The 125,897-nt window shown below is 54.5% G+C and overlaps 4 protein-coding genes across 18 annotated transcripts; 3 read left to right on the top strand and 1 right to left on the bottom strand.

Annotated features, from left to right (window-relative positions):
- The first annotated feature begins 16,821 nt into the window (after positions 1–16,821).
- On the top strand, positions 16,822–25,696 carry FOSB (FosB proto-oncogene, AP-1 transcription factor subunit). Of its 2 annotated transcripts, XM_077318636.1 has the most exons (5): positions 16,822–17,301; positions 20,083–20,385; positions 21,175–21,282; positions 22,771–23,055; positions 23,156–25,696. In XM_077318636.1, exons 1-5 carry the CDS (start codon positions 17,161–17,163, stop codon positions 23,219–23,221), a joined length of 903 nt encoding a protein of 300 aa, XP_077174751.1. In that variant the 5' UTR covers positions 16,822–17,160; the 3' UTR covers positions 23,222–25,696. The 2 variants fall into 2 exon arrangements, with proteins under 2 accessions (XP_077174751.1, XP_077174750.1); XM_077318635.1 differs by having other exon boundaries at positions 22,771–25,696.
- Positions 25,697–26,887: 1,191 nt separating this feature from the next.
- RTN2 (reticulon 2) lies at positions 26,888–64,464 on the bottom strand. Of its 3 annotated transcripts, none has more exons than XM_077318621.1 (10): positions 64,305–64,464; positions 59,381–59,425; positions 52,731–53,207; positions 48,099–48,344; positions 33,972–34,179; positions 33,615–33,753; positions 31,501–31,570; positions 31,155–31,201; positions 30,543–30,601; positions 26,888–29,562 (listed from the first exon to the last, which is right to left on the bottom strand). In XM_077318621.1, the coding sequence occupies exons 1-10, from the start codon at positions 64,447–64,449 to the stop codon at positions 29,520–29,522; spliced, it is 1,479 nt and encodes a 492-aa protein (XP_077174736.1). In that variant the 5' UTR covers positions 64,450–64,464; the 3' UTR covers positions 26,888–29,519. The 3 variants fall into 3 exon arrangements, with proteins under 3 accessions (XP_077174736.1, XP_077174737.1, XP_077174738.1); XM_077318622.1 differs by lacking the exon at positions 64,305–64,464 and adding an exon at positions 61,189–61,379; XM_077318623.1 differs by lacking the exons at positions 48,099–48,344; positions 52,731–53,207; positions 59,381–59,425; positions 64,305–64,464 and adding an exon at positions 38,851–38,996.
- LOC143828292 (4F2 cell-surface antigen heavy chain-like) lies at positions 61,456–81,383 on the top strand. 6 transcript variants are annotated; one of them, XM_077318616.1, is made up of 10 exons: positions 61,456–62,066; positions 62,337–63,104; positions 68,533–68,879; positions 71,126–71,284; positions 72,001–72,086; positions 72,809–72,886; positions 77,307–77,365; positions 79,545–79,719; positions 79,931–80,115; positions 80,755–81,383. In XM_077318616.1, the coding sequence occupies exons 2-10, from the start codon at positions 62,950–62,952 to the stop codon at positions 80,963–80,965; spliced, it is 1,455 nt and encodes a 484-aa protein (XP_077174731.1). In that variant the 5' UTR covers positions 61,456–62,066; positions 62,337–62,949; the 3' UTR covers positions 80,966–81,383. The 6 variants fall into 6 exon arrangements, with proteins under 6 accessions (XP_077174731.1, XP_077174735.1, XP_077174730.1 ...); XM_077318620.1 differs by lacking the exon at positions 68,533–68,879 and adding an exon at positions 63,862–63,957 and having other exon boundaries at positions 61,462–62,066; positions 79,990–80,115; XM_077318615.1 differs by having other exon boundaries at positions 61,469–62,066; positions 79,990–80,115.
- Positions 81,384–86,352: 4,969 nt separating this feature from the next.
- On the top strand, positions 86,353–123,483 carry VASP (vasodilator stimulated phosphoprotein). Of its 7 annotated transcripts, none has more exons than XM_077318629.1 (16): positions 93,329–93,610; positions 93,971–94,033; positions 94,355–94,423; positions 108,820–108,991; positions 109,312–109,480; positions 111,177–111,246; positions 112,797–112,855; positions 113,273–113,571; positions 113,919–114,016; positions 115,928–115,988; positions 116,888–116,924; positions 117,916–117,961; positions 118,221–118,286; positions 119,547–119,631; positions 121,240–121,297; positions 122,366–123,483. In XM_077318629.1, exons 1-16 carry the CDS (start codon positions 93,582–93,584, stop codon positions 122,401–122,403), a joined length of 1,419 nt encoding a protein of 472 aa, XP_077174744.1. In that variant the 5' UTR covers positions 93,329–93,581; the 3' UTR covers positions 122,404–123,483. The 7 variants fall into 7 exon arrangements, 5 of the variants coding, with proteins under 5 accessions (XP_077174743.1, XP_077174744.1, XP_077174740.1 ...); XM_077318625.1 differs by having other exon boundaries at positions 93,470–93,610; positions 116,891–116,924; XM_077318627.1 differs by lacking the exon at positions 118,221–118,286 and having other exon boundaries at positions 93,471–93,610; positions 116,891–116,924.
- The last annotated feature ends 2,414 nt before the right edge of the window (positions 123,484–125,897 follow it).

Below are 125,897 nucleotides of genomic sequence, written 5' to 3'. Positions count from 1 at the left end.
TACCTCCTCCAACCTCCTGGTGGTCCCTGGCCCCAAGGAAGCCCGCTTGATCTCAACCAGGGCCAGAGCCTTTTCCATCCTGGCCCCCACCTGGTAGAACGAGCTCCCGGAGGAGATCAGGGCCCTGGCAGAACTAAAGCAGTTCCACAGGGCCTGCAAAGGGAGCTCCTCCGCCAGGCTTTTGGTTGAGGTCACCCAAGCCATCGCTTCCAATTGGCCCCCAAGCCCTCCCCTCCTACCTTGACTGTGAACAAATCCACACAACCCCCACCCAACCCCCTGGGCCTCAGAACGAGTTGAGCTAAGGCTCTTTGCAGTTCCACTTTCCTTTAATGTTATTATTGTTATTGTTATTATGTTAATGTTATTGTTACCACCTTACTGTTACCAGAATGATGTCACCTGTACATTTTGTTGTTTCATGTAAACCGCCCTGAGCCTTTGGGGAGGGCGGTATATAAATACAATACAATACAATACAATACAATACAATACAATACAATACAATACAATACAATACAATACAATACAATACAATACAATACAATACAATACATACATACATGCTGATGGACAGGCTCCTAGGTCTGCCCGGGAGCCCTTCTCCAACCAGGTGCCCAGGGGCCAACCTCTCTTGCATTGGGGTATCCCAGGCTTGGTGGGCTCCTCTTTGTATTCTGCAAAAAGGGGGCCAGAACAGAGGTGGGAAGGGGGGTCCAAGAACGGTGTCCTGGGGCCAGACGGAAGAGTGGGGAGAAGGCCAAGGAGGCCCAGGGCTGGCCCTTGGAGGGGCCTGCCGGGAGAGGGGGCGGCAGCTGGTGCTCTGCCTGTTCCTACCCTAACCCTGTGGATGGCCTCGGGCGAACCTCCCGGGCAGTGAGTCCAACAAGCTGGAGGGGCCGAGCAAGGGCGGCTGATGTCAGTGGCAGGACTCCCCGGCAGCCACGGCAGAGAAGGCGCACCCAACTGCCAGCCCCGGGCAGGAATGCACCCCGCCTGCCAGCAGTTCCCCCGGGACACTCCTCGCCGTGCAGCCTGGCTGCAAGGGGAGGGGGCAGGCGGGCAGGGAGGGAGAGTGGCGGAGGAGCCGGGGGGGGCGAGGCTGGGGGGCTACTGGAACGGCCACCACAGAGGGTGCAGCACCCACGGGCCCCTCACCTGCTCCTGCGGGGTGGCTGGTTCTCGGGCTCGGCTTGCCCATCCAGAACATGGGACCAAGTGGGGCTCCGGGGCTCATTCCAAGGTGGGGCCCAGTCCAGATGGTGGCACTGGAGGAGCTCCACGGGAGTGGTGGGTTCATGCCCAGCGCAGCTGCCCCAAATCCCAAATCTTCATTTGGGCAGCAAACGGTTCGATCTTCAAAGGAGCCAGTCCCCAGGTTTCCAATCTGGATGAAGAGCTGCCCCTGGTTTAAAGGGGGGGGGGGAGGGATGGTTCCCTTGTGCTGTGAGCGTGTTGGGGGAGGGGGGATCCAACCACACCCCACCAGCCCTCTGCCCACTTTCCCAGGCCTTCTGCACCCCACTTCCTGGCCCAGAGGCCCCAGTTTTGCAGTAGCACAACACTGGTCTCTTAGCAACGTGTCCTGCTTCCAATTCTGCCTGTTGTTATTTACTGAGGCAACCGGCCAAGTTCTCCTGGATCGCGGCCAGAGCCCACAGCTGAGAAGGCCTCCTCGCCTGAGCTTGGCACCCACCCTGGCGCCTGCGCTCTCCCACGGCCATCTTTGACACACAACGCTCCCTAGGCCTCCCATGCACTGACACACTCACCCAGATAACAAGCGCACAACTACACACCCCACACACCCAGCTTCCATCTTTTGCCGTTCCCGGTGGCGTGGCGTCCCGATTTACACAAGCAGCCCCACAATCGCACACACACTCCGAATTACTCACACGGCAGCTGGCACGCGCAACCACACACGCGGTGACACATTCGGCCATCTTTGTGCGCAACCCCCTCCCCCCCAAAAGACATTGCGTCGGGAATGAAACAGAGAGAACGACACCAAGGACGATGTACATGGGCACACGCATGCGCCCCAGAACGTCTGGCTCAGGGGTAGTCAAACTGCAGCCCTCCAGAGGTCCATGGACTACAATTCCCATGAGCCCCTGCCAGCGAATGCTGGCAGGGGCTCATGGGAATTGTAGTCCATGGACCTCTGGAGGGCCGCAGTTCGACTACCCCTGGTCTGGCTTGAACAGGCACAAAGCTCAATCCGACTACCTCAATCCGACTACCCCGCGGCTAAGGGCTGAGTTTCAGGGTCAGGACTCTGTAGCCTCTCGGTCAGGGGTAGTCAAACTGCGGCCCTCCAGATGTCCATGGACTACAATTCCCAGGAACCCCTGCCAGCGAATGCTGGCAGGGGCTCCTGGGAATTGTAGTCCATGGACATCTGGAGGGCCGCAGTTTGACTACCCCTGCTCTAGGTCAAACTTGCTTTCCCAAGGTGAGTGCTCTGGAATGATCGTCCCAGAAAAAACTCCTGCCCACAGGACCTGCAGGGCATTCCTTCTCTAGCCAAATCCCTCCAGTTTTATGCCCTTTTCAAAATTCTGCCATTGATCCTCTCCCCTGAACGGCTGGACATACTTGTGGACATTCTGCGTCACAATCCAGCACCTCGTAGGTGAATTGGAATCAACGGGATGATTTTCGGAGTGGAATAGTTGGGAAGGTCCAGTGTATTTTTTTGTCACTCTTCAAATGAGAAAAGGAAGCTGTCAGCTTAACGCCTCCGTAGACCACCCTCTCCTTGCCTGCCTCTAGGTCAGAATTTGAACGGGGCCCTCCTTCAGCCAAAAGACTCTCCTTATGTTACGCTTCAAAAGGCCGCAAAGACAAACTCATAGGTACCCAATGGGTGAGGATGGGAAGGCTCCTGCAAAAGGCATCCCTGTGCATTATGCAAGCCACAGAATCTCTCTCTCTCAGGAAGATCGATTCAGGTGAGTTGCTGGGTTGGTAGAAAGCAGCAGAACCAAGTTTGAGTCCAGGGGGACCCTCCTTCCTTCCTTATTTAGGTATTGTTTATTTATTATCAGACTTATAGCAGTTCAAGGGGCTCGTAGCGAGCAACATAGTAAAAAAGAAATACACGGACAATAAAACCCCATAAAACAGTATATAAAACCATCTCTCCCCAACAGCGAAAAACTAACCTCTCCCCAAATCCTGGGCCTCAGGGGCCAGCTGCAGGGGTAGGCTGAATGTTCTTGCCAGTTTGGAGGGAGCCTCAATCAAACCTCCCCGGCCTCAACCGAGAACCTGGCAGAAGACCTCTGTCTTACAGGTCCTCTTACAGGTCCTCCGGAAGTGAGGAAGCTCCAAGAGGGCCCTCAGCTCTCCCGGGAGCTCATTCCACTAGGTTAGGGCCAGGGCCAAAAACACCCAGGTCGAGGCCAGGCGTTCCTCCCGTGAGTGAGAGTTCACCAGCAGAACCTCAGCCGAAGAGCACAAGGCCCTGAGGGGGGTCCAGGGAGACAGGCACCCCGCAGATGTGTGTGGCCTTAAAGGTCGATACCAGAACCTTGAACTTCATCTGTGCAGCATCCAGTAACCAATGCAGATGTTCTTGTGAGGACCCTGGCAGCTGCATTTTGCACCACATGCAATTTCCGGTTCAAGAACAAGGACAAGTGGCAGAAATACATCCTGTTGCATGGATCACGGTGGCCAGGTGATCTGAGGACAAACGGGCACTGGTACCCGAGACTGGCAAGGGTGGGGAAATGCCAGGTGGGCTTCCCTAGTGACCGGGGCCCCCAGAGACAGGGAGGCATCCAGGATCACACCCAAATTCCTACCTTCCTTCCTTCGATTAATGACTGTCCCTCTCAGTACAACAGTCTCAGGGTGGTTTACAAGAAATATAATGTAAAATTATAATAAAACCACTCAAAATTAAAACCCCAAAATATATAGAGTCACCGCAGCTGCCAGGTTATCGATTAAATCCATAAAGATTTATTCAAGGTATAAGCTTTCATGTGTATGAGCACTTTCTCCAGATAGAACAAAGTTTGAGCCCAGGGGCACCTTTAAGACCAACAAAGTTTTGTTGTTGTTGTTGTTAGGTGCGAAGTCGTGTCTGACCCATCGTGACCCCATGGACAATGATCCTCCAGGCCTTCCTGTCCTCTACCATTCCCCAGAGTCCATTTAAGTTTGCACCGACTGCTTCATTGACTCCGTCCAGCCACCTTATTCTCTGTCATCCCCTTCTTCTTTTGCCCTCGATCGCTCCCAGCATTAGGCTCTTCTCCAGGGAGTCCTTCCTTCTCATGATGAGGCCAAAGTATTTGAGTTTCATCTTCAGGATCTGGCCTTCTAAAGAGCAGTCAGGGTTGATCTCCTCTAGGACTGACCGGTTTGTTCGCCTTGCAGTCCAAGGGACTCGCAGGAGTCTTCTCCAGCACCAGAGTTCAAAAGCCTCAATTCTTTGACGCTCAGCCTTCCTTATGGTCCAACTTTCGCAGCCATACATTGCAACTGGGAAGACCAGAGCCTTGACTAAACGCACTTTTGTTGGCAGGGCGATGTCTCTGCTTTTTAGGATGCTGTCTAGATTTGCCATAGCTTTCCTCCCCAGGAGCAAGCGTCTTTTAATTTCTTTGCTGCAGTCCCCATCTGCAGTGATCTTGGAGCCCAGGAAAATAAAATCTGTCGCTATCTCCATTTCTTCCCCATCTATTTGCCAGGAATTGAGAGGGCCGGATGCCATGATCTTCGTTTTCTTGATGTTGAATAGTTTTACCCCTGGTATATGTGATTTTACTTGTAAATTTTTTATGTCAACCACTCCAAGCCTGCTTCACAGGGAAGAGTGGCACATAATAAAATATAATAAAAATAAAAACAAGCCTCCCTGTGCATGCACACTGTATCTGACAAAATGTACATGCACACAAACGCTTATGCCTCAACTGAAACTTGGTCTTAACGGACTCAAACTTTGATCTCTCAGGAAAATAGACCCATTTCCAAAGTGACCGCAGTTCAAGTTCAAAGAGAGCATTGGCATACATTTATCTGGCCCTCTGGCTGGATCCCAAAGCTGTCTCCGTGAATTCCCAAAATTGGGCATCTTGAAGGCAATCATTCCATTGAAACAGGGAGGAATCGGAATCACAACATCTCAAAAGACCAGGAAGGACTCACCTGTCAGGACCAGGTGGGGCTCAGGGGCCAGGACCCCCCCCCCTTAGCAGGGTCCAGCCTGGGAGGGGAGGGCTGAGCCGCCTGGACTGGCCAGCAATCTGGTGGTTGGAAGCTGGGGCACCTCGGACAAAGTGGCCCTCCGAGGAACATCGCTGCTGGGGGCAGACTGAGAAGTCCCACATGGTCAATCCACATGTTGTCTCACCCGCTGTACATTCCTCGCCTGCTCATGGGCAGAATTTCTTCAATGGGAAGGGGGGGCACTCCTTGGCAGCATCAAGGACAGCAGGGCCCCTGAGCTGCAGCCCCAGAATACATGCAGGATGCAGCGGCAAATCTACATTCTGTGGAAAGCCATGCCATTGGCCGATGGAGCGTTACATCCATGCTCCCCTGCACCGTGGCTTTGGCCTGCAGGTTCAGAACCCGTCTCTTTGCCCCTTCTCCTTGGGAGGTGGGATCCAATGAACGGGGGACTGCAGGAGAAAGGACATAAATGCTCCTCCATGGCCTTGGGGCACCTTTCCTGCCAGGTTTTCCTCTCTGCTATGCTGGTTTCCTTTGCTTTGTTCATCTATTTATACCCCCCCACCCGCAACTCTCTCCAATGCAGACTCATGGGGGTTTATAGAGCCCTCCTCTCTATTTTTACGCTCACAACACCCTTGCGAGGTAGGCTAAGTTGAGAGGTGACTAGCCTGAGAACACCCAAGTGATTTTCCAAGCCACAGCAGGGATTCGAACCTGGGTCTCCTTGTTGGACACTGTAACCAGCACACCCCGCAGGTTCTCTGTGTGCATTCTGAACTGGGGTCTAGCATAAAGTGTTAAAATTGGGAAGGGAGATTGGGGGTCCTCCAGCCCAACCCTTAGCTGGGAGGGGAGAGAGGGAGGGGGCATTTCTATAGCTGGGGGGCTCGGCCCTTCTAGGCCCAGAAGATACATTGAGGTGGGCAAAAAGAACTTGGGCTCCTGGCGAGCCAAGTCCCTTGCAGGGGGGCTCCCTCGCGTGGGGGGGGGGGGCGGAGGGGTCCGGCAGCGGGGCGCTCCTCGCTAAGCGCCGGCCATCAATCACTCGGGGGTGGTCGTCCGTCGGGGCCACAGCGGAGTTGAACACAGCCAATCAGAAGCCTTGCTGGGCAAAGCCCCATCTCGCCCGCGGACACAGCGTTGGGGACCCCTGTGCGACCCCCGCCCAGCTGCTCGCGGCGCCTGCGACCCCCCCCCCCCGCCTTGCCCTCCGCGGCGGAGACCCCCTCCCTCCCACCCCCCCCCCCCCCGTCGCAGCGCCCCCTCCCGGCACGAGCCCCTGCCCTCCCTCGCTCTGGCCCCTTCGCGGAGCGCCGGCCGGCGACTGGGGGCGCGCACAGAGGCCTCGGCGGCTGCCTGCGGAAAGCCCCGCCTCCTCGCCGTCGTTGTCAAGGCAGCGGCGCCGTTGCCGGGCAACGTCAACAAAACGAACAGTCGGCGCGATGACGCGCGCGGGAATGGAACGCGGTTGCCGGAGCGACGGGTGGGTTGTTTGTTCTCGGCCGGGCGGCCGGCCACGTGGTCCGGGCAGAAGCGAACGCGCGACGGCGAAGGAGGGTGGCGGAGCCCCGCAGCCAGGGGCAGTCTACCGGCGGTCCTCTCGCCTGCCACCCCCCCTCTGTGGAGCCTCCACAGCCGGGAGCAAAAAGGCTCGAGGTCTCCGCGCGGCCGGCCGCAGATGGCTGCGCTTCTTGCCCGTCCGCTCCCGAAGCGCCTGGCTGGGGCAGGGCCGCCCCTGGCCGCGCCGGCAGTTCCGAGACCCGGCCTGGCCCCCTTCCAGCTCGGGCGAAATGCCTCGGCCCCGCCTGCCCCCTCCCGGTCCTCCCGCCGGCCTTTCCGAGCTGGAGCCAGGCCCGCCCCCCCCCCCCGCCCGCCGCCACACACCTGCGCAGGTCACGGGCCGCCCCCCGGGCGCTCGGCTCATCCGACGGCGAAGCCCGCCTGTCCGCCTGCCGGGCCCAATGCGCGTCGGGCCGCCTGCCTGCCTGCCTGCCTGCCTGCCTGCCCGGCAGCCCCCGAAGCGTGACTCAGCGCCCGGCCGGCGCGTTCTTGGCCAGTGACATCAAAGCGCTGTGTCAGGCACCGTCGGGGAGCCCCCCCCCCCGCCCCTTTCCATGCCAGCCCCGCAGCCCAGCGCTGAATCACGGGCCGGGCCCAGGAGAGGAGAGGGCAGGGCCAAGAGCGCTGGCTCATTCAGGCCTGGCCAGCAGGAGGCGGCCCCAGCACCGACAGGGATGCCCTATAGAAGCCCCCCCCCCCCGCCCCCCACCCCGGGCGAAGAAGAGCCCCCGTGCTGTGGAGGCCGAAGAGTGCGGGCAGCCCAAAGTGGGATGGGGGAAAACAGCTCTTCTCCCTTTTCCAGGGCGAGATGGGGGGCAGGGGAGCCCTCCTTCCATTCCTAGGCAGTGGGGATCCCCCCGCCCTGGGTCTGCCAAGGGAGGGAAGGCCACGTTCAATTGCAGTACCAATATACAAAAGCCATGCAGGCCCTTAAGGCCGGCCCATGGATCACAAGTTTTCAAATTATTCTGTAAAGAGTGTAAGCACATTTTTTTAATAATCATATTTTAAGCAACACTTTCATAGACCTGTACTGTGCTCAGGGAAAGAATTTGACATGGGGCAGATACAGCTGCCTGTTGCAACATTAATTAATTCATTTATTTATTTATATTTATATTTTTATACCGCCCTTCCCTACGGCTCTGGGCGGTTTACATAAAACATTTTTCAACATTCACATAGAACATAGAATTTAATTCCCCTTTCACAACAGCTCTGCAAGGCAGACCCCAGCCGAGGAAGACAGGCTAAGAGACGACTGGGTCTCAACTGGGCATGTCTCCCAACCCAGACGGCACCAGCCTGGCGCCAGTGCTTCCATTCTGGTCGCAATAGCGGCTCCTCTTATAATGTGAAACATATATATTAGCCAGCCTGGTAAGAAGGTTAGTGCTTAATCCTGCTGCTGTGAGGCCCCCACAGTTCATGTTGCACAGAAGGGTCTTCATTTGAGAATTTGCCTTTGTAGACTGGACCCAGAAGGACACTTCTTGCAAAATGTGGTCCAGCCACTGAGCAAAAAGCTTGGGCCAAAAAGGAAAACCCAGCATAATTTGGGAGGAGGAGTGCACACCCCAGAGGACAGAGACAGAGTTCAACAAGATCTGAACATGCTGGAAAAGTGGGCAAATTTTCAATAAATGCAATTCAGATGCAATTCAATAAAGAGAAGTGCAGAATTCTACATCACAAAACCCAGACGCATGCCTGCTAAATGGGAGAGAGACTTCTGGGTAGCCGTGTGTGTGGACAAGATGATCTTGGGGTACTTGTGGACTGTAAGCTAAAGAGGAGCAGACAGTGGTGTGGAGGTAAAGAAGGCAAATGCAGGATCCGCAGGGGCATCCCATCCAGATCACAAGATGTCGTAGTTTCGCTGCATCCTGCATTGGTCAGCCCTGCATTGGTCAGTCCTGCATGCAGTTCTGGAGGCCTCACTTCAAAAAGGACGTGGACAAAATGCAGGATCCGGGGCCTGCGAGGAAAGGCCAAGGGACCTGGGGATGTTCAGCCTGGAGAAGAGGAGGGGGAGGGGGCAGGAGGGCTCTCTTGAAGGATCTGAAAGGCTGACCCTTGGAGGAGGGCAGGGAAAGGGTCCTCTTGGTAGCAGAGGAGAAGCCCTGCAGCAATGGCTTTAAGCTATGTGGAGAACAATATTGGCTAGATATGAGGGTGGGAAATTCCCGTCGAGTAGTTCAACAGTGGAATGGGCTGCCTCACTGGTGGTCCTCAAGCAGAGGCTGGACAGATCCTTCTCCTGGATGCTGGAGGCTGATCCTGCACTGAGCAGGGGGTGGACTAGGTGGCCTCTGTGGACCCTTCCCACTCTAGGATTCTATGGGTCTAGTTCAGCAGTGGAATGGGCTGCCTAAGGAGGTGGGGAGCTCCCCCTCACTGGCCATCTTCAAGCAGCAGCTGGACAGATCCTTCTCCTGGATGCTGGAGGCTGATCCTGCACTGAGCAGGGGGTGGACTAGATGGCCTCTGTGGACCCTTCCCACTCTAGGATTCTATGGGTCTAGTTCAGCAGTGGAAGGGGATGCCTGAGGAGGTGGAGAGCTCCCCCTCACTGGCCGTCTTCAAGCAGCGGCTGGACAGATCCTTCTGGATGCTTGAGGCTGATCCTGCACTGAGTGGACTGGACATAGATGGCCTGGATGGCCCCTTCCCACTCTAGGATTCTATGTTTCTACTGTCTGGGAGGAACCATTTCTGGTGGGTAGCTGTTCTGTCGGGCTTTTGGCACCTGGGAAGAAGCAGAGGCAAACCCAGTAGATTTGCCAGCACTGCAAGAGCCGATCAGAAATGCCCAGTGGTGCCAATGAAAGGTGCCAGCTCACCCCCACCTTCTTCTCCACCATCCTGCAGAGATAAAGAGGTGAATGTTACTTCTTCAGCATGAGTGTACCCCAATACATAACGATCTCCAAAGAGAGTAGCTCTCTTAAGAGGCTAGCTGAGCAATAGTCAAAGGTGCAAAATTAAGGCTGGCTCTCACCAGATGGAGCTGAGAGCCATTGTGTTTGAAATGGAAAGGCAGAATATAGATCCACAAAATAAGAACATGGAGGCATGCAGTCCCACCTGGAAGGAAGGCTGGTAATTTAGATCTAAAGAGCGGTGCTGGCGATCAAAATGGCCTAGAAACAAACTCCATTTAAGAACAAGAGAGAGTCAGCATGGTGTGGTTAAGAGCAGCAGATTCTAATATGGAGAACAAGATTCCCCACGATTCCTCCATGTGCAGCCAGCTGGGGGACCTTGGGCTCATCACAGTCCTGTCAGAGCTGTTCTTGCAGAGCAGTTCTCTCAAAGCTCTCTGAGTCCCACCCATCTTATAGAGCATCTGTTGTGGGGAAAGGTGTATATAAACTGCTTTGAGAATCCTTCAGCAGTGATAAGTACGGTAGCTTCTTTGCCTCCCTAACAGTGGGGTTATCTCAGGTCATGGATCCTGGATATGGATTTTAAATATTCCCAACCGCTTGCATTTTCTTGGCGGTAGAAAAGGCATTATTTCAAAACGGGAAGGCGCTCATTTGCAATTTGGCACTACCGGCATCTGCAAAAATCCATATGCAGTTCTGTGTTCGATCCACTTGCATCCTCCGGGCTGGGTACTCGCAGCACATTGGGGGCTTATTGTGGGGAAAAGGGCCTTTGTTGGAGAAATGGAGACACCGTCCCCCCTCTGCACTCTGCCCTGAAAGTGTGTGTGGAGGGTGATTTTCTTTCAGACAGCAGTGAGGTGGCAGATGCCCACAGACAGGGGGTGGCACGGGGCGGGGGGACGGGACTCCTGCTACTTAGAATAGCCTGGCACAGCAGGGTCCGGCCTTATTGCAGCTGGGCAGACGGGGGGAGGCTATATTTGGGGCCTGGACGAAGCCGTCTTTCTTTCTGTCTCGCCGGCGGGACACTTCCCCATGCGCGATTCACCAGTGGCGGCTGCCAGCAATGCTGTGGTGCGCTGCTCTCTGTGGTTATGAGCCAAGCCCCGAGGAATGCAAACAGACACCCAGTTGGGAAGCGTCCTTCCCTCTGGGGCCACGGAAACCAATGCCCTGGGCAGAAAACGGAATCGCAGATAAGGGATTCAGTGGTGCCCCGTTCTCTTTATGAAACATCAGCACTGATTTCCACTTGATACGTTGCTGTCTAATGCAATGTCACATTAACCACGTTTCAGTCCAGGGGCACCTTTAAGATGACACAGCTTTATTCAAGGTGTAAGAGCCTCTTGTGGCACAGAGTGGTAAGCAGCAGAAACGCTGTCTGAAGCTGTCTGTCCATGAGGCTGGGAGTTCAATCCCCGCAGCCGGCTCAAGGTTGACTCAGCCTTCCATCCTTCCGAGGTCGGTAAAATGAGTACCCAGCTTGCTTGCTGGGGGGTAAACGGTCATGACTGGGGAAGGCACTGGCAAACCACCCCGTATTGAGTCTGCCATGAAAACGCTAGAGGGAGTCACCCCAAGGGTCAGACATGACTCGGTGCTTGCACAGGGGATACCTTTACCTTTAAGCTTTCTTAGGTAAGCACCCTTCTTCAGATATAATGAAACAGGCATTTACGTAGAGGCAGAGGGTGAGCGGTAAATTAACACACAGCTAACGAAGATGTTGAACAGATTCAAGGACCAAGCAGGAATAACAATCTCAGCATATAAGGTTACTGCTTGTTTGGTTTGAATTCCTAGGGGTGGGATGGACATAGTGAAGGAAATAAATATGTCCACTTTGGAGATTAATGGGCAGATGTATCCCTAAAGGAGAAATGCTGAGAGTAATTAACTGAGAGACCCTCCCTTGATGCTCCATTCGTCTCCCCTCACACACAGAGGCATCTTTACAGCATCGTAGCCAGAGTGGTGTAAGAGCAGCAGCATCTAATCTGGCATGATGGGTTTGATTCCCCCCTCCTCCGCATGCAGCCAGCTGGGTGGCCTTGGGTTTGCCACAGCTCTCTGTACATGCCCCAGAAGCGCTCACTCTTCAACTCCCCTTGGTTATAGCCCCTGATTTGGAGACCCAATCTGCTAATCACAGATGAGTGGGAGAGTGAATCCCAATTCCCCAGGCACTCTGCACATGTTCAGACTCACTCTCTGTTCATTATTGCTTTTCAAATTCCACAGTGGGGGCCAGCAATGAAAACAGGTTCTGGGGCTGAGCGAGGACTTCTCTCCCATAAACCGGCCCCATGTTCGTTGTGCCAGAATGCAGCCCGGAACATTACAGCTGCCGCCGCAGGCTTCCTCTCACAATCGCAAATCTGCCTCAGACGGCAGAGCAGCAATGCATTTTCAGGGCCTCTCTAGGTTGAGGCACTTGGATTCCCTTTCCCAGAAATGAAGCAAACTCCCGTTTTAGGCTGCGTTTGTGGCAGTCTGCTCCTCCCCTTGAAAGCAGAGAGAGAGAGAGGCGGGCGAAGCTGGAGGGTCAAGGGCCACCATTACAGCTGAGCCCCCCCCACACACACACACCAAGGGCCAGGGCACAAGTTTGCCAGTGTGCCCACAAAGACCCTGCTTCCTACCTAGAAGCCCCCAACCCATAAAGGCCATGATAGCTACCTAGATGGACCCAACTCAGGGCCACAAGCACCCTGCGGCACCAGACATGCTTAGGAGTGGGCCCTCCCTGATGCCAGGAACTTTGATTCTGTGCTTTTACATGGAGCCCATGCCCAAATTTGGGTGCTGGGGGGTCAAAGGGTACACACGTCCAGGGAGCCTGCCTGGTCTAGCCTTCCGTTTCCAACCTTTGCTCACACAAATAACACACAGAAACCCACCAGTGGGGTACAAAGACAGCAGCCCTCTCCTGTTGATCCCCCTCTTGGTAGTTGTAGAGGTAGACTGCACCTGTACACAGAGGGTCTATTTTAAGGCATCCATTTAGGGGGCCAGGGTGGCTTAGGCATTGAAGTGTCAACCTAGGACTAATGGAACCTTGTTTCAAACCTCCACGCTGCCAGGAATAACTGTCTTCCTGCCACCGAGCCTACCTCACAGGGCTGACATGGGGGCAAAATGGAGCTTCAAGCAGATTAAAAAAATGTGATCACGGTTCATAGCCATTGATTAATAGCTCTTACGTCAGGCTTTTGGTCGAGGCAAATGAATCTACCGCCAACCAGAGCCCAAAGGCCTCCCCCACTGGCAAGCTGCACTCACAAAAGAAGAACCAGCCCCAGTGCGGCAAAGCTGAACCAAATATTCATTGTTGAATGTTAAACCGGACCGGTAATACCAACACGGCCTATGCTGTATTATGTTATAAGTTCTCACTGTTAAAAAATGTTATGTATTCCAAATCAAACTGTTATCCTGTACCACATTATGAAGCTTTCAATGTAAACCACCCTGAGCCACAAGGGAGGTGGAAATTAATGAATTAAATGGATAGAGCTGGCCATCAGTGAATGTATGATATTCTTGTTAAGAAGAAGTTGGTTTTTATGCCCCACTTTTCATTGCCTGAAGGAGTCTCAAAGCGGCTGAGAATCACCTTCCCTTCCTCTCCCCACAAGAGCCACCCTGGGAGGGAGGGGAGGCTGAGAGACCCCTGTGAAAACTGTGACTGGCTCAAGGTCACCGAGCTGGCTGAATGTGGAGGAGGAGGAGTGGGGAATCAACCGGACTCACCAGATTAGAAGCCGCCGCTCTTAGAATCATGGAATCCTAGAGTTGGAAGGGACCTCATGGGTCATCAAGTCCAACCCCCTGCACTGTGCAGGACACTCACAACCCTCTCGCTCCTCCACTGTAACCTGCCACCCCTTTGAACCTTCACAGAATCAGCCTCTCCGTCTTAACCACTATACCATGCAGGCTCTGACTTGAACTAATCTGACTTGAAGCCCATTAGCATGTACTGAGGTATTCTAATTGTATAATGTTGTTCGTGTACTTTACTAGCAACTCATATCTATGGACTTTAGGAAGCAACCTGGAGAAGGAGGACATGTTCTATTTGCTACACCTAAAAGGCTAAGAAGGTCTCTGATTTAATTTTGGACAGTTTCTAAAATCAGTTTCAAAACCAGGACCTGTTAGTTTCCAGTCCAACCACACTTTGAACAGGTAGAGGCAGGGAGGGAAGGGGTTAATCATCAAGAAGGACGGTGGTCAAGGCCTGTGAATGGCCATAAATAAATACATCCGTTGCTTAATCCAGTCCCAAGGAGTCTCTCTCCCGCATCTTCCATCTAGCCACCCTGCCTGGCAATTAACCACCCTCCCTTCTACTTATATGCAATGGCTGAAGATATTTTGTTACACCATATAGGACAAAATGTGCAGGCCCATGAAAACTTATCCCTTGAATAAAACTTTGCTGGCTTAAGAGGTGCCCCTAGACTCAAACATTGTTCTGCTGCTTAAGACCAACACTTCTACGCACCTCGTTCTACATTAAACTGCTTTAAACTGAATCAGTCCCTCAGCCCATTGAGGTCGGTATTGTCTGCTCAGACTGGCAGCTGCCCTCCAAGGTCTCAGGCCAAGGTCTTTCCCACCCCCTCCTGCCTGGTCCTTTCAAATGGAGATGCTGGGGACTGAACCTGGGACCTCCTGCAGGCCAAGAAGAGGCTCTGCCACTGAGCCATGGCCCAGTCCAGAAACATGGAAGTTCACCAATGTTGCTCTGCATGTCAAGCTGGGTAATCAGGACCTCCCTGAAAATGCAAATGGCTCCCATTTCATTAGCCTTTCAAGTCTACTGTCTGAGAGAAGGGGGGGGGGAGAGGAGGCCAGAGAAGGTATTTTATTACTGGGCCTTCGAAACAGATATCAGAAGAAAAGCCCAGATAATCTCAGCTGGACGCTTCAAGGATCTTCTCACGATAGCAGTAAAAGTCCAGGGAGATTCCCAGATGCCAAGCCACATCTGGCGCTGATCCGTTTTGAATAATGAAAATTCTTGGCAAGGATTAAGAGGCAGCCTGACAAAAACCCCTCCCCCGGCCTCCACGCCCAGTAGCTGCAGGATTCCTAAATTCTCTTGGCTCTGTGCCAGCAGCACCTTCTGGGTGGGGAATTAAAATCCATTACTGTGGAAGGGGTGGCTCATACCTTGCCTGAAATACCTGCCAGATCCTTCCCACAGGCTAGGGAGGGTCTCTGCCAAGGTAGCTCTTTTCTCACCAGATCAGAGGAGAGATTGGGTCTGCTGGGGGGGGGGGGACGGTTTTTATTTTGCATGGAGGTTTTTGCTTGTCTTTAAAGTGCTGATGGACCCCTTCTTTTATTTGGCAATCCAGGCTGGAATGTTTCCACTTTTTCTCATAAGGGTATAGTTCTCAGGATCGGTTAGTCTCTTCCCGGGATATTAGAACAAGATGATTTAAGGCAAGGGGGATTGGGGTGGAAGAGGCACAGGGCCTGAAAGCTCCCACTTTTGACCTGGAAAGTTTCTAGGCCCAGTACTTTCTCAGGCCGAAATAAAACAGGCTGATTCGATGCAGAAACTGTTATCAATCCAGTAATCTTAGCTGATGCAACTGTATTTAAATTGTGGTTCAAAAATTTAATCTCTTTTAAATTGTGGAATATATTGATTTTATTGAGTTTTTAGATTCTGTAAACCGCCCCAAAACAGTATGTCCAAAAGGGGTGGTCTATATATAAATGAATGAATGAATGAATGAATGAATGAATGAATGAATGAATGAATGAATGAATGAATGAATGAATGGCCAGACCAGAAGTCAACACAACAGCATGTTTTTCTTTTTAGTTTTGAGGCTACGGTGGTTTGGGTGCAAAGACTTTTGTGAGATATCTTGCCTTTCTTTCCCTATAATTTGTTTTCCCTTTTCAAATGCCTCTAATAGGGATTTGGCTAAATATGAATAAATAAATTCAACAGAGTCACAAGAAACCAGCTAAACACCAGGCATCTTTGCCCGTAGCAGTGGCTAGTCAGAGGTACACTGCCTCTAAACATGGATCCACATAGCCAGTGATCCAGCTGGACCAGGACCTGTGAGATCCAGGTTCAAATCTACCATGAAGGCCAGCTGCACACTCTCAGCCAAGCATGCCGTATTTATTTAATCCATGTTCCGGGCTATGGTTTCTTTTATCCCCTCTCCTGCATTCTCTCCTCACAACATCCCTGAGAGGTGGGCTAGCTTGAGAGAGGGTGGCTGGCCAAAGGGCATCCAGCGAGCTTCCATGGTGCAGCATGATTTGACCACACTCTGACCACCACACCACGCTGGGTGTCCTTGCAAGGTCACTGAGAGGATGCAACAGAGGGGAAAAGGAGAGGAATGCAAGCCACTTCGGGTCCCCTGTGGGAAGCAATGCGGAATCTCAAAGAAAGTCCATTTTTATTTATTTATCTTCTTAGATTTTTATACCGCCCTTTCCATACGGCCCAGAGCCGTTTTTATATTTATTTTCTTTTAATTCTTTCATTTGTATACCGCCAGACCCGCCAGGCGGAAATTGAGCGTGGATTTCTCGGAGTCCGTGCCGCGGAATAAGGGGCCTCCCTTCGGAGCAGCCACACCGATCGGCCCTGGGCATGGATGAACGGCGGCGCTCTCCGCGGGCTCCGCGTCCCGATCGCCCAGCCGCGCCCCCCCTGCCCCCCCCCGGGGCCCCCGCGCCGCCCGTAGTAAAAGTTGCTATTAATACCCGCCGCCACAGAAGCCGCGCGGCCGGGGAGCCTTGGCGGAGCGGTTGGGGCGGCGAGAGGGATTCCCTCTGACGTCATTGCTAGGATACCAAACAAACACAGCACAGACAAGCCCATATATGGCTAATTGCGTCACAGGACCTCCGGCGAGGCCGGCCGCGGGATCCCCGGCCCTCCCGGCCGCAGGAGACCCCCGGGGCGGGCGCCGGGCAGCCCCCTCTGGGCCGGGGGGGTGGCGGGGTGTCGGGCGGGGGCTGCGGGCCCGGGAGGGGGCGCGGGGGCGCGCGGGGACCCCGTTTCGGCGCGGGGGGCGGGGCCGCTGCGGGCGACGTCACTAGGGGGGGCGGGCCCCTCTCGCATAAATAGGCTGCCCGCCCGGGCGTGCTCCATTCATAAGACTTGGCCCGCGACGGGAGCGCAGCGGAGCTGGCGGAGCGGCCGCCCAGCACGGCCGGACTTTGGGGCGCACTTGGGGGGCTTCGGGGCGGGGAGACGGAGACGGAGGCGCCGCGCTCGGGACACGCGTCGGGGCCGCCCGCCATGCGGCGCTGAGCAAAGGAGCAGGAGGAAGACGAGGACCCCGGCGCGGAGCGGCAGCTGCCCCGGAGACTCTGGATTTCCCGGCCGGCCGGCAGGCAGGAGCGGCGGCGCCCCCTCGGCCCGGCCCGGCGCACCCCCCTCGCCTTGGCTTCCCGGCGGCCCCCCCGCCCTCGCGGCCGCGGCCTCCCCCCGGCGCCCCCGCCCAGGGAGATGTATCAGGGCTTCCCCGGCGACTACGACTCCGCCTCGCGGTGCAGCTCCTCCCCGTCGGCCGAGTCCCAGTACCTCTCCTCGGTGGACTCCTTCGGCAGCCCCACGGCCGCCGCCGCCGCCGCCGCCTCCTCCGCGCAGGTAAGCCGGGCACGGCGCCGCAGGGCTCGGGACGCCGGGGCAGGGCAGGGCAGGACAGGGCGAGGGGCCGGCAAGCGGGCGAGCGCGGGGGGCCGGGCATGCCTGCGACTGGCCCGTCGGGGCGCGGGGCTGAGCGGCCGGGCGGAGGGCAGGGGCGGGCGGGCGGGCGCTTCAAAGTTGCTCGGGGCGCGGAAGTTTCCCAAGTGCGCGGGGGGGGGCCGGGGGGGCGCGGCAGCCCCCCTGACCAAAGAGCGCCCCTGCCCTGGGCTCCCGCCCGTCCTCCCGCCGGCTGGCACCCGCCGCGCTCGCTTCTCCGCTTCTCCGGACTCGGCTTGCCCGGGGTCGGCGGCCGCGCAGGCGCGCAGGCAGGGCGCGAGGGGGAGGCGAGCGCGCGGGGGACAGGGAGGCGGGGTCGTGCGTAACGCCTGACGTCCTGGAACGCTCCGTGCTGACGCGAGGCACGTACGGAGCGTCGTCCTCCGCCCCAGGCCCGCGCGGGTTATTTTGGAACGCGGGGCCGCCCCCGTTGCTAAGGGGCGGGACGGGCGCGGGCCGCGCGCGGATTGGCCGAGGCGCGCAGGGAAGCCACGCCCCCGCCTCCTGCGCTGGCAACTTTTCTACATGAAAGGCAGCGCCGCGCGCGGAGTTAAAAATAAGCCCCGCGGTGGGGGGGGGGGGGGAAAGGGGGAGGCGCCCCCCCAGCCGAGGCGGCTCATTTTGGGATGCGGGGCTCCTTCCTGGGGGGGGGGGGCACAATGCATGCCGCAAGAATCCTCCGGGGGGTCAAGTCGGGTCGTCGCAGCCCTCCTTGCGGGGGGGGTTAAAACGGAGGGGGCGCCCCCCCCAGAGAGCCCTGATGCCCGGGGTTGCGGCTCCCCTCCTTCCGATGGAGATGCTTTGGGGGGGGGGGGACACCGAGGTCCCGGTTCTCTCCAGGCTTCCTCCCCCAAATAGCCTCCAGGGGTTTCCCAGCCTACACCCCATTCCCTGCAATGGGGGGGGGGCACGGCAGTATCCCTGTTGCCTCGGGGTGCCCAAACGCTTCCTGTCTAGACGTCTGAGGACTACAATTACCATGAGCCCCTGCCAGACCATGGATGCCTGCAGAGCCACAGTGTGGCTGCTCCTGACCTACAGTGGGGTCTGGGGCAGGGGCAAGCAGAGTTCTTCCTCCCGACCTCTCAGCCGAGCCAAGGGCGCCCTGCCTAGTGTGGTGGGCTCCAAGGTGCCCCAGACATGTTCAGACCAACACCGCTGCCAGTCTGAATCTTTTCAGGACTGGTCTGGCTTCTCACGATAACCCCCTTCCCCAACCACTGGGCCACCTCCTTGCCAACCTAAATCCTTTCTTTGGGTTTTTTTTTGTTGTTGCAAATTCCCATATGAGGCTTCCTTTGTTGCCCCCTCCCCCTAAAACACCCACTGCCCTCCCCACAGTAAGTAGGTCTGTGTTTAGCCCCAGCGGGGTCTGACAGCCATGCCTTTGGAGGGGCCCTTTTGGTTCTACTGAGGTTGGCTCAGGGCACCTTCCCTCTGCCTGCCTGGGGCCTTCCTGGAGGAGGGCAGAGCTAGACCAGGCGGCCTGGGATCCATGCAAGAGAGTGGCTGCCAGCGCCTTTCCGAGGCTTTCGGTCCTGACAAAGCAGCAGGTGGATTGTCCAGGGAACGTCCCTGGGGGTCTCATTCCAGCCCGGTCTTAATCGTGCCCGCAGCACAGGTACGGCTCTTTGGAGACCGTTCTCAGGGGAGCGGGTGACCTGGGGAGGGCTGGAGTCCTGGAAAATTGGCTTCTAGTGTCTAAACACGAAGAGATTTGGTGTGTGAGCTGCTCTGGCCACCCCGGAGCCTGCAGCACAGGCCAGCGAAGTAGATTCTGTCCCCGGCCTTCTTCTTCTTCTCGCCCTGATGGTGCTTTGGGCTGAGAGGTCCGATTCCCAGGCCCTCGGCTCTTGTGCTGGTCAAGGAAGGGGGGCCCTTAAATAGGTATCCTGGGATAATTTGGAAAGGGCAGAGTTGAGATCTGAAGACAGGATGGGCATATTATTGGTGGCAAATGCCCAGAGGCCATAAATTATTTGGCTTGTTGGGGAGGGGGGGATAGAAATACAGCAGGCTGGGGGTGTTCTGATTAGATTGCTGCAGAGACCAGTGGCCACTTCTGTCTTGGTGAAGAGTGATTGCTCAGTGCAGCTCTCCCCCTGAGGACTGTCCCAAGGTGGCTGACTAAAATTCAGCTGAGGTTTCAAACTGTAACCCAGCTCTCCTGACTGCTCCCATGGCCCAATTCATTTCCGGGGCTTGAAACCCACGTTTCCACCCTGAACACGCCCTGCCTTGTCCCCAGGCTTCTCCCTCCAGACGTCCGGTTCAGGCGGCTGTGTCTGAAAGGCCAGGGCTTGTTTTATTTTACGTTTTTCTAGTCCCCCTCTCTCACAAGGATTTAAGGTGGATTCCACAGAGTGAGCAAATACAGTCACATTCGGAAACCAAGGCGTTAGGATTCTAGAAGTCTGGAGCCCCCAGAAAGAACAACCGCCTACAGAATTTACATGAAGAGGGATCCTACTGGCTATGCCCAGCAGTATGGATCGCAGTTCCTAATAATTTGTCCAAGCAAGATGATAAGCCCCTTGGTCCAGTGCAGTCCTTTGACCTGTGCAGGAAGCCCCTCCTGAATGGAGGGGCTTTGCCAGGGCAGCAGGACACCCCGTGCCAAGGGCTCTTGCAGAATCCACAGTTCTTGTCTAGCCCCTGAGAGTGTTCTCTTTTGTCCGTCCGCAGGAGTGCAGCGGCCTTGGGGAAATGCCTGGATCCTTTGTGCCAACAGTGACTGCCATTTCGACTAGCCAAGACCTCCAGTGGCTGGTGCAGCCCACCCTGATCTCCTCCATGGCCCAATCGCAGCAGCCCCCGGGCCAGCAAATGCCTCCGCAGCCGCCCCCGGTGGACCCCTATGACCTTCCCGGCACCAGCTATTCCACTCCGGGCATGGACCCTTATGCGGGGGGGCCCTCGACAGCCCCGGTCGCTGCTGCCCCACAGCGTTCCACCAGGGCCCGGCCCCGAAGGACGCGAGAGGAAACGGTGAGCTGGGAGGACTGTAGGGCCTTGCTCCTCCTGTGGAACTACCTCTGGGGAGACAGCAACGAGGTTACTAACTCCAATAATTTTGCACCCTACAACTAACCCTGCGCTTGGGGGCCCCTCCACTCCTCTCTCCCCAGCATGCGGGGAATGTCAACCTGTAGTTGCTGCTGTTGGGTTGGGAATACTTCAGGGTGGCAGTGTGATGCTTGCTTTTCTTATTGTGCTCTGCCTCCCCCCCCTCCCCCCCTGCCCAAATGTTAGGGCTAGTTCTGACTCTGCTGGTGGACCTCCTGATGCCCCTTTGGCCATTGTGGAACACAGAGGGTTGGACTGGGTGGGCTGTTGGCCTGCTCCAACATGGCTTTTCTTTTGTCTGATGGAGGGATACTTGGGGGGGGGGCACAGTGGAAGGGCTTGGGGAGTTCTTGCCCCTCTAGTGGACTTCCTGATGGCCCCTGGGGTTTGGCCACCATGCTGGACTGGATGGGCCATTGGCCTGATCCAACATGGCTTCTCTTATGTTCTTAAGGCTGCCATTTTAACTTGACTCGTTCTGCCTTGTTCATCAGTGTGGCCAACTAGAAGCAAGCGGGTCCTAATGCCCCCGAACTGGGGTTCTCCAAATCTAAAATTTGGCACCTTCTAACTAAAGAGGGGGGTCCCTTTTCACGGCATTCGGGGCGTGAGGCCTTTGAGCTCTTCCTGGGAATGACCCCTCTGCCTAGGAAAGGGAAATCCTGAGCTTACCTTCTGCTTGACTGACCGCCTCTCTGTTGTCCCTGGCAGCTAACGCCAGAAGAAGAAGAAAAACGCCGTGTCCGCCGTGAGAGGAACAAGCTGGCGGCAGCCAAGTGCCGGAATCGCCGCCGGGAACTGACAGATCGACTGCAGGCAGTGAGTGGGTGCTCCGGAGGCTGAGGCTTTCAGGGGGGCCAGAAATATTCGGGGGGGGGGAAGAGGGGGGCTTTTTGAGCTGCACTTTCCTGCCCATCCAGTCCACACAAGGGTGTGCGTTTGGGCTCAGAGCTGGGGGGAGGTGGTTGGATTTTGGACCCTTTCATAGGTGGTAGCCAACCTGAGGCCCCCTTAGTATTTTGGGTCTCTGACGTAGCTGGATGCCCATTTGTAAAGACACCTGTCCCCCCCACCCCCGTGTGTCCATTATATGCTGTCCGGCGGCTTCCGACCTACAGCCCGTCCGTGAATTCATGACTTTTCATCCCTTGGAGTCGTCCCCACCCCAGCAGCCCAGCCAAGCGTGAGGCTCCCAGGGTTACAAAGCAAGGGGTTAAAACCTCGAGTCAAAGAGGAAGTTTTGAAGGAGGTGTCTTTAGATGCGATAGTTGTGAGCCCAGTTCTCTGGATAGTAAAGGCCGCTCTTTGTATCTTGCATTACTGGGGATGGGCCTCCTAGGGAAGAGGTGGTGGTAGGGGGACAGGGCTGCTCTCTCTCGGGGGCACAGAGCTCTTCTGAGGGGCAGCAGAGGAGAAGAGGGCTTGAAATAACCGGTCTAAATTACTTGTGGAAAGGTGCCGGCTGGATTTTAGGGAAAGACTCTGACTCCTTCACAGTCAGAGCAAACGGCAGCCTCAGGGGATACTGAGCTCCATTCCCCTGGTGATCTTCAAGAGGCAGCTGGATGGATGCTTGTCAGGGAGGCTTCAGGCTGGTCCTGAATTGAGCAGGGGTGGGACTAGACGACTGCTGTGTTGTAGGATGAGACACTCCTCCTCTGAATCCCAGAGCCAGGAGGCAACATCAGGGGAAGGCCTCGGCCTCCCTGCCCTGTGGCTGGCCCTACAAAGGAACTGGCTGGCCCCTGGGTGAGACGGGAGGCTGGACTGGATGGGCCCTCCCTGGTCTGACCCAGCAGAGCTCCCCTGATGTCCTTAGGAAGGCCTCGGCCTCCCTGCCCTGTGGCTGGCCCTGCAGAGGAACTGGCTGGCCCCTGGGTGAGACGGGAGGCTGGACTGGATGGGCCCTCCCTGGTCTGACCCAGCAGAGCTCCCCTGATGTCCTTAGGAAGGCCTCGGCCTCCCTGCCCTGTGGCTGGCCCTGCAGAGGAACTGGCTGGCCCCTGGGTGAGACGGGAGGCTGGACTGGATGGGCCCTCCCTGGTCTGACCCAGCAGGGCTCCCCTGATGTCCTTAGGAAGGCCTTGGCCTCCCTGCCCTGTGGCCACCACCAGGGACCGGCAGGCAGGCTAGGGCATGACCCGGTGGGTGAGATGACCACTCCAGCCTCTCTCAGGCTGGGCGTTGACGCTGCAGAGTGACCAGCCCCCCTCCCCCTGTCAAGCCCAGCCTGCCCTCCGCGTCCCGTCCCGCCCGTCCCTTCTTGCGCCAGCCCTCCACTGACCCCATGCTGCACCTCTTCCCCAGGAGACCGACCAGCTGGAGGAAGAGAAAGCTGAGCTGGAATCCGAGATAGCCGAGCTGCAGAAGGAGCGGGAGCGTCTGGAATTCGTCCTGGTGGCTCACAAGCCCAGCTGCAAAATCCCCTACGAGGATATCCCTGAGCTCAGCGAGCAGCCTGGCCCCTCCGCCGAGGTGGGCTCGCTGGCCATGGCCGTGAAAGAGGACCCCTTTGGGCCAGCGGCCTACTCCGCGGGGCCCCTCCACTACCAGCAGAGCCTCGGAGGCGTGCAGGCCCTGGGCCCGGCGGAGGTAGCCTTTTCTAGTTCTTACTTTACACACGGGGAACCGCTGGCCAGCTCGTACCCGGCTAACCCTTCCTATACGTCTTCGTTTGTCTTCACCTACCCAGAGGGAGCTTCCTGCGGAGCCGCACACCAGCGGAACAGCAGCAGTGACTACTCCTCCGACTCACTGAACTCCCCCTCCCTCCTGGCCTTGTGAAACTCGAAACAAACAGACCTATCCGACCACAAAAAAGGCCAAACGGGAAACCTCGGAATCTCGCACGCGCCCTCACGGATAAAGCTCAACTGTGCGCACAATTGCTTGGGGGCGGGGAGAGACGGAGCCCCCTGGCATCCCCCCCCCCCAGCCCAGCCTGCCTCTCGGACCACCCAAAACAAACTGACGCAAAAAGCCCTGCGCTTGACAGCCACTGACGACGCCTGCTTGCTGCTCGGGAGACCCTTGGTGGTTGGACCTCAGAGGACGCGGCGCGTGGTGGAGAGTCTGGCCTGAGGATCGTCCCTCCTTCCCTTCCTCCCTCCCCCATTTGGAGCTCTTCTGATTTCCAAGCCGGAGAAGACAAGGACATGTTTTGGGAGCAGGAGTTGGAGTTCTGCCCCTTGGGGAATACTCAGCTTTGCTTGACCTCTGGGACTTTGGGTGTTGGAGAGCAGGTCTCGACCTCCCCTGCAAGCAGGCTCCCATCTGACTTGTGTTGGACTGCGATGCTTCTCTCTCTCCCTCTCTCTCTTGTGACCTTTGTAAGGAACTGAGCAAAGGGAAGGGCCCCGTCAGCCAGGAGAAGGGAGCTCCCTCTGTCCCCTTGCCTTCCCTGCATCCACTGGCTGGGTGCATTCCGGGCAAGTTGAGCGGTCCAAGCCCAACCTGTATCTCGGGCCTCTTACCCCCCCTTGCTTTTAATCTCAGCCCCACTGCAAGGAGCGCCCTTGGGCAGATTCCCTCTGGTGGAGGAGGTCAAAGGGCTGCTGGGAGCCCTCAGGCTGTCTGAAAACCAGTTTCCCAAGGCAAAAAAAAAATGCTTTAAAACGCCTTGACCTGGGGGTCAAATCTGAGGCTGGGCTTCAGTGTTTCATCCGATGCATGTTTACTTGGAAGTAAATGCCGCTGCCTTCAGTGGGGCTTAATCCTTGGTGGGCTTGCTGGCCTTATTTCAAGGAGAGCTGAAATTAATTTTCACTATTTGTTTTTAAAAGAGAAATTCTGGTTGACTCGTTCCCTGTAGCCCATCCAGAAGGGAAATGCTGCAGAGGTTTTAAAAGCTTTTTAGCTGCACTGAAGTCCAGGCTCCTGGGGCGGGCGGGCGGTGCTCTCCCCCCCCTCTCTTCGTTCCACTAAGGGATAATCCTTGAGCCGGGTCTCCCCCCCCCCCTAGAGTGACTCCTTTTCCACTTGGGGCCTCCTCTCCTTTGCTCGGTTTCGCCTGTGGGTGACGAGGTGACTCAGAGACTGGCTGGGCTCCTGGGCTGGGGGCTGCTGGGGCTGGACGGGGGCTTGGTGATATACTGTGAATGGACCTCTTTCCTGTACAGACTCAATTCTCGCTCTTCTGAGGCTTGCATTCCTGCTCTTAGCTGCTCTTACCTCTGCCTTCTTTGCCATGTGCTTGTGATTTGAAGGTGGCTTCCCCCCCCCCCACTTTGTGCCTCTGTGCCCCCCCCCCCCAATTTCCTTGTTCAAACTGGCCTTTCACAGAGCTGCCCAGATGCTACTTGGGGCTGGAGCCCTTTCCCCCTTTCCTGACTGGCCACATTGAGGGGTGACACCCCTTAAAACACCCACCCATCTTGGACTTCCCAGCTGGCCTGTATTGGCTGCCCCTTCCTCCTGCCCCACTCCAAATGCCCTCCAAGCATCTGCTCTGTGAGACAAGGCCAAGGGCTGATCCCCCCCCCCCTTCAGCCTGGGAAATCTGCACCGCTGAACATCCAGAGTGATTGTGTGCACCTGCATGGACAGACCCCCCTTGCCCTGCCCCATTGCCCAGGAGCTGCCTGTCCTTTGCTGTCCAGCTGGAGCGACTCTTGTGCTCTTCCGCTTGTTCCGGAGCGACAGCCGCTTGATGCTGCTTCTTGCACACCGATAGCCTCTTGCTGACCCCCCACCCCAAGGGGGCTTGTGGACTGGGCCAACTGCCGTGTTGCTTTTCGGATCTCTTGAGCATGTCACAACGCAACGCTTAATGTTTCCCAGGACTTCTTCTTGTGACCAAGCTCTTACTTTGGATGTTTTTTGGTTTCATTTTTTTTTTAAATCTATAGTTTTATTTTAACTTGTTTTGTTTTTTTAAAAAAACGTTTTTGCTTATTATACACTTTGCTGGGGATGGGGGAATATATTTTTTAATTTTTTATTATTATTATATATTATTATTATTATTATTTCCCCCTTAGCCAACCCATGTTTGTAATATTCCTGTGATCTGTTTTTATTGAGCCGGGCGGAGCCGCCGGAGGGGATGCAGGGAGATCCCCTGGACTCCCCCCCACGGCCCCACCTGCCCTGCACTTAACTGGTTAGCAAAATGGCAAATAAAAATCTGCTTTGAAAATGCACTTTTTAATTAGGAATGTAAGATCTATTTTTTCAAACATGTAAAGAAAAAAAAGGGGGGGGGAACCAAAAACCAGCATTAAAGTGCAATAAAAGATCCCGATGCCAGAGATCTGCCTTGCTTTTTTTGCACTAAACCCCTTTCCCTTGAGGGCGGGGAGGGGGAGGCTTTGGGCCGGGAGTCAGGGCTGTGCAAAAAGCTCGGGGTCTCCTAAATCCTATTGTGGAGCGCCCTCTACTGCTAGAAGGGGGGCACTGGTGGGCAGGAACATCCTTTTCGGAGTCCCTTAACAGTAGCAACAGCTGGTTGGTTCTTCTAACCCAGGGGTAGTCAAACTGCGGCCCTCCAGATGTCCATGGACTACAATTCCCAGAAGCCCCTGCCAGCAGATGCATCTGCTGGCAGGGGCTTCTGGGAATTGTAGTCCATGGACATCTGGAGGGCCGCAGTTTGACTACCCCTGTTCTAACCCAATGCAGGGTGTAAGGGCAACAGTCTCCCCCTGTTGGGCATCCCCAGTGTGGCATGCTTTAAGGTGCGCTGCCTTGGATGCTGTGGGTTCTACTGAGCGACTGCATGACGAACAGAACAAAGTTTGAGTCCAGGGGCCTGAAAGCTTCTACCCGGAATACCCCTTGGCTGGTGTTGGAGGTGCCTCTGCACTCAGACTGCCGGACACACGATGAGCAGTTGTGCATAGGCTCATCTTCCGTGGGTTGTCCGTAGTTCTTTCAAAGCCCATGGTGTGTGCTGCTGACCAGAACGAACAAGGAGTCTTCTGTCAGTTTGCAGGCGTTCCGTAAGTCCAGGGTCAGCACAGCTCTGAGGGGCAGGGGCCTGTGCGGTCATTAAGCCTGCCTCTCTGGTTCCACTTGCACATCATTTCATGCTCTTTCCATGTGATGCAGATGTGCTACTTTAACAAATGAAAAAAAAATCCATGACTGGATGGGGGAGCAGAAAATCCATAATATAGTTTTATAGGCTGCCCTTCCTAGTTGGCTCAGGGCAGTGTTTAATAGGCTGGCCAGAAAACAGAGGGGCTAGAACAGAGTGCTGGCGTATGGAGCTGCCCTAGATATGGTACAGAGCCAGGCTCTTCCTCCTGCAATGACTCTGACAGAGACCCCTGGAGCTGGAGGGCTTTCTTACCCTCGCAGACTCTGTTCCCGGGGCCAGCAGGCTGTGGGGCTCTGGAGAGGCAGTCCGAACGGTTGCCGCTTTAACTGTAGGCCAAGCAAGTTACGTGTATGCAGAAAACAAAGCCACGCAAACCACGGATGATGTTTTTTAAAACATGTACTAAAATTTAATATTTGGATGGGAGCTCCACTTTTCGGTTTGCTCGCTGGGATGCTGCAGACTGCAACCGGTCCTCGACACTCCCGGGAGACCAGGGTCTTGCAGCTGAGGCCTCTGGCCACCGTGGCTGCTTCTTCCCGGAGGGTCAGGAAAGCGTCTCTCCCAGGGTCGATTTGCAAGGGCCTGCAGAGCCGTGTTGGCAAAGGAAGCGGGGACTGACTCCCGTGTCGCGGTGGTGCCCCGTGGCCAGTTTGCAGCTGTGGAACCCTTGAGGCCCAAGATCCTGTTCCTGCGGCAGAGAAGCCCTGCGGGGCCCTGGGCCCTTGCCTCCTTCCCTTCCCTTCGGACCAGAAGGGGTTCTCCGTCTGTGGAATTCTCACCAGCCATTCCTCGTGGGGCATGCAAGTGGGGAGGGGGCTGGGACTCCTCCATCCTCCCTCGCTGAGACCACCCGGCCAGGGGGAGGGCACAGATCCTGAGTGTGTGTGGTGACTGTTGTAGGGTCTTCTCTCCCCCAGGAAGCCATTGCATGCCCCCCACAGGCGTGAAAGAGCACAGAGGCCAAGGGACATACCACGTTTTGTAACTCCTGCCCCCTGGATTTGGCAGGTCTGGGGAGGAGGGAAGGGGGCAGCTAGATCCATCCCAGAGGAGGGGTGGGGAGAGAGACTGGCCTCCAGTCAACAGGGCAGAGCCCAGATGGGCGAGGGGGTCAACGGCACTGCCTTAACCAGTTGAATGCCGACCCTGATTTCCTTGTCTTTGAGTGGAGGTGGGTTGGGAAGGGCCCCCCTGAGACACGGCTGGGCCAGGCAATGGCTGTTTAGTGCAGGGAGAACCGGCATGGCTGCAGCTGGACCGAGGGTGCATGCGGGATGCATGGGCTGCTTGCCCTCCCTGCTGGGGAGTTGGCCCTTCTACCTCCCGCAGGCAGTCAGGGGCAGCTGCATGGCCAGTGGGAAAGGCCTGGCCTTGCGTGGGGGCTGAATGACGAGGGAGCCCCGTGCGGGTCATGACGGCTGCAGGAGCAGGCAGCTTGGAAAGGGGTTATGCGGATTAATAACGGAGGAGACACTTAGCAGTGGCCGCTAGCCAGGGGGACCGAGTCCTCTGAATCCCAGAATCAGGAGGCAACATCAGGGGAAGGCCTTGGCCTGCCTGCCCTGTGGCTGGCTCTCCAGAGGAACTGGCTGGCCCCTGGGTGAGACGGGAGGCTGGACTGGATGGGCCATCCCTGGTCTGACCCAGCAGGGCTCTTCTGAGGGTCTTCTCAGGGGAAGGCCTCGGCCTCTCTGCCCTGTGGCTGGCTCTCCAGAGGAACTGGCTGGCCCCTGGGTGAGACGGGAGGCTGGACTGGATGGGCCCTCCCTGGTCTGACCCAGCAGGGCTCTCCTGATGTCCTTAGGAAGGCCTCGGCCTCCCTGCCCTGTGGCTGGCCCTCCAGGGGAACTGGCTGGACCCTGGGTGAGACGGGAGGCTGGACTGGATGGGCCATCCCTGGTCTGACCCAGCAGGGCTCTTCTGAGGGTCTTCTCAGGGGAAGGCCTCGGCCTCTCTGCCCTGTGGCTGGCTCTCCAGAGGAACTGGCTGGCCCCTGGGTGAGACGGGAGGCTGGACTGGATGGGCCCTCCCTGGTCTGACCCAGCAGGGCTCTCCTGATGTCCTTAGGAAGGCCTCGGCCTCCCTGCCCTGTGGCTGGCCCTCCAGGGGAACTGGCTGGACCCTGGGTGAGACGGGAGGCTAGACTGAAGGGACCCTCCCTGGTCTGACTCAGCAGGGCTCTTCTGAGGGTCTTCTCAGGGAAAGGCCTCTGCCTCCCTGCCCTGTGGCTGGCCCTGCAGAGGAACTGGCTGGCCCCTGGGTGAGACAGGAGGCTGGGCTGGATGGGCCCTCCCTGGTCTGACCCAGCAGGGCTCCCCTGATGTCCTTAGGAAGGCCTCGGCCTCCCTGCCCTGTGGCTGGCCCTCCAGAGGAACTGGCTGGACCCTGGGTGAGACGGGAGGCTGGACTGAAGGGACCCTCCCTGGTCTGACTCAGCAGGGCTCTTCTGAGGGTCTTCTCAGGGAAAGGCCTCGGCCTCCCTGCCCTGTGGCTGGCCCTGCAGAGGAACTGGCTGGCCCCTGGGTGAGATGGGAGGCTGGACTGGAGGGACCCTCCCTGGCCTGACCCAGCAGGGCTCTTCTGAGGGTCTTCTCAGGGAAAGGCCTCGGCCTCCCTGCCCTGTGGCTGGCCCTCCAGAGGAACTGGCTGGACCCTGGGTGAGACGGGAGGCTGGACTGAAGGGACCCTCCCTGGTCTGACTCAGCAGGGCTCTTCTGAGGGTCTTCTCAGGGAAAGGCCTCTGCCTCCCTGCCCTGTGGCTGGCCCTCCAGAGGAACTGGCTGGCCCCTGGGTGAGGAAGGAAGCTGGACTGGAGGGACCCTCCCTGGTCTGACCCAGCAGGCCTCCCCTGATGTTCTTTTGATGGGAAGCAGGAGGAGGCTCAGAGCTGTGTTTCTGGGGGTGGGTCTCTCTTTGAGGCAGGCATGGGATGAGCAGGCAGATATGCAAAATGCATGGAGCTGAGAGTAAAGAGTGTGTATATGGGGGGGAGACAGAGAGGAGGGGGGGTCATTCATTCTGCTTTTGCTTTGGCTGTTGGCAGCTTGGCCAGCATCCTAGGAGAAAAAGAGAGAAAGATTAAGCATGACACACGAGGAGTCCTACCTCAGGGCTCCCCAGCCTTCTGGCTGCTGTTGTTCTTGAGCCCATGGCCCTCTGATGCAGTGTGACCGGCGTCAGAATGGCTGCCAAAGGAGGCGGAGCCAGACACAAAGGGGCTGCCCCACCTTCAGCCACACAGTGAGGATCTTTGGGCCTTGTTGGCTGCTGCTGCCAAAGCGACTTTAAGAAAATCTGCACAGAAAATCTCCCCAGTGGCCCCCTTAGATGGGTCTTCAAGGTGCCCCTCCGGGACTCAAACTTTGCTCTCTAAGCCTGGATGAGGCTCAGGGGCTGCAATGGGATCAAGCAGGAACTGTGAAAGGTTTTCTTTAAGAAAGGACAAAGCTTCCAGCATCGGAAATGGCTATTTGAATTCAATGTATAAGTCCATAGCGGATGGAGTCCCTGAAGCAGCCGGGGCAAACTTAAATGGACTCCGGGGGATGGTAGAGGACAGGAAGGCCTGGAGGATCATTGTCCAGGGGGTCACGATGGGTCGGACACGACTTCACACCTAACAACAACAACAAACCCATCAATGGCCATGGAAATACACACAATTGTTGCCTTGGTTGCGGGCGTTAATGGGCAGCTGTCTCTTGCAGAGGAATATCTGAATTTCCCTTTTATTTTTCTAGACGCTCAGCCTGGCAAGGGTGCCAAGTGCCAGGGGTGCCCCCAATTCCACCCATGCCAGTTTGCGGGCACCTGCCCAAAGGCAGCAGTTTTCCTCTCCTGGGCCAGGACCTCTTTGACTTTCCAGCTCTCTTTGATAACCCCTCAAGGTCACACAGGGCTGCTCCCAGGAAACTGCAAGGACTTCTTTGCCAACCAATCAGCGGCTGGGCCCCACCATTCGAGGATCTCCTTTCTTCTGCACTGAGGGGAGGAGGGGGCAGCAGAGGGGAAGGGAAAGGAGCACACGGCCACTTACTTTGCCCGCAGGTTACTCAGCTGGTTCCTCACCAGCCCTACGTACTGGTCAATCTGTGCCTGGAAGGAAGAAGAGACAGAGAAAGAGAGAGAAGTGGCCCTTGGCTTGAATTGGCACCTTTTCTGTTTTTTAAAGTGCGGCGGAAACCCTGGCATTTTTCTCTGTGCATCTGTGCCCTTACTGATTCCTCGCTGCCCCGTGTTCATGCGGATATCAAAGGCAAAGGCAGTCAGGTACGTCTCAGCCACGAGGAGCCCTCTCTTGAGGTACTGGGCACTCGGGGGTCAAAAGGCGGCTGGGGGCTCCCAAGTAGTGCTACAGCCCCCCCCATCCCTCTCTTCCCCCTTCCTGGCCTCCTCCTTTATGTTTAGGAATCAAACTCTGTCTTAAGCTCACATGGAACTGTTTTATACTGAGCCAGGCAGGTCAGCATTGTCTGCTCAGACCGGCAGGTGCTCTCCAGGGTTTCAGGCCTGACCCTTCTGATGGGAGAGGCTGGAGACTGAACCTGGGACCTTCTGCATGCCAAGTGGAGGCTGCTCCACTGAGTCATCATCCCCCAGTCCTCAAGGGAGCTCAACGCTCCTCCCCCTCCCCTTGCAAAATACCCACCTGATGTTGCCTGTAGAGCAGAGGGAAGGTAAAAGCACTTATAACTCCTGGAGACAGAGAGAGAAACAGAGGTTAATGCAATAATCCTGTGCATTTCCGCCCTGCCCCATTGCCCCTCAACGCTATCTGACAGGAGGACATCCCCAGGAGGCGTAGTCCTCCCCTGGGGCTTGCACTTTGGAACACTTCAGAAATCCCGGGCTCAAAAGAAAGGTTTTGCCAGATTAGTGTGTGAGCACCCAACCAACTGATTTCCAGCGGCCCAAAAGAAGCAGGGTGGCCAGGAGCACTGGAAGACGCCAACCCATCCCCAGCCCACCCCACACGCACCCCACAGGTGCCTTACCCAGGATTAGAAGAGTCATTCCGTTGAAGACCGCGCCCACGTACGTGAGGATGTAGAATAGGAAAGCAAACTACAGAGCGGCAGAAGAACCAAGAAAAGAAGGAAGAAAGGAAGGAAGGGAGAGGTTTGTTTAGGGCTCGGATTCTCCTTCTCGTCACTTAAGAACTAAATCCAGAACCTTTTGAGAGCAACCATAATACAAAGAGCTGCGAATGGGCAGGCAAGATCCATCTCTCTTCCCCATCACCAGAAGCTGTTTCAGCAGCTGGGGGATTTAATCCTTGGCACCTGCTGAGACAAACTGGCACCCGGAGCCCAGGCTGCCAGTGGAGCTTTCAGTACACAAAAGATCTTTTGGCCCGCTGGGCATGGCTGGTACCGCATGCAGGACCCCAACAGTGGGGGGAAGGGGTGAGAATGTAAGACCTCCCCAATTGGATCAGGGGCACCCCAATGCAAGTATTCATTTTGCTGGTTTGAAACATTTGCCAGCCGTCTTTCTCCTTTGTGGAACTCGAGGCAGCTGAAGAAGAGTGCTTGGGCAATAAATGTTTGTTGGTTTTAAAAGTTGCCACTGGACTCTGATCTTGTTTTGTTGTGGTGCTTCAGACCAACACGGCTACCCACTTGGATCTAATATAAAAACAGAACGAAGTGGGAGCCCAGCCGGGCACCTTTAAGAGTGACCAAGTTTTATTCAAGGTGTGAGTTCTCGTGCGCATGCATGCGTCCTCCGACAAAGGTGCCCCTGGACTCAAGCTTTGTTCTGCTACTTCAGACCAAGACAGCTGCCCACCTGAATCTATTAAAACAACAAGAATTGATAAAACCCAAAACAAGTCACAGTACAGAAACTTCAGATAGGACTGCCAATAATAATAATAAATAAATAAAATAAATAAAATGGTTTTCAGCTGTGTCTGTAAGATGGACAGTTACTGGGCCTTCCTGGGGAGGTTGTCCCATAATGGTGGGGCTGTCACCGAAAAGACCCTGTCTTGTGTGCCCACCACAGATCAGCTTTGGTTGATGGGACAATCAGTAGGGCCCCTCCCTGTGATTGTAACGCCTGGGCAGGAGCGTGTGGGAAGAAGCAGTCCCTCAGGGACCCTGGTCCCCTGCCCTTTGCTATGCTGAAGCTGACCAGGTGTGATCCTGTCCAGTGGGGAGAAGAGAGACATCTGGGGAGCTGCTACTCCCTTGCATGCTGCCTGAGCCCCCTGGCAGATGAAAGAGCGGTAAATAAATAAAGTGCATAATAGAATGAATAAAGTGCATAATAGAATAAATAAAGTGCATAATAGAATGAATAAAGTGCATAATAAACCATAAAGGTTAAGGATTTGCCTGATGGATCTGGGCTCAGAAGCTCATTTGGTCCACCGTCCTCTTTCCAGATATGACTAATCGGATGACTCTGGGAGACCTACTTTGGGGCAGGCCAAACTGTGGCTCTCCAGATGTCCATGGACTACAATTCCCATCAGCCCCTGCCAGGAAATGCTACGAATTGTAATCCATGCGAATTGTTATCCACGGACCTCTGGAGAGGCACAGTTTGGCCACCTTTGACCTACAGGCCTTGGAAAACATGGCCGCTTAGAGGGCGGACTGGATGGCATTTTACCCTTCCCACCCCAAATCCCGCCCACTCCTGGCTCCGCCCCCAAAGCCTCCAAGTATTCCCCAACCCAGAGGTGGCAACAGTAGGTAATGGGTATCGGTTTCATTTCTAGATACGATCAGAAGTCTGTACGTCTCTTTCTGTCTTTCAATGGCATTTGATAATTCTTCATAAAACACTATTACCCAAAGCAGGGGTAGTCAAACTGCAGCCCTCCAGATGTCCATAGACTACAATTCCCAGAAGCCCTGGGAATTGTAGTCCATGGACATCTGGAGGGCTGCAGTTTGACTACCCCTGACCCAGAGCAACATTTTCAAAAAAGAAATTCACTGCATTTGGCCAGTCAGAGGCCCTGCTGGGCTGCAAGTCCCCCATGTCCCTGCCCACTTTCTAAAGGCCCTTAGCAGGTGCCGGGAAGAATGCTGGTGGGCAGAGTGGTGCCCACGGGTGCCGTGTCGGAGACCCCCGGCGTGAACAAAGCTCTCACCTTAATGGACTCCACCAAGTCATCTACCAGGAAGAGGCGCTGAATGGACCGTGTGCCGGAGGTGGAGTAGAAGACCACGCGCTCTGTCAGGCGTTCCAGCTGCTCTTTCGACAGCCCCAGGTCAGCATCCAGCTGAGCCCTGCCCAGGAGAGGAACGAGGAAAGAGGAGGGGAAGGTCAGGGGCAGAAGGCCGGCAGGCCAAGGAAGCTGCCCAGTCTGCTGTTCCCGCACAGCCCCCTTGCAAATGACCCATTTATTGATTTCCCAGATTTCTCACGGTTTTTATGCCGCCCTCCCATGACCCCGGCAGACTCCCCCACCCCCCCGCCCCGCTTGGTTCCAGCTCCGTCGACTCACTGGAAGGGGTTGGCGCCTTCTCCCCGGTGAATGGCGTGGAGAACTTTGCTGTAGACCCTGAGAGAGATGGTGACGGCCAGCACTGCCAGGGAGATGTAGGAGACCACGCTGACGATGCTGAAGTGCAGGAGGCACAGCAAGGCCACCATCAGGCTGGTGAAGACGAACGTCGACTTGCGGGTGTCCCGCCAGTACACCAGGTCTGCCACTGCAGCCAGAGCCCCCCAGGCAAGAAAAACAGGGGAGGGCGAGAGAGCGGGACAGTCAGTCTCAGCGGCCTCTGCAGCTCCCAAACAGTGGCTCTTTCAGGGAGAGGGCCAGCCAAGATTTTAGTCCATAGGGCCACTTCTTATGGAAGCGAGCACAGGAGATTTATTTATTATATATTTATATACCGCCTTCCCCAAAGGCTTACATCAACCAGGAACAATACAAACGACCCAGTTTATAATAATACAATAATAACAACAAACATTATGGGATGATAACACCTGGGGAGGACAATAAGCCAACACGTACTGATGGCCCAGTGGGACGGGCGAGTCTGCAGAGATGGTCGTAGGAGGGGGGCTCAGGGGGGCCAATGGGAAGCGATGGGTCGGGTCGGCCTCACCCAAATGCCTGCTGGAGGAGCTCCCTTTTGCAGGCCCTGCAGAACTGTTTGAGTGCTACGGAGTGCTTCTGACCGGCATCCCGATTTCCTCCCACGGTCCCTGCACCAAAATCTAACCTGTGTTCCTTGCCCTCTTTGTGACAAAGCTCATTTTCTATCTAATCCTGAAATCAAATCCCTGATGTGATCCTCCAAGCACCTCTCGGAACCTCCAAGTGATTACCTTGAGGCGTGGAGTCGGGATGGGATGGGAGAGTTGCCGAGGTTTTCCGGGGGACTTGTTTTTAGTATTGGTTCTTGTGGCGGAACCAGCCCCCTTCTGCCTTGCAGGCCAGTTCTGTCCTTGCCCACCCTCTGTTCTGGCTGGGTGCCAACTCCAGGAGGGTGGCAAAAAAGGGGCAGCTGGGAGAGGCAGGACCCCTGGCTGCCCCTTTTGCACCCGTGAGGTCCAGCCCCTGTGGTCTCCCCAGCCCCTGAGCCCCAGGGGGGGCAAGTTCTGCAGGGGGCACTCCTCTCTGGGTCTCCCCTTTGCACCAGGCGAGCAATTCTGAGGTGGGGGAGCACTACGTGGGTCAGGGAACCACGACCCACTCCCAGTTTATGGAAGATTCATTACGTGAACAAGGTCTAAAAAGCAGATCTAGCACAGCACAGAGTGAAGCAAGAGAGACACAAGAAAGGGGATGGGCCACAATCCTCCTGCCCCCCCTGCTGAAAAGAGACCCTCACTGTTGTTAATACCTTTGCTCACGAGGGTCTCATTGCATCATCAGCCCCCTCCCCCCCCCGCAGGAACAGGTCCAAGGTGGCTGCTCACCCCTTTTCCCAAGAGCAGGCTCCTTCCCTGATATTCCGGTTCTATAAGGGAGCTAATAAATTACAAAATTCATTGTGCATTCTCCAGACCATGGATAAAGGCAGCAATGCCGAAATGCGTTTAGCCAGTGGTGTTGAGACATTCGTATGTTTAGAGAGTTGGATTTTATCTGAGGCTATGCCTAGAGCCTTTGGGGGTTTTTAAGTTAAAAGGCATTCTTCATAAATACTGGTGACTTTAGAACTACATTTTAGGAACTTTATGATGCACCTCAACTAGCCCTATTTCCCTTTTTGGTTCCTGGACCCTCGATTGGATTAATATTTTTCTCTTTGTTGTTGTGGATTAACTTAAACCCTTCCCTCCCACCCACAGTGACCCAGGTTGGTGCCATCTTGCCTCCTCAGACGCTAAGCAGGGCTGCCCTGGATGAGACTTGGATGGGAGACCCCAGGAGGAAGTGCAGGGTGGATACGCAGAGCCAGGCAGTGACAAACTACCCTTATTTTATTTATGATTATATTTATATTATATAACGGCTCTCTTGGGATGTAGCTACACATGGCAGGTTATATCTTTAAAAACATTAACACCTTTGACATCTCTGGCCTTGACCAGGGCTGATTCTGCACTTACTTTGTTTTTTCCGTTGTGGATCTGAATTCAGATTGATTTGAACTTGGGTCTTCCTCTATTTCCCCCTCCCCCATTGAAACAGAAAGTGTTCTGCACTTGATTGGGGAAACTCTGAGTGGGGAGGGGAGCCAAGTGCAGTAGGGGTCTCTTTACTCTCTGGGGGGGCGGGAGGATTGGAGACAACAGAGGAGGAATAAATCCAAGAGGCAAATCTCTGCTGAGAGAAGTTAGGGCTTCTGGAGCGCAGTCACTTTAAGACAAGTCTTGCAACCTGGAACCAGGAACTCTTTGAACTGACACCCTGGCCAATCAGGGAAGACTGCTTTGTACAAGGCACAGAGAAGGGAGTTATTTTGCAAAAAGCAGAAATCTGCACACTTCCTGATGCCGATTTTTCAAATATTGAAATGTTTATCCACTTCTGGATATCATGGAGGGGAAGGTAGGGTCATTGAGGATCAATCATGCATGTTGCAGAGGGAAAATTTAAAGTGCCCAAAATCAAAATGGAAATTGAATTCAGTGCCGGCGGGAGGGATTTACGTGGACTGGGAGTGCAGACTACACGCAGGAGAGCCCAGGCTAGATTAATCTCATCTGATCTTGGAAGCTAAGCAGAATCAGCCCTGGTCAGTTCTTGACAGGGAGGACACCAAGGAACTCCCAGGTGGCTCCGCAGAGGCAGCCAACAGGAAGCCACTTCTGAAGGTGGAAAGGTAAAGGGCCCTTCCTATCACCACCCATTTAATCCCAGCCCCAAAGATCTGGCCAGGGTATGAACCGTGACCCTCCTTAACTCTCCTCCTTGAGGACGGGCAGAGGGCTCTGCAGAAATTTCCCCAGCCCAAGAATCCGTTCCCGCAATCTCACGGCCACCGCTGTGCTGATCCCCTCTTTTTCCGCCCATTCCGATTTGGGTCCCTTCCACAGCTACGGACAGCTGAGGCAGGGTCAGTGCTTTATGGTAAGCCGCGGCCACTTTTAGCCCTGAGACGCACAAGGCTCCTATTTTTGTACAATGTATTCCAACGTCAAAGCATCGCATTTGCAAGATGGATGAACGCCACAGCTGTGGCTATTCCCAGTCCAAGATGCCTCCGTTAAAATAAGCAAGCCCAACGCCAAGAAGGAGAATGTGAGAAGTCCTGGGAAAGCCCTCCTCAGCCTTGGAAAAAAGCCTGGCATGCAAAGACGACCCTTCCCCTAGCCCGAGCTGCCTTCATTCTGCAGCCCCCCGCAGCCCCTTTGTGGCTGGGGTGGGACGCTGCCCCTGCAGAGAAGCAATCCTCGTGGTTTTTACCGCTCGCCCTGCGGAATTAACTCACCGGCCTCTTTCCGGTTTCCTCAGCCTGGGAGGGAAGGAGCCGGCCATGGTCAGGTGAAAGGAAGAGGGGAGAGGCCTCCCATTTGCCCTGGAAGCTGACCCTGCCTCAGGGCTACCATGGGTCAGCTTGCAAAACTACGACATCTGACAAGACCCTGCCAAGAAACGTGCCAGTCGCAATGGGAAAGTGCCAAGTGGACTCAGACACGGGGATCTGACAAAGAGAGCTTGGGCTCCAGAAAGCTTCTCCACCAAACATCTTGTTGGACTCTTAAAGTGCTCCTGGATGCGAACCGAGCTCTCCGAGACGGCCTGGGCATATATATCATTTCATAAAGCATGTGGGTCCTCCAGAACCTGGCCTGGTAAAAGTCAATCTTCCAAGCAAGAGTGTAGGAGCACCTTAAAGACTCACAAAATGCATGGAAGGGGAGGGGGTTCCGCAAGAGCTTTCAAAAGCGGCTCCCTGGTCACAGATTTTGGGAGTCTTTCAGGGGCTCCTGGACGCTGGCTCTTTCCTGCTGCTGCAGACAGGCTCACCTGGCCACCCATCTTGATCTATCTTCAAAGCAGAAGAGCTCAATTCGAATCCAGGAACAACTGAAGACACCAACAATATTTTTTGGGGAGGAGCTTTGAAAGATGAAAGCTCTGCTCGCCAGGTATTTAGCTCTCAAAAACTCATAACCTGAAAAATCTCATAAGACTCTCAGAGGCTAGTGACCTCAGTTTTAGCTCCTCTGCTGCAAACCTACATGGATACCCTCTGAAACTAATCCCAGATATGACTCCTTGTGGTACTCAGGGGGGGGGGGACAGGGACAGAAAGGAACTCTGTACATGCCCAATGCACACCTGACTGCTCCCTTCCCCAGGCCTACAGTAAAGATTTAGCAAGGACGGAGGGACAGCCTCCAATTGCACCTGAAGGGTTGCCAAAATGTGTGGCTGAGCTTTAGAGACCAATCCGGCCCCAGATATCTCAGCCTGCCCACTGGATCCGACTCTCCTTTCCGTCAGGCCTTGCCACTTTGCCGGCTTGGGTGCTCGTGGGGCAGAGGAGGGGGCCAAGCGAACAGAGAGGCCAGGGAGGCGGCCTCCTTGCAGCTGTTAGGAGCCTGACGTCCCCCCTCCCCCTCTTCCCAGGCCCCATAACTGACAGGGGCAAATGCCAAGCAGCCATTGGGAAAAGCCCCTGGGGGGGGCAGTGATCAACTCCGACTGCATGCATCTCCCCCTCCCAATCTCCAACTGGGACCCCTCCCCGCCCCCGTTCACCCTGAGGCTTCTGTTCTTCTGTGCCCCCCCCCCCTTAGCAAGCAGACTAAATTGAGGCCTCCAGTAACCTCCAGCCCCCGGGACAATCAATGATTCACACACACACACACCCCGCTCCCTAAAAACTCCCCTGTGACTACGAGGTTCCCGCTGGCACCCAGCCATCTCCCCAGTTGGGGGGGGGGGCAAAAGGAGGAAAAGGGAGTCCCACCTTTGCTAGCCATCGGGCCCCTTTCCTTGCAGCTCCAACGCAGCTCCACGGGGCTCTTCAGGAGTCTTGCAGCAGGCGGGTGTCTGGCTGGCGGGAGGGAGGGAGGGAGGGAGGGTGCGGCATCTGGGGAGGGGGACTGGGAAGAGCGGGCGGTGGGGGGGGAGCTATTAATAGCTGACAAATCCCAGCTGCCGTCTCCCATCACAGAATCCCCATCAAATCTCGCTGGGGAGGTAGGAGGGTTGGCAAACGGGGGGCCTCCCAGGGAGGGGGCAGCGACAGCCGTCAGTGGGAGATGACGGGCTTTGACACAGAGGGGGGGGAGGGGGCCCTCCGATTTTGGTGTGGAGGAAACCGGGAGCCTGAGAAAGGGTGAAGTCTCTGGCGAGTGGGAGGTTGTGCTGCCAGCTCCACGTTGGGAAATCCCTTGAGATTTTTTTTTGGGGGGGGATGGACCTCCATGGGGCACAGTGCCATACCCCCCCCTCCAAAGCAGCCCTGTTTATCCAGGGGAAGTGATCTCTGTTGCCTGGAGGATGGCAACTCTAGGGAAAAGGAGCCCCCTTGAGTGATCAGCCATAGTGGGGGGGGGGGGAGGTATAGCCATTTAATTCAATGTATAATAGTCATAACTAGAGTGGGGATCAGCCCCAGAGCCCTGTGCCCACGTGAAGCAACAGCTGGAGGCACTCTGAGAGACTGACCATGGTTGGCTGGAGGCATTCCACAATCTTCTGAGCTTCACAGACCTCTTTGTCGGACACGGAACCCTGTGATTCTGCCACGGTCCTTAGGTTAAGATAGAAGAGGCTCTTTGACGTATCTTGAGATCACCTGCTTCCTAAACGGCACAGAACCACTGTCTACCGCAGGAATAATGAACAGGAGGTTTCCTAAGCATGTGCAGAGCGCTTTCTCTTTATTCCTGCTGCTGAATAGCCACACCTCCTGCGGGCGCCTCTTGGGTCAGGGGGTGGGACTCTCAGGTGGTGGCCAGCGGCTGTTCATCAGGGCACCCTCTCAGGTGGCCCACAGCAGCCTCAGACACTGTCTCCAAAATCTACTCTCCCCCAAAAACTGGTGCCTTGATTTAGAAGCCTTTGCCATCCTCTCTGCCTGCTTATAAAGGTTCCCCTGGGGACGTTAACCCATCCGCAGAACTGCCGTGACTAAGAGCTTAAGCCAGAGAAGGTCTGAGCAACAGAGAAAGTGGGACCAGGAGCAGCGGATTGAAATTTAATCAAAAGAGTTTTTGGCTAAACTTCCGGAAGAACTTCCTGGCAGTTCGGGTGGCTCTGCAGCGGAGCAGGCTCCCTCGGGAGGTGGTGGGCTCTCCTGCGGAGGTTTCCAAGCAGAGGCCAGATGGCGGCCATACTTACTCCGTGGCTCGCTATGGATTTAGGAAGGCAGGGAGAGGGGAGCAAGCCCTAGGCCGGCCGGCCGGCCGAGGGATTTGGGAATGCTCAGCCAGGAGAAGAAGGGGTGGAGAGGGACAGGGCAGCTTTCTGTAAGTATTTGAAAGGTTGCCACTCGGAGGAGGGCAGGGAACGGTTCCTGTGGGAAGAACTGGTTGACGAGGTAAAAACTGTGGGTGCGCTTGGTAGGAGTGACCGTGTGATTTTAGGGTTAGGGTTAGGCTTTAGGATGCTTAGGGCTGATCCTGCGTTGAGCAGGGGGTTAGACTAGATGGCCTGTATGGCCCCTTCCAACTCTATGATTCTATGATTCTATGATTTTGGACTTCATGATCTTGGGAATGAAGAAAGCTGTACGTAGTCACACATACAGGCTGGACTTTAGGAGAGAAAATTTTAACCAACGTAAAGTTAAGTTGGGTAGAATCCCGTGGTCAGAAAAACTTAAGGAGATGAAGGAAGGTTGGGATTTTTCAAAAAATTAAAATGCTGAAGGCACCATCGCAGAAAATTCCCTTGAGAGGAAAACTGGGAGGAACCCAAAGAAACCAGGATGGCTCCATAAACAGCTTTCAAAAGAACTGTGTGATAAAAAGGATTCATTTAGGAAATGGAAGGAGGACCTTATAGACAAGGAAGAACATAAACAAATCACTAAGGATTGTAGGGAGAGTATTAGAAAAGCTAAAGCTCAGTTTGAGCTTAGGCTAGCAGGAAATGTTGGGGGGGGGGAAGGTTATTTAGTTATATCCAAAGTAAGAAAAAGAATAGGGACATGGTAGGATCACTGCAGGGACAAGGAAGTGACATTGTAAGAGGTGCTGAAGAGAGGGCTGGACCGCTCAATTCCTCCTTCTCCACTTCTCAGTCTTCTTCTGTGAGGGGAATCGTGCTCAACAGGGTGAAATCTTTTCATGTGATGAGGGAGGGGAGTTGTGGCCCAGGATCACTGCAGAGGTAGTCCATAAACACCTAGTTTCTTTAAATGAAACCAAATCCTCTGGGCCAGATGACTTGCATCCAAGGGTGCTAAAAGAACTTGTAGATAACTTATCCATTATTTCTGACAATTCTTGGAGAACAGGAGAGGTGCCAGAAGATTGAAGGCAGGCAAATGTTGTCCCCATCTTCAAGAAGGGGAAAAAGGAAGACCTGGGTAATTACTGACCCGTCACCTTGATGTCGATAGCTGGCAAAATTACAGAACAAATCATCAAACAGTTGGTCCTTGAGCAGCTAGAGCAGATGGCTGTAATTACTAAGAAGTCAGCATGGCTTTCTCATGAACAAGTCATGTCAGACTAACCTTATCTCTTTTTTTGTGGAAGTTACTATCTTGCTAGATCAGGGGAATGCTGTGGACATAGTGTGTCTTGATTCAAGTAAGGCTTTTGATCAGGTTCCACATGATATTCTTGTTGATAAGTGGGTAAAATGAGGTATGGATCCTCTTACTGTTAGTTGGATCAAGAACTGGTTGACCGATTGCTTTTGGCTTGTATGTAATTTAACTTCAGGAGGTCGCTGGGTGAGAAACTTATTTTCTTAAAATGACATATGAGGAAAAGTTGGGGGAGCTTGGTCTGTTTAGCCTGGAGAGGAGATGACTGAGAGGGGATCTGATAACCATCTTCAAGTATTTAAAAGGCTGCCATATGGAGGATGGAGCAGAGTTCTCTCTTGCCCCAGAGGGACAGACCAGAACAAATGGGATGACATTAATTCAAAAGAAATTCCATCTAAACGTCCGGAAGAAGTTCCTGACAGCGGTTTCTCAGTGGAACAGGCTTCCTCGAGAGGTGGTGGGTTCTCCATCTTTGGAAATTTTTAAGCAAAGGCTGGAGCGCCATCTGACGGAGAGGCTGATTCTGTGAAGGCTCAAAGGGGTGGCAGGTGACAGTGGAGAAGCAAGAGGGTTGTGAGTGTCCTGCATGGTGCAGAGGGTTGGACTAGATGACCCAGGAGATCCCTTCCAACTCTAGGATTCTAGGATTCTATGGCTCCTAACCGCATCAAGCCACTTCGGTTGCTAAGAATCTTAAGCAATTGGCAGGAATTGGCAGGAATAGACGTCTTGGATTCTGACGTCTTTTAAGCCATTGATGAAAGGAAAGCAGAAAAATCCTAGACAGCCTGTCTCAAGCCGGATCGTAGCATTAGATACCCAAGATGGTCCGAAGGAATCTGTACTGTTGAGGTTAGGCAGGTAGGCCAGATGGGAAGCCACAGAGAAGCTGAGCCGGTATCTTAATTTGATGTAGCTTTAAGGCCACCAGAACACAGAAGAGCCCTTTAGATCTGCAGAAGTTGAGGATGGATTGCACTGACCTTTCAGCGCTGTCGGTCAGGGAGTCACAGAGCACTGCTGGGGATTCTGAGGAATGAAAGACAACCCCCAAATATTTATATTTGCTAACCTGCTCTGTTTCATTGCCCTCCATTGTCCAGATCCAGCATTTTGGATGCTGAGCAGGGGGAGGGACTAGATGGCAGGAAGGGCCAAGCCAGTGCTTGGCTCTCGTGGCCCGTTCTTACATGCTTGGGGTGATGCCCGTTGCCACTTTGGGATCAGGAAGGAATTTTGGCCCAAGGATCCTGAAGATTCTTTGCCTTCCTCGGGACATAGAGCAGAGGGCATGGGGGTGGGGAGTGGAGAGGGAAGGTAGTTGTGGGCTGGATGGATTAGATGACCCTTGGGGTTCCTTCCAGCTTTGTGTTTCCAATACTGTCCTGAATGCAACAGCAGTTCTTCTGAGTCCTATTGGGGCAGTGGATGCCTGTAAGCACCTGGGGAGGGGTCTAAAGGGCTCCACTGGCATCTCTGCCAGCTGGTAGGGGAGTCCCAGGGTCGGCTGGCTTTTCAGCTCACGTCACTTTCGGATGTGTGATCTGCTCACCGTGTGCAGATACGGCCACAGCTGTTTGGTCCCCATGTTCTCTGCCGCTCAAGGATAATCTTTGGAGAGTCCTTTCTTTCTTTCCCAAGTGGAGCTGCAGGAGAGGGTATTTCGGGGAATGGGGGGGGGACTAACCTATGAGAACTCCCAGAATCCCACAGGGCTTGCAAAGGGGAGCTCCTCCACCAGGCATTCAACTGAGCTTAATCCGACCCAGAAACATCCGGTGGTCCCCCTTCAAATCATGCCCTCCATAATCTGAACACTTCTGACCTCCTGAGGGGCTTTGTTAAAGTTCTTGTATTGATTTTGTTCAATGAGTTAATCATGGCAACCTGTTAAATTTATATTTACTGTTTGAATTATTGATATATTGTTGTTACTGTTAATTTATAACATTCTCTATATCCCACAATGTTCCCATGTAAACTGCCCTGGGCCATACGGGAGAGTGGTATAAAAATCTAAGAAAATAAACAAACAAACAAGCAAGCGAAATGCTCCTGTTCATGCTGGGTACAAGTCCCCCTACCACCACCCCCTTCAGTTCCCTGCCATTCTCCTGGGGTTGCCAACCTCCAGGTGGGATCACAACTCATCTCTGGGGACAGAGACCAGCTCCCCTGGAGAACATGACCAGCTGGGGGAGCCCCAGAAGTGTCTGACATTCAACGTTTTAGCCACACCATGGGGGGTGTTCAGTTAAGAGGCTGTGGCTGGCCCAGGGTCATTCGGAAAGCAGAAGGACAGCCCCTCCCCTTCCCAAGCCATGCCTTCCTCAGACCCACGCCCCAAACCTCCAGGAATTTCCCCTCCTGGAGCTGGCAGCCCCTATGTTCTCCTCCTGAAACTGCAGACCCTGCCACTTCATTGGGGGCATGTCAAACGTCTTTTTGAATAATTACGCAAGAAATTTGACTCTGCTCCCAGTGAGGCTCAATGTGGGGAAGGGATCCTGCTTTGGTGCTGGGGGGGGGGCTCTGGGGGAGGGACTGGAGAGCGGCACTTGGCACTCCCGTTTCTGCTGTCCTCAGCACAGGAGCTATTTTTACCCGCTGACTCGGCTGGGATGCGATTCTGCTCCAGGCGGCTGGCCAGGGACCATGAGTGGGATGATTCCTGGGCGAAGCTGGGCCAGCAGGGAGCAGGCGAGAGAAAAGGGAAAATATGCATGTTTCACACCCAGGACAGGGGTAGTGGCGCACCAGAAACCACTTGCGTGCAGAATACAGCCTCTCCTCAGAAACTGAGACAGTGTCCCTTCTTTCGTTCTAAAACGAAGAGGCAAGGCTCTAGTCCTCAGTATGCAAAGAAGGAGGGGGGAATGGCATGCAAGCAGCGGACTGGATCCTATCTTTTTTATTCTGTTGGTGCCTAAGAGAGGACGGACTCCTTCTGATGCATAAGAACATCAGAAGAGCCCCGCCAGATCAGAGCAGGGGTCCTTCAAGCCATGATCAGAATCACACAGAGGCCTCAGGAGGCCATCCAGTCCAGCAGCCCCCCTGCTCGGGGATTTGAAAATCAAACAACCCCTGACAGGTCCTCATTCAGTGTCCTCCTAAGAACTTCCAATGAAGGAGACTCCACCACCCTCCGAGGCAGCAGGTTCCATCTATGAACGGCCCTCACCAAGAGAAAATGTTCCTGATACTTCAGTGGAATCCCCTTTCCCAGCATTGGTTCCCACGGCTACGAGTCTCTGATCCTGCAGGGAACAAGTTGGCCCCTTTAATGTAGTTAAACACAATGATCCATCACCCCTTGCCCTCCTCTGATCAAAGATGCACACACCCTTTCCAGAATCCTGTCTCAAACACGGGCCAGCCAGTTCCTCTTGAGGACCAGCCACAGGGCAGGGAGGCCGAGGCCTTCCTAAGGACATCAGGGGAGGCTTGCTAGGTCAGACCAGGGAGGGTCCATCCAGTCCAGCCTCCCGTCTCACCCAGGGGCCAGCCAGTTCCTCTTGAGGGCCAGCCACAGGGCAGGGAGGCCGAGGCCTTCCTAAGGACATCAGGGGAGCCCTGCTGGGTCAGGCCAGGGAGGGCCCATCCAGTCCAGCCTCCCGTCACACCCACCTCTGGAGGGCCAGCCACAGGGCAGAGAGGCCGAGGCCTTCCTAAGGACATCAGGAGAGCCCTGCTGGGTCAGGCCAGGGAGGGCCCATCCAGTCCAGCCTCCCGTCTCACCCAGGGGCCAGCCAATTCCTCTGCAGGGCCAGCCACAGGGCAGGGAGGCCGAGGCCTTCCTAAGGACATCAGGGGAGGCCTGCTAGGTCAGACCAGGGAGGGCCCATCCAGTCCAGCCTCCCGTCTCACCCAGGGGCCAGCCAGTTCCACTGGAGGGCCAGCCACAGGGCAGGGAGGCCGAGGCCTTCCTAAGGACATCAGGGGAACCCTGCTGGGTCAGACCAGGGAGAGCCCATCCAGTCCAGGCTCCCGTCTCTCACAGGGGCCAGCCAGTTCCTCTGGAGGGCCAGCCACAGGGCAGGGAGGCCAAGGCCTTCCTAAGGACATCAGGGGAGCCCTGCTGGGTCAGACCAGGGAGAGCCCATCCAGTCCAGCCTCCCGTCTCTCACAGGGGCCAGCCAGTTCCTCTGGAGGGCCAGCCACAGGGCATGGAGGCTGAGGCCTTCCTAAGAACATCAGGGGAGCCCTGCTGGGTCAGACCAGGGAGGGCCCATCCAGTCCAGCCTCCCGTCTGATCCAGGGGCCAGCCAGTTCCTCTGCAGGGCCAGCCACAGGGCAGGGAGGCAGAGGCCTTCCTAAGGACATCAGGAGAGCCCTGCTGGGTCAGACCAGGGAGGGTCCCTCCAGTCCAGCCTTCCATCTCACCCAGGGGGCAGCCAGTTCCTCTGGAGGACCAGCCACAGGGCAGAGAGGCCGAGGCCTTCCTAAGGACATCAGGGGAGCCCTGCTCGGTCAGACCAGGGAGGGCCCATCCAGTCCAGCCTCCCGTCTCACCCAGGGGCCAGCCAGTTCCTCTGCAGGGCCAGCCACAGGGCAGGGAGGCCGAGGCCTTCCTAAGGACATCAGGAGAGCCCTGCTGGGTCAGACCAGGGAGGGCCCGTCCAGTCCAGCCTCCCGTCTCACCCAGGGGCCAGCCAGTTCCTCTGCAGGGCCAGCCACAGGGCAGGGAAGCCGAGGCCTTCCTAAGGACATCAGAAGAGCACTGCTGGATCAGACCAGGGAGGGACCATCCAGTCCAGCCTCCCATCTCACCCAGGGGGCAGCCAGTTCCTCTGGAGGGCCACCCACAGGGCAGGGAGGCCGAGGCCTTCCTAAGGACATCAGGGGAGCCCTGCTGGGTCAGACCAGGGAGGGTCCCTCCAGTCCAGCCTCCCATCTCACCCAGGGGGCAGCCAGTTCCTCTGGAGGGCCACCCACAGGGCAGGGAGGCCGAGGCCTTCCTAAGGACATCAGGGGAGCCCTGCTGGGTCAGACCAGGGAGGGTCCCTCCAGTCCAGCCTCCCATCTCACCCAGGGGGCAGCCAGTTCCCCTGGAGGGCCAGCCACAGGGCAGAGAGGCCGAGGCCTTCCTAAGGACATCAGGGGAGCCCTGCTCGGTCAGACCAGGGAGGGCCCATCCAGTCCAGCCTCCCGTCTCACCCAGGGGCCAGCCAGTTCCTCTGCAGGGCCAGCCACAGGGCAGGGAGGCCGAGGCCTTCCTAAGGACATCAGGAGAGCCCTGCTGGGTCAGACCAGGGAGGGCCCGTCCAGTCCAGCCTCCCGTCTCACCCAGGGGCCAGCCAGTTCCTCTGCAGGGCCAGCCACAGGGCAGGGAAGCCGAGGCCTTCCTAAGGACATCAGAAGAGCACTGCTGGATCAGACCAGGGAGGGACCATCCAGTCCAGCCTCCCATCTCACCCAGGGGGCAGCCAGTTCCTCTGGAGGGCCACCCACAGGGCAGGGAGGCCGAGGCCTTCCTAAGGACATCAGGGGAGCCCTGCTGGGTCAGACCAGGGAGGGTCCCTCCAGTCCAGCCTCCCATCTCACCCAGGGGGCAGCCAGTTCCTCTGGAGGGCCACCCACAGGGCAGGGAGGCCGAGGCCTTCCTAAGGACATCAGGGGAGCCCTGCTGGGTCAGACCAGGGAGGGTCCCTCCAGTCCAGCCTCCCATCTCACCCAGGGGGCAGCCAGTTCCCCTGGAGGGCCAGCCACAGGGCAGAGAGGCCGAGGCCTTCCTAAGGACATCAGGGGAGCCCTGCTCGGTCAGACCAGGGAGGGCCCATCCAGTCCAGCCTCCCGTCTCACCCAGGGGCCAGCCAGTTCCTCTGCAGGGCCAGCCACAGGGCAGGGAGGCCGAGGCCTTCCTAAGGACATCAGGAGAGCCCTGCTGGGTCAGACCAGGGAGGGCCCGTCCAGTCCAGCCTCCCGTCTCACCCAGGGGCCAGCCAGTTCCTCTGCAGGGCCAGCCACAGGGCAGGGAAGCCGAGGCCTTCCTAAGGACATCAGGGGAGCCCTGCTGGGTCAGACTAGTGAAGGTCCATCTAGTCCAGCCTCCTGTCTTGGTACAGTTGCCAAAAAGTTCCTCTGAAGGGCCAATAACAATCCACAGGGGCCAAGGGCTTCCCTGATGGCACTGACATTTAGACGCTGACTGCCCCTGCATATGGAGTTTCCCTTTATTCACCATGGCTGGGAGCCACTTTTGAAGCCACCTGTGTTCCAAAATGGGTGTCCCAGCCTCGCCCTTCTCATCAGATCTAAGAAGCAACTTCAAACCCCCTCAGAACGTCTCCCGCCTTGGAAACCCTGCAGGGTCATCCTAAGTTGGCTGCAGCAGGACCGAGCTTCCCACCCTCTGCCTGGGACCATCACTACATCCCTTGGCAGCAAATTCCACACACTGAGGATTGCTGGACACCCAGAGAAAAAATTCGCCCCCGTTCCCCCCTCTGCTCTTTCCATGAATTGGACTTCTAGCAGGGGCTCACCCATTTCCAGAGAGTTCTCCGACTGGTCTGGCTCAACCTGCTGGTCTTCCATCATCAGTTCCTGGCCTGCCTCCTCTTCCTCCTTCTCCTCTTCCTCCTCCATCTCTTCTTCCAACAGCAGATGCCGGCATGACTCCAGCGAGGTCACTGCTTGGTGCTGGAGGGCCGAAACCCCACAGGAGATGCCTTCTTCTGCAGGTGGGGGTGTTAAGGCGTCTGGGGGAGGGAGCTCCCCTGAAGAAGTATCTGGAAGGAAATGTCGAGTCAGAGGCAAGTCCAGAACTTTTTCTCTTCTTTTTTTGGTCTAGTTTTTTAGAGCCTCTTGTGGCGCAGAGTGGTAAGGCGGCAGACATGCAGTCTGAAGCTCTGCCCATGAGGCTGGGAGTTCAATCCCAGCAGCCGGCTCAAGGTTGACTCAGCCTTCCATCCTTCCGAGGTCGGTAAAATGAGGACCCAGCTTGCTGGGGGGTAAACGGTCATGACTGGGGAAGGCACTGGCAAACCACCCCGTATTGAGTCTGCCATGAAAACGCTGGAGGGCGTCACCCCAAGGGGCAGACATGACTCGGTGCTTGCACAGGGGATACCTTTACCTTTAAAATAGTTTTGACCCTTCCCCCCGTCACTCCCTCGGTGGTTCCGCATTTGCATGCAGCAGAATGAGGGAGCAGAATTCCAATACACTAGAATGGACAGTACCATGTGGGTGGGGGTGTTACCTTCTCTGTGGGCCCCACGTGAAAGCCCCATGCAAATATAGGATGAGTAGAGCAGGGAAATGCTAGCATCACATATCAAGCTAACATTCCCAGAGCCAGAAAACTGCTTCGTTTTGGGACTCTTTGCAAAAGGCCCACGGCAGCCTTAAGTGGTGTCTGTTCTAAGCACGTTGCCTGGGCATGTGCAGAAAACTTTTTTTTTCCATTTGGGGGGAATCTAAACTTTTTGGGGGGGGGAGTCCGGGTGGCCATCCATGAGGAGACAAAGCTGGGTGTCATCTGCATATCGATGACAACCCAACCCGTAACTCTGGCCCAGTTGAGCCGGAAGGTGCATAAAAAGGATTAAAAGTATGGGGGGGAGGACCGCACCCTAAGGAGCCCACATGGGAGTTGAAAGAGGCGTGATAACTCTTTCCCCACTGCAACCCTCTGCGTCCATAAGAAAGAGAGCAGCCATTGAAGGGCTGCCCCACACATCCCGATCCCAGCAAGGCGGTGGGCCAAGAGCCACCCCTATCCAACTGGCACCAGAGGTCATCCATCAAGACGACCAACACCATCTCCACCCCGTGGGGAGGAGGGAAGCCCAACTGGCATGCTGTACCACACTCTCTCCTGCAGACACTCTAGCCTTGGACAAGCCCCCATCTGCAATATGGGGATAAGGGCACCAACTGACCTTGCAGGGCTGTTGTAAAGATTAAGAACATTAGAGAAGCCATGCTGGCCCCTCCAGTCCAACACTCTGCGTCACTTAGTGGCCAAAAGCCCAAGGGGCTAGCTAAGGGTCCACCAGCGGGGCATTCTCTTACCAGAAGAGAACGTGTGCAAAACCCTTGGAACAACGGAAGCACCACTGATCTATCCATCATCTTTCACGAGAGGAGAGCCAAAAGCTCAGAGCCGCATGGCTAGGCCTGGGAATCCTGCGTCTCTCTTTCCTTCTCCTGCTGGAATCCCAGGAGATTCTCAGGACTTACAAATTGCTCTATTTACAAAACAATCCCCAAAGTTACTTGGGGGAATGATTAGGAGCTGAGGTCTATAGTGCTGTGTATAGCTTATGGCAGGGGTAGTCCAACTGCGGCCCTCCAGATGTCCATGGACTACAATTCCCATGAGCCCCTGCCAGCAAATGCTGGCAGGGGCTCGTGGGAATTGTAGTCCATGGACATCTGGAGGGCCGCAGTTTGACTACCCCTGGCTTATGCTAAGCAGGATCCTACTCTGCATTAATTTTATGTCTCACGTTCACACTTGCTTTGCTGCAGTTCATCTTTTAGACTTCTGGATGGTTCTGCAACCCTAATTCTTTTGGCATCATTTGCCAACTGTCCCATTCTGTCGACAGCCCTGAGTCACTCTGCATAAGCCGCTTTGAGTCCGAATGATAAAAGGGCGACTGCAGCCGATACGAAGAACCAGTCTGGCGTAGTGACAGAGCTTCGGGCTGGGATGTGGGAAAGCCGGGTTTCAGTTCTGCCACTGGCATGGAATCCTCCTGGGTGACTTGGCTGAGCCACACACACTCAGCCCAACCCGCCTTGCTGGGTTGTTGTGAAGATAAAAGAAGAGTTGGCTCTTATATGCTGCTTTTCTCTACCCAAAGGAATATCAAAGCGGCTTCCAATTGCCTTTCCTTTCCTCTCCCCACAACAGACACCCTGTGAGGGAGGGGAGGCTGAGAGAGCCCTGATATTACTGAAGAAGACGGTTCTTATATGACGCTTTTCTCTACCCGGAGGAGTCTCAAAGCGGCTTCTAATCGCCTTCCTTTTCCTCTCCCCACAACAGGCACCCTGTGAGGGAGGAGAGGCTGAGGGAGCCCTGAGATTACTGAACAAGAAGAAGAGTTGGTTCTTATATGCCGCTTCTCTCTACCCGAAGGAGTCTCAGGCTTCCATTTGCCTTCCCTTTCCTCTCCCCACAACAGATAACCTGTGAGGTGGGTGAGGCTGAGGGAGCCCTGAAATTACTGAAGAAGAAGAAGAGTTGGTTCTTAGATGCCGCTTTTCTCTACCCAAAGGAGGCTCAAAGCGGCTTCCAGTCGCCTTCCCTTTCCTCTCCCCACAAGACACTCCGTGAGGCACGGGAAGCTGAGAGAGCCCTGATATTCCTGTTTGGTCAGAACAGCTTTATCTGTGCTGTGCTGAGCCCAAGGTCACCCAGCTGTCTGCATGTGGGGAGTGCAGATTTAAACCCGGCTCGTCAGATTAGAAGTCCACACTCCTAACCACTACCCCAAGGGAGGAGATGAGAACAATATAAAGTGCTTAGGTTCCTTGCTGGGGAGAAATAAATATATATATATATTAATGCGAATAAATATGAATAGTCAAAGGCTTTCATGGCTGGAGTCAACTGGCTTTTGTGGGTTTTCTGGGCCGTGGTGGGGCAGTTTTAGTCACTGACCTTTTGCCAGGAATTGTGGCCGGCATCAACAGAGGCAGCCAAGAAATGGAGCACACAGAATGTTGCAAGTCTACACCAATTGAACCTGGGCAGGCTCAACAAGCCATTTAATTGGGAAAGCTCCTAACAGGAGGGTGCCCATTTCCAATATAATAACTAACAAGTCGAGGCGAATGACCCTGGTTTTGGCAAACTTCATCAGTGTACGATGAAACACTCTGCCTCAAAACAAATTAAGATAACGAATGTCTCACATATAGAGTGACAATGGGCATGGAGCTATCACAAATGACAATAAATTCCTCCCCAAAAGAGGTGGCGAGCCTTAGCAACAGACAAAATGAGATGATCTTGGCAAACATGCGGTTCAAGTACAATCACCATTTACAATTTAAGTACAAAGCAAACAGGCAGTCATGTGCATACATTATACAGATCAGGGGTAGTCAACCTGTGGTCCTCCAGATGTCCATGGACTACAATTCCCAGGAGCCCCTGCCAGCGAATCTCTGTATAAATATATTTTAGTAAGTAATTGAGAATGTCCTATATATAAAAATTCCATATAAGCATCTTGCTTTAAGGAACTGAGTTCTTTCTGGACTGCTGTTCGCTTTGCATTTAAATTGTAAACGGTGATTGTAGAAGAAGAAGAAGAGTTGGTTCTTATATGCCACTTTTCCCTACCCGAAGGAGGCTCAAAGCGGCTTACAGTCGCCTTCCCTTTCCTCTCCCCACAACAGACACCCTGTGGGGTGGGTGAGGCTGAGAGAGCCCTGATATCATTGCCCGGTCAGTTTGAATGGCATAAGCAGTTGTTGCTGCACATTCCCAGAGATGGAGAAAACGCAGAGTGTTTGCCATTGCATTTCATCTCATCCATTGGTGCGGATTGTAACCTCTTTGGGGAAGAAATTTAGTGTAAAACGGAGCTCTTCCGCCAGCTCCATGGTTGAGGCTGGGACTGGCGAGGAAGAACATTGCCCCCCCCCCCCGGGGTCTGAAGTATACACCATTACCCCCCATCCCTTAATGCCCTTGTTTGGGTACGGGGAGAGTGGCATTTTCCGCCGTGTTGAGTATTTTTTTAAAAGTCTTTTAGAAGGAGTTTTAATGGGGGATTTTAAGACTATTGTTACCTGCCACGAGCCTGTAGGGAGTGGCGGGAAATAAATCAAATAATAATAATTAATAAATAAATAAATAAATAATGATAGCTGCATGCCCATTATTACTGTAGACCTCTTGTAAGTGGCATAATATTTGTGATCTTGATGCAGAGTGTTACATTACACACTGATGAAGTTTACTGAAACAAGGATAATTCACTTCAATGGGTGTTATCTTCAGAGGGAGGACAAAGCTAGATGAGAATCCCTCCATGCTAAAATACACAGAAAAACATTTTATAATATAAATACAAATAAATATTAAGACATTTATAAATGGATCAGATTTCTAAAAATCCCCCCGGAGGTGCCCTCTGCCCTCTCTGTACCTGAAGATGAAGTGCTGCGTTGTCCCCTCTCTGCTGTCTCCGGGGTGGGGCTGTGCTGTGGGGGGAAATCCACACCCCTTTCTTCCTCTCTCTCTGGTTCGTTGACGTAGCCCACGTCCACCTCCCAGCCTGAGAAGGGGTGCAGCACCGGGCAATGCCCAGGAGGTTCCCCCCCCTCTCCTTCCGGGGACGGGCAGAGGCTAGGAATGTTTTCCAAACTGTCCCCCAGTGCCGGCACAAAAGTCTCGCAGGTTTCCGTGCGGGGCAGCATGGGCCGTGTCCGGCGGGTCTGGGAGTCACGCCTGTCCCAAGAGCCGGGCTCCCCCATGTTGGAGCTGCTGCTGGGCCCCCCCGCAATCGTGATGTAGGAAAAAGTCAGCTCGCGTGGTGTCCCCCACTCCACAGAGGCCTCTTCCTCGTCCTCGGAGAATTCCCGCGCTGTCTGCAGCTCGGGAAAGTCAGATTCATCATTACCACCTGGGGCAAAAAGAGAGCAAAGGTCAAGGCTGGGGAAGGGGAACGACACTGGCTCAGAATGACCACCTCTGCCCCTAAGCAGTGCCACATTACCTGTGGCAAGGGTCCCCAAAACGGCTCCCATGGGCACTGCGGCAGCCACCAACACCTCTCGTGGCGCCTGCCAAGAAAAGGGCAGGGCTCTTGCCCAGCACAGGTGTTGATTCAGGATGTCTGATTGGCCATGCAAATTTTTTAAAATCCTGGTTCGGCAGCAGCTGCCACCACAGCTCACTGAAGGTCAGCTGCCACAGCTGTGGCAATTGAGTGGCTGGCTCCGCCTCCTGCAGCAGCCATTGAGTGGCTGGCTCCGCCTCCTGCAGCAGCCATTTTGTGGCTGCCACAAACCATGCTGTGTCAGAATTCCAAACATTCCTGCAGGATTCCAGGAAATGCGGGAAGCTAGTAAAGCCTTTATGAGAAGGTCACTTAATATGATTTAATTCCAGTATTAAAAACAAACAAACAAAGAATTACAAGAGATCACCACTCAACTTCAAAAACTGGAAGACCAGAAATCTCAGGCAAAACGAATTTGGACACAAATAAAGAATTTGAGACTTAAAAGAGATCTACCAGAAATGGAGGAAATGAGGAAAAAACTAGATTTCTTTGGAGCAAAAGGACTTTGAAAATGCAGACAAACCGGGCAAATGACTGGCATGCAGGCCTTGGAAAAAATCTTCAAAGAATTCTATCACTTGCCTAAAGCATAATGGCTCAGTATGTCAGACCAAGAAAGATATTCAAACTTGACTCATAGTGTTTTTCAAAAAGTTATACCATTCAGAAGAAAAAGAAGAACTGTACCTGAACACGGAATATTTGAAAGATATCCGCATTTTAAAAAATTCTGCAGAGCATCGCATATTAACTCAAAAAGTATCAACGCAAGAAGTTAATGAAGCAATTTTAGCTTATGAAATCAGGAAAGGCCCCTGGGACCTGCTGGGCTTACATGTGAATATTACATTAAAATTATTCATATTGTAACTCCCTCATTATATCAATTAATTAATGAAATCATGGACAGATCAGAACAATAGTTTCCGGAGATATGGGAGCAAGCTTCTATAACCTCAATTCATGAAGAGGGCACCAATCCGCTTATCCCTCAGTCATACAGACCAATATCTCTTTTAAATGTGGACTACAACATCTTTATATAAGAGCCTCTTGTGGCGCAGAGTGGTAAGGCAGCCGTCTGAAAGCTTTGCCCATAAGGCTGGGAGTTCAATCCCAGCAGCCGGCTCAAGGTTGACTCAGCCTTCCATCCTTCCGAGGTCGGTAAAATGAGTACCCAGCTTGCTGGGGGGTAAACGGTCATGACTGGGGAAGGCACTGGCAAACCACCCCGTATTGAGTCTGCCATGAAAACGCTAGAGGGCGTCACCCCAAGGGTCAGACATGACTCGGTGCTTGCACAGGGGATACCTTTACCTTTACCTTTTACAACATCTTTATGAAGATATTGACAGGAAGGCTTAAGAAGTGTATCGGCAATGTGGTACATACAGATCAAACTGATTTATGCTGGAAAGATATATGAAAAATAATATCTGACCAGTGCTGAATGAAGAAGAAGAAGAAGAAGAAGAAGAAGAAGAAGAAGAAGAAGAAGAAGAGTTGGTTTTTATATGCCACTTTTCTGTGAGGTGGGTGAGGCTGAGAGAGCCCTGATATTACTGAAGAAGAAGAGTTGGTTCTTATATGCCGCTTTTCCCTACCCGAAGGAGGCTCAAAGCGGCTTCCAATCGCCTTCCCTTCCTCTCCCCACAACAGACACCCTGTGGGGTGGGTGAGGCTGAGAGAGCCCTGATATTTCTGCTTGGTCAGAACAGCTTTATCAGTGCCGTGGCGAGCCCAAGGTCACCCAGCTGGCTGCATGTGGGGGAGTGCAGAATCGAACCCAGTTCGCCAGATTAGAAGTCCGCCCTCCAAGCCACTACACCAAACTGGCTCTACCACTACACCAAACTGCAATGGAATATACATGTAAGACGCAGAAACATACAGCTTTTGCATTTCTTGATGCGAAAAAGGCCTTTGATAATATCCCCTGGAATTTCTAGAAAGCAACGCTACACATGATTGATTGGCTGTGCAGAAGTATTCTTAGTAGTAGTAGTAAGATTTATGACGGTTTACACCAGGTATATACCAAGGGAAATTATACAATGCATCCCAGATAAGACATAATGTTAAAATACAAATATGTATCTATTATTAAAATACATTTTCTATTATTAAAAGCTACTTTAAAACTTGGTAGTAAAATATATAGTGATTTTTTAAAACTAGAGCAGAAATAGCTTTGAGCCTGAAACAAAATCCTCGTATTTCATTTTTCATAGCAGACCCTACCAGCTCCACGAACGCTACATACTATTGTACAAAATTTAGCTGCAGGCTTGGTGATTTTAGGGGATTCGTCAGACAATAATTTATTAACAATGTCTGTGTGATGCGTGACAGTTTGGCCAGAAGTATTCTTAAAGGCAATACAGCAGATATATTCAAAACTGGGGCTAGAATATTGGTGAATGGAATGCTCGCTGAAGAGAAAATCCCAATCAAAAAAGATACCACACAAGGTTATCCGTTATCTCCTTTATTGCTCCACTTAGTTCTTGAGTCCTGTGTTCAGTTTTGGGCACCCCAGTTGAAGAGGGATGTAGACAAACTGGAGCTTGTCCAGAGGAGAACTATGAACATGGCGAGGGGTTTGGAGACCAAATCGCATGAGGAAAGGTTGGGGGAGCTCGGTCTGTTTAGCCTGGAGAGGAGATGACTGAGAGGGGATCTGATAATCATCTTCAAGTATTTAAAAGGCTGCCATATGGAGGATGGAGCAGAGTTATTCTCTTGCCCCGGAGGGACAGACCAAAACCAATGGGCTGAAATTAGTTCAAAAGAGATTCCGTCTAAACATCTGAAAGAAGTTCCTGACAGTCAGAGCGGTTTCTCAGCGGAAGAGGCTTCCTTGGGAGGTGATGGGTTCTCCATCTTTGGAGATTTTTAAACAGAGGCTGGAGAGCCATCTGACAGAGAGGCTGATTCTGTGAAGGTTCAAGGGGGTGGCAGGTGACAGTAGATGAGTGATTGGGATGTGAGTGTCCTGCATAGTGCAGGGGGTTGGACTAGATGACCCATAAGGACCCTTCCAACTCTATGATTCTAAAAGGTGAAGGTAAAGGTATCCCCTGTGCAAGCACCGGGTCATGTCTAACCCTTGGGGTGATGCCCTCTAGCGTTTTCATGGCAGACTCAATACGGGGTGGTTTGCCAGTGCCTTCCCCAGTCATTACCGTTTACCCCCCAGCAGGTTGGGTACTCATTTTACCAACCTCGGAAGGATGGAAGGCTGAGTCAATCTTGAGCCAGCTGCTGGGAGTGAACTCCCAGCCTCATGGGCAGAGCTTCAAACAGCATGTTGGCTGATCATAAGAATCAAAGGTTCTTATGCTTCTATGATTCTATAAAACAATAGCTACAAAAATTAGAGGGCTGTCTGAGATGCCAGGGCTAGAGGTAGACGGAGAAGAGTTCAAGTTAAGGAGTTATGCTGTTGATGTCGTTTTTACGTTCACTAGACCTCAGGTCAAGAAGCAACAGTGAGAACCGGGCATGAAATCACTGAGTGGTTCAAAATTGAGAAAGGAGTTTGGCAAGGCTGTATACTGTCACCTTGCCTAGTTAACTTGTATGCTGAGCACATCATGAGTAAGGCGGGGTTAGATGAGTCACAAATTGGGATTGCAGGGAGAAATATCAACAACCTCAGATATGCAGATGATACCACTCTAATGGCAGAAAGCGAAGAGGAACTAAAGAGCCTCTTGATGCAGGTGAAGGAGGAGAGTGCAAAAGTTGGCTTGAAACTCAACATCAAGAAAACGAAGATCATGGCATCCGGCCCTCTCAATTCCTGGCAAATAGATGGGGAAGAAATGGAGATAGTGACAGATTTTATTTTCCTGGGCTCCAAGATCACTGCAGGTAGGGACTGCAGCAAAGAAATTAAAAGACGCTTGCTCCTGGGGAGGAAAGCTATGGCAAATCTATACAGCATCCTAAAAAGCAGAGACATCACCCTGCCAACAAAAGTGCGTCTAGTCAAGGCTATGGTATTCCCAGTTGCAATGTATGATTGTGAAAGTTGGACCATAAGGAAGGCCGAGCATCAAAGAATTGAGGCTTTTGAGTGTCAAAGAACTGAGGCTTTTGAACTCTGGTGCTGGAGAAGACTCTTGTGAGTCCCTTGGACTGCAAGGCGAACAAACCGGTCAGTCCTAGAGGAGATCAGCCCTGCCTGCTCCTTAGAAGGCCAGATCCTAAAGATGAAGCTCAAATACTTTGGCCACCTCATGAGAAGGAAGGACTCCCTGGAGAAGAGCCTAATGCTGGGAGCGATTGAGGGCAAAAGAAGAAGGGGACGACAGAGAATGAGGTGGCTGGATGGAGTCACTGAAGCAGTCGGTGCAAACTTAAATGGACTCCGGGGAATGGTAGAGGACAGGAAGGCCTGGAGGATCATTGTCCATGGGGTCGCGATGGGTTGGACATGACTTCACACCTAACAACAACAACAACAACACCTTAAAATTCTCTTCCTAAATTATTAGATTGCCTGAAAGACTTTGGTCATACTCTGGCTATAGTCAATAGAGACAAAACAAAAATTTTGGTTACAGCAGCTATGGGACAAATATCGAACTTATGAACAGATGTTACTCAATGCGAAAGTAACCCCAAAAAAGCTACAATATCTAGGAGTTTACCTAGATAAAGATCTCAAGATGCTGATATGAGAACAATTATAAGATGGTTTGGAAAAAATACAGGATAAATCTGCAGATGGTGAAAAATGAAGTTTTCTTGGTCAGCCCACATGGCCACCATCATCAAGATGAATATATTCCCAAAACTCAATTTTTTATTTCAAGTCCTTCCTATTGATGCTAATGATAAAATGTTGCACAGATGGTAAACTCATTTAAACAAATGCATACGGAACAACAACAGAGACAGAATTGCATTTAGAACTCTCCAGGATGACAAAAGGAGAGGAGGACAAGGCGTACCAAACGTAAAAGGTTTACTTGCACACGGCAACATTGATATCTTTAGCTGATTGGACCACGACCCCATTCTCAAGAGACCTTAGTCTTAGAGGAGAGAGGTCTGGATGAAGGCCAACGCAGTATTCTCTGGCCCCAGAGAAGGCCGTCCCAAAAAACAGACTCTTGTGTATGGAGAAATCCACTGACTTAATCACCAGCAAGTTCATTATGATGCATATCCCCTTTCCTTTCTTTTTGTACCCCCCTTTAGTTTATATATATATATATATATATATACACACACATATATATATACACATACACACACACACATATATACACATATATACAAATATACATACATATATATGTATATATATTATATATATATTTAAAGAAATCAGGCACACAACAAGAAGCTCTGGCCTGTCTAGCCCAGGAACCCCTGATCCTTGGAAGCTAAGCAGGGTTGGCCTTGGTTAGCATTGGGATGGGAGACCTCCAAGGAACTGTAGGGTTGTGACCTGGAGTCAGGCAATGGCGAACCGAAGGTCTCTTGCGTGGCTGCCAGGCGGTCCTACAATCATAGCTCAGCTACACACCTGCCACACGGCAAATGAAGAAAGAAAGATAGAAACACACTTCCAACATGTGAGCTTCTCATAAATCCAAGGTTTTAACAGGCCCCTAGCAAAGGCCCTCATACAATGAATATAATATACAATACTAATGTAATAACTTGCTGAATTGTGGCTGCCGGCAGGGGATCCTGGCCAGTCCATAGGGCCCTGTTTCCTTTCTCTGGCTTGGATTTCTCCAGCCAGGAGACTGCGGGGGAAGGGGGGTGTTGGTGGGACACACCAGGGAAGTCCTAAAACCAGGCCTGGACCGGCAGACAAACTGGCCAGCAATTAGTAGGGCAGTTTCTTTGTCCAGCACACCCCAGAGTCTGCTTGGCGCAGCATGATGAGGCAGGAGCTGGGGCCGAGGCACAGGGAGGGGTGGACATGACCAGGTCTCAGGCCCAGCCACTGGGGCACCTACAAAGGATGGGGGCTCCTGAATACTCACCCTCAGTAGAATCGGGGGTGGTGGAGGCAGTAGAAGGAGACTCTTCTGGAAACAAACAAACAAACAAAAAACCTATTAGAGATTCTGCTCCCTGCCACTCACCCACCGTGGACTTGAGAATCCCCATGATCCATGTGGCCTTGCCCTGGTAGGCCCAGCCAAATGGTCATAGCAGCTGCCTTGGTCCGTCAGGGTCAAAACTGTCCGCTCCAGGGGTGGCCAGACTGCCAGCATGGGCATTGTAGTCCATGGACATCTGGAGAGCCAGTTTGGCCTCCCCTGACTACTCAGACTGGCAGTGTCTCCCCAGGGTCTCAGGCCGAGGTCTTCCCCATCCCCTCCTAGCTGGTCCTTTTAATGGGAGATGCTGCCAGGGACTGAACCGGGTTCCTTCTGTGTGCCAAGCAGGGACTCTGCCCCAAGCCACAGCCCCCCCCTCCCCAATTGAGCCCAATCTCATCAAATCTCAGTAGCGAAGCAGGGTCATCTTTAGAACAAAGGTGGACTCCAAAGGCAATTTTAAGACCAACAAAGTTTTATTCCAGGGATGTGTTTTCGTGGGCAAGCACACTTTGTCAGTAGGAAACCACCAAAGAAGTCCAGGCATATTTCCACAGGGATGGTAAAACAGACCAGTTCCACCAGGCCTGTGGTTGAGGCCTAATCCTGAACGTCTGATCTCCTGTACCCCCCTCCTCCTGGACCTGCTGTACTCCTCAGGGACCCCTGCAAGATTATTAAATGATAATAAATAAGCAGAGGCAGGTGATGGGAAGCCCCCTCTGTTTGTCCCTGCCCTGGATGGCCCAGGCTAGCCTGACCTTGTCAGATTTTGGAAGCTAAGCAGGGTCAGCCCCGGTTATTGCTTGGATGGGAGGCTCTCAAGGGAGCCCTGGGGGGCTACAGAGGCAGGCAAGGGCTAACCCCCTCTGCACCTCTCTTCCCTTGGAAACCCTACAGCATCACCCCAAATCCACTGTGACTTGCCTGCATTCTCCACCACTTCCCTGAGAAAGGCTGAAGTGTGTCCCCCCCAGTCTTGCCTTCCTTCTGCCACAAGCTCAGTAGCTGGCCTTATCTAAGACTCTACACCCATCTGCAATTCAGGGAACGGTACAGCTGTCCTGCCTCACAAGGGTGTTGTGAGGACTGGAGAGCTTGTGTGGGTGATGGTTAATGCAAGAGTCCCCTCCCTCTGAGCACATGGAGACCATTTAGCTCTGGTCGCGGGCACTCCCTGCAGCAGCACAGAATCCAGCCACCCACCCCACTCCCGTGGGGGTCCCGCATGCCCGGGAGCTGCCCTCAGCCCCACCCCGACCGCGACCCTCTCCCTGGCTTCCCATGACCTTCCCTGGAGATGCGCCTCTGAGCAGGACTCTCCTTCCTCCGGGCCCCGGGCCGGTCCCGCCGCCCCTGCAGAGCAGGCTTCTCGCTCACGCCCGTCGCCTGGGAACGGGGCACGGCTGTTCTCTCCCCAGGCTCCGCCCTCCCCCCAAGTCTCCAGAAATGCCCCGACCTGGAGCTGGCACCCCCCCATTCACTGTCCGGCGGGCCAGGCCAGGCTTAGGCGCGGCTTCCCCGCAGCGGGGAACGAGGCTCCATCCGCGCAGGCAGCCTGCGGGTGGGGCAGGGCCTCTGGGGGCGTGCAGAGCGCCACCCTCCCCCTGCCGGCCTCGGTGCCCAGCGGGCGTCGGGGGGGGGGGACGCCAGGGCCGGACCCACCGCAGCCTCCGCCTCTGCCGGGCCCGCAGCTCCCTCCCTCCCTCTCCCCTCCCTCCCGGCGGGGCCCGGCGGCGGATACCTACTGCAGTGGGCGAAGGCGAGCACCTGCCCCATGGCCCCAGCCGGCCGCCGCCAGGGCCATGCGGGACCGCCCGGTCCGTGCGCTTCGGCCGCCCGCCGCTCATGGCCCCATCGCGCCCCGCCGCCGCCGCAAGCCCAGGCCGGGCCAGGCCGGGCGGCAGACAAAGCCCGCGGCGCCGCCGCCGCCGCTGCAGACAAAGGAGGGCGGGCGGGCGGGTGGGCGAGGGCCTGCCCGGCAAGGGAGGGAGACGCGGGCGACGGGCAGCCGCCTCGGCCCCGCTCGCGCCCACGTGCCCCCGCCGCTCCCCGCACCGCGCCAGCCGCTCCCCGCCCCGCACCGCCCCGCGCCAGCCGCGCGCGCCCCCGACGACGGCCCGGAGGGGCGGAGGAGGGAAAGGAGGGCGGCACGGGCGCTTCTTCTGCCCCTCCTGGCGGGCCGGGTAGGCGCCCTCGGAGGTCTGCCGCCCACGAGCCCCCGCCGCCCCCGGGGAGAGCGCCGTGCGGGCGGCCCTTTGGAGCCTGGAGCAGGCCGGACTCGGCGCCCCGGAGCCAAGGCACAGGCTCCGGACTGAGGAGCTGGGAGGGGGGGGCGGCACTCTGCACATGCTCTAGGTCAGGGCCCGGCGGGTGGACTAACCGCGGAGACTCCCACTCTGCCGCCTGCAGCCTCCGCGGCTGCCTCTGCGCTTCTGCTGCTCCCGGTCGGCATCGCTCCCGCCCGGCAGGCGGCCCTGGCATTTAGCAGCGGCATGTGCCCCCCCCCCCGTTCAGCCCAGCCCTGCCCCGGCCACTTATGCCCCAGCTGCTGTGAATTATTAATAAATCTCTTTGGTGGACATCTCTGCTTTGTCTCTTGCTTGCCTCACAACAGTCTTGTGAGGTAGGCTCCCATTTCCTTCCTTGGCCTTCTGGATGGGAGCCGCCTGAAGCCGCTTTCTGCTGAGCCGGAAGCCAGGCGGCTCCCTGCTGGGGGGGGGAGGCTGCCTCTGACCCCCGGGTGCTCTCTGGGGTTCGCGGGTGGGGCTGAGCTCAGTGGTTAAGCAGGGTCAGCCCTGGCTAGTAGTGGAGGGGAGACCACCAAGGACGCCTGAGGGGGGTCATGACAAGATTATGGGTGGCTGGAGACAGTTATTTTTTCTTCTCCCAAAAGATTAGAACTCGCGGGCATCTAATGAAGCGGACGGGCAGGAGGTCCAGGACGGACTGAAGGAAAAACTACTTGACCCAGGAGAGGGTCTGCTGAGCGGCATGAGCTGCCAGAGGAGGTGGCGACACAGGAATGAGCAGCTTCAAAAGGGACCCAGGCAGCATCTTGGAGGAGAGGAGGACTCTCGGGGGCCACTAGCCAGGGGGACTAAAGGGGACCGTCCACTCTCAAAGGCTCCGGATCCCAGAGCAGGAGGCGGTCAGGGTGTCCCGCCCCCCCCCACCCCAATAACTGTCTGGTGGGGCCCTCGTCCTGATCTTTTTATCTCTGGAGTGTCCTGTAAATTCCCTTGGGGTTGGGGATCCTTTTCTTGGCCAGCCTGGGTGCTCCCCCTGCCCCCCTCCTAGAAGTCATCATGTGCTGGGGCTGCAAAATGGGAAAGAAAGGAGATGGGGGAAAGTACGCTCTGCACATGCTCAGAGGTTGCTGCCCACATGCTCCTGGCCACATGGCTTCTGTCTTTGCCTAGGATGTGGAGGCAGTGAGGGAGTGGAGAGCTGCTGGGGAAATTTCAGATTGCCACAAGCCTGTTAATGGTTCACAAAGACCTGGGAGAATGCCCCCCACAGGCACTCCCCTCCCCCCTGCACCCTCCTCCCTGTTCTCTGGAGGCGGGACGGCAGAACCCCCCCCCCCCCACTCCACTCCTTTCTCTTTATCCCAGGCCAGGATCATCTCCTCTGCCAAGCAAGAGCTGTACAGGAAGAAAAGGTAAGAACTTTGACCGTCCCAGGGAAAGAAACTCCCTTCACCAGCCCTCAAGGTTGCAGAGGGTCCCTCTGTTCTTTTCCTGCAACCAGAGCCCCCGTCCCCTTCAGGATTCTGTGTGGGTCAGAGGATGCATGACAGTTGTGGGGTCCAAACCCAGGGATATAGCCCCTGTGGCATGCCAGATCTCTGGAGCTCCTGCCTGCCTGCCTGTCTTTCAGTGGGAGTTCAAAATCTTGTCTTCCTTCCTTCCTTCCTTCCTTCCTTCCTTCCTTCCTTCCTTCCTTCCTTCCTTCCTTCCTTCCTTCCTTCCTTCCTTCCTTCCTTCCTTCCAGCACCAGTTTAAGAACAGCAGAAGAGCCCAGCTGGATCAGATCCATCTAGTCTATCATCCTGTCTCACCCAGCCAGTTCCTTTGTAGGGCCAACATTAGGGCAGAGAGGCTGAGGCCTTCCCTTGATGCCACCTCCAGGCTCTGGGATTCAGGGCTTGACTGCCTCTGGATGTGGAGGTTCCTCTCAGTCATCAGGGCTCGTAGCCATTGACTGGCTTATCCACCGTGAATCTCCTTCCTTTTCTTTTTTTAAATGATATTTGTTTAACAGTAGTTCAGAAAAGTTACAAAGAGTTGCAGAAACAGAGTTTTAAAAAACATTTCAGATATTCACCCCAGTGTTTTTGAAAGTCTTCCGGCGGTCTGTGGTTAACCAAATCTGCCAGTTTAGCCATTATTGCTAATTCTCTCAGCTTTGTGCTCCAGGAGTCCATGTGGGGAGCCTGCTGTCGCTTCCAGCCAGCCACAGTGAAACAGCAGCGTGGAAGAAGAATCCAGCACCCTGCTTGGGGACACCTGCGGGTATAATGCTTCCCCATCACCTCCTGCCACTGAGCCACAATCCCTCCCTCCCCATGGCTTCCCCATCACCTCCTACCTGAGGGATGCCGGGGATTGAACCGGGGACCTCCTGCATGCCAAGCAGAGGCTCTCCCACTGAGCTATGGCCCCTCCCCAGGGCTTTCCAGGGTCCGTGTCGGGGAGCCTTTCCCATCCCCTCTTGCCTGGTCCTTTCTAAGTGGAGATGCTGCTGGGGGTGAAACCGGAGACTTTCTGCACCCAAAAGCAGAGGCTCCCTCTCTGAGCCCCAGACCCTTAACAGAGGCCGCTCGCCTGCTGCTCACGCTCCATTCCTCTCCCGCCGTTACCTGAGGGCAGAATATCACAGGGCTGTCCTGAAGAGAGGCCCAAAAACTGAAACAGAGCTGGGGCCTGGGAGTCCCGGAGCCCTGGAAGGCCAGAGGAGGCGCCCCTTTCCAGAGCCCCCCCCCCCGCCTCAGGGCTCCTCCCCATATGGACGGAGGCCGGGATGTAGGAGGGATCTGGCCAGAAAGGGTTGCCACCTCCAGGTCAGGGAAACCCTGAAGCTGCTGAGAGCAGAGCATGGGGAGGGGGATTTAGGGATGGGAGGAGAGCAGCCATTTCCTCCAGGGGGAACTGCCTCTCTTGCCTGGAGGTCAGCTGTAACCCCAGGAGGTCTCCAGTCACGGCCTGGAGGTTGGGAAGGCTAACAGGTGGCCTCCAGGCACGGGTGAACCCCAGCTCCTCTTTGAAGCCCAGCAGAGGGGAGGGGAGGGGAGGGGCGGTGGGCCGAGTTTGCCCGGCCTTGGCAGATACCTGAGGAATGTCTCAGGCCAGTGGCAGCTCTCTCTGGCGGGAGAGGGTGGGCCGCAAGGTCTCCAGATAACTTTGAGAGCCAGAGGGAGCCCGATTAACACCAGCAGCCTCACTTCTGGGCGTTGTACAGCTCTGAGATGAAAAATACTTGCAGGTCTTTTTTTGGGGGGGGGGGAGCCTGGGGAGGGCAGGGCTTGGGGCTGGGGGGGGCCTCCACAGAATCCACCCCCCAAAGCAGCTGCTTTCTCTGGGGGAATTAATATATGCCCCCCGACCCCTGGAAACAGAAAAGGGAAAGAACAAAAAGCAAACCCAACCAGTGGAACAAGCCAGGAACCCACAAGGCTGAGAAATCTAAAAATTATTATTATAAAAATCTACTGAATACATATTTTATTGCACAGTGCTAAACATGGTTGATTACAAACAAGAAGTTAAAATCTCAGTAGAAAATATGCATGAACGCTCTGAGCGACATGTACAGGGCCCCCAAAATACGGCTCGGATAACAAAACGACCAGACACATTTCAAGCTCCTGGGATCTCCTGCGTGTGCAGGTGGATTACTGACCCCTGAAGAAGATCCCGTTGGATCAAAATGCCTCCAGTCGTTTGGGGCACTGTATGTGTCGCTCACAGCGTTCTTCCTTATCTTCCAAGGAAATTTTAATGCATTTTTTTGAATTGACTTTGTCTAATTGTTTAATTGGCTTTGTGTGATAAAACCTGTATTTAGCAGATGTTTATAATGGTTTTGAGATGTCTCAGTCTTTTTGGTTCCTAGCTAGTCTCCAGACTCTGCCTGGAGGTTGGCAACCCCCTCTGCAGAAGGATCACTGCTGGCCCAGAGGTAGGTAAGGGTTTTCGCAGCTTTGAGACACAAATCTCAAGGCACCTGGGGCCCAGGTAGGCAAGGGTGCCGGATCTCGAACAAGGGTGAAGGTGAGGCAGCCTCGGCAAAGGACAACAACCTGGGTGTTTTCTCAAGCATTAATTTTGTCAGATAGGCCACCTGGGAGCTGGAGGGGGGGGCTAACCAAACATCATCAACGGATTCCTTCCCCTCCCCTGGATTTCGGCTTGCTCCTCTTCCGAGGAGATGTCAAAAGACACCATTTCACAACCCAAAATTGGACTGTGGGGTGGTTGAGTCAAGGAGGCAAGATAGGGGAAGGAACTAGGGGGGGGGACTAGGAAAGAGAGCCAGCCCCACCCATTTGGGTGCCCCTCTCCAAATGACTCAGGGCGTGAACCAGCAGGACGGTCTCTCTTGCCGGCTTCTCTGCGGGGAAGAAGGGCTGGGCTTCCGGCGATCGCAAAAACCTTCCTGCTGGAGTGAGGCCCTTTGGCCTCAGCAGACCCTTCCCACTCGGACACCAAAGTCCATCCCCTTGAATCCTGGGCTGGGGGGAGAGGGGGGGCTGCTAGGTCGGATTGGCAATTGAGAGCCGAGGATGGAAAGCAGCAGCAGCAGCAGCTAACGTATGGTGACCCCGCAGGCTTTTCAAGGCAAGAGACCTGGAGAGGTGGTTGGCCCCGGCCTGCCTCGGCTTCTGAGCTCTGACATTATTGGGCTAGCTTGGGCCATTCAGGCCAGGGCAAGGGACAGGGGGTTGACCCTGGCCTGCCTCTGCATAACTTCCTTGGTGGTCTCCCAACCTAGCACTTACCAGGACCTCGTCTGCACTTACGTTCCCCCCCCCCCACTGTAAATCTTGCCAAATTCTGGTCGATTTGGACCCAGATCTACAGCCTTCCTTTCTCCCAATTTTGATCAGGTTGTCCTTCTGCATTTGCATTGTTCCAATTTTCGGTCTCCTTCCTGCTTGACTGGGGAGGGGGGGAGTTTGGTGAAGCTCCAGGCGACACTGATGGAGCACAAGGCTGGAGAGTGCTTTATTTCCTGCCTTTTGACTCCCAAGTCTACAGCTAGAGCAATCTTGGGGAGAGGCCAGTGGGGCATATGGATGCTTGTTTATCTTTCTTTTCCTGCAGGAGTGTGGGGAGGAGAAGGAGGCAGGGGGGGGGGGGAGGAAGCAGCCTCACAAATAAAGAGGGGGGAAAGTAAATCCAAGAGTTAACTCTCTGCTCATAGAAGTGTGGGCTTTGGGAGTGCAGTCATTTTAAAACAGATCCCCAAATGAGGGCGAAAATATATCCTGAGAGGGAAGCAGTCTTGGAATTGACGCCCTGACCAATCAGTGACCGACTGCTTTGCTACGTCAGCATCAGAGGTGTGGAGGAGGGGGAGGAAGTAGCAAGTTATATCCACTCCTTGATAGCCTGGAGAAAAGGTAGTGTCACCACAGTCTCAATTATGGATGTTGCAGAGGGGAAATTTAGGATATTTCCGCACATCTAAAAAAACAGTGTTACGCCAGCGTAATGGCGTAGTGCTAAAAATTGTTGTGCCTGTGGCCATTCCTCACTTTCTTGCTGTCTTGATTGCATCTGACACCTTTTGACACATCTTACACTCCACACGCTTGCTTAAAATGGTAGAAGAGAGCAACATGCTTTACATGCGCCTCTCTTCCGCCTGTCAGTCAAGCCAGGCAACCAATCCCCTTTCTCAACATTTTAAGGGGCCCGCAATTTTTAAAATTCAAACCTTCTCCATTGAACCGCCTATGCATCTAATCATAGACACATAGTGCTTTGTGAATGCCACCCATTATGGAATCACAAGTCTTGAAACGTAAGAAAAATAACCTTGTGCAAGGGTGGGTCATTGGAGGCGGAGATAGCGCTTCTTTGCCTCCATACAGTTCTTTAGCATGCGCCCTGCTGGTTGCTCTCCTGTAGCTCATGCTACATAGGTTGGGGAATCCACTTATGCCGTTCCCACACTACCGCTATAAAGTGGCAGAGGTTGCTTTAGGTTTGCTGGCTGGACATGGGAGGTTGGCAGCATTATGCAAAATGCCAACAATATAGTGTCTTCATAAGGTAAGTATGACGCTACATTAATGGCATGCAGAAAGGCCCTCAAAGTGCCTAATATCAAAATGGAAATCGAATACAGTGCAGAGGGGTGGGGTTTATGCAGGCTGGGAGAGGATAAAAAGCCCTGTGCAGACCCAACCGAGGTCTGACCCTGCTTCGCTCCTGAGATCTGACAAGGCTGGGTGTGCCCAGGTGGTCCAGGGCAGGGCTGGCAGAAGCAGAGGTGGCCTGCCTCTTTGTCTCAACCAGGTTCTGGTATGGAAGAGCTCATTACACCTCCTGGTCACACCATCTCATCAGCACAGACAGAAAAAGGGGGTGCCAAATTGCAACGGACGGGATCCACACTATGCAGGTGACTTTACCACCTGGGAACGCCATTTTGGGTCAGTGCTGATGAAGTCCGCTGTGGCCAAGCAGAGAACTGGAACCTTATTGCATATTAATTCAGAAATAACTCTACAACTTGGATAAAAAAGCTGACTTTTGGATGAACTTTTGAATCGTGGGGTTATGTTTGCCAGCAGTGCTATGGTCATTTCTCTTATACTGATGTTGTAACCAATTCCCAGGGCTGCCTGGAGGCATTTGCTTGTCTGGAACCGGCATGGACCTACACAAACAGCTGGAAAGTTCGTGGAAAGTCCATGCCGGGTGGGCTGCCGTGGCCTTGGCCTCACAAGCTGAGGAAGGTTCTCCATGAACGTCCCTTTCCTGCCCATTCCTCATTGGCCCCCCTAGCCTGGGAGGGCATCAGTCCCCGGGGCCCTCGCTGTCCTCTAGCCACAGCATCCTGTTTTTTGGCCCCTACAGCTCCTGGGCAAGGACCTTCAAGATGGGCAAAGCTGAAGCTCCCGTCGCCAACCGGGTGCCCAGTGAGCGGCTGCCCCTGCTCAGCCAGCCCTCCTCCAGCGGCGCCTACCTGAGCCAGGAGGAGGTGGTGCAGCAGGCGAGGGGCCCCCCCTGGAAAGGGCTGCGCATCGCCCTGCTGTGCCTCGTGGCGGCCCTCTTTGTCTGCATGCTGGCCACGGCCCTGGCGCTCCTGCTCATGATGCCCCAGCCAGGCCTGCCTCTGAGCTGGTGGCAGAAAGCGACCTTCTACCACCTGCCCTCCGCCTCCTTCCCTGACTCCAACGGTGACGGGCACGGAGACCTCGAAGGTAAGGGGTGGAGGGGAGGCCCGGAGGGGCCGCAGGACAAAATTGCAGCCTCATGTATGTTCAGCGAGCCAAAGACCCCAGAAACTCAGTGCCATCTCCTGCCTCAAAAAGGAAGGTGGTATGAAAAAGGAGCGTTGAATCAAGGCTGAAGTCTCAGAGATCAGAGTTCAAATGCTGACTCTGCTAAGGAGGTTGGTAGGTGGCCTTGGGCCTCTCAGCTGTCTCTCAGTCTCACCTGTGTCACAGTGTTGTCGGGAGGATAAAGAGGGATGAGGCGGAAATAATGATGGGTACCCTGAGGTCTTTGGAGAAAGGCAGGATACAGTTTTACCAAATAAATAAGAATGTAAGAAGAGCCCGACTGAATCAGATCAGTGAGCCATCCAGCCCAGCCTCCCGTCTCACCCAGGGGCCAGCCAGTTTCTCTGCAGGGCCAGCCACAGGGCAGGGAGGCCGAGTCCTTCCTAAGGACATCAGGAGAGCCCTGCTGGGTCAGACCACGGAGGGCCCATCCACTCCAGCCTCCCGCCTCACCCAGGGTCCAGCCAGTTTCTCTGCAGGGCCAGGCACAGGGCAGGGAGGCCGAGGCCTTCCTAAGGACATCAGGAGAGACCTGCTGGGTCAGACCAGGGAGGGCCCATCCAGTCCAGCCTCCCGTCTCACCCAGGGGCCAGCCAGTTCCTCTGCAGGGCCAGCCACAGGTCAGGGAGGCCGAGGCCTTCCTAAGGACATCAGGGGAACCCTGCTGGGTCAGGCCAGGGAGGGCCCATCCAGTCCAGCCTCCCGCCTCACCCAGGGGCCAGCCAGTTCCTCTGCAGGGCCAGCCACAGGGCGGGGAGGCCGAGGCCTTCATAAGAGTATCAGAAGAGCCCTGCTGGGTCAGACCAGGGGGGCCCCATCCAGTCCAGCCTCCCGTCTCACCCAGGGGCCAGCCAGTTCCTCTGCAGGGCCAGCCACAGGGCGGGGAGGCCGAGGCCTTCCTAAGGACATCAGGAGAGCCCTGCTGGGTCAGACCAGGGAGGGCCCATCCAGTCCAGCCTCCCGTCTCACCCAGGGGCCAGCCAGTTCCTCTGCAGGGCCAGCCACAGGTCAGGGAGGCCGAGGCCTTCCTAAGGACATCAGGGGAACCCTGCTGGGTCAGACCAGGGAGGGCCCATCCAGTCCAGCCTCCTGTCTCACCCAGGGGCCAGCCAGTTCCCCTGGAGGGCCAGCCACAGGGCAGGGAGGCCAAGGCCTTCCTAAGGACATCAGGGGAGCCTTGCTGGGTCAGACCAGGGAGGGCCCATCCAGTCCAGCCTCCTGTCTCACCCAGGGGCCAGCCAGTTCCTCTGGAGGGCCAGCCACAGGGCAGGGAGGCTGAAATGTCTCCTATTCAAACTGATATATATTCAACAAGCATATCCAGTTTGAATATATAGTTACCAAGTGGCATAATAATCAACAAATTGCTACATAGTAAAAACAATTTACAAGAGCAGGAAGTTGTGTATTTCATGGTTCTGGAAATACAGTTTGTTATAAAAACATTGTTACTCCTCTAACAAGATACTCTTTCAAAGATGATGGAGAAAGGCAAGCCCCATAAGAGGAGTTACCGGCGTAGACCAATCAACAGTGTATAGGATAGGAACCTGTTTTGTCTTGTTGCTTTGTGGTCCTTTTAGTATGTAGCAATCTGTTGGGTATTTTGCCACCTGGTAACTATGTATAAGAATTGGGTATGTTTGTTCAATATGTATCTGTTTGAATTTTTGTAGACAATGACTCTGCATTAAAAGATACGTTTTTATATTTGGCGGTTTTGTATTTAGTAATGTTAGTTCAAAGTCTACTTTAAAAGTATACTTTTTGGTACTTGCAAATCTACTCCTTATATTTTGGGAACTTCCACTGTATTACCGCATCTCTCACGGAGTTTTCTTCATGTCCATGTTGCACTGCCTACCTCTGTAGCCTCCAGGTGGGGCCTGGGGATCCCCCAGAATTACAGCACCTCTCCAGACAACGGAGATCTGTTCTCCTGGAGAAAAGGGATGCTTTGAAGGGTGGCCCCACTGACGAGGTCTCAGTTCTCCCCAGGCTCCATCCCTACATCTCCGGGAGTTTTCCCAACTTGAGGATGGCAACCCTCTATCCCCCCCCCATTCCCCCATGGGAGACTTGGCTACCCCAATTCACTGAGCCCAGGCAGGTGTTGTGATGTGAGCATGCTCAGTGCTGCGTTTGTCTTCCTCCCCCCTCCCCAGGTGTGAGTCATCTCTTGGGCCGACTTGTGGAACTCCCCGCCCAAGCCCTCGTGCTGGGCAGTGTCCTCGAGGGCAGCGGCACCAATCTGACCAGAGTTCGTTCTGTCCACGGCTCGCTGGAACAACTGTGGTTGCTGCTGGCAGAGGGGCACAGGCACGGTACGGAGGGTGGGTGGGCTGGCACAGGAGAGGGCAGCCAGGATGGGGGGCTGTGTGTAAAAGTACCCTGCCCTCATGATGGCGGGGCCTGGCGTTCGCCAGAAATCTCGCCCAGACTATAGAGGTCACTTCCCCTTTGGACCATGGACTTTATGGTATACCACAGAGTCTAAGAGAAGTCCTAGAGTGATATAATGTTGCTTCTGATCTCCCTTTCTTTTCCCTTCTCCAAGCCCTAACTTCAGTCAGGGATTTCCCAAGATGGAGTTGGCCATCCTAGCTTGGGGAGGGGGAGCCACAAATTGAGCGAGGGAATCTTGGGAGGGGGCACTGTATCCGAGTTGAGTGCTGAAATTTCAATTCAACTGGAAGTTAGGCCTTCGGGGCTGGCTTTGCTTCCCTGGCCTGGACGAGCAGATACATGCTGCGTTTACTTGCCAGAGAGAGTAACAAGCTTTGGGGCATTAGAAAATTTCCCAACCCCAGAGCTGGCCACTCTATACGGCTGCCCTCAGGCTGGGAGCAGGTAATAAAACAGGTAAGAGGGAGCGATCTCCTTAGTGAAACACCTGGGGAGAGAGAAATGGTGTCGAATAGTGCATAGGATCAGACAAGCATCGGGGGCAATCCGCCACTGGCAAGACTCATTTAGAACAGGTTTGGGGGCTGAGATTTAGGGCTCAAGTTAAGCTGTTTTCCAAACAAACCTCTCCTAGGGATCCGGATCCTACTTGAACTTCCAACCTGGGCAGAAGAGCCGGACCTCGTACCTGAGGACAACCGGACAGGATCGCACCTGAAGGTACCCCCCATTTCTGCCTTTCTCTTCCTTCCCTGAACCTGGACTCTTTGTTGCTCCTGCTGTCTCAGCGAGGCGGGGCAAGGGAAAGATTTGGACCTGAGTTGATGTAGCTGCGAGTAATTTCTCAGTCAGGAGAAACTTTTTATTCAGAGGTTGTTGGGGGTTTTTTAGTACAACACAAACAAGAAAAAAGAAAGCGAATTCCAAAATTCCAAATAGGAAAATAAAAACAAAAGAGAGGACAAAAAAGAAAAAAGAGTAAAAGAGAGAAATAGGGGCTTCTGAATCTATCTGTTCTCCCTCCCTCTCTCTCTCTCTCTCTCTGTCATCTCTCTCTCTAATCTACCTACCTACCTACCTACCTCGATTTATATACCCCGCCTCTCGGATTAGCTGTCTCAGGCGGTGAAGAACATTTAAATATGCAATATCAATAAAAATAAAAGTTACAATTATTAATTATCTATAACGATTATAAATCACATTATTTCAGTTTTGCTTAATTTCTAACACCTGCTGCATTTAAACCTGCTTGGAAGTCTGGAAATTTCCCCCCTGATTACAGAGCCTGACTAAGGAGGGCTTTATTCTGTATGTGCTCAGAGGGCTTGGAGCTCAGGTCCTTCTTGGAGTGTTCCAATTTGACGGGTCCCCTGGATGAGTCCCAATTCGGTGGGATCCACACATCTCTGGTCCAACCTCTCTCCCATCTCCTCCTGCAGAGGGCGCTGCAGTTCTGGCATGCCCAGGGCGTGGATGGATTCCTCGTGAACAAGGACCCCCCCTGGCGGCTGAATGCTGTAAGTACATGGAGGCCGCATTATGAGGGAACAAGAATCATTGGAAAATATAGGGCATTTCCGCACCCATTAAATATAGTGAAATGCTTACGCAGTTGTTACATGACACATGACGTCTGGGCAGTAACGGCCCAGCAACATCCTCCATTTTAAAGCGCAAGTTCAGGAATCACATAAAATGTATTCACCAACTTATTTAGCTAAGCTAAGAAAGAGCAGAGGGAAGGTAGGGAGGTTCAAACGCTGAAGGCGCCTGCCTTGTCCTCCCTCCGCACCCACCTCCCTCTCTCTTGTTCCCAGGGTTGGCAAGTTCTTTTTTAAAAATGGCTAACTTCCTGGAGCAATGAATAGGCGGACAGGCGTGCAGACAATGACAGAAATAAAATATTTTTTTTCAAAGTTGTAACACAAAGCGTGCCTCTCTTAAGCTTTCTCTCTCCCCTCCCTCAACAAATGAGGAATTAGATTAAATTTTAAGAGTATCAAACGACTCATGATCCTATAAGGGGCGGCGTTCAATAAGCACTATGCATCTATGATATAATGTTATTTTTCCGATGTGTGGAAATTGCCACAGGTTCAGGTGGGTGGCCCTGTTAGTCTGAAGCAGCAGAACAGAGCTTGATTCTGGGGGCACCCGGGGGGCCCAAATTTTATGCAAGGCATGAACTTTTGTTTGTATGCACACCTCCTAAACCATTCTATCTGTCACCAGGTATCTGAACAAGCATGCTTTGGGTTGCCAGCTCTGGGCTGGGAGATATCAGAAGACTTTGGGGGTGAAGCCAGGAGTGGGGGGGATTGGGGGGAGGGACCTCAGCAGAGTAGAATGTTCTGGAGTCCCCCCACCAAAGCATCCGGTTTGTTCGCCTTGCAGTCCAAGGGACTCGCAAGAGTCTTCTCCAGTACCAGAGTTCAAAAGCCTCAATTCTTTGACGCTCGGCCTTCCTTATGGTCCAACTTTCACAGCCATACATTGTAACTGGGAAGACCATAGCCTTGACTAAACGCACTTTTGTTGGCAGGTTGATGTCTCTGCTTTTTAGGATGCTGACTAGATTTGCCATAGCTTTCCTCCCCAGGAGCAAGCGACTTTTAATTTCTTTGCTGAGGTCCCCATCTGCATTGATTTTGGAGCCCAGGAAAATAAAATCTGTCACTATCTCCATTTCTTCCCCATCTATTTGCCAGGAATTGAGAGGGCCAGATGCCATGATCTTTGTTTTCTTGATGTTGAGTTTCAAGCCAACTTTTGCACTCTCCTCCTTCACCCACATCAACAGGCTCTTTAGTTCCTCTTCACTTTCTGCCATTAGAGTGGTATCATCTGCTTATCTGAGGTTGTTGATATTTCTCCCTGCTATCTTGATCCCAATTTGTGACTCCTATATTCCCGCCTTTCTCATGATGTGCTCCACATACAAGTTAAATAGGCAAGGCGACAGTATACAGCCTTGCCGAACTCCTTTCTCAATTCTGAACCAATCAGTGATTCCATGTTCAGTTCTCATCGTTGCTTCTTGACCTGCATATGAGTTTCTCAAGAGACAAATAAGATGCTCTGGTATTCCCATCTCTTTAAGAACTTGCCACAATTTGTTGTGCTCCACACAATCAAAGGCTTTAGCATAGTCAGTGAAGCAGAAGTAGATGTTCTTCTGGAACTCCCTAGCTTTCTCCATGATCCAGTGTATGTTGGCCATTTGATCTCTAGTTCCTCTGCCTCTTCGAAATCCTGCCTGTACTTCTGGAAGTTCTCGGTCCACATATTGCTGGAGCCTAGCTTGTAGGATTTTGAGCATAACTTTGCTAGCATGAGAAATGAGTGCAATGGTACGGTAGTTTGTACATTCTTTGGCATTGCCCTTCTTTGGGATTGAAATGTAAACTGACCTTTTCCAATCCTGTGGCCATTGTTGAGTTTTCCAAATTTGCTGGCATATTGAATGTAGCATTTTTACTGCATTGTCTTTTAAGATTTTGAATAGTTAAACGAATGCTGTCACCATCACTAGCTTTATTGTTGCTCAGACTTCCTAAGGCCATCTGATTTCACATTCCAGGATATCTGGCTCCAGGTCAGTAACTACCCCATTGTGATTATCAGGGATGTTCAGCTCACTCTTGTATAGTTCTTCTGTATAATTTTGCCACCGTTTTTTAATCTCTTCTGCTTCTGTGAAGTGTCTACCATTTTGGTCCCTTATCATGCCCATCTTTGCATGAAACGTTCTCTTTATATCTCCAATTTTCTTGAAGAGATCTCTGGTCCTCCCTATTCTATTGTTTTCTTCTATTTGTTTGCACTGTTCATTTAAGAAGGCATTCTTATCTCTTCTAGCTTTTCTCTTGAATTCTGCATTCAATTGGGTGTATCTTTCTCTTTCTCCCTTGCCTTTCACTTCCCTTCTCTCCTTATCTATTTGTAAAGCTTCCTCAGACAGCCATTTTGATTTCTTGCATTTCTTTTTCTTTGGGATGGTTTTAGTTGCTACCTCTTGTACAATGTTGCGAACCTCCGTCCATAGTTCTTCAGGCATTCTGTCTATCAGATCTAATTCCTTAAATCTATTTGTCACCTCTACTGTATATTCGTCAGGGATATGATTTAGTTCATACCTGAGTGGCCAAGTGCTTTTCCTTACTTTCTTCAATTTAAGCCTAAATTTTGCAACAAGAAGCTGATGATCTGAACCACAATCAGCTCCTGGTCTTGTTTTTATTGATTATAGAACTTCTCCATCTTTGGCTGCAGAGCACATAGTCAATCTGATTTCTGTGTGGACCGTCTGGTGATGTCCATGTGTAGAGTCGTCTCTTGGGTTGTTGGAAAAGAGTGTTTGCTATGACCATTGTTTTCTCTTGACAAAATTCTACCAGCCTGTGCCCTGCTTCATTTTGTACTCCAAGGCCAAACTTGCCTATTATCCCGGTTTTCTTTTGGCTTCCTATTTTAGCATTCCAATCCCCCATGATGATAAGCACATCATTTTTTGGCATTGCTTCTAGAAGGTGTTGTAGGGCTTCATAGAACTGGTCAACTTCATCCTCTTCAGCAGCAGTGGTTGGGGCATAGACCTGGATTACTGTGATGTTGAATGGTTTGCCTTGGATTCGAACTGAGATCATTCTGACATTTTGGGGACTGTATCCCAAGACTGCTTTTCATATTCTCTTATTGATTATGAAGGCTACTCCATTTCTTCTGCGGGATTCTTGTCCACAGTAGTGTACCTGATGGTCGTCTGAATTAAATTCACCCATTCCTGTCCATTTTAGTTCACTGATTCCTAAAATGTTGATGTTCAGTCTTGTCATCTCTTGTTTAACCATGTCCAGCTTGCCTTGATTCATGGATCTGAAAACCCAATGGACAAGTTAAAAAAAAAAGATATACTACCAGTATTTATTAAGTCAAGTTACAAATGATAAATACTGTTAGTAAGAAGAAGATTTGGTTCTTATATGCTGCTTTTCTCTACCCGAAGGAGTCTCAAAGCGGCTTACACTCGCCTACCCTTTCCTCTCCCCACAACAGACACCCTGTGAGGTGAGTGAGCCTGAGAGAGCCCTGATATTCCTGCTCAGTCAGACCAGCTCTTTCAGGGCTATGGGGAGCCCTGAGGTCTCTCAGCTGGCTGCATGTGGGGGAGCAGGGAATCAAACCCAGTGCGCAAGGTTAGAAACCACCTCTCCAAACCACTACACCGTGCTGGCCCAGTATAGTACCAGTTTTTAGGTACCAGTATAGCAACAGTAATAATAGTTATTAATCTAGTAAAATGTTTTAACTTGATTAATAAATACCGGTGGTACTGTAGTTTTCCAAATTGCCTTCTACCCTGTATGCGTTTAAGCTCATTTCCCTTGCGTTGACCCTTTTAGGTCCTTGGTCTTCAGGGGGCCCCTGGACCCAGACTTTGTTCTGTTGCTGCAGACCAACACAGGACCCCCCGAATCTACTAATTCAAAGGGTTGCCATAAGCTGGAAGCGACTTGATGACAACAACACACTCGCAGAGGGGAAGCCTGGGGGTGGGGTGGGGTCGGTCTCCAAAATTGCTTTGCAGTTTCTTAAAGGGGACAGTTCCCTGTATATGGACCTAGATGCAGCACACCGGACCACTTTCAACAGCAAGTGGCCCAGTTCTCCATGACAGCCTCTATCCCCACCCGGAGACAGCTGGCAGCATGGCTTGGGGAAAGGACTGTGCCTGCCCCAACTTCCAGACCCACGGAATGGCCGGCCAGAGGGCTGAGGGCCAGCAGGGCTTGCTGTGCTCTCAGAGTTATCCTGCTGAATCCCCCCCCTTGTCTTTGCCCCCTGCCCCTGGCTCGTTGCCCCTTCCCCGGTGTCTTCCCAGGAAGAGGGAGTGTTGTTTTTGTCCCGTGAATGTCACGGTGTGGACTGTGATTGCAGGTCCTGAATGCCTGGGGGGAGCTGGAAAGGCAGAGCAGGATGGATCCGGCCGAGGAACGGTGAGTTGTGCGGCATCTCCTTGAAGGGCTGCCCAGGGAGAGGCATAGCGGAGTCGTGCTGCATTCCCCGAATGTGTCAAGCAAACAAAAATCCTGATGCTGTTCTGAGTGCGGCCACCTTGGGGCGCTGGGAAGGCATGACCCTCCTACAAAGCACCAGACTCCGGCAGCACCTGGAAGACTCTCAAAATGTGCGGCTGGAGAGGAGCTTCCGGGAGCCGCTGCTCAGTTCGACAGACGTTCTTGAGAGGGGAGCCAAAAGCTCCTCTCCGGCCACAATTTTCACCAGTCTTCCAGTCTCCTTTCTGCCACCCCAGACAGACTCTCCCGGCCACCTGGCTTGACCTTAGCTCGGTGTTTCCTGGGAGGCAGAGGGAAAGCATTCGGTGGCCAGACAGCCCTGAACCCATCAGCCCAATGGTTGGCCACTGGAGCAAGGCAAGACCAGCCAGGTCCACAAGGCAGACTCCTGACAGGTCCTCAGCTGTGGCTGCCCTCGTTCTGCAGTCTCCCCTGGCTCCTGCCCAGCCAGATCTTGTCCAGGGCCTGCTAGAGCGTGGGGGCAATCCCCTGACCCCCAAATCCCCCGGCCCTTGTGCTTTCCTTTATTTCTCTGACTCTTCCCTCACCTCCCTCTTCCTTTGCTTGGCTCTCTTCCTCCATGATCTGGCTCTCATCGGCTGGCTCCGCGTGTCTAATTTTTCTTCTCCCATCTCTTATTTTTCCAACCTCAGCTCTTCATCTATCCTGATTGGCAACTCAGAATGTCTTTAGCCTAGCAGCAAACTTTTGTTAATATTATGAACAGAATGAACAGATTGGGCAGAGTTAATATTTCTCCATAATCTATCAAAGTAACTAACAGTAGTAGGAAGGCAATTGTAAGCTGCTTTGAGACTCCTTTGGGTAGTAAAAAGTGGGGTATAAAATCCCACAGCTCCTCCTCCCCCTCTCTCTCCTATTGTCCTCCTTCTTCTTTTTCATCTTCTCTTCCCTCCACCCTTTCCGGATCTAATGATAGGATGTTAATCTGCCTTACTGGTAAGAGGAACAGAAGGTTTATTTTTTTTGTTTATGTCCTGGCTTTCTACCCAAGGCAGGCCCAAAAAGCCTGACCTCCTCCTCCATTTTCCCTTAACAACAACCCTGTCAGGTAGGCTAGGCAAAGCGTGTGTGATGGGCCCGAGGCCAGCCAGGAGGTGTCCATGGCAGAAGGGGGGGGGGTTGAATCTGTCTTTCCCAGAGTCTAGCCCAACACTTCCACCCTCACATAAGCTTAGGTTAGGTTTGGAAATTGGCTGGGCCGGGCTTTTAATTTGAGGCCAGGGAACCCCCACAGTCATCCTGAAGTTGGCAGTGAGTTTTATTTTCTGATAAGATATACATGCCAGAAATGGACAGATGACAGGGCCTGGGGATCCTAGATAGAAGATTCCAGATAGATGCATGGCAAGAGCCAGCCAAGTTAAGAACCCAAGAAACCACGTTGGATCAGGCCAGTGGCCCATCCAGATCTGTGTCACTCAGGGGCCAAAGCCCAGGGCCCCTCGGGAGGCCCACCTATGGGGCCAGAAACCAGAAGCCCTCCCACTGTGCCCCCCAAGCACCAAGGAGGCAGAGCCTCCCTGCCCCACACAGAATGTCCCATCTAGGCCTTGGGACTTCTGATGTTTCCCCAGTTCCCCCTCAAAGCTGTCTGTGCTTGTTTTGTTCTGGCGTTTCATTTGGATCGGGGTCAGATGGGGACACCCACATGGCATATTTGTCTGGGTCTCACGTGGGCCCAGGGCAGCCCTGAGTCTTTCGTGGGGAATGCCCACACCCCCCCTTTCCCGGCCCAACTGCTGTAGTGACCCTAGAGACAGAATTGGGGGATGCAGGGCTGGGCGTGGTGGGGGGGGGGGTGAGGCGCCAACACAGGCTTAGGAACTGGATGTTGAATGGAGGCTGTATATGTTCTAAGGTTGCCAACCTCCAGGTCTCACCTGGCCTGTCCCCCAGCATTACAACTGACCTCCAGATGACTCCACCCCGCTGGAGAAAACGGCTGCTTTGGAGGTGGGGTCCAGGGCATCACACCCTCCTGAGGCCCCTCCCCTCCCCAAACCCCACCTTCCACCCCCCCAAAAAAAGAGTCTCCCAGCGTTTCCCCACCCTGGCCTGAGCCAATCTCGCGCAGGGTCCTGATGGTGTGGGACAAGAGTGGAACCTGCAGTCTTTCCTGCCGGGTGACCAGCCGAGTCATCCTCACCTGCCACCTGCCAGCAAGCGAGAAGGATCTGACAGCCGGCGCCCTGACCCAGCGGCTGGAGGTGGCTTTGGAGCACCCCGGGGGGCCCTGGCCTGGCTGGACGGTGAGCAGGAGGGGCCGAGGCATCGCACTGCACTGCAGCCTCTGGTGACTTGTGCCACAGGGGTGGGGGGCATGGTTGTGTGAACTGGGGAGCTCCGGAAGTACTGGAGCCAGTAGAAGAAGATGGGGGGGGGGTAGGGCCTTTTAGTAGCCTTTGGGAAGCAAAAAGCAGAATTTAGCAACTTCTGAGTAGAGAAGCTGATCACTTTCAGGGCGGCAGCAGAGGTGGCTGGCTTCCGTGCCCACGTGGCTCCTCTCTTTGCTCTCCCAGGTGGCTGGGGGGCTCTGGCAGAGTTCAGAAGTGGAGGAGACACTTGGGGTTCTGCTGCTCAGCCTTCCTGGGACACCCCTCCTGCAAGGAGGGGTGGGATCCCCCGTTCCACTGGACAACAGCAGGGTGAGTATAGACCATTACACCATTTATCCCCCACCTTCCTGCAATGACATTCCCGCCCCTGCATGAGCTTCCTTAAAATTTGTATTTGGGAGGGGGGGGGGAAACATTCTAATATGAGCCTTGAAGCACTAAACTTCTGTAGCACCACTCCCTTAGAGCTACCATCCATTTTAATACGTAATATTCATTTTTTAAATGATTTAATGGTATGAGATTTTTATGCCAGCGCTTCACTATTACTGTATGGATTTGAATTAATTTAAAATTTTATACAGGGGTCGTATATCGATTATAAAATGTAATCCGCCCTGCGTTCCCAAAGAGAGGGTGGGCGATAAATCCCAGAATAAATGTTATTGTGGCACCACTGATAGGCCTTGATTCCACGGACTCATGGCTTCTCAATAGTGCTGCTATAGTGCTATAGCACTAGCAGTTTAGCGCTATAACGCTCATATAGAATGCTAAAAGAATCTGACAAGGAAGATTGCAGGGACAAAAAAGCACTGCGTGAAGTGCTTCAGTCAATGGGAGAAAATTGGCCATGTGAAACTCCTCTTCCTTGGCTTGAAATGAGGCCAACAACAAATAACATCCTGTTTAGAACCGTAATGTGAAAGTCCCCTTTCTCTCTTGCAGAAGCCGGGCCCCAACGGGCACCCCCTTGCCGCCCTCTACCGCTCCCTTCTGCCTCTCCACGCAAGTTCCTTTGCTTTGCAGGGTGCTGCCTTCACCCCTGTGCCCTTCACCAACCACTCCGGTGATGTTTTTGCTTTCCTCCGCCCGGGCATCTGCTCTGGCGTTCTGGCGGTCCTCAACTTGGACTCTCAGCCCTGCCGCCTCAACCTGAGTCAGCCCAGTTTCCCAAGCCGCGTCAGGGTCCTGTTTAACACCCGCCTGGAGCCCCAGAGCGAAGTCAAGATGGAGGCAGTCTGGCTGGCCCCGCACCAAGCGCTCCTTCTCAGAGTACACTCCAAGACCGGGCCGTGATTGGTCGGCCTGCTGGGAATTGCTCAACAGGCAGCCAATGAGTTGAGGAAGGAAGGAGGGTTTCTGATGGGCTACTGTGCTGCTTTGTGATTGGCCACAGTAAGGGATGCTCGTGTCTCATTGGCTCTTGTGGACTCTTCATTCTTCCTATGGATCAGTGTGGTTTCTGAAGAAGTGTGCATGCACATAGGAAGAATGAAGAGTCAACGAGAGCCAATGAGACATGATGCACACTTCTGGCTTCTACTCAGTATTAAACTTTGTCAGTCTGAAAGGTGCCCCTGGACTCCGACTTTGTTCTACCGTTTCAAAAGTCAAGGGGATTACAACGGTAGAAGTGGAAGGGTGGCGTTTGAGGCCAGGTGGCTTTTCTCCAGCAGCCTCAGCAGAGCTCAAGGATTAGCTCTTTCCAAGAGCCAACTTCCCCTCCCACAATACAAACAGAGGAGGCGGGAAGCTGCAGGGAGACACCCTGGGCAGGCCTTCGTCTTCCTGGGAGCCTAGCCGCACCCTCCTTCAGGCCGGAGCTGGAGACGGGTGCCTCTGAGCATATGGCAGAGCACAAACGGCCCAGTTCCTGTGCACATGGAAGCAGGATGGAAAATGGTTGCAAGGAGTCCAGGGTTCAAATGATACTTCTAGAGCAATGCAAACGCTTCCCTGGTGCCCTCAGGCCATGTGGGTTTCATTCCCCCATGCCCCGGTTTCTCAGTTCAACACCCAGATGCCCCAAGAAAAGATTGATTCAACGACGCAATTTAATTTGCATGGATTTACTTACAGCATGATTTGTCTCCTGTGTTTTTTTGTTTATTAACTTCATGTATGTCCCGCCTTTCTCTCCAATGGGAGGAACGAGGTGGCTTACACACAATTCTCCATTTTAATCTTCACAAGTAGGTTAGACCAGTGGTCCCCAACCTTTTTATCACCGGGGACCACTCACCACTGGGGACCACTCAACGCCTTTTACTGAGGCCCGGTGGGGGGGGGTAGTTTACTCCTCTACTCTCAACCACTGCCCTAACGCTCTCTGATCACTATGGTAATGTTTAAACATCCCTTCAAAATAAGAGACAGACACGCCACAACAATGAACATAAGGAACATTTTATTTTCATGGAAATTTTAACTCATGACAATGACCAATCAATGGGAACCCTGAGCTTGTTTCTCTGCAACTAGATAGTCCCATCTGGGAGTGATGGGAGACAATAACACCCGAAATGTGTTGTAAAGGGCCGGGGGGGGATGAAGTAAAGGGCCCGGGGGGGGGGAAGGGGTCCTTCGGGGCCCACCTCCAATTAGTCGAAGGACCACATGTGGTCCATAGCCCACAGGTTGGGGATCGCTAGGTTAGACTGAAGGCATGTGACTACCCCGAGGTTTGCATGGCCCAAGTGAGGATTCAAACCCAGCTCTCCCGGATCATAGTCTGACACTCTAACTGCTTATAGAAGTCTCAAACTAATTCATATTATAATGGAACTCGTACACTGTCCTATGCTGTAAACCAGTACCTCCGGTCCCATTGGATCTATCGGCAGCGTTTGACACAGTCGATCATGAGCTCTTAGCTCACTGCCTTGCCGATGCCGGGATACGGGGGGCAGCCCTCAAATAGCTGATCTCCTTCCTCCGGGGTCGGGGTAGCAATAGGAGAGTATCTAGTCCCACAAGGAGCAGACCTCTCTCCTATCCTATTCAACATCTTCATGGGCCCTCTGGCTCAGCTGGTGCGCAGGTTTGGGCTGGGCTGCCACCAATCTGCAGATGACCCCCAGCTCTTCCTCCTGATGGACGACTGGATTTGGGGGACGGCCTCCAGTGGCTACTCTCCTTTCTTCGGAACCGGACACAGAGGGTCACAGTGGGGGAAGGACTTTCATGCCCCTCTGCACTCCCTTGAGGAGTTCCTCCCCCCTAATCCTTTCAACATCTTTATGTACCCTCTGGCCCAGCTTTGGGCTGGGCTGTCATCGGTATGCAGGTGATACCCAGCTCTTTCTCCTCATGGAGGACCATCTGGACTCCCCCTCTATACACTTGCCAGATGTTTGGAGGCCGTAGCTGGTCAAAGCAGAGCCGCCTGTAACTCAGCCCCTCCAAGACGGAGGCCCTGTGGCTGGAAGGGAAGGAGCAGGCCAGGAGGCGTGGCTTCCCAATCTGGCCAGGGTGCAGCTGTGCCAGGGGTTTGGGGGTGATTCTGGATGCCTCCCCAACCACGGAGGCCCAGGTCACAAAAGTAGCACTCTCAGCCTTTTCCTACCTTTGCAAGGCTCAGCTACTAGCGCCCTACCTGTCCCCCGAACACCTGGCCACGGTGATCCATGCGACGGTCAGAATAGATTTCAGTAACTCCCTCTACATGGGCCTTCCTTTGTCCTCAACCCAGAAAGTGTAGCAGGTGCAAGATGCAGCTGCTAGGGACCTCACTGGAGGGCTCATAAGCAGCCTGTGCCGAGGTAGCTGCATCGGTTGCCAACTGCCGCCCCGAATGAGTTCAAGGTTTTGGTTTTGACCTTTCAGGCCCTTCATGGTCTGGGACTGCCTGTTGTCATATGTCCCCCGCAGGACTTTACGCTCTGTGGGTACAAATCTGTTGGTGGTTCCCAGGCCACGGGAGACACGCCTGGCCTTGACCAGGGCCAGGGCTTTTTGGCCTTGGCCCCGACCTGGCGGAATGAGCTCCTGGAAGAACTGAGGGCCCTGAGGGAGCTTATGTGGTTTTGCAGGACCTGTAAGACGGGGGTTTTCCACCAGGTCTTTGGTTGAGGCAGGGGGCAAAAGATCTGGGGTCCCCTCCACACGGAACGTCCTCCTGCAGTAGGATTGTGGGCACCTCTGAATGTCCCCCCCCCCGAGCCGCTGGGGGAAGGAGGGGAGTGGGCGGGGCTGGACTTGTTTTCTATCGTATTGATCATTGCTAGAGCCGGGTTTTGGTCTTATTTGTAATTGGGGTTTTGATGTTTTTATTGTAACCAGCTGCGAGATGCTGTGCGATAGTGGTGGGTAATAAATCCAAGCAATAATTAATTAATTAATTAAATACAAGGACATAATGCACAACCTCTGTCATTTGGCCATAAAGAAGAACTAGTTTTAATACCCTGCTTCCTGGAGTCTCAAAGTGGTTTCCAATCACCTTCCCTTCCTCTTCCCACAACAGACACCCTGTGAGGTAATGGGGCTAAGAGAGCTCTGAGAGAACTGTTCTGTAAAAACAACTCTTAACAGGACTGTGGCTAGGGGTGGGGAATCAAACCCGGCTCTCCAGATTACAGGCCGCTGCTTTTGACCACTACACCGACCTGCCTCTTAAAGGAAATGGTCAGTTGCTCGTAATGGCCAATTGGTTCTAGCCAGTGGGCCACATGACTGAGACCAGCACATTACACCCTGCAGGCTTCGGACTAGCGGTGAGGGAGGCATGGGGAGCCAGAAAGCCTGGTTCCACCCTCTGGGGACCCACTGTGCTTCCCACATTCCCCCCATGCCGTCCTTTCCGTAAGGACTAGCGGCTTATGTTTCACTGAAGGCCAAAGTCCTCTCCTGGGTACTGAAACGTGGCCTTCCCTTTGGGTTCAGTGTGCACAGGAGACCCTGAGCTGCCAAATTTGCCCTCACCAGGAAACCAAGGAGGGGGGGGGAGATGGGGGTGGACCACGCCACAGCATTCTGGCAAAATCTGCATTTCCCCTCCCCACAAGGCAGGTTGTTTTTGGAGATGATGTGACCTCACCTCCTTGATGATGGGATTTAATGAAGAAAACACAACTTTATCTATTTATTTTTGGCAGACAGAAGTTTTGTTATTTCAGGAGGAGTCACTTAGGGTCATTTCAGGGATGGGTTAGAGCAGGGGTAGTCAAACTGCGGCCCTCCAGATGTCCATGGACTACAATTCCCATTGTATGCTGGCAGGGACTCATGGGAATTGGAGTCCATGGACATCTGGAGGGCCGCAGTTTCACTACCCCTGGGATAGAGTGAGGGCAGGAGGCCATTACAAGCCTTGGGTGGGCAGGATGCAGCCGACAAACAGAAGCCCCCCTCCCCTGCCATGAGTGGGGCAGTTTAGAGGGGAATCCTGCCTCCCCCCACCATGTTAATGAGCAAGGGGGCACGATCCCACAGGACGTTCTCCTGCACAGGCTTCACCATTAACCTGTGGAAGAGTTGGCGATGGCCGTTTGTTTGTGAGATGAGCCCAAAGGGATTGGGTCAAAGGCTTTTCTAACCCCACATCCTTCCCCAACATGGTGGGCAAAACCTGCAGGGCATGAAAACAACTCCCCTCTCCCTGCGGAGCAGTTACTCTCTATGGGCAGTTTTCTCAGATTCATCTATCTGTGGCTTGGAACCCTGATTCCTGAATAGATCCTCCATGTACAGAGGCAGCATACCAGTCACAGAGGGACAACAGAGACGAGCTTTTGCCAGTGGGCCACTCAGAAACCTCTAGCTGGCTACCTGGGGTGTGGGCTTCTGGACTCGATGAACTACCAGCCTAGGTCACCTGGGGACCTCTAACCCAGGAGCTGCCATGTTAGGGCAGCTAAACAGATCCTCCAAATTCAGATGCAGCATACCTGAGGCTGGACTAGACGGACGCTTGGACTCTTGGTCTGAACTGGCAGGGAACTGCTTGCTTGTCGAGTCTTTCTTGCACAGGGTAGACTTTCCACCCAAAGGGGATAAAAGAGTAATCCACGAGATTCCAAATCAAGCCCGTTTTAACTCCTGCGAGATAATCCTCCATTAAAGCGGGGCCAAGAGTCGAGGGACTCCCCGTCCCCCCAAGACTCCGAAGCCAGTCCCTCTGAAATCGATGGGAGGAGCTCCCCCGGGGCTACCAGCCCACCTTTCCTTCCGCCAAGGGACCCTCGGCTAGACCCTTGGGCCTCGGCCACAACCCTGGGAGCCCCGCCCCGCCCCGCCCCGCCCCGCTTTCAGGCAATAAGGACAGCGGCAGACCTTGCGGGGCTGTTGTAGGGGCGCGCCCCACGCTTCCTACTGCTGTGCCTATAGACGCGCAACGGAACGGGTGGGACGGCCCGTCGGGGCGCGGGGCCAGGGGCACGATCCAGGCTGCCGGATTCCCCTTCCGGGCGGGCGGTGGGGCCCACAGAGCGTCGTCCCGGCCCCCGCCCCCCCCCCCGGCCCGCCCGCGGCCCCCTTTAAGGCTTGGCTCTGCGTCGCGCCGCGCCCCTTTTAAGGCCCCGTGGAGGCGGGAGCGGCGCGTCGCCAGCCGGGCGGGCGGGCGGCCCCTCCAAGCGGCGCGGCAAGCAGGCAGCAGGCGGGGCAGGAGATGAGCGGAGCGGGCGGCGGCGGGCCCGGCCAGGCAGGAGGGAGCCGGCGGGGCGGGGCAGGAAGGCAGGAAGGCAGGCAGGAGCGGCGGCAGCGGCGGGAGGCGGCGCGGAAGGGTGGGCCGGCTTGAGCAGCCCCGCCGCAGCCCCCCGCCCCCCCGCCCCGCCCCGGAGCAGCCGCCGGACCCAGCCCGGCCCAGCCCAGCCCAGCCCAGCCCCGCGGCGGCGGCGGCGGCGGCGGCGGCAGGAGGCGCAGGAGGAGGAGGCGGCGCAGGAGCAGCATCCGCCGCGGCGCGCACAAAGCCGGCCGACATGAGGTCAGTCCGTCTGTCCGGGCGCGGGGCGGGCGGGGCGGGCGCCTTTGTCGGGCCGGGGGGGGCGGGCGAGGGGGGAGCGGGGCCCGCACTGCCTCCGCGGGAAGCGGCACGTGGCAGCCGGAGCCCCCGCGCGGGCCGCCCTGGCGGGGACGGGAGCTCTTGCCAGGGGGGGGGCTGCTCCCTCTCCCCCCCTCCCCCCTCCCCCCTCCCTCGCTCACCTGGCCGCGTGGCGGGGCCGGAGCAGAGCGCCCAAATGCGTCTCGGGGGGGGGGGGCGGAGGAGAGGAAAGCCCCCTCGGGAGCTGGGGAGGGGCTGCGCAGAACAGGACCCACTGTCCGGAATCCTTGGGGAGGAGGAGGGGGGGGCTGCCGGCTTCCTGTCCCCTTCCTGTTCTGGATGCCCCTCCCCCAAGATCTTTGTGCCCAAACTTCTCCCCTGAGTTTTGGGGGCTGAGAAGGCTGCAGGCTTTCCTTAACCAAGTCTAGGGGCTTAGCCCAACAGCGGTCTGAGATGAACTCCCCCCCCCCCAATACCCACCCCCAAACCTTCAGGGCCGCCCACACTTAATGGTGAGCCGGATTCAAGTCCCAGAGCCTGTTTCTGGTTCCTGAGCATGTGCAAAGCGCTTCCACCGTTTCATCAGCTCCGCTCCCCCCTTCCTGTCTCCAAGGATGACTTTCAAGGGTGGGGGGGCACCTTGTTTGGGGGGAGTTCTTCTGGTTTCTCTGACTCGCTGGATGTGCTCTGGTCCACCATGTTGCCACCTTCTTTTGACCTTTTCCTCATCAGATCTCCTAAAAACCAGGGCTGAAAATCAGGGCTACAGAGAGACATTTCGACAGCCAGTGTGCTTAAGATAATCTGATCCTAAAAGTCAGCCGAATTCAGGGCAGGGTTCCCAAGTTTGACTTTGGGAAGAAGAACCCGGTTGGCTGTTAGAGCTGAAGTGTGCTGTGAGCCCCTCAGGCTGGCCAGCTGCCATAAGCAGGCAATGTGGTGGTGAACAAGGCTGTCTGTGGGGTGCAGTAGGGCCCCTGTGGGAGGTGCTTGCGTCTCATATGGTGGCCCTTGCTCGGGAGACCTGTCTCCAAACTAGAGTCCCCTCTGCCCTCTCCCTAGATTTACAGACTCGTTCTGATTGTAGGCTCCTTGTGGCAGGGGGCCTGCTCCAGTGGTGCCCACGAACTCAGCACAGCAGGATCCCCCGGGAATGGGGCCCCCTAAATCAGGGGTAGTCAAACTGCGGCCCTCCAGATGTCCACGAACTACAATTCCCATGAGCCTCTGCCAGCGAATTGTAGTCCATGGACATCCGGAGGGCCGCAGTTTGACTACCCCTGCCCTAAATAATCCCTGGGCCCTGCAGTTTGGGCAGGGATCAGCGCATTTTCTGTCCCGTTTCAAAAAGTGGGGAGGTGACCCACAAGTGAGAGAGAGGTCGCTCAGTATCCTGAGAGCCCCATCGGATCAGGCCGAGGGTCGTCTTGTCCTGCCTTCTGCGCCCCACAGTGGCCAGGTAGAAACTTTGGGGAGCCTGTTGGCGGGGCAAGAAGGCCAAAGATTAACTAACAAGGGCTGTTGAGAAATCTACTGCAGGTTCCTCTTGAGCCCTGTAGCTGTTCCCTCAGCTTCTTGAATTTGTTACACCCCCCCTTTAAAGCTGTGTAATCCAGTGGCAATTGTTGTGTCTAATGATGGGGAGTTCCGGCAGATTGTCCTTTGTGTTGGGAACTACTGAATAAAACTTCCTATCAGTTTTGTTTGGTGACTGCTAAGAGAGAGGTGGACCTGAAGCATTTGGGGTGTTTTTTGTTATAAGGGTGTTCGGAAGCCTTACTGTGGGATTCCCCCCATATCTCCCACATCCCTGTGCTCCTTTGCGTTCCCAAAGAATTTCTAAAAATTGGATGGGCCAATCCCTTCACAGAAGCCAGGCTAATGAATACTGGCCCAGGCTTATCCTTCTCTTTATAAAAGCCTTCAACTTCATTCTCATATTGACTAGTTTACTCGGAGAAGGAGAGAATTGGAGTCCTGTCGGCACCCTGAAGACCGACAATGTTTGATTCTGGGTAGACACTTTTGTGTGCATGCATACTTTCCAGACAAGGCAGTAATTTGCCAGATCCTAACTGGATCTTTTTGATGAAAGCTAATTGGTATTGCATCATCAAACTTCCTGTCCTCTTGCTCAGGCAGGCTGGATTTTCACATAGTTTGGGTGTTTAAATCTTAGATGTTCTTAAATAATTTTTGGCTGGGGGTGTCTGCCACAGGGAAGGAAGGATCGTGGCTCAGTGGAAGAGCTTCTACTTGGCTTGCAGAAGGTCCCAGGTTCAGTCCCCAGCAGCATCTCCAGTTAGAAAGGACCAGGCAGGAGGGGATGGGCAAAACTTCAGCCTGAGACCCTGGAGAGGGGCTGCCAGCATGCTCTTGACAGACTGAGAGTCGCAGAGTCGATATAAGGCAGCACTGTGTGTGTTTACAGAATTGCACAATGGCTCCCCCCCCCCCCCCCCGCCATGGATTTGTATGTGGAAATACGGCTGATTCTCTCTGAAGGCGTCTGTTTTAGAAGTTCAGCGACTGAGTTGGAGTTTAGGGGGCGTTCTTGGTGGTGCTGGGGTTAAGTGGAGAGCGGCTGGAATCCTCAGGGCTCGGGTCAAAGTCCTGCCCTGCAGGGTGGTTCCTCCTCTACCTCTGATAGTGTCACGGTGTTGGCCTTCCCTATCCCGGGCAGGGGAGCTTGGGCTGTGGGGCTGACCCTCCTCCCACAAGAGGATGGTGTTTTCTTAACTCACCTCCAGGGTGAGAATGTGTGTGTGTGTGTGGGGGGGGGTCTGACACTTCCCCGTGACCTCCTTGCTCTCTGTGCATCACAGTTCTCTTAGGACTGGCCTTGCAGAGCAGTTCCCCTAGAGCTTTTGCAGTCCCAGGGTGTCTGGTGTGGGGAGGGGAAGGGAATCTTTGGGAATCTTTCAGGTAGTGAAAAGCAGGGGGTGAAAACCGCCAGCTCTTCTCCTCCACTCCTCCCTCGGGCTGGCCTAGTGTCAAACCTGCAGAAGGCAAGGGCTGCGGGGGGGGGGGGGGGGTGCATGTGTGTGAGGATAATGGCGACCTGCTGCAATCTACAGGAACTCAGCTCTTGGCTAAGCAAATATTTTCACACCTCCGCTTCAGCCAGGGAAGTTGTGGGTTGGAGCCGCCTCACGCAATCTCACCCGTGGCTGGCCAGCCTTCCCACCCCCCACAGCTTGGAGGTCTTCCCACCCCAACTGTATCTAGCTGTGCCCAGTGGCCAAAGTGGGTGTGTGAAGATTAGAACAGGTTCAACAGCTGCCAGGGGGGTCGAGGGGAAGTAATCCCCCCCCCCCCGACCGCGTGCTACTTGGGGGTTTCTCTCTGGTATCTCTGGACAACTGTGAGCCGCCCAGCAGTCTGGGAGAGGGAGGGGGGCTCCTTTGTGCATTTTGGCCCCCTCAGTGGCTGTTGGGGCTTTGTGGTGCTGCAGCTGTGGTTTGGTGGAGGGCACTGTGGGGTCGGGGGGGGGGGCTGAGAAGGGGGTTAAAAGCCGCCTCAACATCCCCTGAATGGGGAGCTTTGCCCAACCGGCTCTTCAAACCTAGCCGGAGTGCTGCCGTGTCCCTCGATGCCATTTTAAGCATTTGATCTTTTTGGCACGTAAATGAAGCCTTTGTTTGTCAAGGGTGGAAGCCCCTCCCCATTTCCTCCTGCCTCAGTTTCCCAGCTGTCCAAAAGGAGAAATGCTGCCCAATGTGGCCAGGGGGGGGAGGGGGGATCTGAGCGGTTTCTCAGCTGCTGGGGCTTTTGCCGTGTCGGCTGGGAATTCTTCTTCTCTGCTGGCCGTGGGTCTAGAAAGCGGTGCCAGGGGCAGGGGAGGCCCAGCAGCCCTTGAGGTTGCTGATTACCCAAAGAGCAGGAAGCAGTCCAGTAAATTCTCCCAACTTCCCTTTTCCACCGAGTAAGCGGTGTGTGGCAGTCAGTCCAGCTCTTAACCCTTGCGTGGCTGTAGCCTCTCAAAGGGTGGCAACGGAGCGAGGGTTCCCAGATAAAAGAGTCATAAGGACAGGAGAAGAGCCCTGCTGGGTGCGTTCAGGCCGGCCTCCTGCCTCACCCAGGGGCCAGCCAGTTCCTCCGGAAGGGCAACAACGGAGCATAGAGAGGCTGACCCGCAACGTTGCCTCCTGGCTCTAGGATTCAGAGGTTGAGTGCCTCTGAATGTGGAGGTTCTCCTCCGTGGCCATGGCTAGCAGCCACTGATAGGCCCCTCCATCCCTTTTTAAAGCCTGTGGCCATGGATACATCCTCCGGCAGCGAATTCCACATTTGAATCACTTGTTGTGTAGAATCAGGAGTAGTCAAACTGCGGCCCTCCAGATGTCCATGGACTACAATTCCCATGAGCCTCTGCCAGCGAATGCTGGCAGGGGCTCCTGGGAATTGTAGTCCATGGACATCTGGAGGGCCGCAGTTTGACTACCCCTGTGTAGAATGGTATTTCCTTCTGTCCATCCTGAACCTACTGCCCATCGAATGCCCTTGTGTTATAGTATTTGGGGAGAGGGAGAAAAAAAATCCTTTCTCCTTTCTTAGAATCATAGAGTTCAGGGGACACTGCTGAAGCGTAATTACACACTGTGATATTAATAGTAGTAGACCTCTACAAATTTGGATATTGTATGACCACTTGGAAATTGAATTATACAAAGGAAAATATTACCAGAGACAAAGTTATATTCCATAATTTCGTCATTCAAAAGTATACATTTAGAGAAGATTCAGTTATTAACAATATTGAGAATTCACTGATGAAGATGTTGAAAACGGAGTATACCTAGGAATCCACTTTGAAATTGTTTTGAAATTGTTTGCATTGGAATAAATCTTTTTGCCATCGTTTGCTTGAGGCTTTCTTCTTCTGCTTATATAACGGCTGATGGGTCTTCATCTAGCCTCTGCTTAAAAATCTCCAAAGATGGAGAACCCACCACCTCCCGAGGAAGCCTGTTCCACTGAGGAACCGCTCTAACTGTCAGGAACTTCTTCTGGATGTTTAGCCAAAAATTCTTTTGAATGAATTTCTGGGGCAACAGAAAACTGCTCCATCTTCTCTTTGACAGCTCTTCAAGTATTTGAAGATGGTTATCGTATCACCTCTTAGTCCCCTCCTCTCCAGATTTAGCAGACCGAGCTCCCTCAACCTTTCTTCATATGTCTTGGTCTCCAGACCCCTCCCCATCTTCCTAGCCCTCCTCTGGTCATGCTCCAGTTTCTCTACATCTTTCTTCAGGTGTGGTGACCAAAACTGAACACAAGACTTCAAGTGAGGCCAAAACAGAGCAGAGTAAAATGGAACCATCCCTTCACGTTATGTGGACATTATGCTTCTTCTAATACAGCCCAAAATCATGTTTGTCTTTTTAGCTACCGAGTAACCCTGCTGTCTCATGTTCAGTGTCTGAAAAGATCCTTATCACATGTACTACTGCCAAGACATGTCTCACCCATCCTATAGTGATGCAGTTGATTTTTCCTACCTAGATTAAGAACTTTACATATATCACTATTCATTTTAATCTTTTTAGCCCAGTTTTCTAGCCTGTCAAGATCATCCTGTATCCTGATTCTGTCTTCTGCTGTGTTTGACACCCTCCCAATTTAGTGTCATCTGCACGTTTAATAAGCACCCCCTCTTTTCCTTCGTCCAAATGATTTTTGAATATGTTGAACAACACAGGGCCCAGGAGAGACCCCTGAGGCTCTCCAGTCATCCCTCCTCTCAAGAAGGAGACGAACTCTTTACAAGCAGCCTTTGGGTGCCATCTGTTCTTGATCCCCCTGACAGTAACAGGATCCATACCATTCCAATCCCATGTATAATTTTATAAACCTCTGTCACGTCATCTCTTAGTCTTTGTCATGATAGTCTCAGCGCAATATAAAAAGCAGGGGTAGTCATACTGCGGCCCTCCAGATATCCATGGACTACAATTCCCATGAGCTCAGTTTGACTACCCCTGATAAAAAGTATCCCCCAGAACACCTCAGTTTTCACCCAACTGGTGTTCAAAATGATTCCCGGAGCTGCGTCATGCCCATTGGCTTTTGCCCACAAGCAGCAGCAGCAGCAGGAATTCCTCCTGAAGAGCCTCTTGGCTTTCTCCCAGGAGCGGAAGAGCGCCACAGCTTGTGTGTCATCCCTGTGGTACGTCCATGAAATGCTCTCCCAGGAGACTTAAAGTTGTACAGAAGAGGACCAGAGAGGTCCAAGGACGCCTCAGAGAGATTGGTGGAGCATCCGTTAGCAGAGGCAGTCTACCTTGAGGTGCCATCTTCTGGCCATACATGCTCGTTTATACCCGTTTTGTGAGTTTCCAAAGTGTTTGTGTTCCAAAGGACCTGGCTTGTGCTGCTTGTGATGTACGGCTAGCCATGCCTAGAGCTCACGGTGGGGTTTGGGCTCCGGAAGCAGTGCCCTAAAGGCTTGGATCACTTTATGACCGCTTTGCTCAAGGAGACACCCAGTGGAAAATTCCACAGGTGAGCTCTTTGGGTCCCAACTTCCCTGAGTGATCTGCGGCCTGCCTGTCGCCAGGGGGGCAGCCAAGGGCCTGGGGGTTCCCGAGGGGGTTCCCAGCCGCAGCGTCGGCCTCAGCTCTGCCACTGCATCCCCGTGGAGCTGACCCGGGAGTTCTGTCGGGAGGTTCTGGGCCGTGGGGATTGTGACCTCGCGCAGCCCCGCCTTCTCCCTGCCCCCTGGCCGGTCTCAAGGGCAGCCGGTGGCCGGGCAGGACTCGGCCGGTTCCTGACCATCTCCTGGCGCCCCACCATGGCCCTGCTCAAAAGCCTCTCTGAAAGGTGTGGGGCGGGGCGGGGCAAAGAGAAGGCTGCCGTTTGGTGCCCCACAAAAGCAGCTTTTCCTGTGGGACCCCAGGCCTCCTTGTCCTCGCCCTCTGTGGGGAGGGGCAGGGGCGGCCTTTTCCCAAGACGTCCTGAGCAGGCCGGCCGGCCGGAGAAGCAGGCAGGAAGCGCGGGTGACTCAGCACGGCTGCGGTGGCCTGGCCAGCGCCCACAACGTGCCCGGGAGGGGGAGGGGGAGGGATGGGAATTGACCGTGCACCCTCCCCCCCCCAGCCATGCATCCTCAGGACCCTGATCCTCTGACTCCCCCCTTGCCCCCCAGGGGAGACGCGAGTGTGTTTTTGTCCCCTTTGGCAGATCCGGGATCAAGCAAGCCCCGGAGACCAAGCCCAAGGAAGGGAGAAGTTCGATGAAGATCAGGTGGGGAGAGTCGGGGGCCTGCCCGTGGGGCCCCCTTCCCAGAAGCCCTGGCTCCCTCCTCCATGAGTGGATCACAGCCCTTTGCAGCTGGGGCCCCATTGTGCGTCCAGCCTCAGGAGGGTCTCCTTGCCCCTGGCCCTGTGGGGTCCTCCCCACACTTTCCCGGAAGCCGATCCCCTCTGCAAACAGCCACGGAAGTGTACGGGTTTGTAATGTGCAGACCCTTTGCTTGTGGCTCTGGAACGGGCCCCTGTCTTGGGGTGTGGGGCATTCCCCAGTGGGGCCTGCCCTTCAGTTTCCTGATTGTTTTCCCTTTGACAGGCTCGGGCGCCCCTCTAAGCCTCCGGAGACCCTCAAACAAAAAGAAGAACCATGTCCCAAGAAAAGCAGGTGTGCAGGGGAAGGGGGGTGTCAGCAGGGGGCCTCCTTGGTGACACGGCCTCACAGCACAGGCCTCGGTTCGATTCCGTAGATCTTGCTGATCTCTTTTGCTTAGATCCCACCTTGTCCCCCAAAGAAACTTTTGTTACTCTCTGTTTTGTCTTCACAACAGCCTGATGAGGTAGGCCTGGCTAATGGGGTGTGATTGGCCTAAGGTGTCTTAGAAAACCTCCGTGGCAGCAGTGGAGATTAGAACCTGGGTCTTCCAGACCAAACCATGGTAGCTTGTAACTCTCCCCTTTGTGCCCGTGCTGTTCCGGGGCAGGAGGGACAGCAGTTTTCTTGCAGTCCTTGACATTTTGGTGAGGGTCCTGCTCCCCCCCCCAAAGCCCAGCTCCTCCTTCAGAGATGGGGCAGCTATGCAACAGCTGCTGGGGGTCGGTGGGGGGCATTGCTTTGCTACAGAACTGAAGGGAAACAAGCTGAAGACCCATCAGTGACAGGATAATCCAACTGAAGAACAAAACTCTGAGTTGAGGCTTCCCCATAAATTGTGATAAATGGAACTGTTTATCCCAAACCACACCGGATGGATGGGTTTTTGGGCAAACTTTCTCAGCAACCAATATCCAAAAGGAATGAAAGCCCAATCCTATAGACCAGCTCTCCTCTTCATGGGCAATGCTCTGCTGGTAGACCTGGTCAAACGGCTGAATTGCATCTTACTCTAGATCAGTGGTTCGCAACCTTGGGGTCACCGGGCCCCTTCCCCGAGTTTGCCAGCTTGCTTGCTGCCGCCGCCTTCACTGCCGTTGGTGGCAGCAGTGGGATGCAGAGGCGATTGGTGGTGGTGGCGGGCAGAGGTGGCAGAGCCATGGCAATGGCTGCCTCCACGCTGCCTCGACCGTTGTGCGCATGCGCGCGCACAACGTTGGGGCCGCGGCAAAGAAAACGCTGAGAACCGCTGCTCTAGATGCAGGGGTGGCCAAGCTGTAGCTCTCCAGATGTCTGTGGACTACTGGCAGGGGCGCATGGGAATTGTAGTCCATGGACATCTGGAGAGCCACAGTTTGCCCACCGCTGCTAGAGATACAACTAACTGAGAGAGTTAATTGAAGATCCCGTTCGCCTGGTGTGATCGCAGCTGATTTATGAGCCTCCCCTTGGTGCTTTGTTCCTTGGCTGAATTTCCCCCAGAGCTGCGGGGGGGGGGGGGGAGCGGCTCTCAGGCGGAAGAGGTGCTGGATGTATTTGGCCTGGAAACGCCTGGCTGTGGGCTTCCCAACCCCGCCATGGGGCTTCCCCCTTCATGTCTCGCTCTGCGGCTGGGAGCCAGGGCTCTCCCTCTGCTGCCCCGTTCTGCCAGGGCTGTTGGCAGCTGGTGGGGCACCCAGCTCCCCCCTCCCCCCCTGGGGGGGGCGTTCTGTGCCAGGAAAAACTCAAGGCACAGGGAAGCAGCCCTGAGTCACAGCCCTACCTGTTTGTCAGCTCCCTGCTGGCCCCCTCCCTTCCCCCCCCCCCATGAACGGCCTCCTTCCAGCTCAGGCTGCTGGGGAAGTCAGGAGCCCCCCCTTGCTCCCCCTTGTGGGCTGGGAAGAGAAGGTGCTTCAGGGGTTGGTGCCTGGCTTGGGGGTGAGGCATTTCCCCCATTCTGTGCCGATCCTTAAAAATGCCCCTTATATGGGCAGAGGCCACTGCAGTGTGTGTCTCTCCCCCCCCCCCCGCGCTCCTTCCGGCTTTTCAGCACAGCCCTCCTCCCTCCCTCCCCCCCTCCCTCCCTCCCAGGTGTCCCAGTTGCTTTCTGGCATTCCAGCCCTGGGGAAGCAGGAAGGCCTGGCTTGGGCTCTCGGGGAGAGCTGGGTCAACAGTACCCCCCACATCCCCCCCCCTGTCAGCTCTGCTCCTGCTGAGCCCAGGCGGGGGGGAGGGATCAGGCACCCAGGGTGTCAGCAGCTCCCACTCCGGTTCCTTTCAGATCTGGGATTGGGGTTCAGAAGGTCCGACAGCCCCCCTCCCTGGGCACTGTGCCCCCTCCTTCCCTCTGCCCCCCTGGAGAATCCCCCTGGGAAGTTGCCAATTCCAGGGGGGATGTTGGGGGGGTGGGATTTGTGGAGGGAGGCCGCAGTGCTCCCCGCCCGTGAGTGAGGATCTGCTCCAGGAGAATGGGTCTGCTGCCTGTCCTGTCCTTTGGGGAGATCTCCAGGCCCTGCCTGGAGGCTGGTAACCGTGTAGAAGAGGTGAGCCGCTAGCAGTGAGACCCAGGAGCGCCTGTTCCTCCCCTCCCCCCTCCCCAAAGTTACGAAAACAAGGTGGCTGATGCTGCAATTGCACATTGTTGGTCAATTGTTTCAAAAATGCATGCAACCTGTTTTTCTTCCGTTTGCGCACTCCACACACCATTTGTGTCCGCATGCTTGTGTGGCCGCGCGCATGTGTGCGTGAAAGACCTTTGACCTGGGGCCTGCCGTCCCCCTCCGAGGGCTCCAAAGTACAAAGGGCATTTGGAGGGGGGGGCTGGGGGGTAGACAGCTAGAAGCCTTGGGGCGGTTCTCTGGTGCAGGGGGGGACTTCCGGGTCACAGGGAACTCAAGGGATTCTGGGGGACTGGACCCGTCGGCTGTAATGCTGGGCTGGTTTCGGGGGGTTGGTTTTGCACTTGTGTCGATGGGGGGTAAATGGATTAAACAACTCAGCGTGTCTCGTGAGCCAGGCCACCCCATCGCTCTGGGAAACGGGGGGGAGGGGGCTCCACTTGAGATTTGGTGGATTGGGGAAGTTTGCTTGTGCCTCCTCCGTGGCTGTCTCTTGGAAGGGAGGGGGGGGGAGCTACATGCGCATGGAAGCTTCTGCCCAGAATTAAGCTCTGTGAGCCTTTAAGGTGCCCCTGGACTCGGTTTCTTCTATCACCAACAGGGTGACCCGCCTAAAAATCTCTCCCCTGTTTTTGACCTTGGTGCTCCGCAGGCTGGGCCAGGCTCAACTCGACCGTCTTGGTGGGTGGAAGAGGCCAGGGAGGAGGAGGAGGAGGAGCCTCAGATCACTGGTTAGGGGGCTTCAGATGTGGCTGTCTCTTCAGGGCCCCCCCATGTCCCCCACGGCTTCTCTTGTACAGAGGGGCTCAAGAGAGGCCTGGGCAGCAATGCAGGGCCATGAGCCGGCACCGCTGAGCCTGTCTTCGCAGCCGCAAGAGAGAGCTCAGCCCTTGCTGTGTATTTAGACACCAGAGGAAAAGGAAGCCGAAGTTCTCAGGAGCCCAAATTCTTGCCCGTTGCTGCCTAGCTGGCGTTCCCTGGAGCCTGAGGTCTGGGCCCTGCAGCCGCCTCCTGCGCTCCTTCTGCCTCTGCTCATGAGGTGTTGAGGGGTGGTGTCAGGCTGGGAGCTGAGAGGCGACCTGGGTTCGAATCCCAACACTGCCCAGAAGCTCAGTGTCTTGACCTCGGGCCGGTTGCCTTTTCTCATTGGAGCCAGCAGAGAAGGGGGAAACTCTGTGGAGGAAGAAGAAGAGCAAGAAGAAGACGACCTTGCTTTTCTCTACCTGAAGGAGTCCCAAAGCAGCTTCCAATCACCTTCCCTTTCTCTTCCCCCAGCAGACACCCAGGGAGGGAGCTGGGGCTGAGAGAGCTCTGAAAGAACTGCGACTGGCCCCAGGTCACCCAACTGGCTGCATGGGGAGGCAGAGGGGGGAACTGAACCGGGTTCTCCAGATTAGAGGCTGCCGCTCTTAGCCCCCCCCCCTCCCCCCCTGCTGGCTCTAGGAATGGAAGAGCAGAACAGCTCTTTGGGACGGGGGCCGGCTGTGCTACTTGGTGGGGGGAGCCCACCCTCCGAAAAACTCCCCTTGGCTCCATTTCCTGGCGGTGGGTGGAAGCGGGGTCCCCGTGTTGCCCTCCTTGGGAGAGTCCTCCCGTCCCCAGGCCGCTCCCTTCCCGGCTGCAACTGCAGGGCCCGGCTCTGCCTCAACCTGTACTCAGCCCAGGCAGGAATTCGTATCCGGGACACTCCCTGCTCGGGGGGGGGGGGGGGAGTGGCTTTGAGCTTCCTCTTTACCCCTTGATGTCTGGAGAGGCGTCTGCCGCGGTGGCATCGGGCAGATCCCCGTGGCTGGCTAGCCGGCCCCTTTGTCCCCTGCTGGACATTAGTCCGGGGCGAGCCTCCCCATCAGGACCCGCAGTGGCCCCTCGGCCTTCCTCCCGGTCACCCCGGGTTTCTCTGGCCTGTGGCTTTGCCAGTGCTTCTGGGCGCGTGTGTACACTGTGGGGCACGTGCCCCCTACCCACCTTGCTTTTCCAGTTTGGCCGGATGTCACAGCAGTTTGGGAAGTGAGGGCTGGGGAGAAGCTCGCAGGGTCTGGCTGGGCAGTTTTGGGGGGTGGGGTTGAGGGTGGGGGGAGAGATCGTGGTAGGATCTGGGGCGAGGTTGAGCTGGCTGGTGGTCTGCCTGCCCGTGTCTGCTCCTGTGAAGCTGAATTCGACACCCGTTCTCCGCTCCTTTCCTCAACCAGGGTTCCAGTCCCCTGGGCTTCGGGGGCCTTGGAGCTGGAGGGCCATCCTACCCTCCAGGGGGGTGCCATGGTTTAGGACAGGGGCTCTCCACCTTCCTATTGCTGCGACCCTTTAATACTGTTCCTCATGCTGTGGTGACCCCCAACCATAACATTATGCAGAAATTAAACCATATTAAACCAATTAAACCAGTGGTCCCCAACCTTTTTGAGGGTGGGGACCGGCAGGGCTACTGCCCGCCCGGTCATGCCGCGCATGCGCCATGTGCGGCCGAAATCGCGCATGCGCAGCACTTTTGTGCATGCAAGAAAGTGCCACGCATGCGCGATTTCGGCCACGCATGGCGCATGTGCACATGCGCGGCCCTGATTCCCTCTCTCCCCCCCTCCCGCAGTAAGAAGCTTCCCGCAGGTTGGGGACCACTGAATTAAACCATAAAATTATATAGAAATTAAACCGAAACTGACCAATGGCGTGAAGATCCATTGTGCATGATTGGATATAAATTGTTTTTCCCCCCTGGGGGTTCATAGTTCTCAGTTCAGTTCTGCCTCTTGTCCCTCCTGGCCAGGGGTAGTCAAACTGCGGCCCTCCAGATGTCCATGGACTACAATTCCCAGGAGCCCCTGCCAGCATTCGCTCCTGGGAATTGTAGTCCATGGACATCTGGAGGGCCGCAGTTTGACTACCCCTGCTCCAGGCTAATCTCACTTTTCCACTGCTCCGGGCAGACGAATGCTGTCTCTCAATCTACCTGCAAGGCTGTTGTGTTGATGGCGCCCTCCTCCCTGGCCAGGCTGCTCACCCTGCCGCAACTCCTGTGAAAGGGTTGTTCGACCCCCAAAGGGGTCCCGACCCTCAGGTTGAGAGCCACTGCTTTAAGAGATGCAGCCTCTGTTCTGGAGAACTGGGTTCGATTCCCCGCTCCTACGCCATAGGCAGCCAGCTGGGTGACCTTGGGCCTGTCCCTGTTCTCTCAGAGCTCTCTCAGGGGGGCTGTGGTGGGGAGAGGAAGGGAAGGCTCCTTTGGGTAGTGAAAGGAGGGGTATGAAAACCCAGCTCTTCTCCTCCTCTTTGTTTTCTTCCCTTTCTGACTATTGTAGAGGGTGTTAAGTGCCCTCCTATTACTTCTGTTCCAGGATGAATTAACCTCCTTACTCAGGCCCTCCTCACACATGAAGCTGCCTGATCCTGACCCCTCAGCCCATCCAAGCCAGTTTTGTCTGCTCAGACTGGCAGCCGCTCTCCAGGGTCTCAGGCCAAGGTCTTTCCCATCCCCTGCTGCCTGGTCCTTTTGACTGGAGATGCTGCCTGGGATTGAACCGGGGACCTTCCGTGAGCCAAGCCACTGAGCCACAGGCCCTCTCCATGGCTCTCCAGGGCCTCACACCAAGGTCTTTCCCATCCCCTCCTGCCAGGTCCTTTTGACTGGAGATGCCGCCTGGGATTGAACCGGGGACCTTCTGCTTGCCAAGCAGAGGCTGCGCCACTGAGTATGTTGAGTTACCATTTAATGCTGCCTTCTGCTGTTCCTAGTGTGACAGCCGATGTTTGGCCATTTTAACTTCTGGGGAGAATTCAGGCTGGATTGGGTCTAGAACCAACAGACGTGTCGTTTTGGCGTCCCACCATCACCAGGCCTTGAAAGCAGGCTCAGTCTGGCCAGGTGGGGTCTGCCCTGGGAAGGGGGCTGGGGACAGGTGGGGTCTGCCCTGGGGAGGGGGCTGGGGACAGGCGGGGTCTGCCCTGGGAAGGGGGCTGGGGACAGGTGGGGTCTGCCCTGGGGAGTGGGCTGGGGACAGGTGGGTTTTGCCCTGGGGAGGGGGCTGGGGACAGGTGGGGTCTGCCCTGGGGAGGGGGCTGGGGACAGGTGGGGTCTGCCCTGGGGAGGGGGCTGGGGACAGGTGGGGTCTGCCCTGGGGAGGGGGCTGGGGACAGGCGGGGTCTGCCCTGGGGAGGGGGCTGGGGACAGGCGGGCTCTGCCCTGGGGAGGGGGCTGGGGACAGGCAGGGTCTGCCCTGGGGAGGGGGCTGGGGACAGGCGGGGTCTGCCCTGGGGAGGGGGCTGGGGACAGGCGGGGTCTGCCCTGGGGAGGGGGCTGGGGACAGGCGGGGTCTGCCCTGGGGAGTGGGCTGGGGACAGGTGGGTTTTGCCATGGGGAGCGGGCTAGAGTCAGAAGGGGTCTGCCATGCTTTTGGCTCTGTCCCTGCCAGAAAAAAAGCTAATGCTGAGCTTTCTGGGAAGGAGAACTCTGGTCCCACTCCTGGAGGTGGCGTGTTTGTGGCCTGCTGTGGGGGAAGGTGGTCAGCAGCCAAGGAGCGGTCCTGGAACTGTCTGGCCACTGTGCGGTCAAAGGGTATCCTCCTACTTTACTATCCCCTCAAGTGCTTGTGGGTGCTGGCGGCTCCTTCCCCCTGATTTTATGCCTGCCCCAACCCTGAGAGGTAGATTCATTTGAGGATAAAGGTGGGGCAGGGTCACCCACGTGACCTGGGATCTCCCCAGCCTGACCCTTGAAGCATCGTTTCATGGTGGACTCTCTGGCTTTATGTCAGTAGTAATGGGCATGGTTTCCCCACCTCCAGGAATCCTGGGAATTGTAGTCCGACAAAGCTGTTGAGAAATGTCTGTGTTGAGGCCTCTAATTTCAGCCCCAGCTCCCAAAAGTCACAGTCCCATGAGAACACAAGAAGAGCCAGGATAGAGGCTGTATTCAGTTGTGCGGTTATGGCTGAGGCTGAGCCACAGTTTGGGGCAGGAAAAGAGTCGGAACCTGTGTTCAAATCCTACTCCCAGCCACTAAAAGTTGGATGATGCCAACAGCTCCTCCTCCTTCCCCCTTAGGATTCACGTGCGTTTTTCTTTTGGGTCCCACCGTGAGATCTGGGCAAGTTGTCTTCCTTCCTTCCTTCCTTCCTTCCTTCCTTCCTTCCTTCCTTCCTTCCTTCCTTCCTTCCTTCCTTCCTTCCTTCCTTCCTTCCTTCCTTCCTTCCTTCCTTCCTTCCTTCCTTCCTTCCTTCCTCTGGGTCAGAGTTTGCCCCCTTTCTCTTGGAGGAAGCACTTGGCCTTCAAGCAGGCAGCAATCCACTGGTGCAGCTGCTTCACGTTTCATCACGGGCCTGAATGTCTGTGTTGTGGCCTTTAAAGGCACCAGGATTTGAGCGGGGGGAGGGGGCGGGGAGGAGTTGCAGGCTCTGGCCTGGTGAGACTTCTAGGTTCCCTCCGGGTGGGAAGTGGATTCCAGCCCCCCATATAAGGCCTGGGCTCGGGGGAGACCAGGCAGAGGGCCTGGAAAAACTGTCCCCTTTGCCAAGACATCTCTCTCTGGCCTGCTGCTTAAGCTTCTGCAGCATGACGCTTGGCAGGGCTTCCTTTCCAGATGCGTGCTGCACAGCAGACAAAATGCATGGGTTGGTGCCGGGGGATGTGAGAACGGAGGGGGGGGAATACATGGTCCCTTTTCCTGGACTCCTCCTGCAGCTTTGACCTCTGGGAAATGGGGGAAATCTTCATCTGTGTGCGGAACTGGAACAGGAAAAACAAAACTCTGCTGCATCCTCCATATGGCACCTTTTTAAATACTTGAAGATGGTTATCAGATCCCCTCTCAGTCGTCTCCTCTCTAGGCTAAACAGACCAAGCTCCCCAACCTTTCCTCATACGTCTTGGTCTCCTCTGGACACGCTCCAGTTTGTCTACCTCCCTCTTCAACTGGGCTGCCCAAAAATGAACACAGGACTCCAAGTGAGGCCGAACCAGAGCAGACTAAAGCGGTACCATCCCCTCCCCTGATCTGGACACGATACTCCGTTTGAGACAGCCCCAAATCCCATTTGCCTTTTTAGCCACCGAGTCACACTGCTGACTCATGTTCAATGTTTGGTCTACTAAGACCCCAGATCCGTTTCACACACACAATAGGAAAGAATATGTTACTGTTTGTTGCCGCCATTGATGGCTTGTTATTAATGTATTGGGGTTTTAATGGGTTTATATTTTCTAGTAGTAGAAAGCCCACTGGAAGCTGAATTGCAGCAGGCGCTGGCAGGATGGCAGCTGGGGGAGGGTCAGCGATGTGGAGGCGTGGAGAGGGCTGGCGCTGCCCTAGCGACCTTCCCATTGTAAAGCAGGGGGAGCAGGGGTCGGGCACGGATCTGACAGGCCCTGTGTAGGCTGGTGGCGAGTGCACCAGGACCTGGAGGGGGCACCTCCACCGGTGTGACATCCCTCCCGGCATAGGTGGAGGCTCCTTGGAGGGCTAGCACTGTCGGCCACATGCTCCGCGTGGCCTCATGTGGTGCCTTCATGCTGCCACAGGCTGGCCTCTGACTCCGCCACTGGTGGCTCCAGCGCCTCGTTCTGGCCGCCACAGCCTCCTTCGCCTGGCCATAATAGTACTGCCAAGACAAGTCTCACCCATCCTATAGTGATGCATTTGATTTCTCCTACCTAAATGACGAACAATTAAAATTCATTTTAGTCCTGTTTTCCAGCCTGTCAAGATAATCTTGTATCCTGATTCTGTCTTCCCAGTTTAGTATCATCTCCAAATTTAACCAATACCCCCTCTAGTCCTTCTTCCAAATCCTTTAGGAATATGTTGAACAACACAGGGCCCAGGACAGACCCCTGAGGCCCCCCACTCATCCCTCCTCTCCAAGAAGATGATGAACTATTTCCAAGCACCCTTTGGGTGTGATCTGTGAACCAGTTCTTAATCCACCTAACAGTAAGAGGATCCATACCGCATTTTACCAAACTGTCTATAAGAATATCCTGTGGAACTGTCTCAAAAGCCCTACTGAAATCAATTAAACAATGTCCACAGCATTCCCCTGATATGGCAGGGAATAACTTTCTCAAAAAAAGAGATGAGATTGGTCTATGACTTGTTCTTGAGAAAGCCATGCTGACTCTTAGTAATTACAGCCATCCGCTCTAGCTGCTCAAGGACTTGATGATTTGTTCTAAAATTTGATTTGTTCTAAAACTTTGCTTGATGATTTGTTCTAAAATTGGATTTGTTCTAAAACTTTGCTTGATGATTTGTTCTAAAATTTTGCCAGCTGACGGGTTGGTAGTTATCCGAATCCTTCTTTTTCCCCTTCTTGAAGATGGGGCAACATTTCCCCACCTCCAGTCTTCTGCCACTTCACCTGTTCTCCCATGAATTGTCAAAAATAATCAACAGAGGCTCAGAAATTACCTCTACAAGTTATTTAAGTACCCTTGGATGCAATTCATCTGGCCCAGAAGTTTTGGTTTCATTTAAAGGAACAAGGTGCTTATGGACTACAATAATCGTAGGCCACAACTCCCATCCCTCGTCACATGAAATGATTTTGATATGTTGAGCAAGATGTCCCTCGCAAGAGAAGACTAAGAAGTAGGAATTCAGCCATCCAGCCCTCTCTTCAGTGTCACCTTCTTGTCCCCGCAGTGGTCCTACCATGTCCCTATGCTTTTTCTTACTTTGGATCTAATTAAAGAATTATTTTTTGTCCCCCGGGACATACGCCTGGCCTCGACCTGGGCCTGGGCTTTTCGGCCCTGGCCCCAACCTGGTGGAATGAGCTCCCAGAAGAGCTGAGGGCCCTGCCAGAATTGTCAGCTTTCCGCAGGGCCTGCAAGACGGAGCTCTTCCGCCAGGCATATGGTTGAGGCCAGGGCGGCTCCCGGTGCTGTCAGCTGTGGATCTCTAGTTGAAACCAATTTAAGTCCCTCGCTCCCTGATAGAGTCATAGATATTTGCTGAATGGGGGGAGGGGAGTGGGTTATCTTTAACCGCTCCTAGCGGAGCGGATAAAATAATTCGTTAAGGGCACCAAAGGTGGGCCCTGTCCGTGATGAGGAAGGGTGCCCATAGGCCCCTTCCCCCGGACTGACAATCAGAGGGCCCAACTGGCAGGCGCGATTGTCAGTCCGGCAGCAAGAGACCAATTGCGAGCCGTGAAGTGCCTCCTGATCCGCCCCGCCGACTCCAGAGACCCGCTAGCGCCCGCTGCATTCAGACTGCAGCGGGCTTATTTACTAGTATATTTATTATCCGCCATCATGATATTGTGTCTTAATTACATTTTAATGGGGTTTTTATGGGATTTTATTATGAATTCTGTAAACCGCCGTGAGACATTTGAGAGCAGCGGCATATAAATATAAAAATAAATTTCTTGCTAGATGAAGCTCACACTGAGCTTTAGCTTTTCTAGCACTCTCCCTACAAGCCTTGGTGATTTGTTTATGTTCCTCCTTGGTTATAAGGTCCTCCTTCCATTTCCTAAATGAGTCTTCTTTTATTACTCAGTTCTTTTGAAAGCTGTTTATGGAGCCCCCCTGGTTTCTTTAGGTTCCTCCCAGTTTTCCTTCTCAAGGGAATTGTCTGCGATGGGGCCTTCAGCATTTCAATTTTTGAAAAATGCCAACCTTTTTCCATGTCCTTAAGTTTTTCTGACCACGGGATTCTACCCAACTTAACTTTAAGTTTGTTAAAATTTGCTCTCCTGAAGTCCAGCCTGTATGTTCGACTACGTACAGCTTTCTTCTTCCCCAAGATCATGGAGTCCAAAATCACATGGTCACTCCTACCAAACGCGCCCACAATTTTTACCTCGTCAACCAGTTCTTCCCTATTAGTTAGAATCAAGCCTAAAATGGCAGACCCTGGTTGCCCCTTCTGCTTTCTGGGAAATGAAGTTGTCAGCAAGACAATCGAGAACGTATTGGCCTTTTCATTTTTAGCAGAGCTGGTCTTCCAACAGATATCTGGGTCACTGAAATCTCCCCTGACCACCAGGTCCCCTGGAGAAAATGGCTGGATAGAAGTTGGCCATATATCCTATCTAAGTCCCTCCCCTGCCCAAGCCCCACCCTCTGCAGGCTCCACCCCCAAATGTAAACCAACAATTAAAGTAAGAACCGAAATGTTGAAGGAATGCAAATTTTAGGGCCCATTAATGCTGTGTCTCCATATGGAACAAGCATGTTAACAAATATAGGAAATGCCCTCTGCGGTCTGGGACCCACATACCTGAGGGACCCTTTTGCCCTCTGCCCCCATCAGGGCCTTGCACTCTGCAGGGACAAATCTGCTGGTCATCCCTGGCCCCAGGGAAGCACTCCTGGCCTCGACCAGGGCCAGGGCCTTCTCGGTCCTGGCCCCGACATGGTAGAATGAGCTCCCAGAAGAGCTGCAGGACCTGCAGGAGCTACTGTCGTTCCGCAGGGCCTGCAAGATGGAGCTCTTCCGCCAGGTCTATGGTTGAGGCCGTTGCGCGGAAGAAGATATGGACCCCCCTTGCCATGAAGCCCTATTGGGGCTATTAAGGGCGGATTAAAGGGCGAGATCAGCCCTTCCGTCCACCCTGAGGTCTTTAATAAGGATTAGCATGGGCTTTTTGCTGCCGAATGAATGGATGATTTTTTAGTTGATTGGCTAGTTGATTAAATTGTTATGTATTTTGGTTTTTTTTTAATGTATTGGGGTTTTTATCTTGTTAGTCGCCACAAGCCTTGTGGGAGTGGTGGGATATAAATGTAATAAATGAATAATAAATTTGTACTTCAAATACATTAAAAACACAATTATATCAAATATAAATCTATATTTGATTGGATTGTATGATTTTGTTAAGATTTATTTTGGCCTGTAAATGCTTTTAAATTTATGTGTGCTTTTACTTTATTTTTAGGTTATTAGAAGTAAATACATGTATTTCCCTCTATTTGATGACTGTTCTATATTGAGAGGCGGCATTACTATGTCAGCATGGCCCTAGTGGTAAGAGCAGGCCACTTCTCATCTGAGGAACCCGGTTTGATTCTCCACTCCTTCACGTGCCGCCAACTGGGTGACCTCGGGCAAGCCCCGGTTCTCTTAGAGCTGTTTGTGCAGAGCAGTTCTCTTAGAGCTCCCTTAGCTTCACCTACATAAGGTGTCTGTTGTGGGGAGAGGAAGAGAAGGGGATTGTAAGCAGCTTTGAGACTTCTTTGGGTAATAAAAAGTGGGGCACGAAAAACAGCTGCTGGGCCCTCAAATTTGGATTTTTGAAAAATGAAAAGTAGCAACTTTGTTATAAAGGGATAGAAGGGCCCTCAGAACTGGAATGTCAAGAGCTGGTTGTATTGCATGGCTGCCCTCCCACGACATTGTCCTCAAGTGCTAAGAATGTTGATTCTTTCATTTTACAAAACAGCAAATTCTCTTGCTGAGTGACACAAGACCAGTGAATGGCATCGTGTCCAGCCGAAATCTCAGTGAAATAAGTGACCGTAACATGTTTAGTTTCTGAAATTAATGAGACAGGGAGGCTGGGAATACATAAGACTGTCAACTTTTCCTGCAGTGAGTCAAGCGGAATGTAAATTGTTACAACATAAGCCAACTTCTTTCCTAATAGAAAATACAGTGTATATATTGTTAACATAATTTCAAATGGATTACAACAACTTCAAAACTATATCTAAACTGCTCTGTTTGTAAACACGACTCAAACATTGTCCAGAGATTGCAGGGTCAGATTGTACATGGGTCGGGGCCTTTTGGGTGGCAGCCCCACAACTAGGGAACGACCCCCCTTAGAGCGCTGTGCCTGGCCTCCTTCACTTTTCGACCTTTAGGAGGGAGCAGAAGAGTTTTGGTTTCGTGCTTTTAATATTTTAAAATATTTTAAAGGTATTTTATTGACATTTGTAACTCTGCCTGTAGGATTAAAGGCAGGAAATAAATATTTTAAATAAAAGATAAGTTATTACTCATAGAGGGCCTTAGGAGAGTGCTGACCCTCTCCCGCCCCCACCTGTTCCGAATCTCCCCCCCGTCTGGTGCCTCAGGGTGTTAAGACGGAATAGGGGAAAGGCCTGGTGCCCCGGCCTATTAGAGGAGGGCTCCTGATCCCAGCCTCAGCCTGGGAAAAGAACTCCACCTTGCAGCCCTGCAGAGCTGTACAAGCCTCATCAGGGCCCTCAGCCCAGCTCTTCCCGGAGCTCACTCCACCAAGTCGGGGCCAGAACCGAAAAGGCCCTGGCCCTGATTGAGGCCAGACGAACTTCCCTCGGGCTGGGGACCTCCAACAGATTGATACCCACAGAGCACAATGCCCTGCGGTGGTCACCAGGAGATGGGTGGTCCTGCAAATATGCGGGCCAGCACCCAAACCTTGAACTTGATTCGGTACCCAACTGGCAACCAATGCGGCTGCCTGAGCACTGGCTGGATATGGGCCCTCCAAGGTGTGCCAGTGGGGACCCTGGCAGCTGCCCCAGCTGGAGTTTCTGGCTCAAGGCCAAGGGCAAGCCTGCAGAGAGCGAGTTACAGAAGTCAATCCTGGAGGTGACCGTTGCACGGATCCCTGTGGCCAGGCACTCAGAGGACAGATGGGCTAGTAACCTCGCTTGGAGGAGACGGGAAAATGCTTGTGGGCTCCTTTCATGACCTGCGACTCCTTCAAGAGGCGTCCAGGATCACCCCCAGATTAAGCTGCACCCCGGTCAGCCTGGGTGAGGGCGCTTCCTGCCCTGCCCCCCTCCTGCCTAGCCACAGGACCTCTGTCTTGGAGGGCTTGTGTTTCAGGCAACTCTGCTCCAACCATCTAAACATCTGGCATACGTTTGGGGGCAGGGATCCAGGCAGCCATCCTTCAGGAGAGAGAGCTGGGTGTCATCCACATGAGCTCCTGAGGGATGGATGGAGCGATTTGCAGATCTGCACGATGTCACTGGCATAATGCTAATGCTGCTCAGGCTGTTTCCTGGCATGAAGAGCAGGGAATGCCCTGCGTGTACGGAAGTATTGGCAGACTTTTCGGGGGGGGGGGTTGGGGTGTTTCAAATCATGCAATGCCCCTTTGGGGGCGGGGAATGTGTGTCTTGTGCCTAACCCCTCCCCCGTCTCTCTCCCACCCCCAGCGAGACAGTCGTTTGCACCACCCGAGCGACTGTGATGCTCTATGATGATGTCAACAAGAAATGGGTCCCGGCCGGGAGTGGGCCCCCGGTCTTCAGCCGGATCCAGATCTACCAAAACCCCTCCAGCAACACTTTCCGGGTGGTGGGACGCAAGATGCAGCCGGACCAACAGGTACGCCCCAGAGCCGAGAGGGGGGGGAGGGAGGGAGGGAGGGAGGGAGGGAGGGCGTGGTGGTCAGGATGGGCCTTGCTGCTTGCCATAGTGACGGGAGGGAAGGCGCTCCCTGGCGTGGGAGGCAGCATGGTGTGGGGCAGCCAAACTGGAGGAGTGAAGCATAAGCAGTGCCCCTCTGCTGCTACTGGGCAATGTAGCTGGGTGAGCGAAACCTTCCCCCCCCCCCAATACCCCCATCCACTTCTGCGTTCTCCTCACCTGCCCAGTTCCTCTCCCTGCACCTTGACCCGGATTCTGCTTCTTTCCTGCGGCTAAAGGTGGTGATCAACAGTGCCATCATCAAAGGGCTGAAGTACAACCAGGCTACCCCCAACTTCCACCAGTGGCGTGATGCCCGCCAGGTGTGGGGGCTCAACTTTAGCACCAAAGAGGAGGCCGGGCAGTTTGCCAGCGGCATGCTGCATGCGCTGGAGACGCTGGATTCAGGTGAGGACTCGTGAGTCGGGGGCGGGTTTGGGAATGGCTTTGAGGGGGGGGGACAAGGGGAGACCCTCCCAGTCTCTGGATGGGACAAGGACTCCGGGTACGGTGGAAGACTGGGTCTGCACTTGAGGGGGGAGTAGAAGAGGGCCCTTTGTGTTCAGGGAAACACGACGCAGCCTCTATTCACCTGAATGTTTTAGTGTGTCAGTGTTCCATCCCGAGGGAAGGAGCTACTCTTAGGTTCCTCTTTGCACACTCCCTAAGGGCAGGACATGGATGGCTCTTCCCAACACTGGAGGAGGAGCTTCCCTGCAGTCTTTCCCCTGCCTCTGCCTGAGAGGGCGGCGGAGGTTTTGAGAGCAGCTGAGTTTCTCCTTCAAGGAATTCCTTTGTCTTTCTCTTTCTAGGTGTGTGCGTTTCTGTGTGCCTGCTCGGTGTAGTGGTTAAAGTGCACTGGAGAACTGGGCTCGATTTCCCACTCCTCCCCCTCTTCCACATGCAGGCAGCCAACCCCAGTTCTCTCAGAAATCCCTTTGCCCCACCTACCCCACAGGGAGGGTGTCTGTTTTGGGGAGAGGAAGAGTAGGCAATTGTATGCTGCTTTGGAACGCCTTCAGGTAGTAAAAAGTGGGGTGTAAAACACCAGCTCTTCTCCTCCTCCTCCTCCTCCTGTGGTTCACCCCCCAAAATAGCAACCGAAAGGCAAGTGGCCTTGGGGAAGAGGAGGCTGGAGGAACAGTGTGATTGTTTTTTTAACAAAGGGAAGGGCACACAAGTGGAAAGAGACAAACAAAATGCAACTAAAGGAGCTCCATAAAGGAAAATATAAGGATCTCTCTCAGGCAGAGGCAGGAAAAAACTGAGGGTTGGCTTCTCCTTCCCTGGAGATGGAAAGTGCAGTCATTTTCCTGCCTCCAGGGAACTGGAAGAGGAACCTGGGTGTATCCGCGTGACCTCCTTGCCCTCGAGAAGAAGGAACCTTCACAGCATGTCCCGTCCTCCTTTCTGAACGTGGCTCCTGACTGGAGGTGACCTAGCCTCAGTTAACCCACCTCCCATGTCTCTGTGTGAGTCATTGTTCTGGACACACTTCCTGTCTGGAAGCAAGGCAGTGCAGTAGCGTGGAGAGACGCTCCAGGCAGGCTCTTCTGAGGGACACCAGTTTGTTGGGAGCAAATTGATTAATTCAGTCGTTGCCTGACGCCAAAGAATCACTCCTTGCCCCCAGTAGGAGGTTGATTAGAAGGAGGTGAAGTACACAGGGGTGCAGCAGGCAGCCTCTTTCATTAGTCATTAAAATCCATCGGTCATTAACACCTGGCATTTGTGGGCTTGGATGAAATTCTCTGGAAGGCTACCACTTGGGGATTTCTCCAGCAGAAAATGGCAGACTGGCTCTGCTGGGGGGGGGAAGGCTGGGGGGGCCGCGGCACAAAATGTGGAAATGTTGCAAGAAGGAAAGCAGCCCAGACGTGCCTCTGAGTTCCTCCTGAGGCAGCCTTTCTTCCGCACAAAAACATCCTGGCCTCAGTTTTGGGATTTATGATGCTGTCAAAGCTGGGCAGCCTTCGTGAGCAAAAGCTTTCTTCCTGGGGGGCTTGGAAACCTGGAGATGGAGACAAAACCCCTGGCCACAGCAACCCCTCCTCCACGAGAGCCCTGGGCACCCTACTCAAGGGGGTCTTTTCTCCCCCTCCAGGAAATTCTGCCCTGCCTCGGCTCACCCAGAACGGCCCCTCCGTGGACGAACTGGCTGAACAGCAGAAAAGGTATTTGGGTCTCCAGCTGGGTCTCTTTGTGTGTGGGGGGGGGGGCACAGGGGGCAGATTTTGACCTTTTCCACTTGGTCCCAGAGTGGGGCTTGGTGCCTCAGCTTGTTCTCCTGCCCCCAAACAGGCCCTGTGGGGCTTTGGACATTGAGAAGCAATGTCAGGGGTGTGTGTCTTAGCAGGAGTGAACCCTTAGTAGTTGAAGAACGCTAGAACAATAATAGTAATAATACTTTTTAAAATTTATAACCCAGCCTTCCCAAAGGCTCAGGGCAAGTAACATATTTTGAAACTATAAAATAACAATAATTGACACATTAAAACGGGGGTAGTCAAACTGCGGCCCTCCAGATGTCCATGGACTACAATTCCCAGGAGCCCCTGCCAGCGAATGCTGGCAGGGGCTCATGGGAATTGTAGTCCATGGACATCTGGAGGGCCGCAGTTTGACTTACCCTTGCATTAAAATGACCCAGAAGAGCCCTGCAGGGTCTCAGCAGGCATCCTGCTTCATGGGTCCTTCCCCTGAGGCTCTGCTTAGCATAGGAGAGCTGGCGTGGGGTCATGGCTAAAGTACCGGACATGGTCCTGGGAGCCCAGGTTCAAATCTCCCTCCTCTGTCGTGGAAGCTCGCTCAATGGATCACATGCTCTCTGCCTAAGCTACCTTGCAGGGTCGGTGTGAGGATTAACAAGGAGGATAGGAGAAGGAGGTTGGAGAGAAATAAAGCCAATAAAATAAGATGCGGAGGTCCCCGTTGGCTGCCGTGGCAGGAGGTCCCCTGTTGCCCTTAGAAGGCACCTATGCTGGTGGTGTGGTTGGGGGGGGGGGCAGCTGCTTCCTCTCTCTGTTTCCCCGTCCTGTTTTCTTGCTCGTCTTGGTAGTAGGTCACGAGTGAGAGAGACCAGCAGGATCCTGGCTGCTCCCGTTTGGTTGAGCACGTGTCTAAAACACCATAGATTGTAAGCCTCTGTTCCCTGCCAGGGACCCTGCGGGGCAGGCCGCTTCCAGCCCCATGACCCAGAGGCGAGAGGCAGGGAACGGGTGGGAAGAAACATGCTGGGGAGGCAGGATCCCGAGGCAGCAGGGGCTGGATTCCGGCAGGGCTCTGGGGCAACTTTCCCCTGCTGTTTTCTTCCCAGTTTCTGGGGCCAATTCTGCCTCCCTTTGAAATCCAGCTGACGTCAGAGGCGCTGGGCCTGTGCAGGAGGCCAGGGGTAGGGTGGTGACTGGCGTGCCCCCCCCAGCCGCGGAGGGCGGGTGCTGTCAGCTTAGCTGCTAATAGGATTTGGGGTCAGCCAGGTAGGACTCAGCTGTCTTTGCCTGCCGCCTCCATTCCAGCTTGGCAGGGCTTGGGCGTGGGCATTCTCCGTTCACCCGGTGTGCCCCAGGCTTGGTTGGCCCCCTCTACCATGTGTGGCTATGTGGTTTCGGGGATTCTGCCCGAGCCCCCACCCCACAGGTGAGCCGTGGGGGAGGATCGAGTGTCAGCAACTGCTCTCCTTCCCGGATTTGGGGGAACTGACGGCTTTCCCTCTTTGTCCCTCCAGGCAGCAGCTGGAGAGAGAACAGCAGGAGCTAGAAAGAGAACGAAGGGGGCCGATCTCAGGTGAGTTGTGTGTGTGTGTGTGAGTGTGTGTGGTTGTGTGTGTGTGTGTGGTTGTGTGTGTAGGGGGAATGTAGAGTACCAGCTCTGACTGCCCCCTCCCCTTCCGTTCTCTGGCTGGATTTTGGGAGGCAGAGTGACCTGAGAGGTTGTGGAGCTTTTCCAGGGCTTCCAGCCTGAGCCGGCAAATCTCTCCCAAATGTTTGCTGGACTGCCCCATTTCCAGGAGAGGTTGGCAGGGCAGGAGGAAGCCGCCCCCCCCCCCGAGAGTCTGTGGAGGAGGAACAATTGGTTTAGCCCGGATTAATACCACCGACAAGGACGTTCTGCTGATGGCAAAGTCGAATTCTGGGGTGGGGGAAGAGCTGGGCTCAGTGGTCTCCCGGGCTTCCGTGCCCTGAACTCTCCTTCTTGTTGCAGCATCCCCAGTGACCCCGTCAGGAGCAGGGCCCCTGCCGCCCCCGGGACCACCGCCCGCGCCGCCATGCCCCCCTCCGATGGGACCTCCGGGGCCACCGCCAGGAGCTCCGCCAGGGCCGCCCCCTCCCCCAGGGCCACCCCCACCTCCGGGCCCGCCCCCGTCCTCTGTGTCGCTGGGAGGGGGGCCACCCCCCGCGCCGCCTCTTCCCCCTCCCCTGGCCCCCGGGGGAGGTGCTGCGGGGCCACCCAGCGGGTTGGCGGCTGCCCTTGCGGGGGCAAAGCTCAAGAAGGTTGGAAAGGTGAGTCAGGTGTGCAGGTGTGTTGGGGGGGGGGGCGTTGCAGGCACAGCCACTTCCAGACCACACCCACTTCTGTGACCTGCCCTTCCCACCCCCAGCGTGGCTGCCTCTCGGCCTTGGGCCAGGAGAGCAGAAACCTGCCCCTGGGGTCTGGGGGTTTTGCCCCGTTCGTTTGCCCCTGCTTGTAACCACCCCATCTCAAGGCTTGGGGGGGGGGGTAGGGTGCCCCCTGCCCCCGGTGCTGGCCTGGTTCTGAACACTGGAGCAACAGAGCTCTGTGTGTTCCTTGGGCCTTCACGAGAGTCCCAAGATGGCTGTGACTTTACGGCCTCTTTCCTCTTCTGCAGGAGGAGGGACCAAAGGCGGCCCCCAGCGCTGCAGCCCCTCCCAGCGGGCCTGGTGGGGGAGGGCTCATGGAGGAGATGAGTGCCATGCTGGCCCGGCGGTGAGTGGGGCTGGACCCCAGGGGAGTGGGGGGCACGGGAAGCAGGGCTTTTGGGGGAATCTGCTCTGCCCTGACCCCTAGGCGTGCACAACTCCCCAGAAACACACTGGTCTTCTGCACTGGGAGTGTGGCTGGTGCTTGGCTCACAGTTGCCAACTCCAGTTTGGGGATTTCCTGGGGATTTGAGGGCAGAGGGAGGGGTTCGAGGGAGGGCTGAAGCAGCCGTTGCCTCCGGGGAAGTGGATCTCTCTAATCTGGAGATTCCCAGGCCTCACCGGGTGCAGGCTGACCTTATAGGAGGAGGGGTTGCATTGGGGTGCCCCATGTCTGATCATCCCTTAAGGCTGAACTGGGGCATCTTGTAAGGGAGCGTTTGGCTGCTCCTGCTGCTGTTCCTTAAAACGTTACATGGGAGGAAAATGTGGGCAAAAAAACCTCCACCCTTGATTAAGAACATCAGAAAGGCCAGCCGAGGCCTTCCTAAGGACATCAGGGGAGCCCTGCTGGGTCAGGCCAGCGAGGGCCCATCCAGTCCAGCCTCCCGTCTCACCCAGGGGCCAGCCAGTTCCTCTGCAGGGCCAGCCACAGGGCAGAGAGGCCGAGGACTTCCTAAGGACATCAGGGGAGCCCTGCTGGGTCAGACCAGGGAGGGCCCATCCAGTCCAGCCTCCCGTCTCACCCAGGGGCCAGCCAGTTCCTCTGCAGGGCCAGCCACAGGGCAGGGAGGCCGAGGCCTTCCTAAGGACATCAGGGGAGCCCTGCTGGGTCAGACCAGGGAGGGCCCATCCAGTCCAGCCTCCCGTCTCACCCAGGGGCCAGCCAGTTCCTCTGCAGGGCCAGCCACAGGGCAGGGAGGCCGAGGCCTTCCTAAGGACATCAGGGGAGCCCTGCTGGGTCAGACCAGGGAGGGCCCATCCAATCCAGCCTCCCGTCTCACCCAGGGGCCAGCCAGTTCCTCTGGAGGGCCAGCCACAGGGCAGGGAGGCCGAGGCCTTCCTAAGGACATCAGGGGAGGCCTGCTGGGTCAGACCAGGGAGGGCCCATCCAGTCCAGCCTCCCGTCTCACCCAGGGGCCAGCCAGTTCCTCTGCAGGGCCAGCCACAGGGCAGGGAGGCGGAGGCCTTCCTAAGGACATCAGGGGAGCCCTGCTGGGTCAGGCCAGGGAGGGCCCATCCAATCCAGCCTCCCGTCTCACCCAGGGGCCAGCCAGTCCCTCTGGAGGGCCAGCCACAGGGCAGATTAACTTCCACCCATTCAGCAAACCCTTCCAGGGCCCTCAAGAAACCACAGGGTTTCATGGAATGGGTTGAGCAATCCTGCTCTAGAGAGCCAACAAACAGGTCTGAGAGGCAGAGACCTTGCCCTGCTGCCGCTTCTTGGCCTTGAGATTCTGAGGTTGACTGCCACCGACAGTGGAGGTTCCCCTTGGCTGCCATGTCTCGCACCCTTGGTAACCCCTTCCTCCCTGAATCTACCTAATCCTTTTTCAAAGCTGAACCCTGGAAGTGCATAAATCAGTTCTCCGTTTTCTCCATTGCGTTTTTGCTTTCAAGACTGGCTCAGGGTGCCCATGTGTTTGTTTGTTTATTTATTTGGGTTTTTATACCGCCCATTCTTTATGGCTCTGTAGAGACCTCAGTAGAGACATGGGTGTTGTTATTCTCCCTGCTGGAGTGGGGAGGGCTACATCCGAGAAGGTGTCCCGGAGGAGCTCATGGCCCTCATTTCTGGGAATGTGTTGACCACAAGCTTGGAGACGTCCTCTTCTGGGCCTCTGGCCTTAGAGAAGGGCTTCTTTATCTAGCAGAGGATGGCTCTGCTGGTGGGACGGGTGGGACGGGCCCACCTCCCTGGCATGCTTAAGGCAGGACGCTACAAGTCCCCTTAACCACTTCCTCCATCCTTCCGCAGGAGGAAAGTTGCAGAACAGGTTGAGAAATCCATTCCAAAGAAAGAGGACGGCCCTGCACAGGTGAGAACGGATGAGAGCCTTCCTGCCCCCATCTTGGCTTGGCCCTTTGCCTCAACTAGAAGCCCAGCCCTTCCCTCCCCTGAGGCGGCCAACGGCTGCTCGTTGTGTGTTCGTTTTTAAAAAGAAATTACATTGTGATTGAAAGCTTATAAATGTAGGATTCAAGTGAGGAAGAGTCAATAAAGGGAAAATAAAGGATAAAATAAAAAATACAGCCAGTAAGATGTCCCGGTTTCTCAGACGCAGATGCAATGGCTACAGCCTTTTTCAACTTTTTTACTGTTGAGAAACACCTGAAATATTCTTCAGGCTTCAAGGAACCCCAGAAGTGGCATGATGGGGCAGAACAGGGTTGGGAAGCAGAGCTGTGGCCACGCCCACCCAGGCCCCCTCCCCTTCTCAGCCCCTCCAGGCCCCTCATGGGCCATTTTGGGAGGGCTGGGTTGATATGACCATATAGGGTCATATTGCTCTAGAAATGTTTAACACATTAAAAAAAATATTTAAAAAATTAATTAACTCCGACCCAATTGGGAAACCCATTTAGGGCCATCAAGCAACCCCAGAGCTTCACAAAACCCCGGCTGAGAGTACCTTAATCAGTAGTCAGCTGAAAAGGACATTCTGTAGGAAGACCACTGACCTACGCTGACAGGACTACAAATCCCCAGCCACCCCCTTGGGGTCACCTTCCGTACATCGGTTCACCCCCAAACACTTCCCCCCTCCCAGGTGTCCCCCTTTTTCCCCTACTGTGGCTCAGGGTAGACATTTCTGAGAGTTCTGGGGGTGTTGCTTGGGGGAGCTGGAAGATTCTGGCTGGGGGGGGGTCTGGGCTGTAGCCTTTCTGTGTCTGAGCTTTTCTCCCCCCTCCCCTGTTCCCCCCCCCTCCCCTGCAGCAGGAAGAGACGGAATCTGCAGGTGCCAAGACCACAGGTGGGTGTGGAGGGTGATGAGGCTGGCCATAGTCTCCCTGGCATTGGAGAGGGAAGGTGCCCAGGCCGCCCCTGGGGAGAGGAAATGGGGTGCCGCAATTCAGTGGGTGCCGCTCCAAGCTCTGGGGAGGACAAGGAGGATGAACACGGATGGGTAGATCTCGGCTTGGATCCAGTCTACCGTTTCTGTGGAGAGCAGGGAGCTGTTGTGGTGTGAGGGTGAGGTCAGGAGGGGAGAGGGGGTTTGGGTGACGGGCGGCCAGGCAGAGCCCCTACTCCTCCTCCTGTCCTCCCTCACAGGGGTGTTGTGAGGCTAAAACAGAGGAGACAGGACTTTGGGAAGCCACTTTGGGTCCTCATTGGGGAGAAACACGGGGTAGAAAAGGAGTAAGAATCTTTGTCTGGGAATGGGGATCCTAAGGACAGGTCCGCCCTTTTCTTTTCAGTACAGGGATTGGGGGGAGGGGGGGCCCTGAGGAGTTGCTGCAGACCTAGCAACTAATAAATCCCCTGGATCGACTATCCGAAACGCAGCTTGTCCACCTCCCAGGATGTGTTGAGCTGTAAAAACCATGATTGTGTCTTTTCCTGGGGAGGGAAGGGAGGTATCTGGGGCCCAAACCAGTCTGCTTTGGGGGGGGCGGGGGGCTCTCTGCTTCCTTTCTTAACAACAAGCATGTTTCTAGTCCACGCAGTTGGAGAGAGAGAATCCTAAAACTGGAAGGGGCCCACTCCTATCCCAGGCTGCCCCCATGAAAGAGGGGAGGGGCCCAGTTGCCTCGGTAGCCTACTCAGGAAGGATAACCCCAGGGGACTCGAGCAAGTGAGCCCAGCTGCGTACCTGGGATGGGTGCGTTCCTTGCCTTGGCCATTGGCACTGCAAGCCAATGGGCACCCTGAGCCAGCGTGGCTGATGTCTGCAGGCCAGTTCCCATACCCTGTTTCGGAGGGTGGGCGTTCACAAGGCTGCCCATGTTCTCCTTTTTTCGTAGACGCCTTCCGGAAACCTTGGGAGAAGACCAGCACAACGCTGCCCAGGTAAGAAGAGCCACTGGTTGGAGCAGCCTTCCTGCTCCCCCTGCCCCCCCTGCCCCCGACTCTGTCCTGCTGCTGCTGCTGGGTGCATTGCTTGCTTCCTTCATGGGTGGGGGGCTCCCCGCTCTTCAGGAGTTTCTGGAGACCCTACATTGCCCCCTGTGGAGTCCCAGCAGGGCTAGCCAGCAAAGGGTCAGGGTTCCTTTCCCCACCCCACCCCACCCCACCCATCTCTCAGTCTCTCTCTCCCCCTCCCCATCAGGAAGAGCGCGATTCCGAGGAACTTCGCAGTCCCGGCTCCGGCCCGGACTCCGGTCGGCCAGTTTAGGTATCGGGCAGAAAGGCCGGCTAAAGCTATGCTGCTAGGGGCACGCTAGAGAGGGTAGACGTTTCCCTGGACAGTCTCAGTGAGTAAGGTGGGGGCTCCCTCCCCGGCACAGGCACGGAAGGAACGGAGCTGCCCCGGCCGTGCAGCCAACGTGGTCTGAGCGCTGTGGGGCAGGACGCTCTCTCGGACGGAGCTTCCATCCCAGTGGGGTGCGGGGGGGGGGATTCGAGGGGATGTTTCAACAGGCAGAGAGAAAGCAGCCAGCTGTGGATGTCTCCGACTGGACCCTCTTTGAGGTGGGGCCGAGTCGCCCACTCAACTAGCTGAAGCCGCCGGAGGGCTCGCTTGGGGGGGGGGGGACGGGCTTAGTGCAGCGGCCTGCTCTAGAACCCCGCAAGGCCTCAGTCCTTGGCCCCTCGCCCACTCTTGTGGGGCCCGTGGGGGGTAGGGGCGGGGCTCTCCGTCCCCCTCTTGTCTGCACAGGGGAATGATGAAGCTGGTGCTCTCAGGGAGCCCAAGGCGCCATTGGGGGCTTTCCCTCCCCTTCCCCAGTCCCCAAAAGGGTTTCTGCCCACTCCAGGAAGGGCACTTCTGCTTGGCCATGTCTCTTGGATCGAGTCCCACTTCTCAGGCAGAAGGTCTCAGGCTCAATCCCGCACACCTCCAGTTGGGTTTGAAAATTTGGGGGGCTGGGGAAGGAATGCGACTTGGGTCCTGAGGAGGGGCTGTTAGCTGGAGCGGGGCCCTCTGTCCTTCCCGGCCGGCCAGTTTTGGAGAGCTCTTCCACGGGCGCATGGCCTTCAGCGGTGCATTCTGAAAAGCAAACTGCGCTTTACCTGTGTGTCTCCCCCCCTCCCCTCCCCTCCCCCTCCCCCAATCCTGAAATCTTCTCTGCCCCTCCTCAGAGCGTATTCCGGAAGGCCAACTGCTCCAGCGTTGAATGCATGGGGGGGGGGTGTGGGGGGGGAGCACGCCTTCAAAGAAGCTCCTACACAAAACATTTTGGGGGAGCTTGCAAGCTGGGGGGGGGATGCAAGAGAAGCCCCTCTTCAGTGAGAAGAATTCTGCCAGACGTGAATTTGGGCCAGCTTCGGTCTGTTGTGCATTTGCTACTGGAAAGCAACGGGATGGGATGGAGGGGCTCCAAAGGGCTGAGGGCGTTCCTCGGGGCCTGACTCTCTGGCTCCGGCCAGTGTGGCCCTCCCCCCCCACCCATTGCTCTGCCCCAGGGGCCAGTGCTTGACTCTGCCCTTCTCCCAGGATGAAATCTGCCGGGGCGCTCACTGGCTCAGAACCCACGAGTGGCGGTGCCGGAGACGAATCCGAGTTGGAGCGGGTGAAGCAGGTAGGTTGCCCCTGTGCTTCCCAACATGCTCTGAGCCGCCCCTTTCCCCGCTGCCTTTGACCCCTTTCTTCCTCCCTGGCGGGGCCCTCTGGGGCTGGGCTGGAGGGAGCTTTGATGAAATCAGGCTAGCCTGGGCCGTCCAGGTCAGGGCAATCGGACTGTCACGTCATGAAACAGTTCAGAAAGTCGCATTGGTCAAGGAGCAGGGACTGTGGCCTCCGCTGCGACAGAAGAGTTGGCTTTTATTCCCTGCTTTCTGCTGCCTGCAGGAGTCTCAAAGCAGCTTCCGATCACCTTCCCTTTCCTCTCCCCACAACAGACAGGTGGGGCTGAGAGAGCTCCGACAGAACTGCTCAGTCAGAACAGTTCTGGCAGGGCTGTGACTAGCCCACGGTCACCCAGCTGGCTGCATGTCGAGCGGGGAACCAAACCTGGCTTGCTAGATGAAAAATCCGCCCGTCTCCGCCATTAGGCTGAGCTGACTCTTGTATTGCCGCCTTTCTCTGTTCAGTCTGCTCCAGAATAGACAGTCCGCCCCTCTTAACATGCCAGGTTCAAAAGCCCACACTTTGGTTCAGATTTTCTTTTTGTTTTTAGTACAAACCCGGTTGGTTCTCTGAATGTCCCGCGCTATTGACGGTGCTCCACTGAGCACCGTGAGGGGCAGCAAGAAAGATAATATAGCAAAGTTTGAGTGCGGGGCCTCTGGAAGATCAATGCATCTTTAATTCTGGGAAGAGGCTTTTGTGAGTCTGCACACTTCAGATATCTCGTTCGTTTGTTCGTGTTGCAGCAGGTCACACTAAAAACCTCAATAAAATACAATATTAACCCATTAACCCCCCCCCCATTAAAAACCCCTATAGCAGCGACAAATCTCGTCCAGGGGGATATCAGAACTTCCTGTGCTGGCCTCAGCCATAGACCTGGTGGAAGAGCTCTATGTTACAGGCCCTGCAGGATGCCAAAGGCTCCCGCAGGGCCCTCAGCTCGTCCGCGAGCTCATTCCACCAGCTTGGGGCCAGGACTGGAAAAGCCCTGACCTTCGTCGAGGTCAACCAAATTTCCCTGGGGCCCGGAATCACCAGCAACTTACTGCCTGCAGAGCGCAAGATCTTTAAGACCCTGGAGGTCCCTTCCAACTCTGTGACTCTAAGATGCCCCTGGACTTAAACCTGGGTCTGTAATTTTGTTCTGTGATTTTGTGTGCAGGCGCACAGAATTAAAAATGTGTTGATCTTCCAGAGGCCACCGCACTCAAACTTTGTTCTGTCACTCTGTGTGCGCTAAACAGATGTTGCTCTGAACTGTTCTGTTGCTTGAGACCAACACACACACACACGCACACACCCCCGAGTCAAACACACCCGAAAGGCAGCATTGTCCACAGCCTTTTGTCTGGTGAGCCCTGGAGGCCAAATAATTGGGGGGCAGAAAAGCTGGCTGCCCTGAACTGGGCAGGGGACACATCTTTTTGAAACGCCAAACAGATCCCAGAAGTTAGAGCCAGGCATTAGAGTTTGCAGGGGGAGGGGGCCATGAAGTTGCTGACCCCCCCCCCCCCCCCCCCCGTTCAGCTTCCACCTTATCCCTGTGCCTCCCCCATAGGAACTTCTGCAGGAAATCCGACGGGAGCTCCAGAAGGTGAAAGAGGAGATCATCCAAGGTGAGTGGCCGGTTTGGGGGCGGGGGAGGGCCGGGCTGCAGGGAAGGGAGGACCTTTGAAGGACCACGTGGGCACCCCTCCCAGGGCTTCAAATAATCAACTCCCTGTTAGGGTGGAGAAAGAGAGACTTCCCCCCCACACACCTGAAAAATGTGTGCTGGGGGGCAAGAGAAAGAGGGGCAGTTAGGAGGTAGGTTTGTTTTTAGTACCTTCCGTTTGTTTTCTTTTGGAACTCCTGTTGTGATTTTTAGCCCCCTGTGCTTCCCATGGGACTCCTGTTTCCAGCTGGAACTCCTGCTGTGTTTCCACCTGTGTGAGGAGGGAGCGACTCTCGTGCAAGTGCTCCTTCAGTGCTGGATTTCAGAGGTGCAGGAGAAATGTCCCCCATTTTACAGGCAGTTCTCCCCAGCATTGGGAGGCATGGATTAGCCCTGCCTGTTGCCCGGCTGCTGCAGGGAAAGCGCTGGGAGAGGCCCTCTGTGCTTGCTCGTACGCGGCTGGTGCAGCCCCAGGTGAAGAAAGGGCTTCTGCAAATAAGCCCTTCATCTTCGTAACAAATCAAAATGCTCCCGAGCCTGAGCAGAGGTGATGCTTGACCACTCTGTGTACAGCATTTCTACCTTGCAGCCCTCAGGAATGAGCCCGTTTGGTGGCTGTACTGTCCCTTTCAGTTGGATGACACCCCTGTCAGGTGCATCTGAGATGCTCTCTCTCTCTTGCTCTCTTGGCTGTTGCTCAGCACCCTGAATGTTTCTCCTAGTTACCAGACATGGAGAATGACTGAAGTTGCATGAGAAGATGCATCATTTAGGCCAGATCCTAAAGGGGGGGTAGTGTTGAGCGTGCCCCCTCCTCTCCTGCAGTGTGGGCCGAACCTGGGGGCAGACATTGCATGCAGGGCATTAAGGCAGGATGCAAAAAACCCCAACAACTCCCAGAGGTGCTTGACTGTGAGACAAGAGCCCATGCTGTTAAATGGCTGCTGAACACGCTCGGTGGAAGCCACCCCACGTGGGTTTTGGAGGGCTGCCCGGCTGCCGTGTAACTGCCTTCTTCCTCTCTCCCCAGCGTTCGTGACGGAGCTGCAGAAGCGGGGGTCTCCATAGCCCCCCATCCCACCCCCCACCTCCTCCCAGTGCCGCCTGGAGTCAGCCGCTGAACTCTCCCAAATGTGCAAACAAAAAGAATAAAAATGGACAAAAAAGAGAGAGCGAAGCGCCCCCCCCGCCTTCTCCTTCACACGCCCCCCCCCTCCAAAGAGGTCCTCGCACCCCCTGACCTTTCGGCTCCCAGGCCTCTGGGCCCCCACTGTGCAATTTCAGGGTGGGGGAGAGGGACCCGTTCTGTGGCAGCCCCTCCCCCTGGAAGGGCAGGACCCCCTCCCCCGCCCGTGCCTTACCCACAGCAATAGTGACCCCCCTTCTTTTCCCTCCCCTGCCCCCAGAGGCTGTTTCCATGGGAAGGAGGGGGGACTGGTTCCCCCCCCTCCTGTGCCGTTCCCCTTTCTCCCAACCTGAGAGAGACCCTGTTTTTCCACGGGGGGGGGGGGGCAGGCAGCCTAGGGCGAGGGGTCCCTTGGTAGAGGGAGGAGCCAAGAGCTGAGCTCTTGGATTGCGGGGGAGCGGGAATCCCACCACGGATTACACTGGAGCCGTTTTCTTAAGGCTGCTGGCCAACAGGGGGGGCAGGCAGCTGGGCTAAGCCCCTTCCTGCCTGGCTCTGGGGGTGAGCCTACCTCACAAGGAGAGCGGAACAGATGCTGAGGAGGCAGCTGGCAGGCCAGAGATGGACGGGGGGGGCATTCTCCTGCTGGTGCCCACCCCCCTGCAATGCAGGCCCCTTCCCCCACTACACACACACACCCACACAGAGGGCAGCCTCTGAGCCCCTTCCCCAGGACCCCTGCCTCATTCCACACACACACTGCTGATTTCTCTTGTTTTATATATATATATATATATATTTTACACCGAGATGGGGGTAAGCTTTTAAAATATTTTATCCAGAGACCCAGTCCTGACTTGTCTGGGTGACTTTTTTTTTTTGTACGTTTTCACCCCCTCTACCTCCTGCTGGGGGGCGGGAGGGACATACACACTGGCCAGGTTCTTGCATTTTTCTACCAAGCTGTAATTTTTTGACTTTTTGTGTTGTTCTGGATGGAATATTATATTTTGTTTTTGTTTTTTTTTTAAAAGGAAATTTGTTTTGATTGATTTCCGGGGTTAGGGCTTCCGATTTCTACGCACTCTCCTGTCCCGCCTAGGGTGCCCCTCTCCCCCGCAGGATCTCGGGCTCATGCACCAAACTTCTCTAGGAGCAAATAAATCTTTTTTTCCTTTTTGTAAAATTGCAAACCCTTGTGTGTGTCCTTTTCACTGTGCAATGCGGGTGGGGTGGCTGGGGCGAGGGGGGGTGCGGAACCTGGCAGTTCTATTCCCCACCCACACAAAGCGAGGCCCTCCCATGGTGGGGCAGCACAGTCACTGCTCTCGGCCTTAACGTACTTGCGGTGTTGTGGACCCTTTGGGTGCAGGCAGGGGGGGTGTGCAGTCGTGGTTCAGAGCTGCAGCCTCCAGTCTGGTGACCTGGGTTTGGTTCCCCACTCTGCTGCAGGCTAGCTGGGTGACCTTGGGCTAGCCCAGTGGTGGCTAAACTGTGGCTCTCCAGATGTCCATGGACCCCTGAAGGGCCACTCTGACCACCCTTGGGCTAGTCACAGTTCTAGGCAGTAGTCAAACCCTACTGCAGCCTCCAAGTCTCTTCCACAGTAGAGTAAAAACGGGAGGAGTGAAGGAGGAGGAGGAGTCCACACTGGCTGGAGACGAGCAGGTGCCATCCTGAACACAGTTGAATCTTAAGGTCATTGCTCTGCTCAGGACTGTACTGTGGATTACCGGGGGTGGGGGTGGGGGCTGGAACTGCATCCTGCATTCCTTTAGCACCAGTGGGGTGCTGTGGGGTGCCCTCCCATAGGGCACAGCAGCAGCCTCTATTCTGGAGAGCTTTTTTTTTAATGAGACAAAATTATTTTTTTATTCCATAAAGCAGGCTTAAAAAAAACAAACCTTGTATGGACAATGTTTGCCCTAACATTTTAGCTTTACCGCCGTTGTTGGCGTTTCACCCATTTTCCCTCTCACCATGGCCAAAGTGCTAAATGTTACAACTAGAATGGGTTCTAGGAAGGGTTAGGGAAAAAATCAGTCAGGATGTTTTGGGGTGGTGTGCACAATCTTTAAATACCTGGTGTACCCTCAGGCCTCCCCAGCTAAGAAAAAAAGCAGGTGTCCATTTCCCCCAGGGTCCCAAGAGTATTCTGCTAATGAAAGAAAAAGAAAAAAGCTGGGTTTGATTCCACACTCCTCCACATGTAGACATATGGGGGCCCCTGAGCTAGTCACAGTTCTTAGAGCTGTTCTCACAGCAGTTCTGTTAGAGCTTTCTCCACCCCATCAACCTCATAGGGTGTCTGTGTGAGGAGAGGAAAGGAAGGCAATTGGAAGCCGCTTTGAGACTCCAGGTGGGGAAAACTGGGATATAAAAAACTTCTTTACAGGGATCATTGTCCTTGAAGAGGCAAGGCAGGGGGCATTTAACTCCTCCTGCTTTCATTCCCTGCCCCCATTGCAGAAATTGGCTTTTAATTGAGCCAGCTTGGTGCAGTGGTAAGGAGCAGAGATTTCTAATCTGGTGAGCTGAGTCTGATTCCCCCGCTCCTCCCACATGCAGCCAGCTGGGAGACCTTGGGCTAGTCACAGCACTGATAGAGCTGTTTTGACCGAGCAGGAATATCAGGGCTCTCTCAGCCTCCCCTCCCTCATAGAGTGTCTGTTATGGGGAGAGGAAAGGGAAGGTGAATGTAAGCCCCTTTGAGCCTCCTTTGGGTAGAGAAAAGCGGCATAAAGGGGGTGGTACAATTTTTGGGAAGGGTCAAAGAAGCTTTTGCTTTGCTTAAAACAAACACACCACTGTGGTAATATTAAAGCAGGGGTAGTCAAACTGCGGCCCTCCAGATGTCCATGGACTACAATTCCCAGAAGCCCCTGCCAGCATTTGCTGGCAGGGGCTTCTGGGAATTGTAGTCCATGGACATCTGGAGGGCCACAGTTTGACTACCCCTGTATTAAAGTATGTGCAAAGAATTCTGCCCCTTACAGGACTAGGTTTGAGTCCAGGGGCACCTTTAAGATCAACAACCTGCAGTTCTGGGTATGAGCATTTACATGCGTGCACTAATTTTATGCCCATGTGCATGCACAGATCACCTGAAGAAGCGCGTGTGCTCATGAAAGCTACCCAAAATGAAACTTGGTGGCTCTGAAAGGTGCCCCGGCTTCAAACTTTGTCCTGTGGCTTCAAACCAACACGACGACCCAGCTGTGTTGGCCCCTTGCAATGGTCGAAAAAGGGCTTGCCCCCCTTTGCGGGGAGGGGGGAGAGGCGGCCGTCCTGGTCTTCTGGTTTCTCCTGCAGATGGGGAGGTCAAAGGGCTAAGTTGGCCCCTCCTGCCAAGGCAATGGTGCCACCTGCTGGCATCATGCTGGCCCCTTAGATTTTGCCACTGAAGAAACGTGTGGGCGGGGGGGGGGGGGTTGGA

The sequence above is a fragment of the Paroedura picta genome, unplaced genomic scaffold, assembly GCF_049243985.1.
Source record: "Paroedura picta isolate Pp20150507F unplaced genomic scaffold, Ppicta_v3.0 Ppicta_v3_sca21, whole genome shotgun sequence".
Taxonomy (NCBI): domain Eukaryota; kingdom Metazoa; phylum Chordata; class Lepidosauria; order Squamata; family Gekkonidae; genus Paroedura; species Paroedura picta.
This window is presented reverse-complemented; position numbering and strand designations above follow the sequence as displayed.

Excerpts from the sequence above, each read along its gene's own strand:
- LOC143828292 (XM_077318615.1), top strand. The coding sequence starts at position 62,950 with ATGCCCCCCACAGGCACTCCCCTCCCCCCTGCACCCTCCTCCCTGTTC. Across the intron at positions 71,285-72,000 it reads GGCAGAGGGGCACAGGCACG|GGATCCGGATCCTACTTGAA; the intron begins GTACGGAGGGTG and ends AACCTCTCCTAG. Across the intron at positions 72,087-72,808 it reads GGACAGGATCGCACCTGAAG|AGGGCGCTGCAGTTCTGGCA; the intron begins GTACCCCCCATT and ends CTCCTCCTGCAG.
- VASP (XM_077318629.1), top strand. The coding sequence starts at position 93,582 with ATGGCCCTGCTCAAAAGCCTCTCTGAAAG. Across the intron at positions 94,424-108,819 it reads CCATGTCCCAAGAAAAGCAG|CGAGACAGTCGTTTGCACCA; the intron begins GTGTGCAGGGGA and ends TCCCACCCCCAG. Across the intron at positions 114,017-115,927 it reads AGTGCCATGCTGGCCCGGCG|GAGGAAAGTTGCAGAACAGG; the intron begins GTGAGTGGGGCT and ends ATCCTTCCGCAG.
- FOSB (XM_077318635.1), top strand. The coding sequence starts at position 17,161 with ATGTATCAGGGCTTCCCCGGCGACTACGACTCCGCCTCGCGGTGCAGC. Across the intron at positions 17,302-20,082 it reads CCGCCGCCTCCTCCGCGCAG|GAGTGCAGCGGCCTTGGGGA; the intron begins GTAAGCCGGGCA and ends GTCCGTCCGCAG. Across the intron at positions 20,386-21,174 it reads GAAGGACGCGAGAGGAAACG|CTAACGCCAGAAGAAGAAGA; the intron begins GTGAGCTGGGAG and ends TGTCCCTGGCAG.
- RTN2 (XM_077318621.1), bottom strand. The coding sequence starts at position 64,449 with ATGGGGAGGAGCCCTGAGGCGGGGGGGGGGGCTCTGGAAAGGGGCGCC. Across the intron at positions 31,202-31,500 it reads AATGACTCTTCTAATCCTGG|GAGTTATAAGTGCTTTTACC; the intron begins GTAAGGCACCTG and ends CTCTGTCTCCAG. Across the intron at positions 30,602-31,154 it reads TGCTCTACAGGCAACATCAG|GCACAGATTGACCAGTACGT; the intron begins GTGGGTATTTTG and ends TCTTCCTTCCAG.